The sequence below is a fragment of the Pinus tabuliformis genome, chromosome X (genome assembly GCF_031772625.1).
Source record: "Pinus tabuliformis cultivar Carrire ecotype Pingquan chromosome X, CPIR1, whole genome shotgun sequence".
Lineage (NCBI taxonomy): Eukaryota > Viridiplantae > Streptophyta > Pinopsida > Pinales > Pinaceae > Pinus > Pinus tabuliformis.
Genome location: NC_142308.1, coordinates 530,951,570 through 531,095,748, shown reverse-complemented (window position 1 = coordinate 531,095,748; position 144,179 = coordinate 530,951,570). Strand labels below are relative to the sequence as shown.

General features: G+C 38.6%; 2 protein-coding genes across 3 annotated transcripts; one reads left to right on the top strand and one right to left on the bottom strand.

Annotated features, from left to right (window-relative positions):
* Positions 1–37,622: 37,622 nt before the first annotated feature.
* On the top strand, positions 37,623–38,246 carry LOC149141060 (uncharacterized). Its single transcript, XM_089451135.1, has one exon. It carries the CDS (start codon positions 37,623–37,625, stop codon positions 38,244–38,246), a length of 624 nt encoding a protein of 207 aa, XP_089307261.1.
* A 21,962-nt stretch (positions 38,247–60,208) lies between these two features.
* On the bottom strand, positions 60,209–130,058 carry LOC149141059 (uncharacterized). Of its 2 annotated transcripts, XM_089447951.1 has the most exons (4): positions 129,575–130,058; positions 128,976–129,091; positions 60,653–60,889; positions 60,209–60,552 (listed from the first exon to the last, which is right to left on the bottom strand). In XM_089447951.1, the coding sequence occupies exons 3-4, from the start codon at positions 60,821–60,823 to the stop codon at positions 60,484–60,486; spliced, it is 240 nt and encodes a 79-aa protein (XP_089304077.1). In that variant the 5' UTR covers positions 60,824–60,889; positions 128,976–129,091; positions 129,575–130,058; the 3' UTR covers positions 60,209–60,483. The 2 variants fall into 2 exon arrangements, with proteins under 2 accessions (XP_089304077.1, XP_089304076.1); XM_089447950.1 differs by lacking the exon at positions 128,976–129,091 and having other exon boundaries at positions 129,575–130,056.
* Between the last annotated feature and the right edge of the window lie 14,121 nt (positions 130,059–144,179).

Below are 144,179 nucleotides of genomic sequence, written 5' to 3'. Positions count from 1 at the left end.
ACATATAATAATAAATTCCATTATTTATATGGAAAAATAATTAAATAATGAAAATAATGTAATGGTTCTCACAATGTTAAACTAGCACAACCAAGAAGCATAAATGACTAGAACAGTGCAAGAGCTATTTGAGATATTATTTACATTTAAAGAAGCATATTTACCCATAGTTCTTGCCCACCATTATTTATGCAAAAATAAAAATAAAAAATTCAACATTCAATTTCAACCATATTCATGAGAACTGTTTGTTATCTTTAAATCCTACTAGAGAAATTTAATATAACAATTACCTTTATAGTAGTTATTGCAAGATACAAATAAAATTATTGAAAGCATTAAAGGGAATAATGTAAAATAATTTGAGTTATTTCATTAACACAACTTAATTCAAGTATTATTTCTTAAACAATTCAATATTACAAAATAATTTAATTTCTTATCAAAAATAGTATTTATAGTATAAATAAATTTTACATTTTTAATAATTTTAACTACATCTTTCTACCAATATAATAACTAAATTAAATAGTCATTTCACTTCTTTCTTTCTCAATTATAACTTCATTTTTTTCTCACATTAAAAATGAAATAAAAGATAAGTAAATAGTTGAAGATATAGGGCTGTCAAAAGTTCAATGTAGTAATATTGTTGAAAATAAACCAACAGATTAAATAATTAAGAGAAAACACCTTAAATTAATAGTTTTCATATGCATCAATTTTAACAAAATTCACGTTAAATAATTAAGAGAAAACACGTTAAATTAATAGTTTTCATATGCATCAATTTTAACACAATTCAACATGTGAAGAAGCATATAGAACTAAAGAATTGAAAAATAGTGAAAATTCGATAGCATTAGCAACAAAACATGCAAGTCCTATCGTTTCCAGAAAAATTATTAGTTTTGAAACACTTCCTCAATTAACACATAAATTGAATTTGTTTCAACATCTAGACAATAAAACTTAAAACAATAATGCAACTATCGTATTCTCTGACATAAATTTTGAACCCTTTGCACATAGATAGGCTCGCACTTAAATAGATTACGAAGACATGAGGTCATTAGATTTTCCCTAAAACTTGCTAAAACATAATGTACATTGGTAATATAGTGAAATAGTCAAGATTCATTATTTAATAAGGTCATAATTTTTATCATTTACTGGTAATACCACCTAAATATTTGCAAATATTCGACATCAAAATTCCAGAGTTTTGAAAAGTTACTTCTCATTCGATCTAAGTGAGTATATGCATCTTAAATTCTTGTCAACAAAATAAACAAACAAAATCTTTCAAACAAATCGGAAAAATACACACAATACTGTAAAAAATACCCAAAAAAAAAAAAAACTTTTCTATATTTTCAAATAATAATAGAAAAATGGAAAAAGTGAAATGCAGTAATTTTGGGATTTTATAGTTCGTCGAATTTAATTAAAGACAAGAGTTCAGTTACATAGAAATTTAGCTCACAATCCTCGTGTTTATAAGATGGCTCTCAGCAGGGGCATTTAAATTTCTTTTTCCCTCAACCATTTGAAAAGACACGCACATGTTGCTGCTATTGTATTTCAATGACTTGATATTGTATTTCAACCACTGGAGGGAAAATAAAAAGAAAAAGTATGGTTGAAGTGTTTCTATTGTATTTCAATGACCTAATATTGTATTTCAACCATTGCCCTCCAAATAAAAAGGAAAAGTATGGCTGAAGATATGTTGTTGCAAAAGTAGAGGAGTAAGTTTCACTCAAAATTTTGGGTTTGTTAAGGTGACCAACGACGGCTCGAAGACTTATTTGATGGCGAACCCAAACAACCTGATCAATCGTGCGTCACAACTGAGAATTAATTGAGATGGCAAGAGATACTGTTGGTGGGGCAATATACGGGAATCTTGGGTACCAACAAATCCATCTAATTTATATTTATTTTTATTTTTTTTCCTGATTCTACTGGAGTGCCCGCATTGAAATTAGACGCAAACTCTGTTGCCTCCAAATCCTTCGCTCTCTTGATTAATACACATTTGATTCTTTTCCACGCAACAATTATTGATTCTGCCAAAGTATATCTATATTGACTCTCAATTATTTCCACAATATTTCACAGTTTGTTAATGAATTCTTGAAAATGACAGAGTACACATAATTTGCAATAAAAAGAAGAATAGAAGATGAACCAGAACTATTGAAAACCACTTTCTCGCTGTCAATTTTGACAGGTTACAACTCTCGCTATCGAATTTGATAGGTTAACACACACAGCAGAAGTCTTTGGAGGTTGAATATCCTCTAAACATTTTATCAAATACCTTATCTTAGTTACATAGAAATTTAGACCGGCGCAAGCTAAAAAGATATATTGTCCAAAAGCAAAAACAATATTGAATCTACATATTGTCGAAGATTTGGGATATCCCAAGAAAAACGGATGCACTGAGAGTATTTACGAATTAATTAAGAACAAAGAGTTTGGTTGGATTCGCGGCAAACTGATGATCTGGAAGGTAAAGCCAATTTACTTGGTGTTTCAATGACAGATGAGAAAAGTCGTTTTTCTACCTATTTAATAGGGATTTCTATAAAAAGATCACGAGGATTTCCATGAGAAGAGTTGCATTTATTTGAGACCATATCTTAACTGTGGATTGTTGCAGTCAGCAACCGTTGCCACTAGTTGGCAGTGTTCTTTCAGTTTCTTGTCCGTTGTCTTCATAGATTTATGAACTGATCATAGATTGTGCTTTGCTCAGAAAAATCACTTCCATACCTTCTTTACTTACAAGGAGGACCAGGCTTTGAGAGTCCACGCCCACAAGAAGCTCGTGGATGGCTGAAGAAAGCTTGTGAAGAATATCGTATGATTCTGTTAGACCAGCGTGGAATAGGCTTGTCAACTCCTTTAACAGTGTCTTCACTTTCTCAGTTCTCCTCATTGCAGCAGGCAGATTATTTGCAACATTTTCGTGCAGATAATACAATAAATGATGCAGAGTTTATTCGAGTTTGTATAGTACCAAATGAAGAACCTTGGACAGTTCTTGGACAGAGCTTTGGTGGTTTCTGTGCTGTTACATATCTAAGCTTTGCCCCAAAGGGTCTCAAACATGCCCTTTTAACAGGAGGCCTTCCACCCGTTGATAATGAATGCACTGCAGATATTGTATATAGGGCATGCTACAAGAATGTTTTATTACAAAACCAGAAGTACTACAAGAGGTTTCCCCAAGACAAAGAAATTATCCATGAAGTTGTTCTTCACTTGGCAGAGTCTGATCTATAAGTTTGGACTTCTGTTTATTATATTTTCAGTGGTTGTGGCAAGGTCAGAGTGTATATTAAATATTATTCTTTATACAGGGGCCATCTAAGTTGAACTATCATAAATTACAGCAATAGCGAAGAGGCTTAAAACTTGACCAAATTGTTGTTGGAAGGAGTGTGCGCATTAAGTAAAAGTCCAAAAGGGGGATTTTGAGTTTAAAATAATTAGAGTATGCAAGACGAGGGAAATTAAGAAACAATTTTAGAAGGAAGCCAAAAAGAAGGGTCCATAGGTCATAGAGGTTGAACCCACTCTAATACCAAGTTAAGGACCAACCCTATATTTTTTTTTAAATACTAAAGATACAACCATAAGAAAATAGCATTGGGAATTCAAATTTATTAAGCACTATCTAACACATCCCTGAATTTCATTTCATTGAACATATCATCTAATTTACATATATTTAACTAAAGCCATAAAGAAGTCATACAAAAGAATATTGTAACACATAGGTACCATTCACCAGAAGACGAGATTCAAACTTGATTTTCTGCTACTTGTCTTCCTTTGTTGTCAGTCACCTCCGAGTGTGAATGATGACGTGCTTGATCTGAATGCAATGACCCATTGGTGGACCTCCCAGCCTACTCCTTGGGTACTCTTATTCCCCGCGGACTACTGAGCTGCAATGGGGTTGTACAATGGAGGAATCTAATAGCTGGTAGAGGAGAGCACTCCTTGGCTCAAGGTTCCCCTCTCTAAAGTCCTATACCTCACCCAACTCACTATAGTTCGTAGTCACTACTCTGACATAATCTCATCCATCCAACAATAGGGTAAAAGTCCCTTCTCCCATGGCTTGCCCCTTATTTTGTAAGAGTCCTCATAGGTGACACTTGGCATGTCATGCATAGTTAATTATTTTTGATAATCAAATAGTTTGGTTATTCACCCACCCATATGTCACTCTCTCATCAAGGGTCTCCAAAATTATTTACTTGAATTTTAATTTAAAACTAATATTTTCCTCACCTCAACAAGATTTCTATTTCTTCTCCTAGTTGTCTCTTGATCACCCTTTTTACTCCTTAATTTGTGTTCATTACTAAAGTCAATTGATAAGTCAAGATTTGATCCCCTATCTACTCCCTAATTTAACTCAAGTTATCTCTTAGATGGATATTCTTTTGTTGGTTGTTGCCACATGGAGGTTCTCTAAATTTCTCTAAAATTTAATTTATTAATCCTATTTTAATTCACCATCCTCTTCTCTTAATTAGGTTTAACTATTTTAAGATTAATAATTATCCTTACATTTATGTCCCTCTTTCCCATTTTTACCTAATTAAATTACATTATCTACCTAAAATTTTCCAACATGGGAAGGGTAGAGTTTTTAAGGTAAAATATTTTATTTCTTCCTATGATTCCCTTAACCCAAGTTTTATTCTTGATTTAATTGCCTCGGTTCTACTCATCATTTACCATTTGATGTGAATTTACATGGTTTTCATATCTTGATCATATTTATTAATTTACTTATTTTTATTGATTTCAAGAGTGCCAAGTTTGGTTGTGCCCTTCAAGAACTTCCCTTGAAGTTCCAAGGGTGTCATGCCTATTCGTTTATTTGTGATGCCAAGGGTGCCAAGTTGGTCGTGCCCTTCAAGAAATTCCCTTGAAGTTCCAAGGGTGCCACGCCACTTGCCCTTCAAGCATTCTCTGGCTACGAGAGGAAAGCATAGGTGCAACGACAGAGACCACTATCATCTCTTATGTTGCTAGTTATAGTGAGACTGATGGTCTCGGGGATCAAGGAATCCGCCTTGATGTGTGCCCCCCGGTAAAATCCTCATGAGAGACCCAACTTTGGGACCTACCCTCATGACATCGTGATCTTCAAGGCAAAGGTGACAACTACTAATATCTCAACCACTAATAATAGAGTCATGCGTCCGGATCCTCAACCTAAGGTCCTCAAAGAATAATGTGCGGGCCTCAGGGCTAAATAAATTTTGATGTCATATCACTGTCAGTGAACTAGAGCGGGAAACTACAGATTCAGCTAAGGATCTGCAACAACAAAGTGGTGAAAAAGAAGACATGAACATTCTGGAATATGGCAAAGATGTTGAAGAATCTTTTGAGACCTCAAGGCACTCAGCTAATGTTAAGATTGATGATTCTTTGTTACGTTTTGTTGAAGGAAAAGGAGTTCCGAAATCTAGAAATAGGGTACTGGCACAGGCAGAAAATTCAGGCATAAATCAAGATTTTGTGAGACATGAACATAACAATGTTATAGGCAACTCTAATGTATCTAATACAAACATTGCTTGTGCATCTTTTTGTATGGATGCTACAGAAGTTATAGAGGAAAAGGATCCTGAAAGTGAGAGGTGCATATCCATTTTGAAAGAGTCTAACTTGTTTGCTTTTTTGTCCTCTAAGAATTTTGCAGAGAATGTTAAGAAGGATCTTGCAAAAAAAATATTTATTATGATGGATCAATATATAAAATCCCAGTGAACCACTACACCTAAATCAAAAACCTCACCAGTTGGTGCAACATCAAAGGCATATTGAAACAAGCTCTCCCAAAAGGAAAAGGTATGATAGTAGGTGATCTTTGGATTCATTCGATGGATCATTGATAATCAATGGAAGGTGGAGAGTACATGGGAAAGTGTAGATATAGACCGGTTTGACGAAACCCAAGAGGCTGGAGATTATGAATGATATCCTATCAATCATATTGGTGGGGAAAGATTCGCCAAATTTGCACTGGATGTAAAGAATGCTACCACTGTTGTGCACTTTCACTTAAAAACCATCACTGTTTTTCAACACATTAAACCAATGCACTGGTTTCCGGTGTCGAACTTCTTGTTGCGTGCCCTTCCCAGATAGCCGATGAGGATCTCCATACAGTTAATAAAAGACCATTTTCCCCTGTCAAGTGGCATGGCCCAGTCAAAGGGTCGACAGGTAACATTTGTCGATGGTTCACACGTGGCTCTGTACACATATATATCAGTGATCTTTATATGTTCAGTGGGTCTGATACATGGGTCATAACGTTGATTGATTCCCTGCACTGTAACCCAATCCCTGTTGCGTCCACCTTCCATGCCATCACTATCCTGAACCTATCCCTGCCACGTCCTCCGTCCATGCCTTCCTGATCGTGTATTTCGACCTGGGTTAACCATCGTGGGAAAGTCGTACCCTTTGTTTAAATTATTAAACTAAACTACAAATTAATCACATAATCCGAACTATATAATTACATAATAATTATAAATTAATTATATAATTAAGTTAATTTATTTATTTAAATTAATCTAATTATTTAAATTAATTTAATTATTATATATATTAAAAAAATCAAAAAAATAAAGAAATAAAATTAAAAAATAAAAATCTAAATGAGAGATCGAAAACACATGATTCGAAGACAATAGTACCAATGATGTACACATACCGAAAAGACGTGGGCAAGGAAAGTATTATTAGTGAATAAGATTTGAGGACAAAGCTTTTGAAGGAAAGGGAAATGTTACGAACATAAATTGGATAAAATAAAATAAACATAAATAAATGTAATTACTAAATAATCAAGCAATGATTATGTTATGTAGTCATTAGTTAAAGTGAAAAGGGATGTCTAAAAGACATGTCCAGTCACGAAAGCACACCTACTTAGGTATATATGCGGGTCCTCATTGTAACATTCAACATCACTTGTACATTTTATATATAATAAATTATTATTACAAAATACCTCGTGTATTTTTACATTTAAGCCAACAACCTACCAGTTTTCTTGATTCAATGAGATGAGGATTTCTAAAGCAAATTCTGCAGCCAAAGAATCAGCCTTCAAAGCAAAAAAGAAGTGCAAGGATGAACATGTTGACACATAATGTGAATCATATGAATAAGAAGCTAACTTTGTGAAGAGGCTCCAGACAGGAACATGCAAGTATAAAGGTAATATTCTCTTTAAATGTTTTAACTGTGGCCAAGTTGGTCATTTTGCATCAAATTGTCCTGAAAAGAAGAAAAAGGATTATGATCCTAAAGAAAAATTTAAGAAGGTTCAAAAGAAAATAAAGAAGGCTAAGAACAAAGGTGTCTATACTCAATATGAGAGCTCCTGTAAAAGTGAACCCAGCCAATCCTCAACTGAGGACAGAGACGATGAGAGCCTAAGGAATTTATGTTGATGACCATCGAAAATCTGCAAGTTGAGGCTATTAACTTTGATAATTTGTTAGGTCCCTATAATACTAGTATAATCCCCTTACTGTTATTGTTAGTGTAGCCCCTTGTTTTTATTGTTGTATCCATGTATCACCCATGTTGTTATTATTGTGCCCCATATATGCCCACTATTGTTATTTTTGTGCCCTTACATTATTACTGATATGTAGGCTTTGATTATATTGTGACCCATTATACCCTTATATATACCAAGGAGGTCTTATCATTTGTATCATCTAAGAATTGTTCATTTATGTAATTTAAAGGAGGTTTCCCCCTCGGAGAGGATAATTATAATTCATTGATCTATCTTTTCTTCTATTTTGTGAGTTAGTTGCATAACATTTGGTATGAGAGCTTTGGATTCTATGGTTTCTCTTCTTCAAATGAGTCATCTTGGAATTTTCGCTATAATTTTTTTTCTATGAGGCTTTAGAATATGAAATTCCAACCACATAGAGCCAAAATATTGGTGAAATTTGTGTATGAATTTAAAATCTTGGTTCACTATATTTTGGAAGATATGATCTGCTAAAGTTATCATTTTTGCAGGCTCCGTAATTTAATCTCAAACAGATGACCTAGGGAAAATTGTCATAACTATCTCTTCAAGCATCAGATTTGAATTTCATAAAAAGTGGCTGAAATTGCATGGACTTTAGATTTTTTTTGTATAATTTTCAGAGCCAAGGGTCAAAACAGTGACACATGGCACTCCGTACAAGTTTTCTCTACTAAACTAGTTGATAATCAGGTCATCATGGGAGATTGGACATAACTCTTTATTGAAGAACCAAATATTGGTCTGAATTATGGGGTTGGAAATAAGACTCTTATGCCTACCACGGGATGAAATTTTATACCTTCAAGATCTGAAATTATAGATATACAACATTTTGAGTATCGAGATCCTAAAAAGCAAGAAAAAGGTATGAATTTTTTTAATTTGCATAACTTTTGTTTGAAAAAGAAATTTGAAGTGATTCAAAGGACATATTGTAGCATATATATCATAATTTAGTTTTAAAATTTCTCCCAAAAAAAAAATTATACACCCATTAATCCCTCAAAAAGCTCTACTATGGCACATGAAGAGGAAGAATTGCAACATGATATATCAAAATTATGAGACCAAGTGCAACAAATTTTGCTCTCACAAATAACAACCAAAAATAACATGGATGGATTAAAAGGTGACATGTATGGCTTAAAATTGGACATGGATGGTATAAAAGCCAACATGGAGGTTTTTAAAATAGACATGGATGCAATGAATGTCAAGTTCAAAGGATTGACAAAGTTGTTGCAAGAAAGGCTTCCTAGAGGTGACAAGATAATCCATGAAAATCATGATGAGGACAAAAGGAAAATTAATTATGATTTTAGAGACTCATATGTGGGGTTTAAGAACCACCACCTTCCAAAGATAGATATGAGGAAGTTTGATGGCAAGGATCTAGTAACATGGATACTACAGGTGAAGCAATAATTTGATCTACATGATGTGCAACCCTCACAAAAGGTACGTATTGCATCTTTATATTTAGAACCCAATCAATTTGTATATTATAAATGCATTTTTTCTCGTAAAACACTTTTCACCTGGTCAACTTTTATGGAGGAAATGATAGCACATTATGAATATACAAAGAGCAACACCTTCTTTAGCCAATTGATAAATCTCAAACAAAAGGGTTAAACGGCGGAGCACATTAAAGACTTTCAAAAATTGGATATTAGGATAACCGATATTCCAGAGGAGTATAGGATTGATTTATTCATAGGGGCTTTAAAAGATAACATCCAACATGAGGTTCACGTTTGGGAACCTAATTCATTGGAGAAGGCATTCAAGGTGGCAAGAAAATTTGAAAGCAAAATTATGGTGACAAGGAAGTCTACCACTCGCAACTATAAATATGGAAGTGTTGTTTCTCCTAGTATTCCACAACCTATAAGGTTGACACCACAACAATTGGAGGGAAAAAGAGAAAAAGGGCTTTATTACAATTACGATATCAAATTCACTAAAGATCATAAATGTGATGAGAATAAATTATTCTACATAGAATGTGAAGAGGAGGAAGAAAAGGAACAAGAAACATCAAAAGTGGAGGATATACACCACGAACCAACCCCATAGAAAGAAGAAATGAATCTGACTATATCTTGTAATGCATTGGCAGGAATTACTACTCCTCAAAATCTCAATATAGAAGGATATATCAACAAGAAAAAGGTAATAGTTATGATTGATTCAGGTAGTACCCATAATTTTATTCATTCTATGATGCCAGGGAATTAAATTTCTTCCTATATCCAGTACCAGAGTGTCAAGTGATAGTTGCACATGGAGGAACTATAAATGTCTCTGGAAAGTGCCATAATATCAAGCTAACCATGGGGCAATGTGTATTGAATAGTCCAATGTTTTTCATTCCAATGGGTGGTGTTGATGTTGTACTAGAAGTCCAATGGTTACAATCTTTGAGAACGATAGCTTTTAATTTTCAAAAAAGAATCTTGAAATTTTTTTGGGAAGGAAAGGAATTTGAATTAAGGGATATCGCAAGGAAACTAGGAAACATAATTAGCTACAATGGCATGACAAATCTTTTGAAGAAATAACAACGAGGCATCATTGCACAATTATTCTCACTAGAGGTTCAAACATCGAAATCGTATATTTCTCCATATTTCAAAAAAGCCTTGGACAGTCATTCCAAGGCATTTGACACTCCCAAAGGCCTCCCACCTATTCGTGATCATGATCATGCTATTCATTTGATTCCAGGAAGTGTTACTCCAAACATCAAACCTTACATATATCCATATGCCCAAAAGAGCGAAATTGAATGTATGGTTGCAAAAATGCTAGAGGCTAGTATAATTCAACCTAGTTAAAGTTATTTCTCTACTCCAGTAGCATTGGCGCACAATAAGGATGGATCATGGTGTATGTGTATGGATTATGGAGAGATCAACAAGATCACTATTAAAGATAAATTTCCCATTCTTGTCATTGATAAACTGTTTGATGAATTACATGGAGAAATTTACTTCACCAAGTTGGATCTTCGTTTAGGATATCATCAAATTAGAATGAATACTCAAGACATTTTGAAACAACATTCAGAACTCATGAGGGTCATTATGAAATTTTGGTAATGTCTTTTGGCCTTACTAATGCACCTTCCACATTTCAAGGTTTGATGAATTCCATTTTCAAACTCTTCCTTAGAAAATTTGTGTTAGTATTTTTTGATGATAACTAATCTATAGCAAGTCTTGGAAGAAACATGTTCAACATGTTGATAGGGTGCTCAAACTATTGGAGGTGAAAAAATTATACGCAAAAAACCTCCAAATATTTCTTTGGAGTACATGAGGTGGAATATTTGGTCCATATTGTATCTCCTAAGGGTGTTAAGGTAAACCCTAACAAAATTAAATCCATTAAGGAATAGAAAATCCCCACAACCATAAATCATCTTTGAGGATTTCTTGGGTTGACAGTGTATTATCGCAAGTTTATTAAGAATTTTGGGAGAATGGCAGCACCTCTAACAACACTACTGAAGAAATATGCATTTTCATGGACTCCAGAAGCAACTAAGTCCTTTGAACATCTCAAAGAGGCAATGTGCCAAACACCATCCTTAGTTACGTCAGACTTCACAAAAGCATTTATTGTGGAATGTGATGCATCGAGAAATGGAATTGGTGTTTTTTTAATGCAAGAAGGAAGATTCGTTGCTTTTGAAAGTCGTCCAATCAAAGGAAATTATTTACACAAACTTATTTATGAGAAGGAAATGTTGGAAATACTACATGCACTAAAGCAATGGATACCTTACCTAATGGGAAGACACTTCAAGGTAAAAACAGATCATGATAGTCTTAAATAATTTTTGGAAAAAATAAAATATAAGCAAAAATGGGTCACAAAGATGTTGGGTTATGACTTTGAAATCATCTACAAAAAATGGAAGCAAAATGTTGTTGCAAATACACTCTCTAGAAAAGATAAGGATGTGCAAGCACTGTTTTATGTCATTTCTATTATCCAACCGGATTGGATAACCGAAGCAAGGGATGAATCGAAGAGTTACGAAGAGGTGTGGATGATCATTCAAAAGTTGCAGCAAGATCCCAGTACATTAGATACATTTAGCTGGAAAAGTCATTCATTATGGTATAAAGATTGCTTATATATTTGTAAGAATTCCCAACTCAAAAAAAAGATTCTTTTGGAACTGCACACCTCCCCCTTAGGAGGGCACTCAGGATTTTTAAAAACTTACCACGGGGTCAAGAAGGATTTTTTTTGGGATGGCCTTAAATCTGATATTCAAAAGTTTGTGGAAAAATGTTTGGTTTTCCAACAAAATAAAGTTGAGATAATTAAGACCTCGAGTCTGTTACAACCTTTAGCCACTTCAAGTCAAAGTTGGGAGGATGTCTCAATGGATTTTATCACAGGTTTACCCAAGTCTGAAGGAAAGAGTGTCATCATGTTGATATTTGATAGACTTACCGAGTGTGCATGCTTTTGTGCATTATCTCATCCTTTTAAAGCTAGTACAGTGGCTACTGAATTTATGGAAACAAATCAAAAGCTACAAGGAAACCCAAAGATTATTGTAAGTAACAGAGATCCCATTTTCACTGGAAATTTTTGAACGAAATTATTTTTTTGTTTTATAACTCAAATAGCTCATAGCTCATCTTATCATCCTCAATCGGACGAGAAAATTGAGATAGTGAACGAATGTTTGGAAGAATATATTCATTGCTTTGTATATAATAAACAAACACAATGGGTCAAGTGGTTACGTCTAGCTGAATGTTGGTATAACACTTCCTTCCATATTGCAGCAAAAATGACCCCATTTATGGCACGTTATGGATATCATCCACCATCCATCACATCATCTTTAAGAGAAAATTCTAAGGTTCAAGCAGTGGAAGATCACATCGAACATCAAAAACAAGTTCTACAACTCTTAAAGGATAACCTCACTCTAGCGTAAACTCGAATGAAACAAGAAGCAGATCAACATCGCAGTGAAAGAAGTTTTGATGTAGGTGATTGGGTATTTTTACAGATATAACCATACAAAAAAATGTCCCTAAATCAAGCTAAGAAAGATAATAAATTCTCACCCAAGTATTATGGTCCTTACAAGGCGTTGCAAAAGATTGGTACTATGGCATACAAATTGGAGTTGCTTGCCTCTTCCCGAGTACACCTAGTTTTCCATGTTTCATGCTTAAAGAAGGTTATTGGTGACAAGCTACCAGTTCAAACGGTGTTCCCAGAACTTGATGAAGAAGGAAAAATCATATTTGAGCGTGAAGCAGTCACAGAAACAAGAACCCGACAGTTATGGAATCGATTAATTTCAGAGTATCTCGTTAATTGGAAGAACTTACCCGCTAAAGATTCCACATGAGAGGATGAGAATTTTATATAGAAGCATTTGGATCTACTCAAGCATTGAGGACAACACTTTTTTGAAGGAGAGGGGCATGTTAGGTACCTATAATACTAGTTATATTCCCTTTGTTGTTATTGTTCGTGTAGCCCCCTATTGTTATTTTTGTGCCCATGTATCCCCCATGTTGTTATTATTGTGCCCTATAAAAACTCACTATTTTTTTGTTGTGCCCTTACATTATTATTGATATGTAGGCTGTCATTATATTGTGACCCCTTAGACCCCTATATATACCCAAGGAGGTCTTATCATTTGCATCATCCAAGAATTGTTCATTTATGTAATGTAAAGGAGGTTTCCCCCTCGAAGAGGATGATTTTTAATTAGTTGATCTATCTTTTCTTCTACTTTGTGAGTTCGTTGTATAACATAATGAAGAGGGAGAAGTCGACCCTGAGGGAGAGTTGGTAAGTGCTCTTGAAGAAATAAAGAGGCTGAGAAAGAAAAACAAAACCCAGAAGGAGTGTTTCATAAAGGAAAGGGTTCAGGTTGTTGAGACATTACTTCTGCAATTAGAAGAAGGTAAGAAAATCCAAGAAACCTTGAACTAGCAATTGATTTAAAAGGCTCAAATATGAGAGATTTGAAAGGAGAAATTGTTGTTGTTGAGAAAGGAGTTGGATAAGGCCAAAACACAGCTCAAATTCAATCAGAAATTCAGCAAACAAAATGAAAATTTAAATGAGATATTAGAGGCTCAATGCATCTCTAAAGATCGTAGTGATCTTGGTTTTGATGTTGATTCCAGTGCAGCAAATGAACCAAAAAGGGAAAATGCAATTACTTTTGTTCCCCCAACAAAAGAAGAACCCATGCAGCAGTCAGAAGACAATAAGTTATCTAAGAAAAATCAACAACAACAGCAAAGGGAGTATGTTGTCCATGCAAATCGAACTGCACAAAATTCTACTCAACGCAGGATACGGCCATCCAAGTAAAATGATGTCTTCCCAGGATATTGTTTTACATGCACCAACTATGGCCACAAAGTACAAAATTGCATATTAAATCTATCATACAGGGAACTTAGATCTAAGAGAATAATTCAAAAGAGAAGAACCAGACCCGGGTATAATAATTATTTTGCTCCTATGAATTATCAAGTTCAACGATTTAAATTCCAAGCACGTACATTGGAATAAGTCGACCATATACACATGTACAATTGGACAGGTCGACCTCAACATCAAGTGGACCCTCATGAAAGCCTATAAATATAAGAGACCTCAAGCTCATTTGAACATCATAATCATCAAGCATCTTCTTCTCTATTCATCTATTTTTTGGCTCGCACAAGTTCATCGGAGGAAGCTCGCTCAGGGTCCAAAGTTTCTGGTTTAAGGCTCGCACGAATTAGGGTTTCTGTTTTCTAGTCGCATGCTCGCCACAGGTTAGATCTGATTGCAGTCGCACACACACAGTGTCTCTGAGTGTGACTGGGAAGCCACAGTCGCTCGCATATGAGATATAAGGGTGTGAACAAGGCTCTGAGATCAAATCTGGGATGATATTACCATAATCACACACACACAATGGCTCAAGGAGTGACTAGGGCATCATATTCGCTTGCATAACATCTTGCAGGGTACGGCCAAGGGTTTGAGTTTGTTCTGCTCCACAGTTGCATGCTCACAGTATCTCAAGAAGTGAATGGGAGTCAAATTCGCTCGCTCACAATGCCTCCAAGAGAAACCAGGAGGTCACAGTTGCTCGCATAATTTCTTGATGAGTGCAACCAGGGTTATGAGTTAGCGTTTGACAATTGACTACAGATGTTTGAAGGCTTAAAGGTTTCTCTCTGTTGTACAGTGATTCTAAAATTATGTTTCTGATTTGTATTGGGTAAAATATATGTTGAAAGATTATGTATTAGACTCTTTGTACTCTTTGTTGAAACATTTTATGATAATTTAATAAGAAGAATATTTGAAAGGGTTTTCCCCCTAGTGGGGTTTTTCACTGGTCTTTAACCAATATGGTGTCTCTTGTGGTTGTGTTATTGTCTCCTTTTTAATTGCATATATTGTTCTATATTCAGTTACTATTTATGATTGGAAACATTGTTATGCATTGCTTAATGAAGAATTGAATTGGGTTGAAGGAATTGAAACAAAATAGAACAATCTGAAAATTTAATATTTTCCACCCACAAAAGCAACTATATCTCCTTTATCTTCTAAATGAGAAATGGAGACAAGAATCTTTTACAAACCTGGTATATAAAGAACATTGTTGAGATGTACATTTTTATCAGCTTCCATCTCCATCGACGCCTTCCCAAGTCCTTTGACTACATAGATGTTATTGTCTCCCAATTCAACCCTTTGAGGCAACTTATTTTATGTCATGCTTAAAACATTCCCACGCTCTTCAGTCATGTTCCTTGATGCTCCATTATCTATTAGCCATATGTCATCATCATCTCTAAAGGAACCTGTCAAATCATAATAGTAAAAGAAATCATTTTCACCTTTAACCTTCTTTGGTTTTTCGTCTTCAACATTTGTTGTGGAAGCTAGTTGTTTCCCTTTTCTCCTCTTGTTATTACCCATGTTAGGAAAATATCTCTTGAAATGTCCATATTCCTGACATCGATAACATTGGATATTTCATAAGTCTTTGTTCTTGGAAGAAGAACCCTTTCCTGACTTCTTAAGTTGACGTCCAAACTTCTTCTTTCCTTTGTTCTTGAATCGAGTTGCAAGGACTTGAACTTCCTCATCTTGAAAAACTCTAGTCATAAATCTTGCTTCTTCTTGAGAACATCATGTCCATAGTTGTTCAAATGTAGGATCTTCCTTCAAACTGCTTATACATGTTACAAAAGCATCCCTAGACCTAGGAATACCGTTGAGTGTTGTAATCATTATTTCTTGATCGAGAATGCATTCTCCAATTGCTTGGATCTAATCTCTTATTTGGGAAATCCTTACGAGTGCATCTTCTTTGAAGTATCAAGTTTTACAATGTAGGGAACTAAATGATCCCTAATGGAATCTATTATAATAATCATAACATTGATGTCATATTTCTTGAATTTTATTTTCATTGCTTCATCAATTGGTTCAGTAACCTTATCGGTACCGATATCCAAAACCTTGTTCTTGGCAAGAATAATATTTATTCTAACTTTCCAAGCTCTGAAATTAGATGCTCCCTCTAGCTTATTTTCAGATTTCATAGAGCGAGCCATAGAAACCAATCTGCAAGAAGAACTTGAATAAAATTATCTCTAGGGTTTCTTTCAAGGTGATTTCAATGTTCCCTTCTTCCTTCAACAAAGTTCTTATACCATGTTGATTTTCTTAGTGAAATTAGGGTTAGTACAATATTTCTAAAATTTTGATAATTAATTTTCATGTAGATATTCTTTTAACATATTCCAATATATCATTCAGCAAATATACTTCAAAAATTCAGCCATAAAGAATAATGGAATAGTAGAGATCACAACACGCACACAAAAAAAGATTTACCCTGGAAAAACCCAACAACCTTTTTCAATAGAGAAATTCTTCTTCAATTAGAGCCACACCTAGACCTAAGCTCAAACATGGTCTTCTCTGCCAAGTCAAGTCACCCAAACTAATCATACACTTTGCTCTACCTTTCTGACCTGGAATTTCGGCCTTCCATACCCAGTTGCCCCAAAATTTTGTTCCTACAATAGTTGCCCCAATTACCCAGAAATTTCAGCCTCCTGCAATAGTTTCCCCAAACAAATCTAAACCACAGAGAGATAGACTACTCCACACATGTAAGTTGCTAGAGAGAGAGATAGAGAAGAGAAATTTCAGCCCTCTTCTTCGTCCTACTTCATCCTTCTTGTCCTTCACTTGCTTGCCCAAAAATTGTCTTGTCTGAGAGAATGTGAATGCCCAAATGTAGGAGGTAGAGATGTCTTCATACAATAGTTTGTCTTAGGTGAATGGGCGTGTCTCTCGGCCAGGGCAGACTTGAATTGGAGGCAAGTCGACTTGTCACTTTTGGAACCAAAATTTACATTTAAAAAATTCAAATTTTCATCTTTTAAAAGTCATAATGGGACTTTGACTCAAAATAAATTTTCCTTTGACTCGAGCATTTCTAAATATGTTTTACAATGATAAATACAATTACATCAAGTAACCAAATGTACATTATGAAGATCGACCATAGTTACAAATTCAACACAAACTTCACCCCTACAGTTACCTCCACCTCCGTCCTATAACAGCCTCAACCTCAGCCCTGGAACAACCCCTTATTCGGCCCTATATGATGCAGGAGCATTAAGCTCAAGGAAAATCATTGTATTTTAGTAGACATAGGGGTATTGTGTTTCCAAGGGAGCTGGTCTCCTAAGTGTGGATTAATGTAATTATTAATGTTTTGAGTGATTTTAATGAGAGAAGCTAGAATAGGGATTTAATTGAATATGGTGAGGCATATTTGTAAATGTTCTCGAATGTAGGAGAACATGAGAGAATTAGGATAGTTGAGAGATTGAGGGATTTGAGAATTAATTGTAAAACTCAGATTAGGAGTTAGTTCATGATTTTATGGATTAGAGAGGATCCTTAGGGGTGAGGAAGAGATTTTAGGAATTTTGTTGAAGAATTTATGGATCTAAACCAAGAATTGGTTTTAGAGTCCTTTTGTATAAATGTAAGCCTTAAAGGCATAATCAAGGGTTAGAAAGTAAGAAATTAGATAGGCTAGATAGATAGCTAGAGTGTGGTTTTAAGCCTACGAGTAGAGTGTAAACAAAGGCCACTGATATTAGAACATCAGGCCAGAGAGACAGAGTCTCAATATGTAATCATTGTTATATGTTTATATATATATATATATATATATATATGTGTGTGTGTGTGTGTGTGTGTATACGAGGATTGATTCGGACCTGTATAAATGTGCGTTTCGAATACAGAATGATGAATTTGTGTTATTGGAGACTTACATGATATAAATGTGTGCAGGCAGAGTTCTGTAGAATACGCAGAGGTAAAGAACGAGACAAAGGCTCATAATGGATCTTTGAATCCATTCGAAGGATCAAGTAAAGTCCAAGAGGACAATGATCACAGGAGCATGCAGAGTTTAAGTTCAGAAGAGAGAGTGCGCAGTGGAATAGCGAAGACCAGAACCTTTTGAAGAAACTCGAGAACCACAGCAAACACTGAAAAACAGTGTAAAATCTAAGTAAAAAGGAAGAGCGGAGAAGTTGAGTATTGTCGGACAGTAACCATTGGATCTGGAAGACCAACAATCAGGATTAAATCGCATCGGCGAAATCCTTTTGAAATTATCGAAACCGGGCTTTGGACAAGTGCGATGAGCGATCACGGATTGATCGAGGACCATTGGATCGGAACCAGATCAATGGTCGCAATCTAATCGCAAATCAGAGATCGCAAGGGCAAGTGATAGCGGACCATAGAATTGCGATGTTGCAATGGCCGATACGCCGATAATGATAAAGCACTGATCGACGATCGGAAGTATCGGCGATCAGGGATTCGAGGCTTTGGAGATCGGAGGAGTAATGCGACAGGCAAAGTAGGCGGACCTGATATCATTATAAGCGCAGTTGAATACATTTTGAGATCTGATATTGCATTAATCGCATATTGGATGCGATAGAGGCCTTTGTTAATGAAACCCGCAGAGGAGTGATACCCAATTGCGATAAAGGCATGCATTGGAAAACGTGCAGAGGCCGTACGAAGGCGGAAAAGGTATGTTTTATGGTTAAATTCCTTTGAAAAAGGTTTATAATGGAAAATAGTGCGGAAATGGAAGGTTTTATGCATTAACATATATATAACCAATGTTAAAGAGGGGAAAGCTATATATATCATGCGAATAAAGGGTTAACGAAGGTTATAAGGAGTTATAATGTCCCGATAGGAAGGTTTAAAAGAAAGGTTTGAATAAAGTCATATATGAAGGATAAGGGGTGATTAAAGTCCCGATACATGCATATGGAATGAAGGGTTAGACTATGTTGGGTTTTAATAAATCATTCAGCATAGGAATTGATGAATGGGGCTTTATTCTTAATAATGAAGATTTAACTCGGCAGAGAATTAAAAGTCCTGGGACAGATCAAATATATACATAAGACATGCATACTGTGGGTGTAAGTAGGGATAAACCTGCATCATTTGGTATCAGAGCATAATTGTTATTGGAACAATTAATAGCAGAACAGAATAAGGGAATTCTGTAGAAAATGACTTAGAATAGAGTTGTGTTTTAAGATGTATATGCAGGAAAGAGGAGATCAGATTTTAATCTGATAAATAGTAGGCACACAGAGATAAAGTGCAGCAGAACTTGCAGATGAAAGAAAAAGAGGACAATCCATTCAAAGTACAGGTAAATGGTAGAACAAGATCATGCAGAGATCTTGAAGGTGAGATGACTTGTTTTGTTTTGATTTGAATACTGGAGAATATGTGGTTTTTATTTGGTTGCACAGGTGATAGAATAAGGAGGTGAGAAGATTGCAGCAAGCCTAGAGCAAGGAGTGCTCAATTTGTTCCAAAGGAAAGAACCAGGGAAATGCTAACAGACTGAGCTCAAAGGAGAGAAGCTTAGTGAGGCATATGTAGCAAGGAGGAGACTTGTTACTGCAGAGGTACTGTTGCAGATCACAAAGGTAATTCCACAAAGGATGTGGGTAGAATTTCCAAGCTAATGAAGGAAGTTGGTAAGACTTTCTAAGTAAACGAAGAAGTGGTCAGAACCAAGTATTTCATGGTGATTGAAATACAAGAGGACAGTTGTGTTCTTGAGAAGGCGCATAAGAGTTGAAGTCTAGGAGGAGCAGAGAAGAGCGCTCAAAGGAGGTTCAAAACATAAAGAACCAATTGCTTGCCAAAATACCAAGTACAGAGGAAAGCTTGGTGAGGTAAGTGGTAGCAAGGAGGACTTGTTGTTGCAGAGGCTTTAGTGCAGCTCATAGTGAATGAGTGAGGAACTCATGAAGATGGAGAAGAAGATGGCTACTGATATTCATAGCATAGGTTCTAAGGAAGACCATAGCAAAAGAAAGGTGAAGAAAAAAATGCCAAGGCAAATGGCAAGAGGATGAGTCAAGAGGAAATTGATAGAGAGATTGTTGAGATGAAAGGAAAACTCGATGTATTGATGATGATACTAGAGGAAAGCCAGAGACAAGGTTGGGTATTAAAGAAGAAGCTAGTGAAGTGGCATAAGTTGCAAAGAAGGCTACAACAAAGGAAGGTAAGGTGGCTAATGGGAAAACTCAAAGAAGCTGAGTTGGAAATGGAAGTGTCCATTTGTGAACCAGAGCAGGGTGAAGTTCTAGGTGAAGATGAAGACTTGAAGACTGAAACTTCAAGTGAGACCAAAAGGTCTGATGATTTTAAATCTGATAATTTGTGTATGTTTACAGGTGAAACATGTAAAGAAGGACAATTTGTTGATATTGTCATAAAGAGGGAAGAAGATAGGCAGAATCTAAATTCTGTTTTAAAAGAGGAAGTAGGGAAGGATATCAAGCAATCAAGTAAAGGACTTGATGAGATTGAGAAGAAGACCATCGAAATATTTCTAAGTCATGTAAATGACTTGGAACAACAGGAGGAATTGGTGATTGAATCATCAAATGAGATGATGAGGTCTCATGGTTTTACAACTGACAGGTTGTGTATGAATGCAGGTATTGTAGAAGATAAACCATTTTATGGAAATGTCTTGAATGAAGCTGAAAATTGCCAGGTAAAGTATGATGATGATTGCCTTTCAAATGAAGATCAAGTTGAGTTATTACAGCAAAAGGAGTTCATAAATTCCATGCTTAATGGAGGAAATATCTTAAGTGGGGATGAGACAGTTATGTCCTATGATAAGAAATTTGTTATTGAAGAGAATAACGAGGAATTGGTTTTCTTAAATGATCAAAGGGAGAGTGATGGACAAACATCTAAAACTATCACAGGGATAGAAGATCAGAATTTTATTCTAATCAAGAGTGAAGAAATAGTGTCAATAAGTTATGTTTGTGACAAAGAAGAAGATAGTGAGGATTGTACAAAACTTTTGGGAGAAATTCCAAGTGAGATGGCAAATTTTTGGCAGGAGTTAAGTCTTTTGGAGAAAAGGCTAGAAGACCAAAAAGTAAGTGTTCAGGTTGTAAAATCAGAATTGAACGAGAATGAAGAAGTTCACTACAGTGGACAAGGGCAGAGAGACATCATAAAAGCAGATGGTATGGAGGAGAGACTAGCTGACAGTCTCGTGAATTCTGTTGGGAATTCAAATAAGCATACTGATGTGGTAATAGAGAAGGAAAAAACAGAGCAGCATATTGATGTGTTGCCAAAGGAGGAAAGGCGCAGAAGCCTTATGTTTTTTGTTTTAATAAGTGTTTTATGAGTGCAGGTTTAGTTGCAGATGCTGGAGGAAATTTGGCACAGATGAGCAACCAAATAAAAATGGAAGAAGAAGATTCTATGGAAGAAATTAATCCATGGAGCAGAGATGTTCAATTGCTGGAGAGAATGCTAGAAAGTCATGATTCAGTGCAAACAGAGATAATCATGAAAGAGGGTAAGGATGAAAGGGAGGCAGTAAACGTAGGAGTCAAAGCAAAAGTTGGAGTAAGAGTTGGAGCAAGAGTAGAAGAACAAGTAAGGAACTAGCAACTACAAAGTGAAAGTAACCAACAGTAGTTTGAAAAGTTAGTGGACAACAGCAACAACCTGAAGCAGAGAGAAAGAAATAGCAGTAAGTGGCAAAGTATGGACTAGACCAAGGATGACCTGGAAACAAAGATTGAAGAATTATGGTGGATGATGGTGAAACAGTCCATATGGAGGAGAATGATAGCAACAGGAAGCATGATCAATCAGGGTATGAACCTGATTGACAAGGAGAGGAAGATGAAACAGAAAATAGCAGACATATAGCAGCAACAAAGGTGCAGAGCTTTCTATTGAAAATGGAAAAAAGAAATGCTAAAAATAGCACTACTATAAATAGTAGTTTGGGTACCAGTGCTAGATTGAGCAACAGGGAATGAAAAATGGAAGTGTTAAAAATAGCATTTCTATTTTTAACAATTCAGGATGGCTTCCTATTTTAGTCAGTCCCTAGACTAAAAATAGGAAGTAAAATTCGAATTTGAACTTAACAGTTGTTTGAAATTAAATTAATTAATTCACCATGAGTTAATTAGTTGTGAAAAATCAAACATGAAGTCTATGTGAGGACATGCAATAGTTTACCTATTAATTCAGGAATTTGTCCATTATTTAAAGAGATAAGGATGAGTTCTAATTTGAGGAGTAATTAGTTGGCTCAGTTAACTGAGTCAAGTCCAATTATATTTGATTTAAACAGTTTGTTTAAATTAAGTAAGTTTAGTTAGTTAATGCATGCTTGCATATAACTGCTGCACTTCAGATAACTGAAGATCTCTCATGAATAACTCATGCATATCAGTTCAGACAGAGACCCAGTTGAGATCAGAGAAGGGACAGTGTACTATCAATTGGATGAATATTTTTTCTATAAAGGAAGCTCATCCATGATGAGGATTTATCTCCTTCAAGACTGCGTAGTTGGATCAGAGGTTAGTGAGTGTGTGAAGAGGCCAATTCACACAAGTGGTTGCACTGGACCCCAATTAGAACTGCGCAAAGAAATAGGAGGCTTGGAGGGTAGACCAGAGGTTAGATAGAGGCATTTGACTGTCTATGAGCAGCAAAGGTATTGCACAAAGAGCAGGATAGCTTTTGAGCTGATTCTTTTTGTAATATTGGTTATGATAATACAGAGATGGGGTTTTAGGCTAGTGCTTTCCCCCAGGTTATATCTTTTGTGCTATGTGTGATTGATTCCTTCTTATCAGTTATATGTGTTCTTATTGATGTTGCTCATGCTCGATTAAGCTTCCGCTAAATTGGTTGTAGAAGTAGATCAAGTATTTTGCTTTAGTCTATTGCATTATCAAGTGATCTACAAGTGGGAATTTCTACATGGTATTAGAGCACAGGTGATCAAGGAAGAACAGTATAAAAGAAGGGAGAAGTTTGAAGTTTGTGATTCCTAAATATAGAAATCGAATTCTTATCACATCTCTATTTCACCTATGGCATTCAATGATTTAAGACTCGAATATGCCCTTGATGGCAGTTCAAATTATATAGCCTGGAAGGATCGCATGGAAGCAGCACTAGAGGATAACTATCTAAAGGACTTCATTGATCAAGAAGTCCTCAAGCCGACTGGTGCTGCTGAATTCGCTGAATGGAAGAAATGTGTGGCTAGAGCAAGGAGAATCCTTCTAGAGGGAGTTCGAGATCACATAGTCTCGAGTTCCATGGGAAGGAGACACTGTTTTCAATGTGGAAAACGTTGAAAGATCTATATCAGAATAGCAGTGATTAGAGGAAGTTGGTACTGAAAGACAAGCTTCGAAATATCAAGTGTGAAAAGGGTGACACGATCTCTACGTATCTGAACAAGCTCACCACATGCAAGGATGAGCTTGGAAGTGTCGGGATCGCAACAGCTAATGATGACATGGTGATTCTTGCACTCCCCGGTCTTCCTAAGAGCTGGCATAGCTACCAGGACTCGGTTAATGGAAGAGAGAAACTGCCAGATTGGGAACGACTTTGGTCGGATTTCATGCAGGAGGAGATAAGAAGAAGCACTAGAGATAGTTCTTCATCCATGGAGGATGAAGAAAATTGTGCCTTAGCGAGTAAGGCGAAGAAGGGGAAGGATAAGGTTTCTCATTCCGAATCCAGTTCTTCCCATGGTGGGAAATAGCTTGACAAATCGAAAGTGTGATGCTTTCATTGTCATGAGGTGGGCCATTTTGCTACAAATTGTCCACTGATGAAATCCAAGAAGGGATCCATGGAAGGATTGTTGGAAATACTGAGAGGGGGGGTGAATCAGTACTTCTTTTTCCCACTATTGTTTTACCAGTTAAAACATATATATTCAGAACACAATATGAACAGCAAGAATAAATGCTTTTATTAATATAACTATGCATTAAAATAAATACAATATATAGATGGTCACAATCGGTTGCCAAGCTCCAACTTGGAATTTGGTGAGGCTCCAACCTCCAGAGCACCAACTCTATTTTCCCAAGACACCAATCTTGGACTTAAGAGCACCAACTCCCAAGGACTTCAATCCTTCCTGCTTTTGAGGCACTAACCCCAAGGACTCCAATCCAATCTCACTTCTGAGGCACCAGCCTCAAGGACTCCCATCCTTCTCACTTTTAAGGCTCCAACCCCAAGGACTCCAATCCTTCTGCTCTCAGAACTCTTCTTTGCTGAGTTCTGTCTATTTACAGCTTCACTGTAGTCTCCAAACTACAGTATCAATGACAACCATGTCTTCTTATGGATGAGTCTTCACAGCTCTGCACACTGCCCACACATAGTCTCCAATAGCCTTTTCTGTTGCTGCTGCCTCTATAACCTCTGCTGCTTCTGCAGCCTCTACAGCCTCCGTTGCTTTTACTACCTCACACTCTGGTTCTTCACCCCCACAACAGCTCCAACAGTGTTCAACAGCCGCAGCAGTGTTCACTAGCAAATTCAAACAATGCTCCACCACCTCTGCTGCTTCTGCTACCTCATATTCTGGTTTGTTTTCAACAACCATCACCCACATGCAGTCCTCTATTTACTGTTTTATGCATACCTGTCTTTGTCCATTCGTTTCCTCTATCTCGCTGGCTCTTCGGCTTCCTTCTCGCATGCTTCAGCTTCCTCACTTGTTGGCTTGTTTGTCGCTGTAGCTTCCTCTGTCCATTCGTTTTCACAGGACACGTTGAATCAATGAGCAAGGATCGAGTCATCCGTAGAGAACACAAGTTAAAAAACTTGTAACAGCGCTGCTTTGCCAATAATTGTGGGCATACACAGGGATGGCATTTTTTATCGAACAGCCACGTCCTTATCATAATCATAATCGTCATGATTTGGTTTCTCAAGCTATCGGGACTGTTCCTTATAGTATTTTTGCCTCCATACTTAAGAATTGGAGCCACCCTTTTATCACCGCTTTTATGTCTATCGAAAGCTTTCCTTAGGCTATGTGCCTTCTATAAACCTTGGACTTACTTAGAATCAGAGCCACCTTTTTATCGGTGCTTTTAATCACGCATCGGAAGCCACCGCCCAACCGCGTGTTAACTATCGGGCTAAGCTTTAAAGCCCCACGGAAATGCACATATACAAATATATGGCCAACACTATAAAACCCCACGGTCACATATATTTTAATACACGGGAAACCCATGTAATTCCGCTCAATATGAACATTCGCGGATTTCAAATCTTATCTGCCCGCCTTTATAATTATCGGCGGGTCCGGATTTCGGCGATCTCAATAAACTCTTAACTCCAACCTCCGACGCCCTTGCGGACCCGATATGCCGATTACATCCCTTCCTAAAATGACTTCGGGTCCAGGATGTCGGGGTTTTCGCGGCCTCTTGCGATGTGATAGTTCTGCGGACCCGACGGCCCTCTATACTCTGCTTCTTAATGATTTCGGGTCCGCTTTTCGGCAGGTTCGCATCGGCAGTTTTGTAATACAAAGGGTCTGCGAACCCGACGCTCCTTTAGGTTCTGTTTTATAATATTTTGGCTCCAATTATCAGCAATGTCACATATCACTTCCTCCGAAATGATACAAGTCCTCCGCGGACCCGATATGCTTTCTATTTTGCTTGATAAGAGTTTCGGCTCCGGGTCCTTCGGCGATTTCGCTGATCGCTACCTCCGAAATGATACAAGTCCTCCGCGGACCCGATATGCTTTCTATTTTGCTTGATAAGAGTTTCGGCTCCGGGTCCTTCGGCGATTTCGTTGATCGCTACCTCCGAAATGATACAAGTCCTCCGCGGACCCGATATGCTTTCTATTTTTCTTGATAAGAGTTTCGGCTCCGGATTTCGCTGATGCGATAAGGATTCTCTGCTCCGCGGACCCGATATGCTTTCTATTTTGCTTGATAAGAGTTTCAGCTCCGGATTTCGGAGCTTGCACCTTGAACAGTTCCGACGACTCCAAGGGACTTTCGCCGATGCGATAAGGATTCTCTGCTCCTCTGCGATTTCTTCTGGACCGTTGATCTGGCAGATCAACGGCTCCTATGTATTCTCCCACTTTGATGAAAGTTTGGCTTTAAACACAACTATATATATATATGAAGTATTGTCTTCGATATGGCTCCTTCGCTCTGACACTCCTTCGATATGGCATATATATATGCTCTGTTCCATTTGCTCTGTTTGCTCCTGTAGCTCTGCTAACTCTGTCTGCTCCATTGCTCCTCTTCTTTGGCATATATGTATGGTCTATAAGTATGGCTCCGATAGCTCCTCCGATGGCTCCTCTTGCTCTTGTAGCTCCTCCGATGGCTCTGTGTGCACCTCCTCTTTGGCATATACCGATGGCTCTATATATATTGCTCCTCTTGGCTCCTCTTGCTCCATCTACTCCTCTCGGTCCATTTGCTCCATTTGCTCCGATATGCCTGTTTTACAGGCAGCGTTCCTCTTGCTTTGACATGGCTCTCCGATGGCTTGGTGGCTCTGTCTGCTCCTCTCGTCTCCATCTACTCCTCTTGGCTTGGCAATGTCTTTCAAAGACCACCTCCTTGCATATATGTCTTGTTCCGCATATATATATATATGATATATATATATATATATATGGCTTGGTTATCCTGATGGCCTTTGCTCCTATCTCTTCATGAATCTGCTTTGCATCCCCTTGGCTTCATGTCATCCTCTAGTATCCAGAATATTGCCATATTGACATCAATGACAACCTAGTTCAACAATCTCCCCCTTCGTTATTGATGGCAATATTCTTCTTCTCTCCCCCTTTGACATCAATGGCAAAGGAGTGCTCTGGGACTCCCCCTATCAAACTGCTTCTGTTCTTCATGAATGGTAGATCTTCATGGGTCTGTGACTCCCCCTATCATAGTGCTCTTCTTCTTCAAGATAGAAGGATTGATGCTTTATCATCTTCATGTCTCAGAACTGCTTTATCATGGCTTCAACAATGCTTCAGGATGCTCTACTTTAATGCTTTCATTCAGATTGCAAATGGCCATACACAGGTGTCCAAGTCCAGGCTTTCATGCTCAATCCATATTGATGTCTCCATAGGCAGAATTGAGAGACCTTCATAGTTCGAATCAAGAGAGAAACTGCTACTGAGATTGTCTTTCTTCAGATCTGAGTTTATTTGTGTCTTTGTGCTTCCCCTTAAGTTACTGCCATCTAGTATTCAATCATCATTGCATTTAGACAAAAATGTGAGGAGTTGTGCCTTGCTGTTGCTATATTCCTTAAGTGATCTGTATCAGTTTCAGTTATGCTTGACTACACAACATTCTCCTTCCTATGAGCCATCTTTTCCTTGCGTTCTTGTACATATCTCTGCAGATTCAACTATCCAATCTGTGACTGCCTTTTGAATACAATTGCTGATCTGCATCCTTTTACAGTGCTTCAGTTTGTTATATGCTGCTAGCTGCTCTTACTTCAAACTCCATTCCAGATGTATCTATTTGTTTGAAGACTGCCTCTATCAGTGTCCAGAATTTATCTGTTCTCACATTAAATTCTTGAGTTAAGACATAAACTTCCGTGATAATAGCACCATGGTTGTTTGCCCTATTTCTTTAACAACAGTCCAAAGAATGGTTACAGGATCATATGCTTCAATGGAATGCTCCTGAGACATGATCTTCATCAAAGAATGACTGTTAATATAGCTCAATAAGGATTTCATAGGGACCCTTTCACTAATAGCTTCAGCAATAATGAACAAGAATTACATGCTCCCCCTAACTGTATGCATCACCTCTTTTGGGCAGAGTCTTCTCATAAAATGCTTAGATTGGCTAGAGATCTTAAGGGACTTTCGGACTGTATTTCCTTCCTTCTCCATAATTGTGTAACTTTCTTCTTTTGCATGGTTCTAGCTTGTGTAAGAGCCCATGTTAATTTACAATCACGTGCCATGTGACCAATGTTATGACACTTGAAGCATTCTACATTGTTCATGAATAAGAACTCATGATTTCTTCCTGTAAACTTATTTCTTGGAGGTTGTCGGAGACTATAGCATCTATTTCTGTGAGATGGTTGGGGACCATAACATCTATCTTTATGATATACTTTACAGTCTTTTGCCATATAACCAAAGTTTGAACATGAATAACAATAACCAAAAAATGAACTTTAGTATCTGTGAGATGGAGGTTTCTTTGATGTACTTCCGAAGCCTTGCTGCCTTGAGATCCTTTGATGATAACCATTGCCTCTCGCATCTTTGTCATCATCTATATTTCTTCTTGGAGCGGGTTTTCTTCTTGGAGCAGGATTTCTTCTATTGTAGCCTTGATTTTTCTCCTTGCCTTTGCTAGAGCTGGGAGCATCACCATTTCTTTCTAGCTTCTTCACATCTCTTTTGTTTAAAGCATGTTCATTCTTGTTTGAGGATTCACCTAAATATCCGAGACCTGATTTATCAAATGGAAATCTGTGATAGCTGAGCATGTCATCCAAGGCCTGAGAGCTCTTCATGATTTTGTTCATCCCTTCAACCTTTTTCCTGAGGAGGACAATCTCTTCTTCCAATCTTTCACACTCATTATTCTTCTTTGCAAGTTGTTCCTCAGTTTCTTCCTTGCTACGAGTAGCTTCAGCTGCTACTATTTTAAGGGAGATGATATCTGACTTCATTTTGAAGATTTCTTCATTTTTTGCTTGACTGCACTCCATTCTCTTCTCAGCTCCTTGTGCCTGTTTCCTGGCTTCTTGTAATTGAGACTTAAGGGAGGAGACCTCTACCTTGTACTGACCAATCTCTTCTTCAAGTTTGTTCACGCTCTTGTGCCTTAGTTCAAGTTGACTTGACAAGGTATCTTCCCGCTTCTTTGCTTTATGATATTCCTTCTTAAGCTTGGCAAGCTCTTCATCCCTTTCTTGTACTTGAAGCTTGATGAGATCAACTTTCTTCCTTGTTTGATCTTGGTCACCAACTGGAGCTATCTTCTTAAGTGCCTCATTTTATTTTTTCAAATTATTATTCTCTTCCATGACAGTCATAAGTTGAGCAAGGAGTTCTTCTACGAAGTCTTTTTCATTCTCTTCATCTTTTTGGTCTGCTACAGTCTTGATGTCATCATTCTTATTTTCAGCTTCTATGATGGGTTCTGGATTTCCTTCTAGATTTCCATTATCTTCTTGATTGATGTTCATGGTCAATGCTCCTTTTGAGTGAAGGTCATGAAGTTTGTCCCATATACCCTTTGCTAATGAACATTTTCCTAGATTGTTCTTTACAGAATCAGGTAGCCCATTCAAGATTGCCTTTACTGCTTTTGCATTGTCCTCCTTGGATTTTTCATCCATACTGCTATCATCAATTACAGATTTCCAGATTTCAAAGCCTTGAGTCTGTAAGAAATTCCTCATTCTTACTTCCCATATATTAAAGTTCCCATTGAGCCTTGGAGCCTCCTCAAATTCATTGTCTTCTATTTTAGTAGTAGAGGGAGACACATCCTTAGGATGATTGGAGACTTTCTTCCTTGATCTCGTCATTTGTGTTCTAAGAGTCAACCTTCAAGTTGTTAAGCTTTGAATGAAGGAACTTGGCTCTGATACCAATTGTTGGAAATACTGAGAGGGGGGGTGAATCAGTATTTCTTTTTCCCACTATTGTTTTACCAGTTAAAACATATATATTCAGAACACAATATGAACAGCAAGAATAAATGCTTTTATTAATATAACTGTGCAGTAAAATAAATACAATATATAGATGGTCACAATCGGTTGCCAAGCTCCAACTTGGACTTTGGTGAGGTTCCAACCTACAGAGCACCAACTCTATTTTCCCAAGACACCAATCTTGGACTTAAGAGCACCAACTCCCAAGGACTTCAATCCTTCCTGCTTTTGAGGCACTAACCCCAAGGACTCCAATCCAATCTCACTTCTGAGGCACCAGCCTCAAGGACTCCCATCCTTCTCACTTTTAAGGCTCCAACCCCAAGGACTCCAATCCTTCTGCTCTCAGAACTCTTCTTTGCTGAGTTTTGTCTATTTACAGCTTCACTGTAGTCTCCAAACTACAGTATCAATGACAACCATGTCTTCTTATGGATGAGTCTTCACAGCTCTGCACACTGCCCACGCATAGTCTCCAATAGCCTTTTCTGCTGCTGCTGCCTCTATAACCTCCGCTGCTTCTGCAGCCTCTACAGCCTCCGCTGCTTTTACTACCTCACACTCTGGTTCTTCACCCCCACAACAGCTCCAACAGTGTTCAACAGCCGCAGCAGTGTTCACTAGCAAATTCAAACAATGCTCCACCACCTCTGCTGCTTCTGCTACCTCATATTCTGGTTTGTTTTCAACAACCATCACCCACATGCAGTCCTCTATTTACTGTTTTATGCATACCTGTCTTTGTCCATTCGTTTCCTCTTTCTCGCTGGCTCTTCGGCTTCCTTCTCGCCTGCTTCAGCTTCCTCACTTGTTGGCTTGTTTGTCGCTGTAGCTTCCTCTATCCATTCGTTTTCACAGGACACGTTGAATCAATGAGCAAGGATCGAGTCATCCGTAGAGAACACAAGTTCAAAAACTTGTAACAGCGCTGCTTTGCCAATAATTGTGGGCATACACAGGGATGGCATTTTTTATCGGACAGCCACGTCCTTATCATAATCATAATCGCCATGATTTGGTTTCTCAAGCTATCGGGACTGTTCCTTACAGTATTTTTGCCTCCATACTTAAGAATCGGAGCCACCCTTTTATCACCGCTTTTATGTCTATCGAAAGCTTTCCTTAGGCTATGTGCCTTCTATAAACCTTGGACTTACTTAGAATCAGAGCCACCTTTTTATCGGCGCTTTTAATCACGCATCGGAAGCCACCGCCCAACCGCGTGTTAACTATCGGGCTAAGCTTTAAAGCCCCGCGGAAATGCACATATACAAATATATGGCCAACACTATAAAACCCTGCGGTCACATATATTTTAATACACGGGAAACCCATGTAATTCCGCTCAATATGAACATTCGCGGATTTCAAATCTTATCCGCCTGCCTTTATAATTATCGGCGGGTCCGGACTTCGGCGGTCTCAATAAACTCTCAACTCCAACCTCCGACGCCCTTGCGAACCCGATATGCCGATTACATCCCTTCCTAAAATGACTTCAGGTCCGGGATGTCGGGGTTTTCGCGGCCTCTTGCGATGCGATAGTTCTGCGGACCCGACGGCCCTCTATACTCTGCTTCTTTATGATTTCGGGTCCGGCTTTTCGGCAGGTTCGCATCGGCAGTTTTGTAATACAAAGGGTCTGCGGACCCGACGCTCCTTTAGGTTCTGTTTTATAATATTTCGGCTCCAATTATCGGCGATGTCACATATCGCTTCCTCCGAAATGATACAAGTCCTCTGCGGACCCGATATGCTTTCTATTTTGCTTGATAAGAGTTTCGGCTCCGGGTCCTTCGGCGATTTCGCTGATCGCTACCTCCGAAATGATACAAGTCCTCCGCGGACCCGATATGCTTTCTATTTTGCTTGATAAGAGTTTCGGCTCCGGGTCCTTCAGCAATTTCGCTGATCGCTACCTCCGAAATGATACAAGTCCTCCGCGGACCCGATATGCTTTCTATTTTGCTTGATAAGAGTTTCGGCTCCGGATTTCACTGATGCGATAAGGATTCTCTGCTCCGCAGACCCGATATGCTTTCTATTTTGCTTGATAAGAGTTTTGGCTCCGGATTTCGGAGCTTGCACCTTGAACAATTCCAACGACTCCAAGGGACTTTCACCGATGCGATAAGGATTCTTTGCTCCTCTGCGATTTCTTCTGGACCATTGATCTGGCAGATCAAACGGCTCCTATGTATTCTCCCGCTTTGATGAAAGTTTGGCTTTAAACACAACTATATATATATGAAGTATTGTCTTCGATATGGCTCCTCTGCTCTGACACTCCTTCGATATGGCATATATATGCTCTGTTCCATTTGCTCTGTTTGCTCCTGTAGCTCCGCTAACTCTGTCTGCTCCATTGCTCCTCTTCTTTGGCATATATGTATGGTCTATAAGTATGGCTCTGATAGCTCCTCCGATGGCTCCTCTTGCTCCTGTAGCTCCTCCAATGGCTCTGTGTTCACCTCCTCTTTGGCATATACTGATGGCTCTATATATATTGCTCCTCTTGGCTCCTCTTGCTCCATCTGCTCCTCTCGGTCCATTTTCTCCATTTGCTCCGATATGCCTGTTTTACAGGCAGCGTTCCTCTTGCTTTGACATGGCTCTCCGATGGCTTGGTGGCTCTGTCTGCTCCTCTCGCCTCCATCTACTCCTCTTGGCTTGGCAGTGTCTTTCAAAGACCACCTCCTTGCATATATGTCTGTTTCCGCATATATATATGATATATATATATATATATATATATATATATATATATATATATGGCTCGACTATCCTGATGGCCTTTGCTCCTGTCTCTTCATGAATCTGCTCTGCATCCCCTTGGCTTCATGTCATCCTCTAGTATCCAGAATATTGCCATATTGACATCAATGACAACCTAGTTCAACAAGGATCAGAAGGTGAGGCACTGGCCTCACAGTTCGAGTTGGATTTCACACTGTTCGCATGCATGGTTTCATCCATGGTGGGAAGTGGTTGGTTTCTTGCCAGTGGAACTTCTTTCCACATGACTGGCGACAAGAGTTTGTTCAGTACTTTGGAGGAGAAAGATCTCCAGATACTCATAGTGATGGGTAATAATGAAAAATATAGTGTCTCGGGTTTAGGCACGGTTATTTTTCAGAGGGAGCATGGAGCTCGCCTTACCGTGATCGATGTCAAGTATGTACCAGGACTGAAGAGAAACTTGGTGTCAATTTCTTCAGTAAGGGAAAGGTTTTCCTTAGACACATCATCACTAAACAGGTGAAACAGATTGGTTCACGGGTCAGGAACCTGTATGCTCTTGATGTTCAAGGTGCATGCAAAGCCTTGAGTAGCAAGGCAACTGATGGAGACTTGGTGGTTGAGAAGGAGAGTACATTACCTTTCAACGTGGAGTGCCAGAAGAAGTCTCAAACAATTGTGGAGGAGCCACGATTAGTGCAGCAACTTCAGGAGGTTTTGGAGCAGCCACAACAGGGGAAGTTGAGAGGAGATCAAGTAGAGACATCTACTCATGCAGAGACCTCCAGTAGGGGGGAACTTCGGGCCAGGTGGGCAGAGGGATCACATGCAGCCATACCTCCAGGTAGGAGGTGGGGTGATGTGGAGTGCTCGTCCCATGGAGGCTAGGGGCAGGATCCTTGAGGTACCCAACCTCTTTGATTCGACTTTGCTACAGGAGCCCTGACGAGGAGTAGCAGGACTGACTGATTGGGTAGAGATAGATGCAGATGGAGTGGCAGAGAAAGCTACAGTGCAGGAGTCCTAGGACTATGTAGAGCTAGCAGGTTGCAGCAATGTGAGAGGCACAGGAGTGTTGCACTAGTGCAAGATGGCACAAAGAGGTGTGCAACGGTGCGAGATGCATGGAGTGTTGCAGCATCTCAGAGGTCAAAGAGGGAGCACTTGTCAGCATCAGGTAGAGCTTCAACATCAGAGTATGTTTCTAGCCCAACAGAGAGGTCAATGGGGAGTTTTTTTTGTTCTAGAGTTGCTGGAGAAACCACACTTAGAAGAAGTGTTGCATGCAGAATATTCCAAAGGTTCAAGATCGAGTTCGAGTTGAATGACTTTCTTGTTGAGAGGGAGTGTTGAAAATGGCAACAAGAAATGTTAAAAATAGAAGTGATAAAAATAGCATTACTATAAATAGCAGTTTGGATACCAGTGTTGGATTGAGCAACAGGGAATAAAAAATGGAAGTGCTAAAAACAGCGTTGTTATTTTTAGCAGTTCAAGATGGATTCCTATTTTAGTCAGTCCTTGGACTAAAAATAGGAAGTAAAATTCGAATTTGAACTTAACAGCTGTTTGAAAATAAATTAATTAATTCACCATGAGTTAATTAGTTGTGAAAAATCAAACATGAAGTCTATGTGAGGACATGCAACAGTTTATCTATTAATTGAGGAATTTATCCATCAGTTAAAGAGATAAGGATGAGTTCTAACTTGAGTAGTAATTAGTTGGCTCAGTTAATTGAGTCAATTCCAGTTATATTTGATTTAAACAGTTTGTTTAAATTAAGTAAGTTCGGTTAGTTAATGCATGCTTGCATATAACTGCTGCACTTCAGATAACTGAAGATTCTCTCATGAATAACTCGTGCATGTCAGTTCAGACAGAGACCCAGTGGAGATCAGAGAAGGGACAGTGTACTATCAATTGGATGAATATTTTTCCCATAAAGGAAGCTCATCCATGATGAGGATTTATCTCCTTCAGGACTGCGTAGTTGGATCAGAGGTTACTGAGTGTGTGAAGAGGTCAATTCACACAAGTGATTGCACTGGACCCCAATCAGAATTGCGCAAAGAAATAGGAGGCTTGGAGGGCAGACTAGAGGTTAGATAGAGGCCTTTGACTGTCTATGAGCAGCAGAGGTATTGCAGAGAGAACATGATAGATTTTGAGCTGATTCTTTTTGTAATACTGGTTATATTTCCACTTGTATGATAATACAGAGATGGGGTTTTAGGTTGTTGCTTTCCCCGGGTTATATCTTATGTGTTATGTGTGATTGATTCCTTCTTATCAGTTATATGTGTTCTTATTGAGTTGCTCATGTTCGATTAAGCTTCCGCTAAATTGGTTGTAGAAGTAGATCAAGTATTTTGCTTTAGTCTATTGCATTATCAGGTGATCTACATGTGGGAATTTCTCCACTTTCAGACAGTTACAAACTAAAGTTTGGGAACCTGGAGGTTTTCTATCAACTTATGAACACACATGATCAGGAGATCATGAAAATTTTCTACTTTGGGAGTCTGATGCAAAAGCATTCAGCTCAAGGAAAATCTTTGTATTTTAGTAGACATAGGGGTATTGTGTTTCCAAGGGAGTTGGTCTCCTAAGTGTAGATTAATGTGATTATTAATGTTTTGAGTGATTTTAATGAGAGAAGCTAGACTACGGATTTAATTAAATATGGTGAGGCATATTTGTAAATGTTCTCGAATGTAGGAGAACATGAGAGAATTAGTATAGTTGAGAGATTGAGGAATTTGAAAATTAATTGTAAGACTCGTATTAGGAGTTAGTTCATGACTTTTATGGATTGGAGAGGATCCCTAGGGGTGAGGAAGAGATTTTAGGAATTTTGTTGAAGAATTTATGGATCTAAACCAGGAATTGGTTTTAGAGTCCTTTTGTATAATGTAAGCCTTAAAGGCATAATCAGGGGTTAGAAAGTAAGAAATTAGACAGGCTAGATAGATAGCTAGAGTGTGGTTTTAAGCCTACGGGCAGAGTGTAAACAGAGGCCATTGATATTAGAACATTAGGCCAAAGAGACAAAGTCTCGATATGTAATCATTATTATATGTTTATATATATACAGGGATCGATTCGAACCTGTATAAATGTGTGTTTCAAATACAGAAAGATGAATTTGTGTTATCGGAGACTTACATGATATAAATGTGTGCAGGCAGTGTTCTGTAGAATATACAGAGGTAAAGAATGAGACAGAGGTTCGTAATGGATCTTTGAATCCATTCGAAGGATCAAGTAAAGTCCAAGAGGACAATGATCAAAGGAGCATGCTGAATTTAAGCTCAAAAGAGAGAGTACGCAGCGGAATAGTGAAGACCAGAACCTTTTGAAGAAACCCAAGAACCATAGCAAACACTGAAAAACAACGTAAAATCTAAGTAAAAAGGAAGAGTGGAGAAGTGAAGTATCGGCGCAGAGTAACCGTTGGATCTGGAAGATCAACAGTCAGGATTAAATCACATTGGCGAAATCATTTTGAAATTATTGGAACCGGGCTTTGGACAAGGACGATGAGTGATCATGGATTGATCGAGGACCGTTGGATCGGAACCAGATCAACGGTCACGATCTAATTGCAAATTGTTGGTCGCAAGTGCAAGTGACAGCGGACCATAGAATTGCAATGTTGCGATGGCCGATACACCGATAGCGATAAAGCACTGATCAACGATCGAAAGTATCGGCAGTCGGGGCTTCGAGGCTTCAGAGATTGGAGGAGTAATGTGACAGGCAAAGTAGGCAGACCCGATATCGTTATAAGCGCATTCGAATACGTTTTGAAATCTGATATTGCATTAATCGCATATCGAATGCGATAGAGGCCTTTGTTAATCAAACCCGCGGAGGAGCGATACCCGATTGTGATAAAGGCATGCATCAGAAAACGTGCAGAGGTCGTACCAAGGTGGAAAAGGTATGTTTTAGTGTTAAATTCCTTTGAAAAGCGTTTATAATGGAAAATAGTGCGGAGATGGAAGCTTTTATGCATTAACATATATATAACCAATGTTAAAGAGGGGAAGGCTATATATATGTGAATAAAGGATTAACGAAGGTTATAAGGAGTTATAATGTCCTGATACAAAGGTTTAAAAGAAAGGTTTGAATAAAGTCATATATGAAGGAGAAGGGGTGATTAAATTCCCGATACATGCATATGGAATGAAGGGTTAGACTATGTTGGGTTTTAATAAATCACTCAGCATAGGAATTGATGAATGGGGCCTTAATCTTAATAATGAAGATTTAACTCAGCAGAGAGTTGAAATTCCTAGGACAGTTCAGATATATGCATAAGACATGCATATTGTGGGTGTAAGCAGGGGTAACCCTGCATCACTATAACTGCCTCTTATTTGGCCATATGGAAGCTACAGTTTCATCATTTTGCAGCTAGTATCAACCTATTTTGGGAGTTAATTTGAAGTTGATTGAAGCCTCATTAGAAGCTAACTTAAAGCCTGGTTAGAAATCTGATATGAATTTGAATTGAAGCATGATTTGGAGCTGAATTGAGGTCTGGTGAGAAGCTTGTTTTGAATCCTATCTTAGAACCTATTTTCGAGTAGCTTTGAAAAACTTTTTTGGACTAGTTTTTGGAGCTTATTTTGGAACTATTTTTGAGCAGTTTTGGAGCCTACTTTGTAGCATTTTTTGAGACGTCGGTGCCTGAAGAGGATTGGTTCCCTCATTCTTTTGTTAGGTTGGTGCCTGGGCTTGTTCAAAAGGATTGGTTTCCTCATTTTATTTCTAGGTTGGTGTATAGGCTTGTACAAAATGATTGGTATTCTTATTTGAAAGGTTGGCACCTAAATTTATTAGGAGGATTTGTGCCCCCATCATTAAAACATTCAAGTGATTTTTTATTTTTAAATTATTTTGTCCTAGCATGGTTTATATTTCGTGAATGTAACGTATTTTAACTGGAAAAATTAATAATTGAATGAAATACTAATTCAACACCCCACCCCACCCAGGTATTTCTAACATTGGTATTAGAGCCAGCTTCTTCATATCAACTTAACAACTGGAAGAAGGGTTTTTCAATTACAATGGCCAATAAAGAAGCACTTAAATTCCCCCACTTTGATGGAACAAATTTTGCACTCTGCAAGATTAGAATGAAGTACTATTTGATGTCTCTTACTATTGATGTTTGGAAATCAGTTACAAATGGATATAAGATCCCATCTCCTCGTCCAATAGACCAAGAAGGGAAGAAGGCATATATAAAAAATGCCAAATATTTGAACTCTATATCAAGTGGTTTGTCAAATTCAAAATTAACCAAAGTTATGATGTATGAATTAGATAAAGAGATGTGGCACAAGCTTATCAGTATCTATGAAGGAGATGGCAAGGTAAAGAAGGAAATTTTTCAAACATTTAGAAGACAGTTTGAAAGTATAAACATGAAAGATGAAGAAGAAATTGTTGCCTACTTAGTTAACTCTCTCAGAGGGCTACGTGAAGAAGTCAAAGAAAATGAAATTGTCCAAAAGGTTTTGAGATCTCTTCCCAATTGTTTTGATGCTAAAGTTTGTGCCATAGAAGAACTAAAAGATTTGGACACTTTATCAATGGATGAGCTTCATGGAATTCTCATAACATATGAGATGAGGTCAAGAAATCCAGCCCATACGGAAGCTGCATTTAAAGCATCAAAGTCATCATGAAAAGGCAGGAGTGGTAATTGCTCCAGCAATGAATTTGATACTAAAATGGCACACCTTGTCAGGAGGTTGAAGAAAGGATCCAAGCTTAAAGATAAGTTACCTCTCATTTGTTTCAAATGTGGTAAAATAGGACATTATGTTGCCAAGTGTCCTCTTAAAGATGACAATGATGATGAAGAAGAACCCAAGAAAAGTGTCTTCAAAACGGAGGCTCAAAAGAAAAGAATTTCTTCTCCAAGCAAGATAGTGATGTCTCTGACAAAGAAAAAATCCATGAAAACAAAGAAATTATGTTCATGGATTTCTCAAATGAGGCAGTGGAATTAGAAGAAGAAGAAAAGACAGAAGACATTGGTGATTTGGAAATAGTATTTAATAGCGCCTTAGAAGAAAATGATAGACTCAAAATGAAGAATAAGAAGTTATCATGTTGAACACCTAATCTTTGGGATTAGGAACTCTATGTAAATATTGTAAATAGCAAAATAAGAGAAACTTGAAGACGAAGAGACATTGGGAGATGAAGCCCAATAGTCTCCCTCTCCTTGTATATATTCATATTCTATCTTAAAGAAAAGGCAACAAGTTATTCCCAACCCCATTTTTAACATTTTCTGCCCTATAACTCCTACTTTGTGCCTCTGCTCTGCCCTCTGTCTCCTCAAAACTCCTACTTCATGCCTCTGCTCTGCCCTCTGTCTCCTCAAAACTCCTACTTCATGCCTCTGCTCTGCCCTCTGTCTCCTCAAGTTCAGTTTCAAATTCTTTTGGAATTTCAAATACTTGTGCGCTCTGTCTCATTCTTGTATGTTGAATTAAATGGTGGGTGCTTCATTTGATTGAACGTTGTGATGCTTCTCGGCCTTTGATTGAAGATTAAAGTCTTGTGCGATGTGTAGAGAGGTTGAAAGCTAGAACTGTTAAATGCTTGATCGTGTTTTTGTTGCGTGAAGACCGTGGGTCGAGTCGTTCTTGTTGTGAGTTGAAACCTATTGAAAATTGGTCTTGCTACACGCTACATGGTTCATGTTATGAGGATTGGAGCATTGAATTGTTTATGTGTTGGCTCGTTCCTTCTATCGTGTGTTACGAACCACATATCCTACAACTGATATAATGACCGTGAGACCGTGTGCTTGGAGCTCTGCATAAATCCATGTTTTAGAAGTTCATTGGTCGAGTATCAATGTTTCTTTTGAAGGTCGTGGCCTAACATGTTGAATTTTAGAGTGTGGAAGATTAAGGTTGCAAATGAGTAGGCGAGCACGGGAATAAGGTTGTGAAATGAGTATTTTCTTGATTGAGTCATGGAGCATTGAGGTGGTGCATTTGAACCCTCTACGTTGAATGTCGTGAATGGTGTGTTGTGCATTCAATGGTATCTCCTTTCTTGAAGACCGAAATGGTATGCGTTTAAATTCATTGAAGCCTTTTTTATAGTTGGCACATATATAAAGTGCTTTGATGCTTTGAGTTAAAGTGAGTACATGCTTTTTCAAGACCATGAAATTCGAATGGAGTGATATTAGCATGATGGTATTATGTTCATATGGTGGGATGTTTATGATATGAATGTTGGTCATGTTGGAGTCGAGCGTATGAGTGGTAATGTTTATGGAAAGTACCTACATGAGTGGTAATATGTTATACATGAGTGTTGTTTTTTTAAAGGCTATCAAAGGGGTTGGTTAAAATATAGGTGTGGTGGGTAATGTTCCAAATATTTATAACTGGGAACTATAGTATATTATGTGTTAGTATGAAATTGAATGTGATATTTTTGAAGATGTAGCTGTATAAAAACCAATAAAGACATTAATTAGAAATCAAAGAAGAAGCAGCAAAAGATGAGGCTCCAAAAGTTGTATCCAAAAGAAGAGCACAAATTAGAAATCATAGAAGAAGAAAAAGAAGCATCGACTCTAACCAAGATAGCATTCCAGTTTGTACAAAAGAATCATCTGGAAAACCGGGTCATTGGAGATATGGATGAAGCGATACAAACATGAAGAAGAATGACCATTACACCAAACAATATCAATATAGCTTTGTTATCCCAAATTCAACCAAATAATTTTACTCAAGAGAGTACGAATCAGCACTAGGTAAATGTTATGGAACTAGAGTTGAATCATATTGAAAAAAATGAAACCTAGGATCTTGTGCCTCGTCCAAAGGATAAAAATGTAATCGGAACCAAGTAGTTGTTCAAAAACAAAATGAATTAAGAAGGACATGTTGTCGAAAACAAGGCAAGATTGATGTGCAAAGGGTATGCTCAAATTGAAGGAATTGACTTTCAATAAACCATTGCTTCGATTGTCAGGTTAAAGGCTATAAGTTTGTTTTTAGCATTTGCATGTTCAGAAGGCTTCAAAGTCTACCAAATGGATGTAAAATAAGCATTTTTAAATGGCGATTTAAATGAAGTATACATCAAACAACTTGAAGGCTTTGACTTGTCAGAAAATAAAGATTATGTGTGCAGGTTGAAGAAGGCCCTATATATATTAAAACAAGCTCCAAGAGCTTAGTATTCCAAACTAGACCACTACCTTCAACAACAAGGGTTCAAGAGAGGAGTTGCAGGAAGCAAATTATAGATGAAAATGGACAAAGAAAATATGTTAATCATGCTTATATATTGGGATGATCTGATTTTCGATAGAAACAATGATGAAATGAGTCACAGATTTTCCCAAGAAATGTCAAAATAATTTGAAATGTCAATGATTGGAGAGTTATCCTTCTTCCTTGGACTTCAAGTAACTCAAACCAGTGTTGGAATTTTCATTACACAAACAAAATACCTCAAGGAAATGCTTAAACAGTTTGGAATGGAAGAATGTGTTGTTGTAAGTACACCTATGACTACAGGTTGTAAGCTAAGTAAGGATGATGAATCTCCTGAGGTAGATGCAACTCTCTACATATCAATGATTGGAAGTCTCTTATACTGATAGTTTCAGAGCCAACCATCAAGCAAGTAGTTGGCATGGTGGCAAGGTTCCAGTCAACTCCTAAGGAATCTCACATGCAAGCTATAAAAAGGATATTTAGATATCTAAAAGGCACCCTTGATTTTGGACTATGGTATCCAAAGAGCATAACTCTTGCTTTGACAGCATATACAGATGTTGATTGAGCAGGAAGCATTAACGATACCATTGTAATCAATCCCTCAAAGAACCTAGTCATGCACTCAAAAACAAAGCATATTATGATCAAGTACCGCTTTCTCGGAGAACAAGTTTTTGATTAAAACATAAAAATGGAATATATACCCCTAAGGAATAGATTGTGGACATCTTCACCAAACCTCTGTCTCGAGAAAAATCTTCAGCAGAAGGTGGGCGTCATCTCCCTTGCATCTTAGTAGAGAACCCCTTTGTTATTAATGTCAAAGGGAGAGAGTAGCAGGAAGTTAGGGGGAACAGTAGGAATTCATGAAGAGTAGCAAGAAGTCAAGGGGAGTGGCATATAGCCAAGGGAAACAATCATTGAAATGTTTACATCAATAAAAAAAAGGGGGAGAATGTTGAAAAAGGGGTTTTTATTAATGTCAAAGGTTATCAAGTTGAAGGAGATAATGATATAGGCTTAAATATCATCCCAATACCTTTCCACCAAGATATGGCTCACCCTCTAACTCCTCTCGATTGAGGAGATATGAATTTTTGAAGACATAAGGTGAAATTTGGGCCCTAGTGAAGTCGCCCTCCTAAAGAATAGGTCAGCCTACTTGAGGTCAAATCAGCATTGTTTAGGGATCAAAAATGCATATAAATAAGTCGTCTCCTCACTCATTTCGGCCAAGGAAATCAGTCAAGTAGAGAAGAGTTATTCGGGCATGTTTAAGGAGAAGTTGAGAGAGGTTCATATCTTATGAACCAAGGAATTAAGCAAGATTGAAGGATTAATTTCTATAGGATTTTCTTATTCTAGTTAGGGCATTATTGAAGCTTCGTTTTGATCACTCTTTGAAGCACATTTCTAGAGCAATTGTGAAAGAAATTCGACGCAGATCTAAGACCAAATTTGGCTCTGTTGCAGCGTCTTTTTCAGTCTAGCTTAGGCAAATTTTCGTCCATGTTATAGCCTCAGACTTTGGCCCTATAGCTACCTCTACCTTGGCCCCGTAACAACCTCATACTTGACCCTGTAATAGCCTCAACCTCAACCCTGTAACATACCCTTATTCAGCCCTATAACTGCCTCTTATTCGCCCTTGTGGCAACAATAATTTCGCCCTTTTGCAACTAGTCTCGACTTGTTTTGGGAGTTAATTTGAAGTTGATTGAAGCTTGATTAGAAGCTAACTTAAAGCCTGGTTAGAATTCTAATTTGAAGTTGATTTAAAGCCTTATTAGAAGCATGATTTGAAGTTGAGTTAAAGTTTGATGAGAAGCCTGATTTGAAGCTTGTTTTGGAGCAGCTTTGAAGAAGTTTTTTGGACGAGTTTTTGGAGCTTATTTTGGAACAATTTTTTAGCAGTTTTGGAGCCTATTTTGGAACCTAATTTGGAGCAGTTCTGGATGGGTTGGTGCTTAATAAGGATTGGTTTCCTCATTCTTTTTCTAGGTCGGTGCCTAGGCTTGTTCAAGAGGATTAGTGTCCTCATTCTATTACCAAGTTGGTGCATGGGCTTGTACAAAAAGATTGGTGTCCTTATTTGATAGGTTGGATCCTAAATTTGTAAAGGAGGATTGGTGTCCTCATCATTTAAATATTGAAGTGATTTTTTCTTTTTAAATTCATGTGTCTTGGAATGGTTTATGTTTCATAATTGTAATATATTTTAACTGGAAAAATTAATAATTTGATGAAATACTAGTATAACTGGCCTCTCAATATTTCAAGCATTTTCTACATTATTAGCCTCTTTGACATTTTGTTGCTAAGGTAGTTTTTCCAAATATTTTAACAAACATGGAAATAGAGGCATGTAAGATAAAACTCTAATATTCCACTACCACTGCTTCAGTTATGGGCAATGGCAGAAAAATTGTTGAGGATGGTCATGAAATGTTGATTACACTCTTAATATTTTATTTCTTTTCCATTTCGATAGAAATCAATGATTTCATAAGGATAGTAGGGGTTTCTTCTTCCAAATTCGCTAAGGAAATCACTTTCACAATCATCCCAACTCCTGTTGAAACCAACTAGTAAACTATAATAGTAGGTGGATTACTTATTGTCAAAGGTGTTACAAAACAATCTACAAACCACATTCTCATGGTCAAAATTCATGAGCCAGACAAGGTAGAAATTTATAGTATGATCATTGGGAATGTATGATTTATCAAGATCAAATCTAGATAAAATCCTTTCAATATGCTTTAGTAATCATGCAATGGTCCCACCAAGTTCAAAGCTCCTTGTGACATGTTGATTTGGGGTAGCATCGGATGTGCCCTAGCCATGAAAATTGGTGGAGAGGCTAAAGCACATGAGATATCCAAGACCCAAAAATGGTTTGGGCAGATTCTAACCAGTTTGGCAGATATTAAAATAATTAATATTTTTAATGAAGTTCCTTAGTCTAAACTTAGGAAAAATAAAATATTAATGGGTATTAATATAAAACTGGGTTAGAAGGTTCCAAAAGTCATAGATCAAGCCAAATCTAATCTTAGTCGTTGATTAGAGATTTAATCTTGGTTGTTGATGGACCAATGAGAAAATTATAAGAGGAGGTTTGAGGGTCAGTTGGAGGACACACTGAGAGAGATCAAGAGTTGCAGCTAAGGGGCAGTGAATACATAGCAGAGAGGCAAAGTTAGTACCAGGAGGATCAGCGCAGAGCGTGGAGAGGGATGCAGAGCTAGCTAGAGGCCACACAAAGGCAACCAAGAGTTGTGCAGAGCCAGAGAGGCCCAGCGTGTGAGATGCAGAGGGTCCAGGGGCTGACGCAGAGGCTTCAGAAGCTAACGCAGAGCCTACAGACGCTGACGCAGAGCCTACAGAGGCTGACGCAGGGCCTAGAGGTGGCACTAGGAACATTTCGTGGGATAGACTGAGAGCTAGAGAGACGGATAGGGTGACGCAGTCCCTATCAGAGTGATGCAGAGCAACAGAAGTTGCATTGTTGCTATGGGATCATTCATCCAGTGTTTTAGCTGGAATATATGTCTTCCACTGAGAGGTACTACTACCGAGGGAATTCTCTGTTGGGTGAGCCATTTCTGGCACCCAGGTTGTATTTTGAAACTGCATAATAATAAAACCCTTTGAATAGTTGCATCGGTTTTCCAGCATTGGCTTTTTTCGGGGAAATTAGTCCAAAAACAATGGTGTCACTTGTGTGCTTGTTTACTTTCAGTTGATGATCTGTATGTGTTGATATTGTACTTGTATTTATTATTAGTATTTACATGGTAAATAACTTGTTATGTAATTGAACAAGTAGGAAGAAATAAATAAGATGGTACATGAAGAATTTCTAATAGGTTAAACTTAGAAAGTCCAACATGGTATTAGAGTGTGGTAGCAGATCACAGGATAACTGAAGGCATCAGCCGAGCAGAGCAGTAGGAGCAAAAAACAGTTGTCCCTAGTGACAAGAAGTAGTTCCTAGCAAAAAGCAGCAAGGAAGGGGTGACGCACAGTGTCTGCGTCATCAGTTCGAGCCAGGAGGAGGATCAGCGCAGTGGCAGAGAGGAGCAGACCTGACCTACGTGGTGCCCAGTCATCTTTCTCAGCAAGGAAGGATTAACGATGTGTCCAGGAGGTGCATATTTTTACGGTGTCGAGATTGCGCAAAGCCTAGAAGCTCAGTTCTTCAAGTTACTGCGGTATAGGGGGTTGCAGATAATTTGCGAAGCGAAGCTGGTGGGGAATTGTGGTTAGAACAGTACCTAATAGGGCAAGACCAAGGAGGAGGGATTTCCAAAAAGGAAATTCAGACTCAAAGGAAGTCGAACCGAGGACTTCCAGGAGGGAAGTAAAGATACTCAAAGGAGTCGGAAGAAGAGCAGCGAGATGGCAGTGAATGCGCTGACAGATCAGGACAGACTCAACGGAGCTTCCAACTTCACAGTCTGGAAGGCCAGGATCTTGTCCATTCTAGACAAGTATCGCATAAGGCACTGCGCCTTGAAAATGGTAGTGATCCCAGCTAACCCAACTGAAAATGAGAAGTACGAGGACGCAATGTCCAGGGCAAAGTGCATCATCCTTGATGGGGTCAAGGATCATGTAGTGTCGCATATTACCGAGAAGGACACAATAAATGAGATGTAGGAGGCCCTTAAGTAATTGTACCAACATAGTTCTGTACAGAGGAAGATGTTACTTGAAAATCAGTTGCGGTCATACTAGATGCAAAAGGGAGAGCGTATAGATGTCTTCCTCTGTGGATTGAAGGAGATCCGTGATCAGCTAACTTCCATAGGGGCCACTCTGGATCAAGAACTGATGGTGAGGACCGCATTGAACGTAGTCTCAGAGGATTGGGAGGTATTTTTCCAGAGAATACCGAGCAAGTCGAGCCTTCCAAATTGGGAGGAACTGTGGGCGGAACTTCATCAAAAAGAGATCAGACGGGTGGCCAAGGCAGGGAGTAACAAAAAAGGGGTCAGAATCAAGGAGGAAGAATAAGATGTGACTCTCGCATCTCCGGGAAAGTAGGAGAAGAGAAATAAGGACCTCTCCAAGGTCAAATGCTTTCATTGTGGGGAATTGGGTCACTATGTGAACCAGTGTCAGAGGAAGAAGAGTAAGGGAGAGGCTTCTGAGACCAAGGCAGCACCAGCAAGGGCGGAGAAAGATGTCGAGACTGATAAAAACTGTGCCATGAGTGCTCATGCGCCACTTGAGAGGAAGTGGGGTGACATCGAGTTGTAGTCTGACGGACTACAGGCAATGAGGGGCAGGATCCTTGAGGTACCCAACCTCTTGGATTATACCTTGGTACGGGAGCCCCGAAGAGGAGTAGCAAGACTGGCAGATGTTGGTAGAGACGGATGCAGATGAAGCAAAAGAGAGTGCTACAGTGCAGGAGTCCCGACACAACAGGCTGCAACAGTGCGAGAAGCACGGGAGTGTTGTACTAGTGCAGTATGGCACAGAGAGGTGTGCAACGGTGCGAGATGCATGGAGTTGTTGCAGCAGCGTAGAGGTCAGTAGAGGGAGCACTTGTTAGCAGCAGTGGGAGCTTCAGCATCAGGAGAGTCTCTAGCCTGACAGGGATGTCAGAATTGGGTGGATCAGTAACTTCCTTCTCAATAACTAGGTTGCAGTGCAGTGGTGAGCAGTGGCAATGCTATGGACAGCATGATGCAACGTGAGGAGAAGGGGATGCAGTGCAGATGTAGTGTTGGGTATATGGACCAGCAGCAGCACAGATGCAGAAGGAGATTTCATACGGATCTAGCAGTGGAAATGGCAGGGTCATGGGCAGTAGTGTAGAGGATGTTGGGCGAGGAGGCTTAGCATCAGCACAAGGACCAATGTCGGATAATCAGGGTAATGCTCAGTGTGGAATATTAGTAGAGCACAGTCCTCGCTAAGAGGAAGTGTTGATTTGGGGTAGCATCAGATGTACTCTAGCCATGAAAATTGGTGGAGAGGCTAAAGCACATGAGATCTCCAAGACCCAGAAATTTTGGGCAAATTCTAACCAATTTGGGAGATATTAAAATAATTAATATTTTTAATAGAGTTCCTAAGTCTAAACTTAGGAAAAATAAAATATTAATGAGTATTAATATAAAACTGGGTTAGAAGGTTCCAAAAGTCATGGATCAAGCCAAATCTAATCTTAGCCATTGATTAGAGATTTAATCTTTGTCATTCATGGACCAACGAAAAAAGTATAAGAGGAGGCTTGAAGGTCAGTTAGAGGACACACAGAGAGAGATCAAGAACTCGATTTTCTGGGGCAGGGTTCGCTGAGGAAATTGAGTGAGTGATCAGAGTTGCAGCTGAGAGGTAGTGAATACATAGCACAGAGGCAAAGTTAGTACCAAGAGGATCAGCGCAGAGCCGGGAGAGGGACGTAGAGCTAGCTAGAGGCCACGCATAGGCAACCAAGAGTTGCGTAGAGCCAAAGAGGGCCAGCATGTGAGGCGCAGAGGGTCAAGGGGATGACGCAGAGGGTCTAGGTGCTGACACAAAGGCTTCAAAAGTTGACGCAGAGCCCAGAGAGGCTGACGTTGGGCCAGAGACGTTGACGCAGGGCCTATAGGCAGCACTGGGATCATTTCGTGGGACAGACTAAGAGCTGGAGAGCCGAATAGAGCGACGCAATCCCTATCAGAGTGGCGTAGAGCAGCAAAAGATGCATTGTTGTTGTGGGATCGTTCATCTGGTGTTTTAGCTGAAATATTTGTCTCCGACTACGAGGTACTACTGCCGAGACATTCTCTATTCAATGAGCCATTTCTGGCACCCAGGTTGTATTCTGAAACTGCATAATAATAAAACCCTCTGAATCGTTGTACCGGTTTTCCTGCATTGGGTTTTTTCGGGCACATTAGTCTAAAAACAACAGTGTCACTTGTGTCCTTGTTTACTTTCAGTTGATGATCTGTATGTGTTGATATTGTACTTGTATTTATTTTCAATATTTACATGGTAAATAACTTGTTAAGTAATTGAACTAGTAGGAAGGTGAGCTAGGTTACAAACCATTGGATCAAAAACTTCCACTACTCTTTCATTCGGTTCAGATTTAGACTTAGATGATGAAGATTAAGGTGAGTCCAAAGATGATGGTAGAATCCAATCCAATGGGTGTGGGATATCCTGTAAAGTAAGTTCTACCAAATGTTCTACTATATCAATAATAATTGCTAAGAAAGGTTGGACTCAATGAGCAAGCCATCAATTCGGAAGAAAGGGTGTTATACAAATCTTACCAATTCCCCTGAGTAAGGCTCAAGTAATGTGCCATAAAGAACTTACTTCAACGTTAAGAACAATGAATAAGCTTTCGCTAGGTGAATTGGGATTTTAAAATACTAGATTTTCAAAGCAAGGTTTGGGTAAGGGTGCAGATCATTAATTTGATTTGTCATGCAAACTTGTAAACTTAGAAAATTAATGATCTGCACCTTTAACCCAGTTTACAAGTTTGCATGTGTTTATTTGGCCCAACCCACATGTTTTGTCATGCTGATATAAATTTCAGAATGCATTAATTGTAAACATTCAAAGAGTACTTTTACTATTTTTCACTTTTCCTATCAGCTGAAATTAATACAAAATTTAGGCAAGCACTCAAGCATCTGAGACACTAATTTTTGGTCAAGGTGACCCCGGGAAAAAACCCCACAGCATCTTGGGGAAAACTGGTCTTCAAAGGAGGATTTTATTGCTTGAGAAATTAGTCTAAGTACATAAAATTAAAGATGGCACTTATCTCTCTTTAGCTGAAGCATTAAATGCAATTTCTGGAAATTTGTGCCCACTGAACAATTCAGATTTTTCAGCAAATTTTCATGCCCAGAATTTCTGCATTTTCTCACAGCTCAGCTCCTAGGAAAATGTGCCTAGAATCAGCCTCGATTTCTGTGCTGGAAGGTGCCTCGAATTTTGTGCAAATCACTGGTTGTACCTCCTCAAAATTAGTGCCAAACTGATGCTGAAATCTGTCTTGAAAAATGTGTTGTCTGTAGGTGACAGTCCTGAAATTCGTGCCTCGAATTTTGAGACAAACTGTCGTTGTTCCTCGAACTGCATGCTAGTCTGCCCCTTGGTTTTCGAGCCTGCCGCCTCGTTTTTGTGTTGCCAATCTCCTCGAAATTCATGCAGCACCTCTCCTAAAAAATCATGCCACTGCTCCTCAATTTTCGTGTTGCTTGTACAGTCAATGCCTTAGAATTCATGCTCCCTCCTTGGCTGCATTTTCTCCTCTGCAATTCCCTTTCTCTCCTTGAAGTTTCTCCTCTTCTCTTCTCCTCATGCTCTCTCAAGTGTGAAGTGAAGAATGAACTTCCCTTTTCTCCTTTTGTCTTTTAGAAAATAATCAATCCCTAAACCTAGGATTTAATGGATGAGATTTAATCTCCAAATCTCAAGATGTGTGGTTGAGATTAACTCAACCAATTGACCCCCCTCACACATCGACCCCATTACAAGCCTCCTAGTATTTTTTTCAAGTTGTGTACCTTTTTCTATTTTTCTCATGAAGTGATTTTTTTCAACTCACTTTAATATTAGAAAAGTACACAGTTCTTTACACATAAAGTCACTTTATAAAGTACAAGTGACTTTAATATTAGAAAAGTACATGGTACAATACTTTTAAATACTTTTTCCACCCATGACATTAATATAACTCATAAATGTCACCAAGGCAAAAGTCTTGGTGTGTCTACTAGGCTAAAAGGGATAAATGCCTAGTAACACCTCTCCTTGGTACTATTTCCAACGCTCAATAGTGAAGGAAACTCTTCTTGATAGTCACTTTTGACCGCAGCTTTGATATGTTTTGCAATTCACCAAGCCAATTTATCACATGATTAGGTTTGTCAATTCAGATCATCCAATCAGTAGGAAGGTGTATTTAGGTGTATGAGCAATTGGATAGCATGCTAGGGAAGATTAAAGACGTCGTTCAACCTAGAGATGTCAGCTTGTATTATCATATTTGTGTAAAGGTGGAAAGTTGATGGTAAAAGATAAATATTCCTCTATATGCCATCACATATATGCTTAGGTTTGTCGATTCAGATCATCCAATCAATAGGAAGGTGTATGAGCAATTGGATAGCATGCTAGGGAAGATTAAAGACATTGTTCAACCTAGAGATGTCAGCTTGTATTATCATGTTTGTGTAAAGGTGGAAAGTTGATGGTAAAAGATAAATATTCCTCTATATGCCATAGTATATATGCTTACACCTAAATATTATCATGTATCATGGCTTTCATCACCAGCACCTGGAGGTGGATCCAAGGAAAACCCACCAACATGCAAAGGTTCAAGCTGGTTATACAAAATCATTAGACAAATTGGTCCCTGATGAGGAGTGCGACACCATATGTAGACAATTTGACCACTATATCCTTAGCAATGGTGCATTTGGGACCAACCATGCAATTAGAGATCAAAGGAATCTGGCTTCTCTTAAGTGATGGAACATTCATGGTGGTTCTAACCCACAACTACAACATTAGTCAACATGCATGCTTTCAGGGTGGTACACACTTCTTCTACAAAAGGTGTTGGAGCACCTACAATTTTATCTATAGCATCAAAAGAAACAGGCTGAATGTCAATTGATCAGTGAGCTTGGTTCATGTTCCTTACAACTTGCAATTGTTGTCGCATTACCAAGAGGCAAAGACAAATAAAAACTTAAAAGACTTTCGACAACAATCTCAAGGAGGATAATTTCGAGGATGGAGTATTGGTTTTAAAGCAATTGGAGAATGCTCTTATGGAAGATAATGATCATGTTGAGATGCCAATCCATCCACTCTGATGGTCCCCACATCCAATAGTCCAGCCACAACACCAAGGGTTTCATCCTCAGTTTAACATACATCTTCTTCATAGTTTTGTCCTACCCTAACTCTAGTAGCACCACGTGGAACCCAATGCAGTAGTGGTGGTGGTGCAAAGAGAAAGGAATGGTAGATAGAATCATAGTTATTAGAACAGTCATTTATCCCTTTTCACTACTTTATATGTCATAGATGATAGATTCATAGTATTTCGCAACTAGCTCAGTTTATTGTTTTGGAGTCTAAGACCTTTCAGTCTTCATACTTCGGTGTGCAAATGGCCTATTTTGCAAACATAATGATTTGGTCTTGTTATTGTTGAGAGTGTTTGGATAACTTATTTTATTCCATAAGTTAATGGTCTACTTTATATTATATGGCTTAAAATTTTGTATGTTTCTTTGTAACAACTAGAATCTAGATGGTTGATGCTTGAATGATTAATCATTAATGTACCATGGATGCCATTTCTATCTTCATTAATGTACAAATATGCATGTTTTCGTATATTCTACAACTAATTTGGCATTATACATGTTTATTTAATATAAATGACAACAAACGCTTTTCTCCCAAGTTTTTTTGGAAAATGGTGGTCCCAATTTTCTCACTCCCTAAAACGCTCCTGCTACACTCTATGCTCTGGCAATGAAGGTTTTGACCTCGTCTTTGCATGTATACATTCACACTTTTCATGTTGAAAATTGTAGCGAGTGGAAGGTCTTCTTTGGCTTGTGCCTTAGCCACAAAGACCACAAGTTCTCTTTCTCTTAGCATGATGTGAATCATGATTTAGACTTCAATTCATGCGTAGTGTTGGAGGATCAGTTATGTGGAGCCTTCTTTAGTTAACTATATGATTAAATGGCAATCAAGTTCAGATAGGACGAGTTGGAGCTTCGGTCATTGATTGAAGGAAGGACGAGTTGTGACTCCATGTTATGATTGGAGAGAGAGAACCAATTTGACTCGGTTAACATGTCTACCACTCAAGTTCTAAATTTGGACTTGCCTAATTTAGCATGGATCGAATCTATAAAAGAAGGACAAACACACAAAGATTGCTCTTTGTTGAGTGCACAAGTTTGTGTGAGATCTCTTAGCTTGCGATGTGTGTATCTTTCAGGAGATAGTGCGCATTGTTTGAGGAGTTCCCTTGTGCTAAATAATAGGGCAAAATTGTACTAGGAAATAGGAGGCAATTCTGCGCTAGGATTTTAGAGTTGCGTCCTAAAGCACAGAAATAGGCCCTAGTGCGCTAGGAAAAAGGGTTGCAAGTGCACAAAGGTTTAGGAGCAAGGATCACGTGTTTAGCAGGGTGAGTCCAAGCTAGTTCAGCGAGAGAACAATTGTGTTCTCAGTGTGACAGATTGCCTTGTAAGAGATTCAATTTCTCAAGCTCTATTAATAAAATACTACAACAAAGAGCGGGTTTTCCCTGCTGGGTTTCTGGAGAAAAATAAGTGTGTTAATTTGTGTGTTGTGTTTTTATCTTTGTGATTATATTCTATTCCTTATCCGTTAAGAAACTTTGTATCTTGGTGAAAGTGAATTTGGTTTCAATTTTCAGTGGCCTAGTTTTCAATAGTTCACTAAGTAGTTACGAAATTTCATGGAAATTTAACATGGTATTAGAGCAGAGATCAGCGTAAAAACGAGCACCAAGTTGATCAGGATGTAAAGAGCGCAGATCGGTCTCGAAGAAGAGCGCTAGAGTTTGAAGAGTAGTTCTTTGGATAAAAGTATGGCATTCTAAGGACTGAGGGCATATCACTATTTAGAGGGAGCCTCTAACTTTTGCTCATGGAATGAACGAATATCAGTAGTGTTGGAAGATAAAGGGGTGCTCGAGTTTATAAAGCAAGCTATAGTGCCACCTACAGATGCCCAACAGTTGGCCCAGCATAACAAGAATGATACCAAGGCGAGGAGGATCATTCTAGAGGGGGTCAAAGACCATATTATCCCTCATCTCCATGGGAAGAAGACAGCATATGAGATATTTAAAGCCATCTTAGATCTGTATCAGGGTTCCAGTGATGTCAAGAAGCTAGCTCTCAAGGAGAAGCTAAGAAGTATCCGGATGAAAAAAGGAGAGCCCATTGTCACATATCTTTCAAAGTTCACTCAAGTTTGGGATGAGTTAAGTGGTGTGGGCGAGACAACAAAAAAAGACCTTCAAAGTCTTGCGCTTCTGGGGCTCCATAACTCTTGGTATGGTTTCCAAGATGCAGTAAGTGGCAAAGAAAATTTTCCTAGTTGGGAAAGGTTTTGGAGTGACTGCGTTCAAGAAGAAATCCGGAGAGGGACGAGAGATGGTAGATCAACAAAGATAGAGGACAAGGAAAACTTTTCCCTGGCAGGCAAAGGCAGCAAAGACAAGGGCAAGAAGGGAAAAGGCAAGGCCAACACCAGTCAAAAAGGCAAAGGAAAGGCCAACACCAGTCAGAAGGGCAAGAAGAAGAAGAAGGATCTAAACAAGATCAAGTGTTTCCATTTTCATGAGTTCGGGAACTATACCACTAAGTGTCCTAACAGGAAGAAGGGGTGTAATAGGGATAATGTGGTCGCATTAGCTGAGGTAGATGGGTTTGCTTCTCAGTCCAAGAAATATTTTTCAATGATAGCTTGCATGGCAAGCTCAGTAGGTAGCAACATGTGGTATATTGATTCTAAAGCATCCTTCCATATGACCGAGAACAAAGAGTATTTCAGCCAGCTAGAGGAGAAGGACATGCAGGTTCATATTGAGCTAGGATATAATGGCAAGTATGTGACTAGGGGAGTTGGTACTGTCAACTTTGAGAGGGAGTCTAGGAGCTCTCTCCATCTCAGAGATGTCCTCTATGTTCCAATCCTGAAGAAGAACCTTGTTTTGATGGCAACCCTAGAGGACAAGGGTTATGATGTCATCTTCAGCAGAGGTAAGGCTTACCTCAAGCATCTAGTTTCTGGATCAATGAAGCAGATAGGTGTGAGGATGAAGAATCTCTACAGGTTGCAGGTTGAGACATGCGCAACCTTGAGGAGCAAGGCAATAGGTGGGCAAAGCAGAGATGTAGGAGAATTTTGGCACAGGCACATGGGACACTTGCATCACGAGACGATGAAGACAGTGTTCAACGAGGATGGGTGCACACACCTCTTGCACCCCACCACCTGGGATGGGGGGACATTTGGGGAAACCTTTCCCCATGTCCCTTTTTTGGGTGACTCCCCAAAAAGGGTGCGTTTGGGCATCCAACCTTAATTTTGCTTGAAAACAATAACTTATGAGTGGGGAAACTTAATATTCAACCCTAGGGCCCTACTAATGCTATGTAATTAATGGTAATGTTAAATTGTTAAAGTAAAGGATGTTTGAGAATGGTTCCAACCTCATCGGACTTCATACGGAGAAAATTGAAATTCAAATCCCATTCAAAATTTAGTAGACTTAACAATTTTCAGGATTTGGGGGATTGCAATGTTTCCATTGGATTCTATCAAGCATGAGTGTCTGGAACTAGCATTTAATCAAGAGCACCAAGCCCATAATCACCCCATTTGAGGGGGGGCATGTCCCCCTCAATTTTGTCTAATAACCCTTGAAATTAAAAATAAAAGAAAGAAGAAAAATACATAACAAATATCAAAACCTAAACTAATTTGCAATCCCTAACTCACTCATTCAACTTACCAAGCTTACCTCTACTTGGCTTACCACACAACGCTATCTGAGTTACTAGTTAATTGTTGCCTCTCCTCCCCCGTGATGCTCCTTCAATGCTCATTGTCCATTTTTAATTTTCAATTTTAACTTTCAAGTCTTGACTCTAGATATTGATGACTTTACACTGATTCTTTGACTTGTAACTCTTTACTATTTTTGAGTTTTAGTTATATCAATTTACCATTCTAGTCTTCAGACTTCAGTATCTACTATAGTCTATTTTGCTTAGAACTAATTAGATTCTAGAATGATGAATTTAAATTTTAAATCAATTTAGAATCTAGAATGATGAATGATGAATTTAATTTTTAAATCAATGTAGATTCTAGAATGATGAATATGGATCAATGTATTTCATTATTGAATCTCGTGGTGTATGGATGAATGATATATGCATCAATATGAATGATGAGTATGGATCAGTGTATTTCATTATTTAATTCAATTATGTATGGATCAATGTATTTATATTTTCATTATTATTATTATTATATATTAAAAAGGTTAATATACATCGACATCCCCCTAAATTTTCCTAAAATTTGAGGATACTCCCACACGTCCCCCCCATGCGTCTCCCCGCACCCATATCCGCCCTTCCCAAAGTCTTGGTGGAACATTGGCTAAAGATCTTGCAGTAAATAACCACAAGGCTACCACAATACACCCTTGAAAAGAATGGAGTGTGCAAGGGGTGCACACTTGGCAAATATGCCAAATCTTCTTTCTAGCGCTGAGACAACAAAGCCAAATGGATTTTGGAGCTAGTGCATTCAGATGTATGTGGGCCCTTCTCTTCTCCATCACTTATGAGACACAGGTATTATGTTACTTTCATAAATGAATATTCCCGGAAAGCATGGATCTTCTTTATGAAGATGGAGGAGGAGGAGATCTTCTCCAAGTTCATGGAGTTTAAGGCCTTGGTAGAGAACCAGACCGAGAAGAAGATCAATGCACTGAGGAGTGACAATGGCAAGGAATATATCTCCAATGCCTCCAGGGATGAGTGAGCCAAGGAGGGCATTAGGAGAGAGCTAACAACACCCCATAACCCTCAGCAAAATGGGGTGGCTGAGAGGAAGAACCGTAGCATAGTTGGAGCGGCCAAGGCCATGTTGCATGATTAGGGACTGCCTATGTTTTTGTGGGGAGAGGCATGCAACACTGCAATATTTCTGCAGAACAAGAGTCCACACAGGGTGCTTGGATGAGTTACATTGGAGGAGGCTTTCACAGGCAAGAAGCCTAATGTTGCACACTTTCGTATCTTTGGCACAAAAGTTTATTGCCATGTGTCCAAAGATAGGAAGAAGAAGCGAGAGCCCACACTAAAAAGGTTACTTTTGTGGGTTACAGTGAGGCATCTCAAGCGTACAGGGTGTATATTCCATCACTCAAGAAGACAATTATCAAGCGGGACGTGAGGTTTCAAGAAGAAAAAACTCTGAGGGAGTCCTTAGAGCAAGAGCAAGTTGGAGTACTCAAGGAGGAGCTACTCGCTCCCAGGATCACAGATTGAGTCTCAACCAGGTGGCAAAAGGGCTTCACAGCAGGATGACTAGCGAGATGACGAGGAGGAGAGACCAGGACATGAGCATGCAGCTACTCATCTAGAGACTCCTAGCACAGGGAATAAGTGAGCAAGTAGGCTGATAGGATGATTCAGGAGGCCCAAGAGCATGTTGAAGCTCCTAGTTCTACGTTCAAGCAGAGCAAGCAACCACAAAGGTACATCGGGTATATGGCATTGATGACAGAGTTGTTGGACACAGAGCCTTCTTATTATGAGGCAGCCTCTCAGCAGGTTTGGCAGGTTGTCATGGTGGAGGAATATTCATCCATCATGTAGAACGATCTCTAGGAGATTGTGCCACGACGAGAGGGAAAATCAATAGTAGGCTCGCGCTGGGTGTACAAGGTCAAGCATGGAGGAGATGGGAGTGTGGAGAAGTACAAGGCCAGGTTTGTGGCCAAGGGCTTTTCACAAGTTGAGGGCATAGACTATGATAAGACGTTGGCCCCAATAGCACGATATTCATCCATCAGGATGATTCAGGAACTTGCAGCACAGATGGGGTCGAAGATCCACAAGATGGATGTGAAGACAGCATTCCACAACAGAGTGGTTGAGGAGGAGATCTATATGGAGCAGCCAGAGAGGTTTGAGCAATTCAGCAGAGACACGCATTCGTTCAGGGTGAAGAGAGCTCTTTATGGGCTCAAGCAGGCTCTGAGAGCATGTTACACTCATATCGAAAACTACCTTCGAAGATTGTGCTTCACTAAAGAGTGAGGCGGATCCTCAACTGTACTACATCATGGTTGACCGTTGGAGGGCTTCAGCTCATTCTAGTGCTCTATGTTGACGATCTTATACTAACTAGAGTAGACAACTTCATTCAAGATTGCAAGGCAAACCTTGCAAGGGAGTTTGAGGTGAAGGATATAGGGCTTATAAACTATTTCTTTGGATTGGAGGTTTAGCAGGGTGATGGTGAGATTTTCTTGGGATATGGCAAGTACACGCAAGAGATTCTCGGGAGGCTTCATATGCAAGATTGCAGGCCCATGGCCATGCCTCTAGTCACAAACTGGAGGAAGGTGGAAGCTAGCAGAGCAAAGCAAGTAGATGCTACATTATACATGCAGCTTAGAGGGTCGTTGATGTATTTGGTCAACACGTGGCCTGATATTTGTTTCGCAGTAAACCAATTGGATCAATTCATGATGGAACTAACCTGGGTTCACTACCTTGCTGCGAAGCATGTTTTGACGTATCTCAAAGGCACAACAGATTATGGATTGTGGTATAGACAAGTTGATGGAGTGAGACTTGAGGGCTTCACAGATGCAGATTGGGCAAGGTGCTCCACAGATCGGAAGAGTACTTCAGGTTGCGTCTTCAGCATTGGGTCAACAGTTGTTTCCTGGTTTAGCAGGAAGCAGAGATCAATTGAACTCAGTTCAGCAGAGGTCGAGTACATAGCTGCCAGTTTGGCAAGGTGTGAAGCTATCTAGATGAGGAAGTTGCTTGTGGGACTTTTCAAATAGGGGATAGAGCTATGTTGCAAGAAACGTTGGGTAGGGGGTCATTTCCTCAAAGAAACAATACGGAAACGTTGAAACGCATGTGGTACGGCCTTGAAACACGTGTCAGGTCGTACTGACACATTTCTCGAGGCTAAAACGTGGCCCAGTACGGCCTGAAACGCGTTTCAGGGTCGTATGGCCGCATTTCTGCCCAAAAAAAAAGCCTTTTTCCATCTTTTTTTCTTTTTTCATTTTTAATATTTTATTAGGTGATTAAAATATTGTGTGGATGTTTCTAGATGTCTCTCGCAAGTTATAAAAAGACTCTCCCCTCATTTAGGGGTAATGAAGGACCCAGATTGACTACAAGATTACAATATTTTACAAGATATTTTTTAATCTAATTTTCGCTTGGGGGTGGCAGCATAGTGTGGGGGGCAAGCCCCCCCACACCCCCTGGTCAACGACTGAGATCCAAACACAGCTGAAACAAAACAATTTAATCATAATGTAATAATGTATCATGTAGGTCAAGGACTGGGATCCAAACACGGCTGAAACAAAACAATTTAATCATAATGTAATAATGTATCATGTATGCTTTATGATTGCACATAATGTTTCTTAAATGTCCTAACATATATATATATATATATATATATATATATATATCGTGTTTCCCCATTTCCAAAATTTGGGGGGTCACATTTCGTACCCATACATGTTTCCCCGTATCGTACAACTTAGGGATAGAGCCTACTGTGATACATTGTGACAATCAGAGTTGCATTAAGCTCTCTAAGAATCCAGTGTTTCATGATCGCTCCAAGCATATCAAGATTAGGTATCATCATCTCAGAGATTGTGCAGAAAGGGATAGTGAAGCTACCGTACATTCCAACAAAGGAGCAAACAGCAGATATCTTGACCAAGGCATTGGCAAGAAGCAGTTTCATCTATTTCAGAGACAAGTTGAGAGTTGTATAGAATCTCTTCCTCGCTAAGAGGGAGTGTTGAAAATTGTAGCGAGTGGAAGGTCTTCTTTGGATCATGCCTTAGCTAGCAAGAACATGAGTTGTCTTTCTCTTAGCATGATGTGAATCATGAGTTAGACTTCAGTTCATGCTTAGTGTTGAAGGATCAGTTACGCGGAGCCTTCTTCAGTTAACTACAGGATTAGATGGCAGTTCGAGTTCAGATAGGATGAGTTGGAGCTTCAGTCATTGATTGAAGGACGAGTTGTGACTCCAAGTTATGATTAAAGAGAACCAATTTGTCTCAGTTAACTTGTCTACCACTCAAGTTGTAAATTTGGACTTGCCTAATTTAGCATGGATCAAAGACAAAGACACAAAGATTGTTCATTGTTGAGTGCACAAGTTTGTGTGAGATCTCTTGACTTGTGGTGTGTGTATCTTTGAGGAGCTAGTGTGTACTGTTTGGGGAGTTCCCTTGAGCTAAATAATAGGGCAGAATTGCGCTAGGAAATAGGATGCAATTCTGTGCTATAATTTAGGTGCTGCGTCCTAAAGAACAGAAATAGGACCTAGTGTGCTAGGAAAAAGGGCTGCTAGTGCACAAAGGTTTAGGAGCAGGGATCACGTGTTTTGTAGGGTGAGTCCAATCTAGTTCAGCGAGAGATAAATTGTGTTCTCAGTGTGACAGATTGCCTTGTAAGAAATTCGATTGCTCAAGCTCTATCAATAAAATACTACAACAAAGAGCAGGTCTTCCATGTCGGGTTTCCTGAGAAAAATAAGTGTGTTAAATTTGTGTGTTGAATTTTTACCTCTGTAATTATATTCTGCTGCTTATCAGTTAAGAATCTCTGTATCTGGGTGAAAGTGAATTTGGTTTCATTTTTCACTTACCTGGTTTTCAGTAGTTCACTAAGTAGCTGCAGAGTTTCGTGGAAATTTAACATTTCAAGGAAACAATAAAATTCCTTCTCTTACAACATTATTCTTTCAACTATATTTAACCGTCATTACCTTAAAACATATTATTTTGAACCATTGATGCATTCTTGTTAACAAATCCTTGCTTGTAATTTATTATCCTTTACTAAACAGATGACTTCAACATGTCCATTTCTTTTATCGAGAGCATATAGCTTTTAAATTTTTCCTACATCTTTGGTGGATTTAGTGGCATTTCTCAACAATTTCATGCTTTAAGTGGATGCACTTGAACTAATTTCAATTTGCCAATGTGAATAAAGTTTTTACTTGGTTTGTTTCCTGAATTTAACCTCAATGTAAGGTATGTTATTCACTTCTCAGAGCAGTTTTCTATGAGTTTGCTTCTTGCAAAGTTAATCCTTTTCACGCAGAATACCTTCCAGCATTCCCCTCTGCCCACTTCAGCGTATGCTAATTATAGAAAACTTACACATGAACGGTACTAATTCCACAATGTATGTGTCCATATTTGGCAAAATGTTTGAAATAGGGGAAAACATGTCCAATATAGGGCGTCTGATAAATCTATTTGAATATAAAGTAATAGCTGCCAGGAGGGTATATGATGTGAATAACAATTATATTAGATAATAAGAGTCTATATTTACAAGGGAAAAATAGTGGCAGTTGCAATGCTTACCGATAACAAGAGAACAGAGACAACAATAAAGCGATGCCATAATGCTTTAAAAGAAAATTGCTGAATTTAAAACAGAATGGTGTGTCAAGAACATTCTATTCAATGTAAAGAAAGCTCAAATTCAATAAAGAAAAAAGATGAATAATCTAGGGACATGTAGTGGAAAGTCTCTAAAACAGAGATGTGTTAAGAGTAAGTAATTAAGATATCAAAATCCCCACATTCTTTCTCGGATTTTACTTTTGACAATGAGCATTGTTTCTCCAATGGTAAAGTCTAGCTTCAGAAATCCAAATCTCTCAGGTTGAAACCAACCTAGATCTCAAAATAAAAGGATATCTTCCAACAATGCAATTTACTAAACTGACATCCACAAGTGCTAATGAAAGCCTAGTAAAGTGCAAAATTTACCCAAAAGTCCACAAATAGAAATATTCACTTTCCTTTGCTCAGTCTTTGTAGGTGGTAGTTAATGGTACCCCAAGGCTTCTTCTTCTTACCACTCTGTTACATGCAAGTAATTGGAAATAAACCCTATTTCTGAAATAGGCAGTAAATACAGAAATTATGGCTTCAGATAAGAAAAAATACAAAAAATCCATACCTGTGCATCCACACATGTCATCAAAAGGTTCTTCTCCTTAACGCATTTATCATCGTTATTTTGATTGGATGCTAAGCAAGACAGAAATGATACCATTTCTACTGTGCAAGGCGGACGATTTTGGCCAAATTTTTTTGGATTTATATACAAACCTCTCCCTTTCCGGCCCATATCTGATGGAAAATGCTATGCACAGATGTTATAGAACCCTTCCACTAGATCTGTAGCCAAATTTTCCTGCAATGTAAACCAAAGAACCAGATAAATATAAGAAAAAAGAGTACACCTCATAAACTCTAAATTCTAAATTTTGAAAATGAAAATGCCCATTAAACCTTGATGGAATTGAGTTATAAATTATTACAATTCAGACAATTGGATGATATTCAAAAACATGGCTTCACTATAATGAGTAGTACTAGAATTTATGATGCCAAATTGCTAATAAAGGTTTGGGCTGGTGAAACTCAGGGCTCAAAACTAATTCCATAATTATTACACAATCACGCTCTCAACATGACTTGGGATGTCTACACAGCCATGGTTTTAAATCCATACACAGTCCCAGTGACCTAGAACATGTTTCACTTCACCCCTGTGAAAATCAGATCCCAGGTTCTTACAACAGATGGTGAACAGTGAAAGGCTAAACCCATTAGCTCACCTCTGCATGCACTGAAGAGAAAGTAGGCCATACCTGTACATGCATTGGCTCATTACTTCTAAAATCTTGATGTTCATCTAGGATTTACACAAAAAAAGCTAGACTTCATAGGCTTCCAGGATCCTAACTGCTTATTCAAAAGCAACATATCACTTTCGAAACTGACACGTTTATAGTTAGCTCAATGTGAGAAGACCCAAAGAGACTTCTAAAATGAAAACCAAAGGCAATGAACTTGTTTGACAATAAAGAACTGTATTCCCATAACTCTGGATGAGCGTACATGAGAAGAAATAGGGTCCCGTAAAACTGGCTTTTCTTGACAATTGCCATGTTACAGTTTTAAAAATATGGTAACATTAAATTGCAAACAGAAATTACACCACCATCAATATAGAAAAATGTAGGATTAACATGAAAGATACTAACAATAACACTACAGAACTAATCATTTCCTCCTAGTCTTAGAAGGAAATTGTCCCCAAATTCTGGTATAGAGGCAGCGACTGCAACTTAAAATGGATAATCAATAGGTGCACTTGACTTGTGAAGGTAGGCATGTTTATGAATTTGCATTTTAATTTCCACAAAGAGTGATGGAGACGTTGTATACTCTCCAAACTCCACAATGTCCTACATAACAAGAAGAAAGAATATGATGATCACTGCAATTGGGAAGAAAGTGACTGAGGAAATGACCAATGTTCCACCAAGTTTCCGGGACGGGGAAATGCAGCGGGGGGGGTAGGCACAAGGGGGACATATATAAGCAACCCCAAAATTTAGGGAAATTTCGGGGAAATGGGGGTGTCAAAGTCATAAAATATTAAAAATATAATATATAAAAATAAAAAATAAAATCCCAACAATATGTCAATAACTAAATTAGTAAATAGTAAATCTGAATAATTATGAAATGTACATCTAAATATAATCATCATTTCGTATTAGACTATTATGAATCAGAAATATCATTTGACACTTATGCAATCATCAATGGAAATCTAAAAGTAAATTACTAAATTGAATCCATCGTTTGACATTATGCAATGTTCCATCTAAATTCATCATTTGGCAATGGGCATTAATATTATGCAAGGTACATCTAAATTAAATTCATCATTTGACAATTGGAATTACACAATGCACATCGAAAAGTAAATTCATCATATGACAATGACATTATGTTGAACTCTAAAATAGCCATAGAATACTAAACTAAAAGTAAACATAGAAAGCAGTGAAATACTAGTAAATTTCTCAAAAAGTACTAGATAATAAATACTAAAAGAGTCGTGGACTCAGTAATCAGTGTCTAGAGTCAAAAGTTCAAAACTAGAACAATGAAAAGCATCTAAAAGAAATGAACATCATGATCAAATAACTAATAAGCATCAAGGAGTGTTGATGCTCCAATGACTGGTCCTCTGCATCCATCTGTTGCATGAAGGCATATTTAAATTTTTTATTTATTTAATTTTTTATGTTTTTAATTGCTATTAGCGAAAAAATTGGGGCGACGTCTAGGCCACTCCCCTCCCCTCCCCTCCATCTCCCCTATGTCCCCTCCACCCCCCACAATAGAGACGTGTTTCTTCACCAGAAAAATATCCCCCCCGAAGTTTCCCCGAAAAAGGGGACGTCGGGAAACGTTTCCCCAAGAGTTTCCCCATCCCGGGAGCATGGGGGGACAAAGAAGCGCATCCCCGCTGAACATAGAGAAAATCAGTGGCTTCAGCAGGTGGTGATGATGCTAAATTTTGAAGAACTTCAGGATTACAGAGGTTTATGATCCAGAGGAGTCAGCGCGTGCTGAAATACTCAGTAGCTTTGTTGAGGGAGATGGTATTGATTGACTTCCCGACGTTGGTACAAATATGTACTATGTAACACTTCTAGGAGAAACATCCTAAGAAGTAAAGAATTATCGATAATCCATTTCAAACCATCCCAAAATGGCCTGATGATTTATTTAGCATGTAGTTTTGGTGTCATTTCAAGATCATTTCTTGGTTGAGAGAAACATGATTCTCCCCCAAAGACAGCCAAGAAATATGAGGCCATTTCAGTAAGAAATGGTTGTTTCTCAGTGTTTTCTTTCCCTAGGGTGGATTGAAAAACACAGCAAAAAACATTTTAAAAATAATAAAAGCAATAAATGAAAATTAAACCATGACAATATAAAATTATAATTGTGGGCTCATTTTTCACTTGCACAAATTCAATTTGAGCATTTTCTTCAGAAAGCATCCATCTTAGAAAGTCTTGGTATTGCTCTTTGTCTTGGAGATTTTAAGGCTCCAGTTGTCCTGGAGTATAATTAGAGATCAGTACTTATTCAATTTATTGGAACATTCACCAGAAAACCAATTCGAATTTGGGGCTTAAGATTTTAGGTATTCTCTTCTTGTTTGGTTTCCTTTTCCTTTTTTTCAATTTCCGAATTTTATCATCTCCAATTGTCAACATTATAATGGAAGCTAAAGCACCCTTTCTACAGCTTCATAAAAACAACCCCTTACTATCCCAAAACAAACTCCATCAAAGTAGCTCTTGGAAGCAAAAGGGCATATGAAGCTACACTTTGGGGACCTGTTAAATCACATATATTGTGCAATATACAAAAAATGAGCACTAGCTAAATATATCGTCCATTTAGTCTGTAAGCATGTAAGCTGAATGCAGTTGGAACAATGGGAGCTCATTAGTTAAGGCCTAATTGACTTGCAATTGTGATATAATGAAGTGCTACAACGTAATCAAATATTTTTGGAGACGTAAGTCCAAAGATTCCAATTATTCAACAAATAGACATTGATAGCTAAAAGAAAAGAAAAAGAAAGGTCAAGAATTACTGCTTAGGCATGAGTGTGGCTCTCCAGAGGGAATTCAAGAGCACCTTGAGAGTGAACAGACCTGGTCACAGCCAAGACTTTCTACCAGCTGGGAGTGCATCAATCAGCTGCATGCTATCCAGCAGAACAGAGGATGTACAGAGCTCCATGTGATGAATGCAGGAGAAGTTGTTGTAGTAGGTTTTCGTCCCTCTGGGTGTTTCCACTATAAACCCCAAATTCCTACAGTTCATTAAGTAAATGCTTTTACTTAGCTTTCATGATGTATTATGCTTAGAAAAATTTATTTGGGTCAATGATTAACCTTACATATGAGCTATGGTATCACGAGTATCACATAGATGTATATTATTATGTCAAATCCATATTCTGTATTATCAACAGATCTCATATAAGATGTCATTGGTCAAGGTAAACATCAAGGACAAAGTAGATGCATCATTAACAAATGGATGCATGTCATTTCACAAGAGAAGTCCCACATTTGTCAAATCTGATTTTTGACGATTGATTTATTTGGTTTGTTATTGAGATTTTAATGATAATATCTCATTGTTGTATGAGTGATGTATGGATGAGATGTTAATCTATCAAGAGAGGACAGATATTGGTTGTCTGTGACCTTAAGAGCGTGCGGAGGACATCACTGTGTTGGGGGCTCATATTGAGCCAATGGTTGCCCGAACTCACCACTGGAACACATTGGTCTAGTGTTCTAAAGGGCCACACTTCCCTCACAAATTCTACCAGATTTATAACTGATGCAGGGCCCAAGGCCTGTAAATCAAAGTTACAAGTCATAAATACAACAACATGCACAGAGTAGCAGTCGTATGAAGGAATCCAAAAACAATACTTTCTTTGAATTCAACATGGCCAGCTATTGGACCTGTTAACAACAATAACAAAATTAAGTTTGGAAGGTCTCCATCTCTAGAACAAATTGGTCTTTTCGGGAGGCCTAATAGCCCCTATTTACAGTCTTCTTAGAATCAGACACTCACACTGCAAACCACGAGTCACAGCAACATTTTCCCAAGGACCAACCCCTTTTTCCGGTCCTTCGTATTGCAATTTTATAATCAGTCCCTGGAATTTAAAATACCCAAACCATTTCAACCTCTAATGAATTTGAACCACCAATCAATCCAATTGCCAGCATTCAAACCACCATTAATATAATTATTCCTAATTAGAGGACAAGGTTTCACAATAATGAATTTGAAACTTCTTTTGATGCGATGGAAGGCCAAACATAACTCATAGCAGGATTTGGAGGCAAATGACTAAAATCCTTCAAAAAGTCTTGCCATGGTCTCCATGTCATTCGTTTCTTTCCTTCCTCGATTCCTTTGTCTGTTATGAAATAACATCATTCTCTCGTGCTCTAAATTCTCTCATTCATCTTTTTCCATTTGCCATCTTTTACTTCAAGTTTCCTTTGATCCTTTGCATCCTAGGCTCCCTTTCACTTTTTATTATTCCAGGTTTCTAAAAGCAAAGCATAGACCCTTTTTACTAAAGCAAATCACGAAGTTCAAAAAGTGGATCCTATTTAGTGGCTATAAGCCTTGCAAAGTTATTTCAGAAGCTTTGTGAACAAACAAATGAAATTCATATTGGTCCTTCCCAAACCTGATTTACCGAATGAAAAGTTTTGAATCATGGGAAACCTCACTAATTAATCCTCCCATTCAGAGCCTCCCGTAATAATGAACCTCGGATGTTCTATAAACAAAGCCATCAAAGCTCTCCATGGTTCCTTTGTGTCCAAAACCTGCAATTGACATTGTCCTTGCCACAATGTTGCCATATTTTTCAAGAAAAACTGTTTCGAGTTTTGCAAGTTTGCTTTAAACCCACTGGAATCCATAAGCATCCTACTTATAGGGTTGATGATGAAAAATTACACGACTCCCCCCCTCAGCCAAACTCTGCTGCAAGAATCTATGTTGCTTCTTCCAAACTTCTGCATATTCATGGAACGTTGCACTACCATGTAACCTTCTCATCCACAGTTGCTTCATTCTCACCATTCTTTTTCTCTTCAATCTTTTCTTTGTTGCCTGCAACCTACTTCACTACAAATACCTTTCCAACTCTTGGAAACTCCTTCATCTGTTTGTTTTCATCATGATGCAACTCTCTTCTAATATTCTCCTGCACTCCTTAACAGCCCCACGATGATACCTTTTATGTATTCATACATCTCTCACCATTCTTTTTCTCTTCAATATTTTATTTGTTTGCTACAACCTACTTCACTACAAACACCTGTCCAACACTTGGAAATTTCTTCATCTGTTTGTTCTCATCGAGATGCAACACTCCTCTAATATTCTCCTGCACTCCTTGTAACACCCCCAAGATGATCCTTTCATGTACTCAAATTTCACAAATCTTATTACTAGGATCGTGAGCCAAGTTGTGTTAGACTTGCATGCCCATGCCTATATATTTGTTGGAACTTGCATACCTATGTTTACATGTTTGGAGGCCAAAGTGTTTATGTGATAAGGCCAGAGAGCCTGTTACCCCTCATGTCAGCCGGGGTACATATATATCATTGCAGCATTTTTCATCACCAATATAAGTGTTAGATTTCCTTAAAACCCTATAAACTAATTCGCAATTTTCTAAGTGTCAAAACTGTTGAAAATGTAACTAGTTTCGGTCTTCATAATTGTTGTTGTATGCATGTCAATATGTATCCTATGTAAAAAACAAAAGAAGAAAAGAAAAAGTTATTATTATAAAGCATGGGTTTCATGCTCATTATTGATGGTCTTCTAGGTAAAAGCATGTTCTTCATGCTTCTAGGGTTTGTTAGGTCTTAGGATTTATTGTCATGAGTCAAAGGAGTCAACATCATGTTTATAAGACCCTTCCAGGCAAATTGTATTTGTAAAAAGAATTATTTTTTAGTCTAGAAAGTCCTGGAATCTCCTAAAGTACAAGTTGACCCTAGAAACATCAAGTCGGCCTAAAGGAGGGAATTCGACCCCTTGAGAAGGGCTATATAAAGGAGAAGTTTGACCTCATTTAGCACTCACTCACTCAAGAAGCTCGATCTCTCTTGAAAGGTACAAAACCAGGTGCAGAACAGGCTGAAGGTACAGAACCGGTTCCAAAACAAACTGAAGGTACAAACCTGGGTGTGGAACAAGCCGAAGGTACAAAACCGAGTGTGAAACAGGCCAAAGGTAAAGAACCGGGTGCAGAACAGGACAAAGATACAAAACTAGGTGCAGAACAGGCCATAGGTATAGAACTAGTCGTAGGTGCAGAACAGGCCATAGGTACAGAACTAGTCGTAGGTGCAGAACTGAGCCAAAGGTCCAGAACAAGGTGCAGAACTAAGGTAACAGTTGTAGGTTGTCGCTGGTTGATGCAAGTTCAAGGAAGGATTTGGTATTGAAGAAAGTGTAACTAGGTTCGATCTTCATGACATTGTAATTATGATTTTTGTAAACAAGAAAATGAATTTATTATTATTCCTTGTTGCATGGGTTTCATGAGCAAGAGGTTTATTTATTTAATAGATCACATTGAGAGCCTTAGGATGTCAAAGAGTCAATGTCATGCTCTTCTTGAGCCTACATGTAATGTATACAAGGTCTAGAACAGCCCTCCAAGACAAGCACAGTCCACTTGAAGAAGGTAGCAAGCAAAACGATGAAGAGAGAAGTCATGTCCGCCTCAAATTGAATTAAATAAACTAAAGAAAATCATGTCGGCTCAATAAAAGGACACAACCCTTCACACTGTCATGCCAGCTTAAATATAGAGACATAACTGCTATATATCCGCAATTAGGGTCACCACAGAAAAGCAAGAAAATTGGATTCTGCTCTGAACTTTGGATGGGTACAAGAGGTGCAGGAATCTCGGATCAAAGCAACAGTTAAGTACCTCGAATGGAGAGGTATCACTATGATTTCGGATTGGTAATACAGTGAGGTATTCTCGACATAACAATGACTAGGTGTCAAGAGAACACAGTCTCATTCTCGGTAAAGATCTCAGTGCTATCATAAATTTAGTGATAAGTATGATCTCACGAATACAACAATACCACACACAGTGTTGACATGATTATGAGAGAAGGATCTCATAGTGACACACTATCTCGACATACATTAAGGTGCAATCAATCTCGTTCTTGATGAAGACACAGTCACAAAGGTTATGATCTCGGTGAAGGAACAGTCATGATGAGATTGTCATAATATCAGTGGATTTACATGCAGCTCTCCTATACATATCTAAATATGAAGACCTCGGTAATGGTGCAACAATGATGATGATCTCAGCAATGTCAAAAAAAGAGGATTGGTGTCTTGGTCTTGGAGTGGCCTCATAGGTCAAGGGTCATGGTCTTGATATTCATCAATTGGAATCTCTATAAGAAGAATTTTGTGCGGGTTTTCCTCCCCAAAAGGGAGAGGTTTTAGACCTGGCAGAAAGCCAAACATCTTGTGTTCTTGTCTCTTTGTTTTGGTAGCTATTTGATGAACTAAAGACGACACACCCTTATTGTTACGAACATAAATTATATAAAATAAACTAAACATAAATAAATATAAATAAATGTAGACACTAAATAGTCAAGTAATGATTATGTTAAGTAGTCATTAGTTAAGTGAAAAGGCATGTCTAAAAGACATGCCCAGTTACGCAAGGACACCTACTTAGGTATATATGCGGGTCCTCATTGTAACCTTCTGTGTATTTTTACATTAAGTCAACAAGCTATAAGTTTTGTTGCTTCAGTGGTATCAGAGCCATGTCGCGCAATATAATCATGTGAGTCTTTGAACGTTGTTCACCGCACAATATGCCATTACATTTACATCTTGAATGCATTGAGCAGTTTAGTACAATTCAAGAAGCATTTCAACGTTTAGAAAAATCATATGCAGAAGTTAAAGTGTGTCGAAAGGAAATCAATAATAAGGAAGATGATAGTGACAGTGAAGAAACGAAACAAGGTGAAGCAGGCGAAGAAGATTTTGATCAGGATGATGATAATGAAAATGAAGATGTAATAGATAATGACGAATATGAAAAAGATCAAGATGATGATTCTGATAAAGCTGATATAGATCAAGATGAGGATCTAGATGAAGCTGACCTTAATGTCAAAGAGGATGAAGTTATTGAAAATACAACACTTGAAGATGTAGAATCTATAAAAGAGGAAGTAAAACAGTATACAATGAATGAACAAAATGAGACTCCAGAGACTAATCAAATGAACAACAACCTAACAATTTATAGAGAATGGAGAGAAGGATTTATAGCTGGTAAGGAGATAGAGGACCTACAAGGAAAATTAGTTGACGCTAGGGAATGTGTTATACAAAAGAAAGTCAATTCAAAGATTTCCATTGAGCAAGACTCACCAAGAACAGTTGGAAAGGAATCAAAGGACTTGCAAAGCAAAGCAGATGATGCTCAGAAATATGATAGAGAAAAACAGGTCAAACGTAGAAGAAAAATGTCATCCAAGCATGCTGTTTCTGATTATGAGCAAGAAAATTCTGCGATATATGTGAATGGCAAACCAAAAATTATTGAGGACAATCATCTTCTAAAAAGCAAATGTCTCATGACAGAGGAAACACACGAGGTTTCAATTGCATTGGAGGAAGATGGTGAGAGAAAGGATCCCATGAATGTACCTGTCAAATATGCAGACATCTCAACTCACATGGATGGTAATCAGCCCTGTAATATTATAGGAAAGAACAAAAACAAACAGTCAAGGAATCATTTATTGAGGCCTGAAAGAATCACCAAAGAACAGGTACCAAAAGATGATACAGTTATTAAATTTGGAAGTTGTGAGGGAGACGAAGGCACACCAGATGATGGAAAAGAAAAAAGAACACATACTTCAGGTGAGAATGTAGGAATTGCATATTTGAGTACAGAGAATCTGGAAAAGAATGCTATCATGGATCCTGGACACATTTAAAAGGCAACAGGAATGACACTCATAGTGAATAAGGAGGCTTATCTTAACAGTGATACTGGAATGGGTATTAGAGATAATGATAAATATGACAGTGGGAAGAAGAAGGTCAAAGTGCCAAAAACAAGCTCGTCAAAAGAGAGCCAAGACAGGTGTGTGGGCATTGACAATAGACTGATAGATGAAGTAGTTGCAAAAATTGGTAACTCGTGCCAACATAAAAAGGATGAAATGGAGAAACCAAAGGACACTTATGTTTCTTCTTCAGGGAAAAAGCAAGATAACAATAGTGGGAGCCTAAAATGCCAAGCTGCAACTGAAAACTCTCATCACAAATTAACAAACACAGCACAATTGATCATTGATGACACACCTTATACAAGGAAAGCTTCAAAAGAACGTCAATGCATTGCTAATTCAAATCAAAAGATCCAACCTGCAAATAAAAAGGTTGCCTCTGAAAGAAGTATTGATAAAAATTCATGTCATAAACTACAAGATGATAAAAAGCAAAATGATGATTTTGTGATCTGAAAATGGGGCTCTTAGGCTTCTTGTCTAACTTACAAGAACCTCTCCCACTTCCAAAGCTTTAAATTTTCCCAAGCCTTAATGATTAACCGATGCCGAAGTAAGAAATGCTTAAAAGTATAGGTGTATGCTTGTATTTGTTTTTTACTGTTGAGTGCTTATGTTCATTTGCTTAAGCTGATGTGAAACACAAATAACAGTAAGTAAAGCAGCAATTCAACAAACCCATAAGACAACAATATAATATGGAGTTCACCCTGATATCTTGGGCTACGTCTCCTGGAGCTCTAATCAACTCGATTAGGTTCTCTGGGATTATGGCTTCAATTCTTTTACAAGTGCTACACTTAACTCCATTGGTTTACCACTGAACCAATGGGCTTAAGACAAAGACCACAAGTGATCCAAGGTTAAGACAAAGACAGAGAGAGTAATCCAGAGGGTCTGTGTACTCCAGAGAGACTTGGGGGATCCAAGTACAGTCCTATTGATTGTATCTGTTATGTGAGACTCAAATTGAGCTCACTGTAATAGGCAGATCCACCAGAGGTTGGAGGCAAAGCCGCAGAGCCAAAGAGCTCTAATAGACTTCTAAAGATCCACGAGGCTGCAGTGAAGTTGCAGCATAGCAGGAGATCGAATGATCGAAGCTGTGGCTGGTTGTCTAAGGTGTGTCGAAGACAGGAGAAGGAGTTCCAGAGACAAATGCAAATTTCTGAGGGAGTCAGAGAAGCTAGAACCTCGAGAAGCTCAAAGCATTGACCGAAGGAGTCAAGTCCAGAGAAGCCTAGAAGCTTAGAAGAGTATAATCAGCTGAAAAGACTGCCAGGGGAGACAGTACAACAGTTTTCAGCCAGATTTAATCAAGTTTATTATTCAATGCCGGTTGATATAAGACCCCCTCCTAGATCTGCTCTCTTGCATTACCCGGGTGCCTTTGATCTGGAAATGGAGTTTCAGCTGAGAGAAAAGAATGTCGCAACACTTGAAGAGATGCAGAAAAGTGCAGTAAATGTAGAGGCTCACTTGCTGATCAGAAGGGCAAGGTTGAAGGAAGAAGAGATGAAAAACGTGGATCCAGAGAAAACGACACCTTCAGAGGAAAATCTTGACATTTTGGTGAGTGCAGTAGAAGAGATAGTGCGGAAAATGACTGCAAAAGATGAAAATGACGTTCATGAACAAGTTGCTGATCCAAAACATATTGTTTCTTGTCTCAGTTGTCATAATGATTGTTTTGTAGATCATCTTGAGGAAGAAAGACATGTTGATATGACATGTATGCTTGATTATGTGTTTTATACTGACGATTTGCCTCAATTTGATCAGTATGATGATGATGATTATGTTCTCCAAACAGAAGCTAATCTTGCAGACAAATCAGCAACCAGTTTGTGGGATGAGGAAGTTCACTTATAGCAGCTCGAGTACAATAACCAACCGATACATATCAGCTATGACAATGACGAGGAAAGTGCAGCAAATTGGGAAGTAAGTGAAGGATCTTTACCTTTTTGCTTTGATTCATGTCAGTTCATCAGAGACAATTTCCGTGCAATCAGAAATCAGCTATCGACTAGTCTTGATTTGGAGCCTCTTGAGGGCGATGAAAACTCAGTGCCAGACTTCTCATATTCAGATTTCCAGCCCCCAAATTCCATTAGTTGTCAAGTTGCGGATGAGGACATGGAAGTTGGCACAAGCGATCAAATAATACAAGAAGATTCCTTACCTTTCTGTTTTGAATCATTTCAGTTTTTGAGAGGTAAATTGCATAGTAAACCTTCAAATGAGCAGCCTATAGGAAATCAACAATCTCTCAGTTCTAATATTGAGGATGAGACAGATGGTGAAATTCTTGAGCAAGTTGTTAATAAGAAATCTTCCCCTGAAATGATTGACGAAATCATTTTGGATATAAAACCCTCTCTAGCACCAGATTCGCAGCCACCAAACACAATTGAAGGTCAGATTACAGATGAAGGTGTGGTAGCCGAAGTACATGACCTAATGATGCAAGAGGATTCCATACCCTTTTGTTTCAAAATATTTCAGTTTATAAGGCAGAATCTTCGTAATATCTCTAAAGAAAAAGATGAACAGCCAATAGGATGTCATACAGTTTCAATAGATGCATCGCAGCAATCCCCTCAAGTTTTTGATGATCCTTTTGCTCATGTGTTAGATTCTGTTCGCTGTAAAAATTCTTCTCCATCAGCCAACCATGTGACAAAAGAGAATGTTGATAATAATATGATTCCAAGGCCACCCTCATTGTTTTGTTTAACAGATTTTTCATTACAAAGCTCAGATCAAAGTTTGCAGTCATATGAGGAGATTGATAAAGGAGACTTTTGTTCTAATTGGAAACAGCAATAGAGTTTGGTCCTTCACGAAATTCAGGATCCTTTTGACAGCTTGCTGCAATCATCAGAGAAAGACAATGCAGATGTGAGGAAAGGTTCAATATCCAGCTATGAAGATTACTTGGACCAGAGCAGTAATATGTTAATGAAAATCAATGGTGATGCTTATGAAGATCCTTTTGCAGCATTCTTGAAGTCATCCAGCCAATTTATGCTTTGCAAGTTTATCAGCAGTGAACTTGATTCCAAGTTTCCATGGAAGTTGCCTTTCAATTCTTCCCTTTTCCTGAGCACCATAAAGCATTTGGGAAGAGATCAAATATCAGCCATGATGCTCACATGGTTGCATTGGCTGTTCCATTTCACTTGATCGGGTGGTGGAAAGATTAACTAGAGTAGGTTTGATGAATAAGCTCAAATATGAGCATCTTTCCAGTTTGTTAGTTATGATTTAGTCATGTCTGGTTTTATTATGGTCTCCAGTTAGAGTCCGTCTACATAATGTCAGTTTCCGTGTTTTGACTCCATAGCCAAATGGACGAAAGGCACTGTCTGCTCTCCCAAAGATCTGCAGTTCTTGGCACCTCCAGGGAGCTACCATCCCCCATTGGAGCCAATGTTAGAGTCGGTCTTGTCAGTCCTCCATCCGAGATCAAAACTCTTTCTACATTTCATTTCTAGGTGTCTCGCTCCATTCACTCAGCTGCATTCTGCTAGGGGCATGCCATAAGTCGGATGGAAGGGTCTTGCCAGTCATTACCCCCCATGCTTTGAACCTGCTGGCTCAGCTCTGTTCATCAAAGTTCATTTAATGAAAGTCAAATATTTGGTATTTTAATGGGCAAAAAATCATATCATTCATAGGTCTAGGGTCTCATAAGTCGTGTTTTCAGAATACCCAATAATGCCAGCATGGCCAGAGGGAGGTTCAACAAGTTTCATCTCCAGATTTTCATCATCCATGATGCTCAAGGGTGATATTACTGTTTATGATAAATATGTAAAGTTCTCCAACATGAAGCACTTGAAAAGCTAGTTCTGGTCATCCTTTGCCAAATGCCATGACAGCTGCTCCTGCAAAAAATCACCAAAAATTTCATCATTTTAGTCAAAAATCCAAAAAAGGGAATGTGAAATACAAAGTTGTATTAAGTTGTGAAAAAGTGTCAATTTCAAAACATTACAAAAGGGGGTTTTGAAGAAACAAAAATCAAATCAATGTCTTTATAAAGGTTGCCATGAAGATCAATGTCATTCTGCATACCAAGCTCAAAGAGAAGCATTTCAATGGTGATTGGGTGAGCCAGCGCACGTTTTGGATGAAGTTGGAGGTGTCTTGACAGGCGTGGCGCACAAGTGGAGTGGCGCGGCACACTGAGGGAGCGCGGCGCACTGGGCGCGACCACACAGTGTTAAATAACACAGGCGCGGCGCATACACATAAAAGCCCGATTTTGCTCAGAATTGCAACAAATTGCCTTTTAATCCCTTGAATTTGCCAGGTGGGGTCGATCTCTCAGTGTTTCATCCATTTTTGTGTTAGTATGATGATGGTTTATGGCTGCTTATGGTTGCAACAAAAACTCTTAAACCCTACCACTTAAAGTCATCAAAACAATTGTTGTTAGGGTTGCAAATTCATTGTGTTGGTGCCAAGGTTCCTCCTCCATTTCATTTTTCCCTTCTTTCCATCATTCCCTTCTTCCCTATTCCATTTTTCCCATTTTTCCCTATCCTAAAACATTACTAAACTCCTATTCCCTATCCCCTCCGCTCATTTGTCAAATGTAAAACCCCAAACCCTACCCTATATAAAATTTCCTAAACCCCCCTACATGTCCCTAAATAAAATTCCTCCTCATAGTCCCTAATCCCTTCATATTATTCCCCTTCCTAACAGTCCCTTGTTGCATTTTTCCCCTTGGTGGCAGATTTCAACACATCACAAAAGCAGTCCAAACACAGTTTTATCACCAGCATCTTTTTCTCTAAGGCAGTGGAAAAACAGCAGTCATGGCATCTGAGCATGCATCGGACTATGAAATGGAAACCCAAAGCGACTCATCCTCGGAAGAACAGGCTCCCCGGAGGCCTCACAAAAGTGGCAGACATGTTAGAGAAGAACCGACCACCCTTACAGAATTGCAGGCCTGCCCTCTTGCTATGTCGTGTTTCCAGCGTCAGTCATGCTTTGAGTTTTGTCAAAAGGTGGCTAGTGTTCAATTTCATCATGAGCTGGCTCATCTATTCGTGTTGCACTTACATGGAGATCAGGCTACTTTAGCTGGTGTCACCTTCACACTTACACCAGAATCTGTCTCATTAGCGACCGGCATACCGAACATTGGAGAACCATGGAACAAGAAGCAGAAGATTGATCGGCATCATTATGAGCCATATATTAAAACCACTTTCTTGAGGCAGCTCAAAAGAGTCTTTCCATTCCGATATCTGAAAGATGAATATGCTCCACTAATGTGATTGATCATGAAATATTTCCGCTGAGGGACGATTTTCTCGTCTTTATGCTTATCACATCAGGTTGCTCATGCATTTCACCAGAGTACGGATGATGAACATTCCGTATTTCATCTGCCGGAACATAGAGAGGATGACCACCTTTATACAGCATAAAACCCCTCAGCAGCAACTTAACAGTGTTTATCATTTTCCTCTAATTAAGATTTTGGTGGTTCATCAGCTTGGATTACAGGGCATCACTTGGGAGGATTTCATCTCTCGTGACTTCTTCAGTGTGTCCCAGGAATTATCAAAGGTTAAGCATGAGATAGGGGGTCCTTCTCATCAGTATGAGCACCATGAGACCACTAGTGTGCCGTATTCATCACATATCAAAGGGGCGCTAGACATTTGTTTGCCGCAACAAAGTGAGTGTTATCTCCACCCGGGGTGGAAAGGGCCTCGCTTCCAACATCAGCACTACAGGTACAGGACAGAGGTAAGGAGCTAATGCATGATGAGGGGCCATCAGGTGAACGAGAGACCGACTTCGTTCTCCTTCATGATGATGATACAGATATGGATCCGCAAAGTGCACAGCTTAAAGAGATCATCCAGGAGCAGCAATCAGAGATCCAAGCCTTATCCCTTGACTTGGAGAGAGCCAAATGGAATATGACATACCTGGAGCAGAGGAACAAACAACTTGAGGATCGGCAAGCTGAGATAGAGTTGCAACTGATCAAGGAAAACCGGCAACACATCATGGCAGCACAAGGTAGACCTATGGAGCAAAGAGATGAGGACCAGGAGTATGTTTTAGAGAAAGTGAACGTTCACTTGGAGCAGCTAGTGGAGAAGGCTAATAGGGAAAAAGCAATGTTGAGGCGCATGACTCACCATTACATGGCCCGAAACATGAGCTCCAAAGCGAGAATCAGGAGCCTAAAGGCGAAATTGAGGAAGGTGACAAAAAGACAAAAGAGGCAAAAAGAGCAAGATCGGCTCTGAATCTTGGCCGAGGCTTCTTTGGTCCAGCATGACATGTGATAGAGAAGGTACAGCCCAAATTTCAAGAAATTTGGAGCACATTTTTGCATTTTGAAATTTTGTGCACAAAAAACAGGTTTTTTCTCCCTGTGCGCCACGCCACCTGGCGCGCGCTTTCGCTAGGGAGCTCCAAATGACAAAAAGTTTACATTTTTGGATTTTCCATGGAAAATCATGACTGTTGGTGCATGGCCAAGAAGTTTGGGCCAGTTTTGAGTCCTCAGGAGGTCAAAAACACCCAAAAAATGACCTCTCTGCCCCTATTTTGACACACAGGAAGTAGTCTTGGGAGATTGCAGTTTTGGAGGGGCAAATGGGCACCAAATTCAGAAATTCCACTTGGGTTGGAAAGTAGACAGGCAGGGCTTTCCAACAAGCACACTTGGGCTCAATTTGGACTTCAGGAAGTACCTCAAAACCCGCTCCAAAGTGGCATGATGCATACATCTTTTGGCGCGGCGCACAGAGACCCAAAGGCCAAAATCACTTCCGCTCCGCGAGAATTCGATTTGCAATTTTCTCCAAGTGGGCCCATTCATTTACAATATATTTTTCCCGGCATCAAAGGCAAAGTTTAAAAAACATTTTCATGAAAGGTTGGCTTCTATCCAAGTGGCAAAAGGAAGGCGAGCAGTCACCCAGAAGATCTGCGCTCATGTTTACTTTGTTTTAATTGGTCATTATAGAAACTGAATGTAACGTTGATGGTTGGCTTTTCGTTTCCTGGGTCGATCAACTCTCTCATAGCAAAGTCTATTTATTGTATGAAAAACCATTTGCAAAGGGTTGGTTGGAATTTCTGGGAAACGGTGGGAGAGAAACTCAGTTACTCACTGTACATTTTGACAGAGAATTAATGAAAGGTTGCAGCTCTGGTTCATGAAATTCCTGTGGCATGAGTTTAGCAAATGTATTTTCTTTCTGTTTCATATGTATTTCGTTATGTTTCACAGTTCATTCATATTCATTTCCAATGAAAGCTTCTAAGTAAGAAAAGGTAGAATTCGGTTTATTGCTCTGCCTTGGGAAAGTTTTCACGTTTTATGTTTTCTTCTGTTGAAAAGGATTCATGTATTTATGCCCTTTTCACCCTCTTAAACAATCTCTCCACTCCATATTATTTCAAAACTAATTGCTAGAATTTATGCCTGTCTTGCCTCACGAAATAATCTGCGTCTTTGAGTTAAATTCTTTGCTCATGCTGTTCCTTGGTCCCATACATCCCAGAAAACTCAGTCATTCATCAAAATACTTCTTCCATAACTATTTACTAGCCTAAAATCAATATTCATTGTAAGTCATTCTCAGACCCTATTCGTCTATTCTTCACTGAGCGTGACCCAGAGAGAGCCCTCTCCTGTCCTCATAGGGCTAGCTACGAGGCTGAGCACGGTTTGTGGTTACCCTGAATTTTTGCCTTCTTTCAGCGTACGGTAGATTTAAGCTCTAACAGGTCGAAGAGTCAAATGGCTCGGGTAGCGATTCAACATGGAGCGGTGTGTATCATTGGCAGCTGATATATACACATATGCGTTAATATATATATAATGGTAGAGATTTGCGTTAATATTCGAGGCATAGATATATCACTATAGTGCTAGTAGCCATCGCATAATCATATTATAAAATAAAATTAATATTTAATTAATTAAAATATTAAAAAAATTATAAATATATATATATATATATAGATTACGATTAAAATATATATATATATTATCAAAAAAATAAAAATATATATCGATAAATCTGGATTCAAGACAGTGTTACGAGTGAATTATATAGGCGAAAGTACTAGTGACATCAAGTTACAGAGGACGAGATGACAAATGCTAAAATGAAGGAAATTGCCAAAAATAAGCTTTGAGGAAAGCTTTTAAAGGAAGGGGCAATGTTACGAACATAAATAGTATAAAATAAAATAAACATAAATAAATATAAATAAATGTAAATACTAAATAATCAAGTAATGATTATGTTAAATAGTCATTAGTTAAGTGAAAGGCATGTCTAAAAGACTTGCTGACTTATGCAAGGAGGACACCTGCTTAGCTATATATGTGGGTCCTCCTTGTAACATTCTATCATCACTTGTACATTTTATATACATTAATAAATTATTATTACAAATAACTTTTGTGTACTTTTACATTAAATCAACAAGCTATAAGTTTTGTTGCTTCACTAATAATAAGGAAAGATAGTACTGATAAGAAAACTCACAAATAGTTATCATGCTAAGAAGAATCTTATTAACTCTAATTGCCCTAGATTCTTCAATAGTTGGAAGGGCTGACTTGACTTGGTACTTGGAAAAGGAATTGGTCTAGGGTTGGATCTTTGTATCTCATTTGAACCATATTCTAATAAGAGAAGAGTTTTTTCCAGGTTTTCCCCTCAGAGGGGTTTTGCCCTTGCTGAGAGCCTAATTTTTGTGTCCTCTATTGTTATTGTGTCGTTCTTGATATTTGTTTGAGGAAGAGATCTAACTAAAGAACATAAAGAAGTCTAATAAAGTTCACAAGCAAATATTAAAGTTGAGGAAAATAAGAACTACAAGCTACCACTTTACATTTTAAAACAAAAACCATAAATACAATAACTTTGTTTTGGAAACTTAAATCACAAATACATTGAGTTTTCTAACTTAAAATGCACAACGGAAAATAAATCAAAAGACAAACACATCAACACACAACACAAGATATATCTAAGAAACCCAACTCTGAGGAAGACCTGCAACTTGTTGAAGAATGTAACTAGGTTCAGTCTTCATAAATTGTCTTTGAGTCATAATGAAATGTATTTATCAAAAGAAAGAAACAGGAATTATTATTATTATTATTATTATGACTTATTAAAGCATGGGTTTCATGCTTAGGTCATCATGTTTTAGGTCAAAATTCCCATTAAGACTTCTAGGTTTTATACGAAGTCACTAGAGTCATTGTCCATTTAATGATACCCTTCTTGGGCTTTCGAATCATGTAAAAAAAATTATTATTGAGTAAAATAAGTCATTTGTCACCTCCACACCAAGTCGGCCCTTACCTGATTAAGTCGACCTACATTAGGGTAATTTGAACTCTTTTAGAGGCTATATATACAGTGCAATTCAATTCATTTGAGCATCCACTCTCACAAGTTCAATATAGGAGGAGCAGAAAAAGTGTGAAATTGCAGGAGGAGGGGGAGAATTGTTGGGAAAGACAAAATCGAGCTTTTGGGCTCTCTCTCACGTGTGAATTTATTGGGCTACTACTGGGGTCAAAATTCTAGATTCTACAGTGGGTCGAGGTTCTTCTACTGGGTCGAAGTTCTGTTGTTGGGGAAGTCGAATGTTTACTGCTACTAGATCAAAGTGCTAGGTCGAAGTTGTTGCTGGAAGGTTATCATTTACAGAAGAAAGGAAGGGTTGACTTGGTGATTGGAGGAAGTTTGTGTCTAGGTTAAGGAGTCTTGGATCATCTCATGAAACTATTAAAGGAAGAGTTGTTGACTGGGTTTTCCCCTAGATAGGGGTTTTTCCCTAGTTGTCCGCCTACATCTAGTGTCTTTGATCTTTGTGTTATGGTTTTGGTAATTGCTTGATGAACTAAGATAAAATAAGAACACAAAAAAGATAATAAGAATATCACAAGTAATTATCAACATAAAGAAAATCTCTCTTCCTTTTTGATTTTCCTACATGGTATCAAAGCTAAGGTGAAGAAGAAGGAAAAAGCCAGCGGAAGATCTATTGAAAGGAGAATAAGGAAATCTCAAGAAATTGAATAAGGGTCATCAAAGGGGATCATATAAGCCTACTATCTTCAAGAACCATGTCTAACTCATTGAAGGGAGAAAACAAATCAAAAGGAGCCTCCAATTACAGGGCATGGAAAAAGAGGATAGATCTCATCCTCGAGAAGAATAAAGTCTTGAATCTGGTCAAAGGAAAAGTAAAGAAGCCTACAGACCATGAGCCTAATAGTGGATGGAATAAAGGATAACCTCATCCCATATATATCCAACATAGATTCCACTCAAGAGATTTGGAAGGATACTCCTACATTCGAGAATGCATGCAGTCAAGAAGAAGTTAGAATATCTTTAGTAAGCAATAAGGAGAGTGAAGAAAAGAAAATATCGAATGCCTATTCCGCTCATCACAAGAATAAAAGAACCTTCAAGAATTCCAAAGGGTCAAGGAAGAAGATAGACCTATCCAAGATTAAATGCTACAATTGTCACAAGATGGGTCACTATAGAAATAATTGTCCTAAGAATCCAAGGAATAAAATAAGAGATAGGGATCAAGCAAACATTACCAACAAAGGTTCACCAAAGAAGAACAAGATGAAAGGATCTGAAGTCGAAGACCTATTTGCTAGGGACTCTTAGGGACTTTATCCCTTACATATCCTTTTATTCTAAGTTTTGAATTGTTTTCCTTTATGCTTTGATTTCTAGTACTTGTAGGTCTAACATGCTTTGGAAGAACATTTTTGAGTTGTTATAGGTATCCCTCAAGATTGGATTAAGAGGGAGCCCTCACCATTTTACCAAAGATAAGTATCTTATTCCTTGCATTATCCTTTTATATTTGATTTCCCTCTCTTATCTAGATGTGTTTGTATTAGATGCTAATAACATTTCTTTTTATATTTTCCTTGTTTAGGAAAGGCTTGTTGAATGCTCAAGGGTTATGGAGAAGACCTCACAAAGCATGATAGAAGTTCTATTAGAATTGATGTCCTACAAGGTTTGTCAAGAAAACAACTCAAAGGTATGTCTTAGACCATAAGCTTTGTTCTCTTTATGATAAAGGTATATTCATTCCTTTTAATAATATGTTCTACATTACTAACATTGTTGTGTCTAGCTCCTTTGAATCATAAAGATTCTTGATAGGGTGATTAATCATTAGATAAATCTACCCTCATTAAAATCATCATTTTGTGGAACCCTAAAAGGTTCTCTGTAAAACCCTAACCTAAGGGTGTGTCGATATTGTTGATGAAACCCTAGTCTTCTTAGGGTTATTGATGAAATCTAGAAAAATACTATTCTTTTGATGTTTGGGGTTTTGATGGTAATGTCATGTTTGGAGTTTTAGTATTGCTATGGAAACCCTAGTCCTTTAGGGTTGGATGATAATGTCTCTGTGTTGAAATCCTAGACCTTTAGAGTTTTTGGAAAATTAGGGTTTGTTGTGTTATGTATTGAAACCCTCGATATTCACGGTTTGTTAGGGTTTATAAGCAAGACCTTTATTTTAGCTAAGATGATGTCCTAGGAATGAAACCCTAGGTGTATGTTTGTCCATCTGATCGAAACCCTAGGTGTATGTTTGTCCATCTGATCGAAACCCTAGCCTAATTAGAATTATTATATGTCTAACTTTAATGTTTGGATATTTGTGTCTTGGGTTCGCCTGATATATGTTGTTATGATATGCTTGTGCATGACTATGAAATCCTAGATGTGTATATGTGCTAACCTAATTGTTGATGCTCATTGTTCTAGGGTTTGTAACTAAGCCCTACTAGAAGTTTGATATTCTAGGATATGATTATGATGGTAAAATCTAGGGTTTACAAAAGGTTGGTTATATTGTTGAAACCTTAGATTGTGCTGTGATGGAATCTAGGGTTTGCATTAAATCATAATAGAAGTCTAACATATGAATTCTAAAGTTGTTGGATACATTGTAGAACTATACTTGTTTGAATTGCTTCTAACGTTTGCAATATTTTATAGTAGAGTATGTCATATCTCTTAAAGATTTATTGAGGCCCTAGATATAATGAGACCAATATCCTAATTGAGTTACTGATGTGATCTAGGGGTTATAACCTAACCCGAGCAAGAAGTTGAGGTTTAAAAGTATGTGTCCCTTGTTGATTATGAGCCTAACTAAGTTTAGCTATTTGATGTCTAAAGTCTAATACTTCCATGATTATGTTATAGTTAAGTTCATGCTTCTATATATGTATTTGGTTGTACTTGCTATCTAAGTTGTGCAAGTACATAATCTTCAAGATGTTGAAGATATTCGTAAGTAAAGTAGATTTGATTGATAAGCATGATGAAGGAAGTTATATGAATGATGATGATCAAGATGACTCTAATAAGAAGGATTGAAGCCATGAAATATTCTCTGATATCATAGAAAGAAGTTGATCTCCCTAAGTTAAGAGAGAGCCTGGATAGAAGAAATCTCCCAAGTTGAAAGGGATGTCATATTATAGTCATGATGGATACCTTGAAGAAGAAGTTGGAGAATGTATATTGGGGTGTTGCTGAAAGAAGGAAAGAAAGATCCGGTTGTAGAATATGTTGTTGCATGTGAAGTGGGTGTATGATTGAGGAAACTTCTGTCAAGATTTGGGAAGCCTCTAAGTCCTACTGTGATAAATCGTGAAGCAGCATCAAGATGAATGAAGACCCTGAAGATATTTGAAAGGTTGTTACTGATTGGGGTTGTGATTGTTCAGGTGAATCTCTCGAAGTTTTGGAAGCATGCTTGATGTTACCAGTCTGTTTGATCAAGAGAGATTTGATGTGTTAAGGCATTGTGTGTAAAATGCATGGGAGAACATCTGGTTAGCCTATGTGTTGATGTCTAGTTCCCGAAGTAGGGAGGGTGGCATTGGTCATAGAGATCTAACCTTGCGTTACGCACCTACTTCCCTGGGTTGATGGTTAGTAAGTAACCCTAGTGGTACCTAGAGAGGCTAAAAGCTTTAATCCATCTTAGTCCCACCCAAATCGATTGCGCTCGTCAGGTATCTAATCTGTGGCACCGAGTGCGCCTAAACTCTTTGTGGTTCATGTGTTTTGAGATCTTCCATGTACTTCTATTATATATATATATATATATATATATATATATATGAATACCTCCCTAGTTAAGAGGGAGTGTTGAAGAATGTAACTAGGTTTGGTCTTCATAAATTGTATTTGAGTCATAATGAAATGTATTTATCAAAATAAAGAAAAAAGAACTTTTATTATTGTTATTATGACTTATTAAAGCATGGGTTTCATACTTGGGTCATCATGTTTTAGGTCAAAGTCCCCATTGAGGATTTCTAGTTTTATACTAAGTCATTAGAGTCATTGTCCATTTAATGAGACCCTTCTTGGGCTTTTAAATCATGTAAAAAGAATTATTATTGAGTAAAATAAGTCATTTGTCACCTCCACACCAAGTCAACCTCCACACCAAGTCAGCCCTTACGTGATCAAGTAGGCCTACATGAGGGTAATTTGAACTCCATAAGAGGCTATATATATAGTGAAGTTCAATTCATTTGAGCATCCACTCTCAAAAGTTTGATATAGAAGAGCAAAAAAAGTGCGAAATTGCAGAAGGAGGAGAATTGCTAGGAAAGAAAAAATCAAGTTTTTGGGCTATCTCTCTCTCGCACCTATGAATTTACTGGGCTACTACTGGGGTCGAAATTCTAGATTCTACTACAGGTCGATATTTTGCTGCTGGGTCGAAGTTTTATTATTGGGGAAGTCGAAAGTCTACTGCTACTAGATCGAAGTGCTAGGTCAAAGTTGTTGTTGGAAGGTTATCATCTGCAGAAGAAAGGAAGGGATGACTTGGTGATTGGAGGAAGTTTGTGTCTAGGTTAAGGAGTCTTGGATCATCTCATGAAACTATTAAAGGAAGAGTTGTTAACTAGGTCTTCCCCTAGATAGGGGTTTTGCCCTTGTTATCTGCCTACATCTGGTATCTTTGATCTTCGTGTTATGGTTTTGGTAATTGCTTGATGAACTAAGATAAAAGAAGAACACAAGAAAGATAATAAGAACATAAGAATATCACAAGTAATTATCAACATAAAGAAAAATTTTCTTCCTTTCTGATTTTCCAACACAACTATGTTTGTCTTTTATTTTCCTTCAGCAAAAAGGGTTTTTCCTTAGAATTTTACAAGGGAAACTTCCCTTCTTATCACAGGAAAACAATTGATTAATCCTCCAAGATAAATCGATCTTATCACTGCTCACTTGATCTGTCAAAAAGATCGCGCGAATCTTCCTTCTACTCGCACGTGCGAGCACAAGTCTTCTCCTCTTGCACACACGTGCAAACTGGAGCTACACAAATGAGGTCTGAGCTAAGGCAATTCGCCCTCCACTCAATGTCCCTCTCCCATGGACATTGAGCCACTACAAACTATTGAACACTCGTCTCTTTCTTTCGTTGATCTGACACACTGCTTGTGCTCAACTGACTTGCCACTAACTCGCTCTATCTCCTCTTATAATTTCGATCCCAACCCTAATCTCCTTCTCAACGGCTAAGATTAAATCGTGATCAAGGGTTAAGATTAAATTATAAGTTAACTTAGGAATTTTTAATTTTTCCTAAGTCTAACTTTAAGAAATAGTTAGTTAATTAATATTCTGCTAAAGTGGTTGTCTTGTGGGTTCTTCTGCTAGCCTTAGAACCTAAGCAAGCAGAACCCTTACTTCTCTACTCCAATCAACACTCCCTCTTACAGAAGAAGGTGTTCTGCACTACATCCAACTTCTCTCTGAGGTAAACAAATATGGTCCCTGGCAAAGCCATGGTCATAATGTTTGTTGCTCGCTCCTTTGTTTGTACGTATTGGAGAGAAACTATATCTCTCTGAACAATATCTTTGATGTGGTGATAATGTATGTCAATGTGCTTGGACCGATCATGAAATGCTGGATTTTCAGAGAGCTTAATGTAACTTTGGTTGTCACAATGGATCGCAGTGGGCTCCATCTCTGTCCAGAACAAACCCATGAGAAACTTCCTCAACCAAATAGTTTCACACCCTACCAAATTAGCAGCCATATACTCGGCCTCAGTTGAGCTCAACACAACTAATCTCTACTTCCGTCTAAACCAAAAAACAATTGTTGATTTTGTTTCCACCCCGCTTGCACACCTAGGTTAGTGTGGGAAAATCCTCAACCCCACAAAGTGTGACTTGGTGGCAAACTAAGAGAAGGGGTTGTCACCTATTCCCAACTCTCTTCGTTAAAGCTCTCTCCTAGCTAAAGCTAAGGAAATGGTCCCTAAGAAGGTTTATTAAAGGAAATGTGAGTTTCTAAGAGATTAAGGTTAGAAGAAAGCTTATCAAAGGTAGATTGATTCCAAGATATGAACAAGCAAGCAAATATACATGAGCAATATTCAATAATTCATTTCAAAGATAAATAACATAGACCAATGCTTGAACAAATGATTTGCTCATAGGAAGGTATGAAGAAAAAATGGCTCTGAATTCTTTTGGCAGATCTAACCTGCGTCCCGCGCAAGGGTTCGAGTAACTATCTCTAGCGGACTATAGCGCTCTCGGCGGGCTTGGGACGGGCACCTCACACTGTGAACGTTCTATCGGGTGGAGCATTTCAAGCATCGGATTCAGGTTTAGTGGAGTAGGGCTATTGTCTGTCAGGAACCAACGAGGAATGTAGCATCTGTAGGTCAAGATTCGTATCAATGAGATGGAAGAAGATTTAGTTGATTATTCAACCAACCCCTATGACTCAATTTAGATCTAGACTGAGTTTCCACCTCAGCATATCACTATGGAGTCATTGGTCGTGGATGGATTACCAGCTTCACAAGTTGTCAAACCTAGAGTTTTTCTGAATCAAGCCTTCAGATGCCCCACTTCATCAGTTTTTGGCAATACCCTTTCTGCTGGTCAGGACTCGTAAGGGCTACAGACTTTTGGATTCTCCATGGATCAATTCTCACAGTCTCTCACTGATCTATCGATTTCATCACCATCCTCTCTCTAGTTCCTGGAGTCTTGCTTAAACCCTACCTCATCTGTCGATTTTGGTGGTGAATCATCTTTACCAGGAAGGGTACCCTGTTGTCGCATCTTTGCATTCTGAGCCAAAGTCCTCCAAAGTTCAATTTGTGGCAACAAGTGGTAGCACATATTTGTACTCTTGACCCAGAATTGATCCAAAATTTGGTGAATGAAAGCAGTGATTATTGCATGGTGGCATTGCCAGCATCAGGAACCAGCATTATGGTTGTACAATTGCAAGAAATGGAAACAAGGGTTGGTGTTCTCACTATGGCAACTACAAAAGAAACTATAAGGATTGAAGGGAGGTTCTCAATTTTGAAAATAAGAGGACAAATTGTGCAATGCCCGAACTCAAAATTGCTTGACGACAAGCAATGTCAAGAAGGGGGGACTGTAATGTTCCCTATTGATTAATTGCCCAAGGGAGGACAAAGTAGCCTATCCAACCCCGTAGGCTACAGTCAATGATAAAGGGGGAAACCCATTATCCAATGTATTTGGGGCAACATTGGGTAAATTTGGGTTAGCTGGGGCAAAACTTGTGAAGGAAGCCAAAACTGGGGGCTAAACTTGTACCTACTCACATTAAAATAAGAGGAAAAGCCCCATAAGGAATCTATAAATAAAAGAGAGATCGAATCATTTTATCGTCATCGATTGGATTGGATATTTCTGTTCTTGAGCTGAGGCTCTAAGGGTTTTAAAACCCCTTTCCCCTTGATTGGTTTCTGTGATGATAATCCCACCCTCGCCAGTCCCTATCTTTCTCTCGTTTATCTAGTGCATTATCCTGAGGTATTCTCATCTAGTGATTGACATTCAAAGGAGAAATTCATGCGCTGTTGATATTTTGTGGCTTGTTAAAGGTTACTCCATCGCAACAAGGCCTTGATCAGGCCATTCTACAATAGCGGCAAGAGTCAGTCCTTGGTGAAGCAACCCCGAGTTCAGCCTAAGGCTTGTGGCTGACTCCTGGAAGAGATTTCCTGGACAGCGGGCTGTTTGTGGGTGACATTCTTGAAAGCAGCATCTCCAAGGCTTTGATTGAGGTAGCGGGCTACTTGCATGGAGTTGTGGTTGACAGTTCAAGACTATTAGGGCAGCGGAACCTCTTAGGAAGTCAACAGCCAGCCTGCAAGAGATCCCGGGGGACAACAAAGCCCTAACCCTACCGCAGATTACTAATGTCTCCCTCTGGCAAATCCAACCTAATTGTCTGAAGCGGCACAGCGATATTGGGCATCAGAACATCTAAAGTTTCGAGCTCTAAAATATTGTAATAACGCAGGGCATCATTGTTGCACTGCAATACTAACAGAGATATCTTTGGGTCATAAATTAACCACAAAAGAAGATTGAGGCAGACCAACAGGTCCACCAAATAGCTCACAGACCTGATCATCAACAGTCAGGTCAGAATAGGAGTAGAGGGCAGTTAGATCTGTCTGGTACAATAGTATTATACAAGAGAAGTTAAGCTACAGAGTCCATTGAGCTCGTGAATTGGTTTAGAGTGAAATATTTAGGTTTATTCAATACTGTCACTATTGTATGCAACCCAGTTCACTGGTGTAGTAGTAGTTGTAAATTGATATGAATGTGTACTGTTGGTTGTGAAAACTACAGTTTAGCTACATTGTTATGTACTCTATATCGTCTTTGTTGGATTTAGAAAGGAAACATTGTGGAATTTATCTTGTATTCTTGTAACCCTAAGGGCAAAAATCCCCTAGGTACATTACATCCTAACACTGCTTCCAGAAGTTTAATTTCACACAGTGGTGGAAGTTTTTCAATAGATCGAACCTCCCTATAACAGGAAAAGCAACGGTCTTTATATAATCAATGGATGTTGATGATGTGATAATCAAGATTTCCTACAGCTACCAGATAATCACAGAAAAAAGCCAACTAATAGTCGTTGTCAGTCTAGCACTCAGCCGGAACTCAAGAAAAGAAGGGAGAAAATATATTGTGCCTTACTTTTGGCTAGAGACACCAATTGATGTGGCTAGGAGCTCTGATGCATCAGGCTAAGCAAGCTATCAAGCTGAGGCTTTTTGGTGCTTTACCTTTGGCTAGAGACACCAATTGATGTGGCTAGGAACTATGACGCATTAGGCTAAGCAAGCTATCAAGCTGAGGCTTTTTCTAGTGGGAGCAAACAAAAGCATCTATGTTAGCGGCTAGCAACTGAACTGGCGCATCAAATCAATTCAAACAGATAATCAGGCAGAATTTGATAACTACAGTTTACAGCAAAATGGCATACAAAGGTTTAAGGGCTTCAAATTTCCGTACTAGATGACCTGATCCTGCCGAATTTGGTAACTACTTTACAGCAAGATGAAATACAAAGGTTTAAGGGCTTCATTTAATCTTTTCACTATAATCCAAAACAAGCACAATCGGTAAGTGAGAAGGCTTCTCAGTTACAATGTGGACAGCGAGCCTTGTACCAAATCCCCTAGTTTGATATAAATGAGATTACTTACTCTCTTAAATATTTAGTGACTTGGGCTGCGCCCTGCAAAGCAAACTGCATTGCCGCAGTTTATTTTGGAGATCGGCCAGTAAATTTCTGTAACACGAATCCATGATATAGTTATTATGATTTTGCTGTGAGTCACGGAACAGTGAAGTTCGTTGCAGTAAGCATAAGGGTGATCTGCTTCTAATTACTGTAGAATTTAATTGATTTTTTTAATGCAAGAAAGCACCTCAAATTCTATTTCGCTTTTTTACTGTAACAAAGCACCCCACCACCATCCAGTATGTAGGTATCATGGGGTAAGATATTTCTCAGCAAGGCTAGAAGTCATTACAAAAATATACTTGATCTGAACTGGTCATATTACATATTACTTGTAGAAAATGAACTGGATAAGAACATAACAATCATTCCTCCCAACTACCAAAATAAATCCAATAGACAAGAAAATATATAAATTACCGAAAACGGCTAGAGATTTTGCCTGAAACGCCGTTCCTCGTTTCCAAAACAGAAACAGGTATCATTTGCATACAAACCACCTGGAAAAGACAGAGAAATGTTTTTGAGCCATATCAAAAATTCGGAAACTTTGGATCCGGTGTTCGAAGCGGTTTTCGAGGATGCAATTTTTTTGGATCTGTTTCTTGATTTCCGGAAATGAATCCACCCCTAAAAAGGCAAAATGTTGGAAACAGAGCACTATTTTTTGCGTTCAGGGCCTGACGGTCGACCCCCTTTAACCAGTAGTCTAGCAATGGGAACAGTATCCAGGTAAGTCTCTCATTTGACACTTCCTTTGGCAACTATCTTGGGTTCAAGTTAGTATGATTTTGATTGTTGTTTGTTTTAGATTTCATTAATATTCAGTCCTTGAGGTATCACTGCTTTGTTAGGGATTAGATCAAAGCAAGTCAATCCTTGTCAAATCTTGGTTGGTGTTTGATTAAATTCTGATGTAGCCCTTTTGATTCACTTCTAGGACACATTTGCAAGCAGCAAGCTTAATTTACATTGTTTAGAAGTTCAGAGCTGTTGAGAAAAAGTGTCACGAGTGTTTTGCTTTTGCATTGGTTCCACTATTCTTCAAAGGTATATAGTTTTTTCCTAAGTTACCAGGAATCAGATCCGGATATGGATATGGATCCGGACTCGGATCCAGATCCACCAATTTTTTGAAAAGCTAGGATCCGGATACGGGAGGGAAACCGCAAGTACAAACAATATAAAATTATAAATATAGTTTTATAATTTTAAAAACAAACTATTTATATAAAAATAATATGATTTATTATTATATATATATATGAAATATGTTATTAATGTATATTTAATATTAATTATCATAAATATAATTATTATATATATAATTAATATTTTAAATTAATAGTCTTATAATTAATGTATCATTTATAATTATTTAACCGTAATTATTTAGACAAGTTTAAATTAATAATTTCTTATTAGTAAGTTACTTTATAAACCATGTCACTTTAATAAACTTTACTTTTAATTAAACTTTACTTTTTAAGTTTTGAATGGTTGATAAAGTTCACATTTAATATAACTATGCCAAATGGCCATGGTTTATAAACATTACTTTTTATATATTTAAAATACCATGTTAGTTTAACACGTTACGTGTTTAATAGGTTACTTTAATATTTCTCGATATAAACTTTACCTTTTACCTTTTGAATGGTGTATAAAGTTCACTTATAACCATGCCAAATGGTCATGGTTTATCAACATTAATTTTTATATATTTAAAAATCTATGCTGAAGCCTCATTTTTTAACTCTACAAAACAAAACCACAAGAGTTAAATCATCGAACTCTCCTGTAAAGTTTATGTGAGGACATGTCGTAAAGTTTATCTGAGGACATGTTGACTGGAAGGAAATATACTTATGTGAGGACACGACTCATCACGAGGAAATGTCGAAATGCAGATATTGGCGGGAAGGTAAAGCCCAAAACGCTGATCCATCTGCCTGCAACAGCGAGATGATGGGAATTCGATTTTCAATTTTACATTAACCCTAACCGTTGAAAAAGCCTTCGCTGGCCGAGTAATCCATTTACCAGCATGAAACCCAAAAAAATTCATTGTCTTGTCTATCCTACAGTCAACGAGTTGACGCAGGTAACACGGTGTTGTTGACCTGTCATCCATATGAATCCTGGGCGGATCCCAACGGATCCGGATCCGAATCCATATCCGATCCGGGGATCCGGGATCCAGCACCCAGGCCTGACGGATCAGGTAACTTAGGTTTTTTCTCTAACTTTCTATCATAGGATGCACTTGATATTCTCTTTTGAGGCAAAGGTAATTTTTTGGCTAAGGGGTCATATGTTTTTATTTTCTTGTATTGGGATTCGCCTTGGCACTACTCCTCTTGCAGGGACAATTGGCTCAATACAGCAGACCCTTAGGAAGAGCAATTCAAGGAACAACACTCAAGGGACATAGCAAAGGGATCAAGAGAGCAGAACGCAGAAGCAGTGATGACAATACAAACTGAGCAGCAGTAAGGTTCACCAACAAGAATAGTTTGTACAACCATCTTGTATACATTTTGTAAAGAGTTTGTCCTAGAGTCCTTTTTGTAAATTGAAGTCAAGCAGTGTACATCATTGTAATTAGGCCATTGTCCCTAATTCGGGGGCACAAATTTTGGTAAAGAGTCTGTGTCATTCCCTGGAGTTGAAGAAAGCAAATTTGTTTTAGGATATGGACTTGTATCGCAATTGAGACAAGGGTTCTTGGTTTGTCAAGACAAGGGTTTAGGTCCTAGTGTTACTGATCAATCAAAGAAAATCATTGAAATATCATTGTAGCGTGTATCATTGTCCCTGGTACGGGAGTCCACGCCTTTTGTATTTAATTTTTGTCTTTATAGGGTGGTAGGGTGGTGCTAGGCAGGTGAATGAAGTCACCTTTAGATTGGGGTCTGTAAACACTTCAGGCTGGTACAATGGTGCTAGGGTGAGTTGTGGCTCACTTGGGTGTTGGGGCATCCTTTCAGGTGACTGTTGATAAAACCAGGGCGTTGGGGCGTCCTTCTAATGGAAGTTGGAGAAGAATAATTTTCTAGAATTCTAGGAAGTTGTAGCTGTCTTTTCAGTTGGGGCTGAAGATTAAAGAATTTATTAGAAAAGCATTCAGTGGTTTTTTACTCGGAGTGGGTTTTCCATCTAAAAATCTTGCGCCTATTATCTCTATCTTTCTGTATTGTTGTTTACTACTTTACTGGATAACTGTAATACTGTTGAAGATTAAACTCTGAAAAAGATTAATTAAGTGTTAATCGTAAGAAATATTGATTCACCCCCCCCCCCCCCCCCTCTCAGTATTTCCAACAATTGGAATTAGAGCAAGTCCCTGTAAAATCACCCTAATAGCTGAAGGGAGATCATGGAGTACGCCAAGAATGGAGTTCCTCTATTTGATGGTCTGAACTATGCACTATGGAACGGAAGAATGAAAGTATACCTTCTTGCACAAGGATATGACGTTTGGGAATTTGTTGAACAAGGCTATGATGCAAAAGCCTCTCCTCCAACAGATAAAAAGGGAAGGAAACTTGCCGGATATATTGCCAAAGCTATGAATGCCATTACAAGTGAACTCACTCAAACTGTTTATGTTAAGGTAATGGGCTGTAAAACAGCTAAGGAACTTTGGGGCAAGCTTCAAAACATATATGAAGGAGATTCAAAAGTCAAAGAAGCAAAACTTCAAATTACTATGAATGCCCTTACAAGTGAACTCACTCAAATTGTTTATGTTAAGGTAATGGATTGTAAAAGAGCTAAGGAACTTTGGGGCAAGCTTCAAAACATATATGAAGGAGATTCGAAAGTCGAAGAAGCAAAACTTAAAATTACCGGAGCTAAATTTGAACAATTGAAGATGAAGGAAGATGAGAACATAGCAGCTTTCTTTCAGCAAGTGGATGAAGTAACAAATTCCTTGGAAGGATTGGGGGAACCAATTGATAAAAAGACTGTTGTACGAAAAGTCCTAAGATCTCTTCCAGCAAGATTTTATCCTAAAGTTTTTGTCTTAGAAGATAGATCCGACTTGAACAACCTTAGCATGGATGAGCTACATGGGATCCTTACTGCATATGAAATGATGATTGAAGAGGAAGATGGTCTGTTTAATATAGAAACAACATTCACAACATCCAAGGAGACAGGGGAAGGAAAACAGGTATCTAAACCAAGATCTAGTAGTTCCAAAGAAGAGGAAGAAGAAGAAGAATTTTCAGATGAAGAATTTGCCTACCTTACGGGGAAGATGAAAAGAGGAACAGGTAAGTACAAAGGCAAATTTCCATTAGTATGTTTCGACAGTGGTGAGATTGGCCATTTTGCAGCTAAGTGCCCTCATAAGAATGAAGCATTTACGAAAGGAAAGAAGCGTCAAAGTAATTTCAATAAGCAGGGTATGAAGAAAGGGTTTAAGAAAATCTTTTTATCCAAGGAAGACGGTTCCTCATCTGAAGAAGAGCGTGACAATGATGAAGAAAACAAAGAAAGAGTATTATTTATGGCTAAGCATAACAAAAAGGGGGCACCTGACGAAGAAGAAGATGAAGAAGAAAAATCAATATTGTGAAAATCGCAATAAAATGAAAAAATCGCAATTTTTTCCCTCTGCCGATAAATTCGCGATAATTAAACGAAAAAAATCGCCAGATTTTTTTTGCTGATTTTTATTGAAAAAATCGCAATAAAAACTTAAAAAATCGTCGAGGGTCGCGACAGCATAGTTTTATAACGTTTTTTTGGGTTTTTTCATGCAATTTTTTTTGAAAGAAACAAATAATTTTTGAGTGGGGCAGCTTAATGATCAAGTCTGGGCCCTAGTATGGAATGCTATTCATTTTCATCCTTTTACTTAAATTTTTAACATTACCACGAAATGACTCAGGATGTTTGAGAGTGGTTCTAGCCTCATTGGATTTCATACGGAGAAAGTAGAATTTTAGATTTCATTTAAAATCCAGCAGACTTATCAGTTTTTCGGGATTTCAGGATTGGGAGATTGTAATGTTTCCAGGTGACACCACTTGCCCGGGCTACCCCTGCCACCAGTAGAGGACGTGGTCTACCTCCTATAGCTCCTACTTCTAGTTCTTCAGCTTCTAGAGCACATCAGACTCCACTGCCATCTCCACCAGCACAGGCACTAGCATCTACATCTAGAGGGAAAGGGAAAGCTGTGGCATTTTCTCGCAAGAGGGGCAGAGGAAATCAATAGGATTAGACTTCCATTTTATTGTATATGACATTATGACATGATGAGATACATTATCATATTTTTTGTTGATATTTTGAGGCTGAGTTGGGACTCGGGAGTCAGGACTTACTATTCAGGACATGATTCAATGTTATGTGTGATTTTAGTGCTAGAAATGATATTAAACATCTTATATATTAGTTTTTTTATCATATTTATGTGTCAAAGTATTTATTTTATGTTGTAGATGGTTTAGATATTTAAAAATTTGAAAAAAAATTGAAAAAAAATGAATATTTTTGTACCAAACGATTTTTTCCCGATTTTTTTCCGATTTGTTCCCCGCGCCGATTTAATCCCGATCACGATTTTCACAACACTGAAAAAATGATTGAAATCAAATTTCAAAACGAAGTTCTTAGAGTTGTAAAAGAACTCAAAGCAGAAAGTAAAAATGTCAATTCTCTAGAAGTCGAATTGAAGTAAAAGAACATGCCAAGAACCTCAACAAAAGGAATGAAGAAGAAATCATCAGCTTTAGAGTACAATTAGAAGAAGCCAAAAGAATTGAAGAATCACTCAAGAATGAGTTAAAATAAAGCAACGCGACAAGGAAAGAACTAGAAGTCGTAATCGTCTCTCTACAAAAAGAAGCAAAAAGGGAAAATGTTCTACAAAATTTTGCAAATAGCTCTAGAACCTTGGATGAGCTCATTAGCAATCAAAGGCTATATAGTGATAAGACTGGTCTAGGCTACAAAGAAACATTCGAAAAGGGATCAAGCTCCTCCATGATAGAAAAGGTAAATGGACAGAAAACCTATGCAGAAACTGTTAAAGGATCTATCAAGCAAGGAAGCTTCCCAGCAAAACCAAAAAATCAAGATATGCAAGAAGGCTCTTGGAGAACAGTTCCACGAAGAAGGTTTCCTCTTAGGTATCAACCCATCTTTCATGGCTTTTGTTATTCATGTGGAAAGTTTGGACATAAAGTTATAAATTGTCATACTTATGGTTGGAACGGAAGCAACTCTAGAAGATCCTTTAAGAATGGTTATCATAGAAGTTCGTAAGAAAATTTCAGGCAAGTTACAATATGTTCGATTACTTAAGAGATGAACTAGAATGCTATAAATGCAACAATTTTAGACATTCGACTAAAGATGCAAGTTTACAGCTCCCCCAAGGGAATCACACATAATCAGAATAAACAAGTCTGGAAGAAGAAAACTGAAAGATGTGCTCTTGCTCTAAAAGCTCAAAGCAAAAGTATGGCATGTTGATAGTGGTTGTTCAACACATATGACCGGAGACGGAAATAAATTTATATCTTCGAAAGAAGGGAAAGATTGAACAGTATCTTTTGGAAATGACAGATCTGCAAATGTTATAGGAACAAGCACTCTCAAGCTTGGAAGCAAGGATGCTATAGCAAAGGATGTGCTTCTTGTTGAAAATATGAATCACAGTTTGTTGAGCGTAGGTCAAATGTGTGATCAAGGACATACGATGTTATTTGACTCAAAGAAATGTGAAATAAGAAGAGAAAAATCCATCCAACTGGTGGCTACTGCAACTAGAACTCCAAACGACATATACACTTTGGATGAGGTTGTTAAAGGTTATTCCTTGGCAAAAGAAGACCAGAGTTAGCTCTGGCATGGACGAATGGGACATATAAATTTTAACAACCTTGTTAGAATCAACAAAAAGGAAGTTGTGAGAGAAATGCCACTGATTTCAAAACCAACCAACACTATATGTGAACACTGCAGGCATGGAAAACAGACAAAAGTTGAATTCAAGACAAAAGAACACTCCACATCAAAACCATTGGAATTGATACATATTGATCTATGTGGACCAATGAAGACTAAAGGACTAAATGGTGAATTATATTTTATGTTAATGATTGATGATTATACCAGGATGATAGCAGTTAGCTTTTTGAAGAAAAAGTCTGAAGCATTCGAATGTTTCAAGATCTACAAGGAAATGGTTGAGAATGAAACTGATTTGAAGATTAAATGCTTAAGATCTGACAACGGTGGAGAATTTACTTCCAAAGTGTTTCAGCATTTCTGTAAAAAACATGTTCTAAAAGGATAGTTCTCAATAGCGAAGACACTGCAAAAAAAATGGAGTTGTCGAAAGGAAGAATATAACTATACAAGAGAGGGCCAGAACAATGCTAAATGATTCAAGATTGAATGACAAATTTTGAGTTCAGGCAAATGATATGGTGGTATATATTTTGAACAAAGGTTTGCTTAGAAGCAATTGTGATATGACTCCATACGAACTATGGAGAGGAAGACCAGCAAATGTCAAACATTTTAGGGTATTTGGAAGCAAATGCTACATTAAAAGGGACGATCAAAATATAGGAAAATTTGGTTCTTGAGTAGATAAAGGCATCTTTGGTGGCTATTCACACAAAAAGAAATCTTATAGATGTTACAATCAAAGGCTTAACCGAATAGTTGAAAGCATCAATGTAACATTTAATGAAGATTGTGGCCCAAAGATTGAACAAGAAAGCTCTTCTTCAAGCAAATCAAAGATACAAGAGATAGAACCAGAAAGGATCAAAGAAGAAGTCTCGGAGCAAGCACAATCGAATAAGGAAACAGCTACCAACTAGGAAAAGACAAGAGAGGAATAGGAAGTTGAACAACAAGCACCCTCAAAGACCCCTAAAGAATGGTACCAAAAGAATCATCCTTCAAATCAGATCATTGGGGATCTTAATGAAGGCATAGGTACTAGAAGAAACCGACAGCGTCGTGTACCACAACAAGCTCATCTTGCTCTCTTAGTTGCATTTGAGCCAAACAACTTTGAAGAAGTCAGTCAAGATGAACATTGGGTAGCTGCTATGAATGAAGAACTGGATCAAATTGAAAGAATGATACTTGGGAATTGGTTCCACAACCGAAGGATAAAAATGGCATTGGCACAAAATGGCTTTTCAGGATCAAGTTGAATGAGGATGGATAAGTTACCAGGAACAAAGCAAGGTTGGTTTGCAAAGGATATGCACAAGTTGAATGAATCGATTTCGAAGAGACATTTGCTCCTATTGCTAGAATGGAAGTTATCAGGGTGTTCTTGGCTTATGTGTGTTCGAGGAAGATCAAAGTTTATCAAATGGACATGAAATCAATAATTCTCTATGGAGAATTCGAAGAAGAGGTATACATAGAACAACCTGAGGAAATTTTGCTCATTGACAAGAAAGATTATGTTTGCACGTTAAAAGAATGCGTTGTATGGTCTCAAACAAGCTCCTAAGGCTTGGTATGTCCATCTCAACAAGTATTTGGCATCTGCAACAAGAAGGATTCAAGAAAGGAAGTATCGGTAGCAACCTTTATGTGAGGGTCGAACACGATAACCTGACAATTATTGAAATATGATAGGTTAAGCATGAAGTTTGCAGTAGATATGCAAAGTGAGTTAGAAATGTCGTTACTTGGTGAGTTAACATATTTTTTAGGACTTCAGATATCTCAGGACAAGAGGATATTTATTTTTCAAACCAAATATATCGAGGAAATATTGAGAAGGTTTCAGATGGAAGATTGCGAGCCAATTCTCACCCTAATGGTGACAGGTTGCAAGTCGAGCATAGATGACTCATCCAAAGATGCAGATCAGAGGATGTATAGATCTATGATTGGTAGTCTTCTTGTTAATTTTATAGATAGCAATGGTATGTTCTATGCTTTAGAGCAATGTACTTCAATTTTTCTTATTATCCCAATATCAATTCCATATTAGCAATCACATCAACATTGATAGTAAATGCAGATAGAAGATAAACAATAAGCAAAAGACAAGCCAAGACAAGAGAACACAACATTTGGCAGATGTCAGGGAAAAAACCCAATGTGGGGAAAACCCTTTGATCAAAGCTTCTTATTATTCTTCAAAAGTTCAGCACAGAGAGAGAGAGTACATCATACAAAATTTACTTACCTAAACACTATCAAAACAGTCTAGTCAAATTGCAGTCAATAGGATGCCCTAACCAGAAATTCAACGTTGGTCACACTAGCAAAAAGTTTCCTCCAAATAAGCTCGTTCAAGCCCAGTCAACTTGGCCTCCAAAGACAGTCTGAATCAGCCCAAAATGGTCTTGAAATTCTCAGTCAAACCTAGTCAACACAAAGTCAACGTTGCAGTCAATGTCAGTCAAACAATTGTAAATTCCTTAATTTATGTGCCAGGAGATGTGGCCTAAAGAAATTGAATTTCCTGCCTGAAAAACGTAGTCAAAGGAGCAGGTTTGACCCTCAATCAACACTGGTCAACATCACTGTAATATGCCCAAAACAAACCTAAAATTTTTGCCCAGTAATTTCAGTCAACCCAAGTCAACGCATGAAGAAGAAAATGCTCATGATTGTTGTACAAACCAATGAGAAGAAGAGAGACAAAGATGAGTGTTGATCGTGTCCAAATGAGGAAGAGGCATCTTCTATTTATACACAACGTTGAGGGTGAAGAGACATGTCTGTTGGGCATCATAAGCCTACATCAGAGTTCTTGCCGACCTTGACAATTTGTCCATAGAAGAAATAAATTCATAATTCCATTTCTACTTGTGAGAATGATATGATCTTTAGATCAATCTTGCACCTCTCGAAAAGAGGAATCCAATAAAAATATCATCTCCATGATATGAGTTGTCCAAGGTGAATTTTGGCCCTAGTTGTCAAATTTAACACTCCCTCTCAACTAGTGAGAAATCCACCTGCCAAACCATCTATCAATATGTACCATCTTTGATATCCCTACTCTGCTTTGCTCTGTTGAACCATGAAGAAATAATGAAGAAGAAATGATCGAGAGTGTGTCATACCACTCTCCACTAACCCGAAGTCAATTTCCATTGATCCCAGATCAATATCAAACATCCTAGCATAGGGAGTACGGTAGTACATGATGCGTCCATCAGTAGTACTATGGTCCCTATCCTCATTTCCCAACTCATTGGCCAGATGAGAGGTACTTCCCATGAGTCTCGGACTGCATGGGTAGGATGTATCGGCAGGAGAAGGTGAACCACTCATCCTGCTCATATGCCATAGGAGAAGGTGAACCACTCATCCTATGCATATATCAACCATCATGGGGTATCACAGGGGAAGGTGAACCACTCACCCTATGGTCGCTCAAAGCTCCAAGAGGTACCCTAAGCCCCCCAGAGCTCCCAGAGCTCAATATCCAACTCAAATGAAACCCTCATAAGAGGGTCTTTCCACGACTCCAAGTCGTTCACGAAAGGTTAAGAATTTGACCTTCCCCAGGGACTTCATAAGAATATATGTGACTTGTTCATCAGTGCCAATGTGATAGAGCATTATTGCTTCCCATTGTACCATATCCCAGATAAAGTGGTACTTAATATGAATATGTTTTGAGCAATCATGAAACACGGGATTCTCAGAAAGGCAAATCCCACTTTGGTTGTCGTAGTAGATCACAGTGGTATCCAGCATATGCCCAAACAGCTCACTAAAGAGCTTCCTCAACCAAACGGCTTCATAGGAGGCAATACTAGCAGCAATATATTCGGCCTCGGCATTGCTCAAAGCAACCGATTTTTGTTTCCTGCTCATCCAAGATATTGAAGCAGAACCTAGTGAGAAGCAACATCTCGATGTGCTCTTACAATCCACCACACTGCCAACCCAGTTAGCATCAGAATAACCATGGAGCCTCAAATTCCCGGCAATGTATCTCAGTCCATAGGTGATTGTGCCCCAGAGATATCTCAAGAGATTTTTGGTAGCAATCCAATATATGTGATGAGGCTCGACCATAAATTGACTCAATGTATTCATTGCAAAGCTTATGTCTGGACAGGAGTTCACCAAGAACATCAAGGCCCCCACGAGTTGACGATACTCCAAAGGATTTCCCAAATCGGACCCAAAAGCACTTCCGCATAACTTCTTGAAGTTAAGTTCCATCGGAGTAGTCACATACTTACAATCCACCATCCCAAATCTTTCAAGTAGCTTCACAATGTATTTTCCTTAGGAAAGGAAAATCTCACCTGGCTTTTGCCAGACCTCCAAGCCTAGGAAGTAGTGCATCAATCCTAGGTCCTTCATCTCGAATTCGGAAGCCAACTCCCTCTTGCATTGATAAATAAGAGGGTCTGCACCTGTCAAAAAGAGATTGTCCACATAAAGTACCAAGATGCGAGGTCTATCATTTTCAACCTTGAAGTAAAGGTTTGGATCAGCTTCACTTTTTGTAAAACCCAACTTCATCAGATAGTTGTCGATCCTCTCATACCAAGCCCGGGGAGCTTGCTTCAACCCATACATGGGTCTTTCGATCTAGAACTTTGAACCCCTCGAGTTGTTCTTGTTGAAGAATCTAGGGCAAATCAAGTTAATAAGATTCTTCTCTTCATGATAACTATTCGTGAGGTATTTTAACTTTTTCTTATTAGCACAATCTCTTCTTGTTATTATTAGAGTGTTTCTTCTTAGTTCATCAAATAGTTACCAAAACAAAAGAGACAAGAACACAAGATGTTGGCTTTCTGCCAGGGCCAAAACCTCTGATTCTTTGAGAGAAAAACCCGCACAAAATTCTTCTTATAGAGATTCCAATTTACGAATACCAAGACCATGACCCTTGACCTATTAGCCACTCCAAGACCAAGACAGCAATCCTCTTTCTAGTTGAGATCATCATCACTGCCACTGAAGTCATCAATGCTACAACACGGAGGCCATCACTACTGCACCATCGAGATCTTCATTAGTACTGCACTATGGTTGTACCTTCACCGAGATCTTCATCATTGCTACACCATTGTTGCGCCTTCACCGAGATCTTCATCACAACAATGAGATCTCCATACAAAGATAGATATATATATATATATATATATGTATGTATATATATATATATATATATATATGTATGTATGTATGTATGTATATGTATATATGAGAGTTGCACCGAGGTCTTCATCATGATCTTGACCTTGTAAATTACGTCTTCAACAAGATCATGACCGATATCATGATTACAACTATGTCGAGGTCATGATTGTGTCTAGGATGTATGCCACACCGAGATCTTCATCATCACAACTACACCGAGACTGTGACTATGTCTAGAGTGTATGCTGTGAGGGTATCATTGTGAGATCCCCTAGATCCTCAACATCACACATAAGCCGAGACTGTGATTGTGTTTGTTATGTCGAGACAAAGATCTTCAAGATTGCAGGGAGGCCGAGACTTCATCTTTGTACCCATCCGAAAACCACAGAGATGCTTGTCTGAAATTTGTCTTTCTGTGGTGACCCTAGCCGCATATATATAGTGGTTGCCCATCATAACAAACTGAATTGTCATGCCGAACAGGTGTGTCTCCATATGTGATCCGACTTGACTTTCTTTAATTCAAATTGTAGGTCGACTTCTTCAAGAGGGATTGTGCTTGTCTTTGGAGGGCTTCTAGACATTTCTATAGACTTGTATACATTAAACATAGGCTCAAGAAAAGCTCTTCATACATGACATTAATTCAAAACTCTAAATGACAAATCCTATTATTCTAAAATCACTTGCTCATGAAACCCATGAAGCAAGTTTACATCATAATTTTGTTCTCTTTATGACATCATTTACATTGGTCATAATTACATGTCATTATGAAGACCAAACCTAGTTACACTTCCTTCAACACTCCCTCTTAATTAGGGAGGTATTCAAAATGGTGCTTGGTCATTCTCAATCTAAAGAATTTCTCATAAGAAGAATCAGACATAGACTTCCTCCTTAAGTGAAACATGCAAGAAGTCGATCTTGACATCCATTTGATGTAAATTCCATCCTTGAGAGGCAACAAGGGCAATGATCGAACAGACGGTGGTATATCAGGCAACTGGTACAAATATCTCATCATAGTCCACACCTTCCTTTTGAGAGAAGCCTCGAGCAACAAACCTGGCCTTGAACTTTTCAGCACTTCCATCAACTCCATGCTTGATCTTGTAGAGCCATTTCAAGGTGACAACAGATTTTTCCTTGGGTCTAGGGCGCCACATCCCAAACATCATTCTTCATAACCGACTCATACTCTTCGTTCATAGCATCCTTCCAAACTTGGTGCATCACAGCTTCTTCGAATGTGCAAGGCTCAATTTGAACAATGTTGCTCATGGCAGCTAAGTACCCTTGGTACCTATTTGGCTTCTTACTTTCACGAAATGTCCCCCTTGGTGCAATATGTCTCTGGGCATCTTCGAGAGTGTCCCTAAGTCATGAGGGTCTCCTTTTTTAGGAGGAGGGCTCATGGTGAGGTGGATCAATGGGATCCATCAGTCCTTTAGCATCGGGCATCGGCTCATCCTGCTGTTCTCCCTACTTTCCTGCATCTTCTTCTTGTCCTTCCTTGGAATAGGAAGGTTCCTAATCTTCCCAAGGGCAACATCTTCATCGAAGCTGACGTCATGACTTATTCCCACTTCTTTTTGACCAGGCACATAGATTTTATATGATTTTGAAGTTTCACTGTAGCCCACAAATGTTCCTTTCTTCCTAGATGCATCCAATCTGCTTCTCTTTTCTTTTGGCACATGAAAATACATGAGGCTACCAAAAATCCTAAAATGAGAAACATCAAGTTTCTTACCAGTGAGAAATTCTTCGAGAGTTTTGGAGTCCAATGCTTGATGAGGGCATCTATTTTGAACATACACGGCAACGTTGGCAACTTCTCCCCATAGGAATTTCGGAAAGCCTTGATCATGAAGCATGGCATGAGTGGCTTCTATAATAAAACAATTCTTCCTTTCAGCAACACCATTTTTCTCAGGAGCATATGTTGTAGTAGTCTCCCTCTTAATGTCTGGTTCTCTACAATAGTCATTGAACTCATTTGATTCATATTCGGTTCCATTATTTGTCCTCAATATTTTGATCTTCTTCCCTGTTTCATTTTCAGCCAAGGCTTAGAAAGAGCGGAACCATGTGAACACTTCATCCTTCTTCTTCAAGAAATAAATCCAAGTTTTGCAAGAGAAGTCATCCACAAAGATAGCATAATATAAATATCCTCCCAAAGATGTCACGGGCAACATACCAGATAGATCAAAATGAATCAATTTGCAAAATGTCGGTAGTCTTGCTATCACTTGATGGGAATGGTCCCCTTGTATGTTTTCCTTCGGCACATGCCTGACAAACACCTTCATGTTCTACTTTAAATTTGGGCATACCTATCACCATCTTCCTTGCATCGGGTACGGCTTTATAATTACGATGAGCAAATCTTCGATGACATAATTCAGATTGAAGAGATGTGTCGTAAGACATAACTCCCAATGGACTTCCTCCAACTTGATATAGGTTGTCAACCCTGAATCCAACAATAAATGCTTCTTTGAAATTTCTCTTCCAAATGCGTACCTTTCCATCAATGAATGCCACCTTGAATCCTTTGTCCTCCATCGGCGAGATAGATACTAGGTTCTTCTTTAGATCGGGTACATATAGTACTTCTTGTAGATGAATGGTGTGACCTTGATTCAATTGAAGAGTAACATTCCCAACTCCCTTCACAGGATAAGTGGCATTGTCTCCATGAATGATTTCCAAATTTGTATCCTTTTCTCTTAGATTCGATAGAGCTTCCTTATACCCAGTGACGTGCCTTGAGGCACCACTATCCTTTTCTCCATGAATGATTTCCAAATTTGTATCCTTTTCTCCATGAATGATTTCCAAATTTATATCCTTTTCTCTTAGATTTATTTTTTGTCATTATAAAGTGGTAGGGTGTTGTTAGGCAGGTGAATGAAATCACCTTCAAGTTGGGGCCTGTAAATACTTTAGGGTGGTAGGGTTGGTGCTAGAGCGAGTTGTGGCTCACTAGGGTGTTGGGGCATCCTTTTCGCGTTGGGGTGTCCTTCGAGTGGGAGCTGGAGAGAATATTTTTCTAGAATTCTAGGAAGTTGTAGCTTTCTTTTTAGTTGGGGCTGAAAATTAAAGAATTTATTAGAAAAGCATTCAGTGGTTCTTGACCCGGAGGGGGTTTTCCACTTAAAAATCTTGAGCTTATTGTCTCTATCTTTCTGTATTGTTGTTTACTGCTTTACTAAATAATTGTAATACTGTTGAAGATTAACTAATGCTCTAAAAAAGATTAATTAAGTGCTAATTGTAAGAAATACTAATTCACCTCTCCCCCACGCCCGCTCCTCCTCTTAGTATTTCCAACACATTTTTCTCATATATCAACAATCTCATAGCCCAAATGACAACCGTGTACTTACTATTAACTCATAGCTCAAATGAAAAACACGTATCCTCAATCTCTTAGATCAAATGTAATTTATTTATGCATTTGTAACTTTTTATGTTGCCTTTCACACTGCTACTGCTTGCCTTTGCTAGAAAATATTTTGGATAACAATGGTCTTATTTTAATTATTTTCTCAGTGTAATTTCTTATGTACCTAAAAGCTCTTAGAGCAAATGACAATCATATACCCACAGTCTCTTACCAGAAATTTTAGTTGTGAATGGATATGCAAACTTCTGTGGTTTCAAGTTTTTGTGCACAGCAGACTTTTAAAGACTCTGAAGTCTAAACTTTAAAGGCTGATTTCATGGAATATTCCCAAACAAACTACTTTATCCGATGTTTAAACTTTTAGAATATAGAATATTTGTATTAAGATTGAAAGTACAGATAGAAATCTTTGTGAAAGGTTGAAAGCATCTGATGGAATTTGGTTTAACAACATTATAATTAGAGTCAGACTCTGCGAACATTGGTTGATTAGGTTACCTTGTATTTTTCTATTTATCCTAAGTACAAGATTTTGGATGAGTATTGTATTTATCTGTAATGTTAGCATCTGGTTTCTAAATTCTGACAGATTTGAAAATGTTGCGTTTGGTGGAAGACTTATTAGTTATTACCTGCACAATTGCTCTTCTAATTTCAAGAATTTTTTTTATTTTATTTTGCAGTTTCCATTTACATCAACATCATGGCAACTTCAAGGTCATCCAATTGTATTGAGGAACAAGAAATTGAATCTGCCCCTAAAGTTGATCCAAAGTCACCACTTTGGAAATATGTGACTATTGTAGGGAAGATCAAAGGAGGGGATCATTGGCATGGGTTTGCAGTAAGTGTCAAAAGGAGTTTAAGGGATCATACACCCGATTTAAAGCACATTTACTTGGGTTAAGCGACAATGGGATTCGAATATGCACTAGCCCACCTAAAGAGAATGGACAGAGGGAAAAGATTTAATGATGCAGGAGCATCCGGACTTAGCCAACAATGTGATTGTATGTTCACATGTTGTGGCTAACAAGAGATGAATTTCATTGACCTGAGTGGTCAAAATCAATTTTAGTAGAGAGGGTTGGATCTCTCGAATTAATCTTTATCTCAATTATTGTAATAATTGGATCACTGTATTATTTTTAGAATAGAAGATAAGTTGTTAGTATAGGTGTGTATCAGAGCTTAAGGATAGGGATTTCATGGTTGAGTTGATAAAAATAGAGATTGAGTTGTCAATGTAATTAGGATAGGATTTGATTCATAAAAGAGGAAAGAATGTAATGACAGAGAGATTAGATGATCAAGAACAGAGTGAGTAAGCGAGAGTTTGAGTGAGAGATAGGGTTTGAGATTGAAACAGAGGTCAAACAAATTGTTGTAATCGAGCCGAGAGGGCCAAGACTCTGTAATTTCCATTTTATTGAATAATTGATTGAAGTGTGGTGTGGACGCACTGTTCTAGTGCAGAAATTCATTTGTAGTTGTGTATCGGCGTTCTGGACCCTATTCGGGTATTTTTCTCTGTTCATACATTTTATTGAATATCACAGTCGATTAATATTAATGATTAATATTGAGCTTAAGCATTAAACTTTCCTTAAGCGTCTTTATTAAGATTATGAATTAAGCATGTGGTAGTATTCGATAAGTGGGAAGTGGTATCTCGCGCGCCCTAAAGGTGGTAAGCAGTATTCCTAAATTTCACGCGATTAGCCTAAGTGGGTGACACGTAGCATGAGAAAACTACTTTTCTCGCGCGCTCTCGACCTGATATCGGTCGTGCAAGAATCTGCGCGAGATTGCACGACAGTCGTTCGATTGGACGGGTCACATCGACGGTGGAGATCGTCCGAGTTAGTTGGTGAGCAGATGACGCGATATCCATTGGATCTGGAGAAGTGAGATCAATGGCGCGGATTGAAGCGCTTGATAAAAGGAGAAGTCAATGAGGGACCAACAGTGATTGGTCAGATAAGCGGGACCCTCAGGGGGAAATCCACATATAGAATCTGTTTGTGCGCAGCTGATTGGTTACAAAGTTAACCAGTAGTCTAATTCCAAACTACCACCCCATTTCGTCAACCTCCTACATCATTTAAGCAAGGAAAAACTTGCAAAATATCAGAAAGAACAAGACAAGGCAGATGCTAAAGCAAACGTGGCAGATTCGGCCTCTGAATTCAAACAACCAACAAGGTTGGGAGCATCCTCATCAAAGCCCCAAATTCCCTCTTATGGAATTGGCTACCCTGGTTCATGTTGGAATATGCAAAGTGGTAGCTTATTATTTTCAATTTTCCTTAACCTTATTCCTTGCTTGTGAACTTTATTATTTTCCTTGTGTTTCTTTATTAGATCTTCTTCATAAAACAAATATCAAGAGCAAAATAAAGACAATGGGCACGGTTTTTAGGCTCTAAGCCAGGGCAAAACCCCTCCAAGAGAAAAACCCAAAAACTCTTCTCTACTTATAGAATTTGCATCAAATGAAACAACAAAGACCCAAACCCTAAACCAAGTCCTCCTCCAAGTACCAAGTCAACCCTTCCAACAAAACCAGCTTCTAGTTGCAACCTCGACCACAACTTATGCCCTGCAACTTCGTCTTGTAATTTTGGACTTGGAGTTGTTGCAAAAACCCTAATCCAACTTCTTTAAGAGTCCTTCCTTAAGCAAGATAGATCCTCCCAAGGTCAACAAGGTCAAGATAGAGTATTCTACCCTCCGGCAACTAGATCCTACACTCCATTCTCCTGCAATTCGGACCTGCAGTTTCAGCGCTCTTTGTAGTTGCAGAAACACTAGATTTTCACACATGTGAGAGAGATATAGCCCAAAAACAAGTTTTTCCTTCACTTCTCGGAATCTTCTTGCCTTCTTGAACTTCGCTCCTCCTTCCTTGCCTTTTCTAGCTTTAGATTTGAACTTTTCTTAGGAGGTCAAGCTTGATGAGTGAGTGAGTGCTAAATGAGGTCGAACTGTTCCTTTATATAACCTTTCCAAGGGGTCGAATTTCCTCCTTTAGGCCGACTTGTATTTTGGAGGTTACCAGGACTTTCTAGACTCAAAATAAATTCTTTCACAAAATATATTTTGCCTGCAAAGGATTTTTAAACATGATGTTGACTCTCTTGACTCATGACAATAAATCCTATGACCTAACAAACCCTAGAAGCATGAAGAACATGCTTTTACCTAGAAGATCATCAATAAAGAGCATGAAACCCATGCTTTATAATAATAACTTTTTCTTTTCTTCTTTTGTTTGTTACATAAGATACATATTGAAATGAGTACAACAACAATTATGAAGACCAAAACTAGTTACATTTCCAACACTCCCTCTTAACTAGGGAGGTATTCATAATTGTACAACTAGTACAACATCATTCTCAAATTGAAGAGTTCTCATAAGAAGAGTCGAAATAATAAGCCAAACTGTAAGCATCAACATTATGACCAACATTGTCCTTGAGGCCTAACGAGACAAGCTCAACTTCATTCAAGAGAATTACGCTGGGAAGCTTTACATGTGATACCACACTACCTCTACAAAGCACATACCCCATCCAGATTTTCACAAGGTATGTCCTTTTAGGACTATTCTTATCCTGGATTTCCAAACCTAAACCCTCAAAGAATATCGATCCTCTTCGACCACTCTTATCTTGGACACATGTCCTATCCTCAAATAGTGTCGGTTCCTTTCCTTTCTTGGATGTTATATCCTCAAGGAAACCATAGATGCTTATCCAATCCTCCACCATTCTCTCTTCAAGTCCTTCACTTAGACTTACGACTATTAGTCGTGGTCAAATGTATGACATATGAAGAAGAGAATGCACATGTGATGTCCAACATCACTCCCTCTCAGCCAAAGAGGATATCCCTATTCCATTTTGATTGGAGAATAGATTCTTGCTCCTATTCAAGGAGACTATTTTACTCCTCAAAACCATGGGAGATCGAGACTTCCTTTCAATTTTGGTTATCAACACCACAAGCCTTATAGCTTGTCTTTATAAGAGTGTCAGCTATTTCTTCTTCATAACTACATGGCTCCCTCTTTTCTTCGCATCTTTTGTATTGAGCTTTCTTTTCTTTCTAGGTATCATGGAGCCATCTTCTCTCTTCAATCTTGTGATAGGATCCAGGTCATTTCTATTGTTCATCACTTTCATCTTGTCATCATAGATGAAGGTTATCTTGAGCCTTTCCAAACTTCAAGTTGATCATAGCTTCTTCATGAAAGTGACCCCCCTTGTTGACCTTTAGGTTATCTTCTCGCACTGCTACCTTTCAATCCCAAGATGAATATCTTGAATTTATACTTGCCAGGTATCCAATGTTGAGCTTGCCTCAACATTCTTCATATATCCCTGCAATATCCTTCCAAGTAGCAAAATAATATGTTAACTAGATAACCAAAAACAATTAAAATTAGACTTACTTCACCATGATGACCTTCTCATCCAAGCCTCAACATCCTCATTGACCATCTCCACTCGAATCTTCCTTCATGCATCAGAGTGCGCAAGGATTGAACTTGATTACCAAGTTAGAACTTTTCTTCTGGAGATTATACTAGATGTTAATCATTATTCTACATAATTCTTTAATTATCCTTGAGTAAGTCAAATTCTTCCCCTTTTAAACATCACATAATCACATAAAGCATGTTACACCACTTTCAATATGCATTCCTATGCTTCTTATTCCATCGTCTAGCTATGAGCCTGCAACCTAGCCCATTGCATTCCTTCATCACTTAAAAAATATTGTTTCCACACCATGTGGAATGTATACTAACCTTGTCATCATGCTTCTCCCAAGAACCTCCCAAGATGGTGGTTCTTACAGGATCATGATGATCCACCTTAGCAAGATAATTGCCTCTAACATAATGTTAGATAATGCCTGGATGAATAACAATATGCAAAATGGTATATTTATCTATCTTTAAAGACTAGATGATTTAAAGCAACTTCACCAAGTAGACTCTAAGTATGCTAATATCACATGCTTCTCTCTATGATGTTATACATAATCAAGACTTTTCTAGAGTAAGCAACAACGCATACTATTCTAAAGGAAAGGTCAATCTTTATAAAGAACCTAACAGACAGGGTGTCTTCTTCAATAGTAAAGATCTTTCACATCTTCTTTCATCGGCTTCTTCTCAGGTTCTCCCACTTCCTCAACTACGTGAGCTTCGCTTCTTTCCTTTCTTTTGTTGTTTTGTTGGTTTGGACAATCCCTCTTAAAGTGTCCATACTCATTTGCACTTAAAGCATTGAATCTTGGACATATCTTTCTTCTTGGACATTCTAAACTTTCCCTTCTTCAATTTCTTGACTCGAGCTATAAAGGCTTGAGACTGTTCATCTGATCCAATGTCATCCTTTGCCTTGATCCTTGTTTCTTCCAAGATGCATTGTGCCCACAACTCATCAAAAGGAGTTGAATCTTTCTTGGAGTAGATACTTGTTGCAAAGTTGCTCCATTCTAGTGGCAATGCATTTAGTACACAGATGGTCATTTCCGAATGGGAAATTGTTTCTCTAAGCCCCTACAAGTGATCTCTTAATTAAGAGATCTTCGTTAGAAAGGATGTCGTGTCCTCATCCTTTGATTTCTTCATTTTCGACAATTTTGTCAATTTATTCCTTAAAGACATCTTTTGTCTTGACGTACTTACAAAGTACAAATTCACTAGCTTATCGTACATAGCCTTAGAAGTTTTCAAATTTGCAACAAATGGAACAAGAGGATCCTTAATGGATTCAACTATGATCCTTTGTGCCCTTACTTCTCCTTTCTTGTACTTTGCTAGTTCCTGAGTCTTGTCTTTGCTAGGTTCAGTAATTTCACCAGTAACATATTCCATTACCTCATGTTCTGTAAGTGCCAGGTCAATCCTTTTCTTCCATGCTAGGAAATTTGATGCTCCAACGAGCTTATTGCTTTCCTTGCAAAAAGAACCCATATGACTTGTAGATTCAAACATAGAGTAACAATATGATACTTATTTGATGATCAAGAGTCTTCCCTTTTCTAATGATGTCTCCAACTAGCTTGAGGCTTTCAAGATCTTCACAGAGACTTCAATGATGACTTCGAAAAGTGATGATTCCAAAATTCTTTGATGCTTCTTCCAGGGAGGTCTTCCAATGAGTCTTCAACTAGATCCTTTTCTCAAGAGAGAACAACAACCTTCTTGAAGTTTTCCTCTTCAAACTTTCTTTTGATGAAGCTCTTATTCTAGATCAATAGGTCTTCCTTTTCCCCTTAGCAAACGCTTCTAATGTCCACAAGATGATTCTTCCAGTTGCCTCCTTCTTCACCTTAGCTTTGATACCATGTTGGAAAATGCAAAGTGGCAGCTTATCAATTTCAATTTTCCTTGACCTTAATCATTGCTTGTGAACTTTATTATTTTTCTTGTGTTTCTTTATTAGATCTTCTTCCTCAAACAAATATCAAGAGCAAAATAAAGACAGTGGACATAGAAGTTAGCCTCTAAGCCAGGGCAAAACCCTTCCAAGGGGAAAACCCACAAACTCTTCTATTCTTATAGAATATGCTTCAAATGAGACAACAAAGACCTAAACCCTAAACCAAGTCCTCCTCCAAGTACCAAGTTAGCCTTCCAATAGAACCAGCTTCTAACTGCAACGTCAGCTACAACTTCTGCCCTGCAACTTCGTCTTGTAATTTCGGCCTTGGAGCTACTGCGGAAGCCCTAATCTAGCTTCTCCAAGAGTCCTTCCTTGAGCAAGATAGATCCTCCTAAGGTCAACAAGGTCAAGATAGAGTATTCTCTCCTCCAACAACTAGATCCTGCACTTTGCTTTCGTGTAATTCAGACCTGCAATTTTGGCCCTCTTTGTAGCTGTAGAAACCCTAGATTATTGCACATGTGAAGGAGATGTATCCCAAAAATAAAGTTTTTCCTTCACTTCTCGAAATCTTCTTGCCTTCTTGAACTTTTCTCCTCTTTCCTTGCCTTTTCTAGATTTAGATTGAACTTTTCTTAGGAGATCGAACTTGATGAGTGAGTGAGTGACAAATGAGGTCGAACTACTTTATATAACCTTTCCAAGGGGTCAAATTCCCTCCTTTAGGCCGACTTGTACTTTGGAGGTTTCCAAGACTTTCTAGACTCAAAATAAATTATTTTACAAGATATATTTTGCCCGAAAGGGTCTTATAAACATGATGTTGACTCTCTTGACTCATGACAATAAATCCTATGACCTAACAAACCCTAGAAGCATGAAGAACATGCTTTTACCTAGAAGACCATCAATAAAGGGCATGAAACCCATGTTTTATAATAATGACTTTTTCTTTTCTTATTTTGTTTGTTACATAAGATACATATTGAAATGAGTACAACAACAATTATGAAGATTGAAACTAGTTACATCTCCAACAGTTCAAAGCAGTCTAATTTGGTACCACTTGAAAAGAGTTTTAATAATGATGCTCGAAAGAAGGCAAATGCAACTATAAGTCAATGCATTTATGCAAATGGCCTTCCTTTTAACCTTGTGCGATCTCATTACTGGGCAAAGATGATCAAAGTAGTGAATAAAGCCCCAAAAGGGTACAAGAGCCTTGGATATGAGAAGGTTCGCACTACATTGTTGAGTGTTGAGAAGTTAGATTTGGAGGCTAAATTAAGCCCCATTTGTAATTCATGGCGCATTTCAAGGGTGTCCATCATTTCTGATGGATGGAAAGATCAAAGAAATAGGTCTTTGATCAATATGATTGCTCAGAGCCCAAAGGGGGCAATGTTTCCGAAGGCAATGGATTGTGAGGGACAGTTGAAAGATTCCCAAATCATTATTCACATCTTGATTGAAATAATTGAATTGGTGGAGCCATAAAATGTTGTCAAAGTAATAACCGACAATGCAACGGTGTGTAGAGCAGTAGGCCTAATTATTGAAGCCAAATATCAACACATCTTTTGGACCCCTTGTGCTATAAATTCATTGAACCTCATGTTGAGCAAAATGGGGAAGAAAATTGAGTGGATTTGAGTTATTTTTGAAGAGGCAAAAGAAATTCAAGCCTTCATCACAAACCACCACATGTCCCAAGGCATCTACAGGGAATTTGCGAAGTTGGAGCTCCTTAAGGTACCTAAACTTTAAAGTTTATTTCATAAATTCTAATTTATATGACTCGAAATTCAGATATGTAAATTGAATTCTCAAATGTCATGATTCGTGAATCATAATAGGTATCGATCAATGATGATTTTTAATTTATTGAAACATTGGCACTTGTCGGTTGTTGAAACTCATTTTGCTTCTCACATCATAATCTTAACAAGTCTTATGCGGGTGAAAGAAGCATTACAATAAATGGTATGTAGTTTTCTTTGGAATCAATGGAGGCAATCCCAATCTAAAAGAGCACAAGCAATGAAAAGGCTTGTTTGTTGATGATGAATGGTGGGATAGGGTGGAGTACCTCTTGCCATTTACTAAGCCAACTGTGGATTTGTTCTGCATGTTTGACACAGATATGCCTAATTTGGTAGACGTGTATGAGGGCATTAACTCCATGATAGAGAAGATAATGGTGTTTATAAATGCCGAGGAGAATGACCCAAATGAAGTCTTTTACAAAGAAGTAAAAGATATATTGACCAAAATGTGGAACAAGATGACCATAACATTGCACCTTTTGGCCTATGCACTGAATGCAAATTATTATTCTCCAGAGTTGCCAAGTGATCCAAAAAGAACCACACCAAACAAAGATCTAGAAGTCTCATAAGGATATAAGAAAGCTTCTATAAAGCTATTCGTAGATCATGAAATTGGGATTTGGATTCATTCTGAGTTTGCTCATTTTATGGGACCAAAGGGTTTGGGTGTTGGTATTAATTTTATGCGGGACAAGACCAGATTAAGTCCAATTGATTAGTGGAACTGCTATGGTGGGGAACTTCCACATATCCAAAAATTGGCCATCAAGATCTTGTCACAGGTTGCTAGTTTCTCTTCAACAGAAAGGGGCTGGAGTCTATATGGCTTCATCCATTCGGTGAAGCAAAATAAATTGGACTCCAAGAAGGTTGAGGAACTAGTGTATGTTCATTCAAACCTTTGCCTTCTGTCACACAAGAGTGACGAATACAAATTTGGGCCCACCAAACTATCGGATGTGGAACTAGAGTTGCCTGACTTGGATATGACATAGAATTCCATGTCTCATATGACTTTGTTTGATGAGGATCCAAGTTAATTTTAATTAACAATGGTATGTTCTATGCTTAGCACAATTACTTCAATGTTGCTTTAGCAGCCCAATGACAATTTCCAATTTAGTTTTCCAATAACAATCACATCAACCATCAATAGTATTGACAACAACTGTAGATAGAACATGAACAATATAAGGAGAAGACAAGCCAAGATAAGAGGACACCAGATTTGGCAAATGCCAAAGAAAAACCCCAAGATGGGGAAAACCCTTTGATCAATTTTTTTATTATATCAAAATTTCAACAGAGAGAGAGAGTACAATAAAGTCAAAATTAGCTTGCCAAATGATGATTAAAGTAACCCTATCGAATCTAAAACTTTCTACAACAATCAACAACCCTAACCAGAAAGTCAACGCTGGTAAAGGCATCAGCAAAATGTCCTCAAAGTAGCTCGGTCATACCTAGTGAAAGTCGACCTAATAAAGTGGTAAAAGTCAGCCAAAAAAATCCTGAAAACAGTGGTCAAACCTAGTCAAACTCTGCAATCAGGCCTGCGATCAACCCTGTGATATGTCTACAATCAAAGTCAACAAAATGCCTTGATTCTTGTGCAAATAGATGTGGCCAGACAACAATGAAATTTAGGCACAAAAACCGCAGTCAACGGAGGTCAAACCACCCCTGGTCAACGCTAAACAAACCTGCAACAGTCTCTGAAATTTCAGCCCTGTAATTCGTCCTGCAATTTGTCCTTTTGCTACCACACGTGTGAGGAAAAGAGATGCCTAATAAGTTGTACGAACCAATCAAATGATGAGAGAGAAGAATGTGTGAGTGAGTGAGGTGCCAAATGAGGATGGAGGTCTCTTATATTTATACAAATCGTTGAGGGTCAAGAGACACGTCCATTGGGCTTCATGAGCCTACATGATGATGTGGCCGACCTTGACAATTTACATATGGGGGCATAAATTCAAAAACATATTTCCGCTTATCCAAATTTGATGATCTTTTAGGTCGATTTTGGTCCTCGCGAAAAGAGGAATTCAATGCAATCATCATCTCCATCAAATGAGTTGTCCAAAGTGGAATTTGGCCCTAGTTGCCAATTTTAACATTCCCTCTCAACTAGTGAGAATTCCACCTGCCAATCCATCCACCATCATGCCATCATGTACCATTTCTACATCTCGTCTCTGCTCTATTGAACATTGATATAGAAAATCAAGAAGAATTGATCAAGAGTGAGTCACAAGACCTTACCACTCTCCACTAACAAAAGTCGGTCCAGGGGTAAAATCCCAATCAGACTTGATCTTAGATCAAGTTGTTGAACACCATACATCCTAGACATATGGAGTACGGCAATACACGATGCGTCCATTTACAGTGTTATGGTACCTATCCTCTTTTCCCAACTCATTGGTCAGATAAGAGGTACTTCCCATGAGTCCCGGACTACATGGGTAGGATGTATGTTGGGGCATCCGCAGGAGAAGGTGAACCACTCATCCTATGCATATACACGTGTCATCAATTGTAGGGGAAAGTGAACCACTCACCCTACACACGTGTCAACCATCATGGGGTATCACATGGGAAGGTGAACCACTCACCCTATACACAACACACCTATAGGGGAAGGTGAACCACTCCCCTTATGGTCGCTCATAGCTCCAAGAAGTACCACAAGCCACCAGGAGCTCCCAGAGCTCAGTGTCCAACTCAAGCGACCTTCCACGACTCCAAACTCTCTCGGAAGGCTAAGAATTTGACCTTCCCTAAGGGCTTCATGAGGATGTTTGCAACCTGCTCATCAGTCCTGATGTGTTGGAGCCTTATTGCTCCCCATTGTAACATATCCCAGATAAAGTGGTACCTGATATCAATGTGCTTGGAGCAGTCGTGGAACAAAAGATTCTCCAAAAGGCGAATCCCACTTTGGTTGTCGCAATAGATCACAGTGGTACCCAGCACGTGCTCAAATAGCTCACTAAAGAGCTTCCTCGACCAAACAACTTCACATCAGGCCATACTAGCAGCAATATATTCGACCTTGGTGGTGCTTAAAGCAACCGATTTCTACTTCCTGCTCAACCAGGAAATCAAAGCAGATCCCAATGAGAAGCAACATCTTGATGTGCTCTTTCTATCCACCACACTGCCAGCCCAGTCAGCATCAGTATATCCATGTAGCCTCAAATTCTCGGCAGTGTATCTCAACCCACAGTTGATTATGCCACGAAGATATCTTAAGAGATTTGTAGCAGCAATCTGATGTATGTGATGAGGCTCAACCATAAATTGACTCAATGTATTCACAGTGAAACATATGTCTGGTCAGGGGTTTACCAAGAACATCAAGGCCCCCACAAGTTGTTGATATTTAGAAGGGTTTGCCAATTCGAGCTCAGCAACACTTCCACATAGCTTTTTGAAGTTGAGTTCCATCGGAGTAGACACAGGCTTGCAATCCACCATCCTACATCTCTCTAGCAACTTCACAATGTATTTTCCTTGAAAAAGGAAAATCTCACCTAGCTTTTACTCGACCTTCAGCCCTAGGAAGTAGTGCATCAATCTTAGGTCCTTCATCTCGAACTCAAAAGTCAACTCCCTATTACATTGATAAATAAGAGGGCGAGTCAGAAAGAGATCATCAACATAAAGGACCAAAATGAGAGGCATGTCCCTTTCAACCTTGAAGTATAGTTGGGATCAACATAGCTCCTCGTGAATCCCAACTTCATAAGATAGCTATCAATCCTCTCATGCCAAGCTCTAGGGGCTTGCTTCAAGCCATAGAGGGATTTCTTCAACATGCATACATGTGTCCTTCGATATTGTACTTCAAACCCCTAAGGTTGTTCCAAGTAGACTTCCTTCTTAACTGAGCCATGCAAGAAAGCACTCTTGATGTCCATTTGATGTAGCCTCCATCCTTGAGTGGCAGCGAGAGCTATAATAGATCGGATAGTGGTATATCGGGCAATCGATGCAAATATCTCGTCATAACTCCTTCTTTTTGAGAGAAGCCACGAGCTACGAACCTAGCCTTATATTTTTCAACACTCTCATCAGCGCCATGTTTAAATATGTAAAGCCATTTAGAAGTGACGACAGACTAGTCCTTAGTTCTAGGCACCACGTCCCAGACAACATTCTTCATGATCGATTCATATTCCTCATTCATCGCATCCTTCCATACTTGATGTTTTGCAGCTTTTTCAAGCATGCATGGTTCAACTTGAACAATAGTACTCGTAGCAACCAGGCACACTTGATACCTATTTGGTTTCTTACTTTCACGGAATGTCCCGCTTGGAGAAGTATGTCTTTCAACATCTTCGAGAGTATCTTTGAGCTATAGAGGTTTTTTCTTTGAGGTAGAGGGATCACCAGGAGGTGGATCAATAAGATCCATTGGACCATCAATATTGGGCATAGGCTCATTCATCGGAGGTTCATCTTGTTTTTTGGTAGCATCATCATTGTCCTTTCTTGGAATAGGGAGATCTCTTGCTTTCCCAAGGGCAGTATCTTCATCAAAGGTGACATCATGACTTACTTCCACATCTCTTTGACTAGGTACATAGATCCTATATGCCTTTGAATTTTCACTGTAGCCAACGAATATACCCTTCTTCCCAGATGCTTCCAACTTGTTTCTTTTCTCTTTAGGCACATGAAAGTACACGGGACAACCAAATATTATAAAATGAGAAACATCAGGTTTCTTACCAATGAAAACTTCCTTAGGTGTCTTGAAATCCAATGCTTGATGTGGGCTCCTATTTTGAACACATACAACAATGTTGGCAGCTTCTCCCCATAAGAACTTTGGTAGGCCTTAATCATGGAGCATGGCACAGGTGGCTTCCATGAATGTTCGATTCTTCCTTTCAGCAATGCCAGTTTGCTTCAAAGTGTATGGAACAGTGGTCTCCCTTTTAATGCTAGCCTCTCTGCAAAAGTCATTGAACTCATTTGATTCATACTCGGTTTCAATGTCGGTCCAGGGTCCTCAATATCTTGATCTTCTTCCCTGTTTGATTTTCCACCAATGCTTTGAAAGAATGGAACCATTTGAACACTTCATCCTTCTTCTTCAAGAAATAGATCAATGTTTTGCGAGAGTAGTCATCCACAAAGATTGTATAATATAAGTATCCTCCTAACAATGTTACGGGCAACATCCCAGATAGGTCAAAATGGACGAATTGGAGAATATTGGTTGTCTTGCTTTCACTACAAGGGAATGGTTCCTTTGTAAGTTTCCCAGTTGCACAACCCTGACAAACACCTTTATGGTTCATATTGAACTCAGGCATACCTATGACCATCTTCCTTACCCCAGGTAAGACTTTGTAATGTAAATGGGCAAACCTCTGGTGCCATAGCTCAGATTGAAAAGAAGTATTGCTTGCCAAAGCTCCCAATGGACTTCCTCCACCTTGATAGAGACCATCAACCCTAAATCCAAGATTAAATCATCTTTAGGGTTTCTTTGCCAAATACGTACCTTTCCATCAATAAATGCTACCTTAAAGCCTTTATCTTCCATCGCAGAAATAGACACTAGGTTCTTCTTCAAATCGGGCACATACAATACTTCTTGTAGATGAAAGGTTTGAACTTGATTCAAGTGGAGTGACAGTACCTATCCCTTTCACGGGGTAGGTGGCATTATCTCCAAGCATGATCTTCAAATTAGTCTTCTTTTCAACCAAATTTGAGAGGGCCTCCTTATACCTAGTGAAGTGCCTTGAGGCTCCAATATTAATCAACAAATGATCGAAAGTATCTGGAGGAGACGCAGCAGATAAAGCGGAAATAAGATAGAATTCATCTTGTTTTTCTACAACATTACTTTCATTATGTTGTGAGGGGCCTGCTTATATACTAGGCAGTACCTCTTCATGGAAGGTCATGTCCCATTCAGACATGCCTCTTCAATATTAATTACTAATTTACTAATCGTTATTACAATTATCCTCATTATATATATATATATATATATATATTCATAACATTGCCTTCCTCCTCAAAAAAGCTTTGTCCTCAAAGCTTGTTGATGAAAGGGCTTGATCTCTTTTTCTGCTATGAACGTCTTCTCGTCTCGGGACAGTCATCTTTGTTGATACAAGTTGATATGTTCCTTGGAGTGACATATAAATTTGTCGCACAGAGAAGGGATCGGACCATCCTAGATCAATCTTCTATGGAACCTTGCGGTGATCGAAAACTTGTGATGAATTGTTATCACTGGACTGAGTTGTGCGCACTTCAATATTCTTGGGAACATAAGTTTGTTGTTTATGTTTCGAGTGACACGGATTCGTAGATTGATTGAGATGTCTGTTCTTGTGATTTGGATGTAGTTTCCCTTATCATGTGTGTTGCAAGATTCTGATTTACTTCTGGTTTCGATGTCGTCGAGTTGGTTACAAAACCTTCACTTAGGATCTTCATCGTTTGAACTGTAACATCTAAGTTTGTATTTTCTTCAACTTGCTTGTCTTCTTCTTGAGTTGTGACATTCACTGGATCGGTATCTATTACTTTCTCTTCCACTTGGACTTCTACATTCGATGCTTCCTTCTTGATAAACTGTTGCACCTTATTTTCTAATGACTTCTTGTCCTTCTTAAGCTTCTTAATTTGTGTCAATAATTTTTCACTATGGTCTTTAAGCTGAGAAACTTCTTCATTTTTGTCAGTGATGAGTTTGTCAATTTCCCTTTGCATATTTTGTATTACTTTTTTACTTTCTTGAGAAATTACTTCTGCGATATCTTGCATATCTTCTGGTGTTACGGAATTTGGCTTCACTGTAACATCCTGTAATGTTATCTTTTTCTTTTTGTATGAAAATGTCAAAAACTTCTTCTTCGTATTTAGGATGAAGGACCCTAGTGTTTCCATCCAAGGTGAACCCAAAACAATGTCACTTTCGTCAAAAAATAAGGTTTTCACATTGAATTGCGAGATAAAAGTATAATCCCCAATATTTAGTTGTAAATTGCTTATGTCGTATTGTTTGTCACTTGTGTCAACAAAATTCGTTTCAATTATATTCAATTCAAGAATCACTAATTGGTTAGCACATTTAGGACTAACATAATTACTTCTTTCAGTAGGACTGATAGAGATTATGATATCTCTTCCTGCGAGTGATCCTTTGATTTTAAATAGTGCATCAACACATTTACTAAAGGTTTTAGGAAATCTTTCGTTACTGGTCTCCATTTTCCTGGATGAACTTAGGGTTTTTTAAAGTAACCCTTTTTAATACTTAAGAAATTCTTTGTAATTTTTTTTCTTCTCTTTATAATTCCCTTTTTATTAAAGCCTTAGATGTTAGCCTTTTTATCTTTACTGAATTTACTTTCCAAAATATAATGAAAGGCCCCTTTGTTTCTTTAAATATTAATACCTTCCTCAAATGATGATACTTTATATAACCCTCTCTCTCTCTCTCTCTCTCTCTCTCTCTCTCTCTCGCTATATATATATATATATATATATGAGTACCTTTTATGTTGATATATTTCAATTTTTAACTTTGCTTGAAGATTTCTCTTATATATCTCATATATTTTTAATATAAGCTTCAAAGAACTGAAGAAACGTGACTTTACTAATAAACATGACCGTATGAATCAAATGATTTTGGACAGTTGTGTCCCTTCTGTCTGGTCCACAATTGTTTTTGCAAGGTTAAGCCAATACAATAGCAGCCTAACAACACGATATTTTTTTATTCATGGTAGAGAAGCAACTGTTTACAGTGTGTATGGAACCGATAGCAGATAGTGTCACAAACGGCTAACAGCAGCGACTGAGTTTGTGAATGTAGGGACGATGGCAACTACAATTTCACAATGAGTCCCAGTGTCGAAATCTCGAACTGCAATTCGTTGTTCGTTGTCGCTTCTTATCTAACTGCAATTTGAACGCCTTTTGTATGATGACGTTTGTCACAGTACTAATGGCTACATGGACATGGGTTACAGACGGGATGGGTGGTGCAACAGTCTGGACAATGATGGATCGTAGAGGAAGAGCGAAAGCGCAGTGGCTATGATGGTTGTGCTTGTGGCGTACACGAAAATGTTGGGCGCAAGGATGGGGTGTTTCTGAGCTGTTTAAATGGTGGTTGTGGCTGACCGAAGTGGTTGTGACAGTTGATCGAGGGTGAAAGGTGATTGTCAAAGGTGTGTCAGGTTGTAGGTGACTGCGGAAGGCGGCGGTAAGTCGGCATGCCTCCTTTTGATTTTTTGTTTTTTGTTTGTCTTTGTTTTTTTATGTTTTTATTTTTTATTATTATTTTTTTAATAATAATTTTTTTAAATATAATTTTCTTAATATAATTTTTTTAATATAATTTTTTTTCAAATATATCTATTTGACTTTTTTATAATTTTTATTTTTTATTTTTATTTTTATAATGGCCAAAGGCCTAGTGATGAAACCTACAAAATGGAGAGGCTCCAACTGTGTAGTGAAACGCTTCAACGACAACAAGGTTGACGAATTTTATGGCCAAAGACTTGCATCGAAGAACGAGCTCTGTGTAGCAGTGAAGCGGCCAAAGGATCGAACTGCTCTGATACCAAATGGAACGAACAAAGTTCGTTCTTCGTGTTAAATACTCCAGAAGACTTGGAATATGTAGATTTCCATTGAGATACAAATATTATTATATATAAAATGTATGAAGAATGATTGTACAAATGAGAGTGAGGGGCCTGCTTATATACTAGCCAGTACCTCTTCATGGAAAGGTCATGTCCCATTTAGACATGCCTCTTCAGTATTAATTACTAATTAACTAATTGTTATTACAATTATCCTCATTATTTATATTTATATTATTTATATATATTTATTCATAACAGATTCCATCAGAGAAATTTGAGGATCTTTCATATCCTAACCCAGCAGATGTTTCTTTATTGACTTATTGTATGATGATCTAGTCGATGATGATCTCTACTTCTTTCTATTTCAATGAGGTTTCCAAGAGCTCTCATTCTTTGTAAACAGTAGAATTTATTCCAGACATTCTTTATGCTTCTCATGTCACGAGCTCTTACTTCTAATGCTTCTATCACAATGTTATTTTCTAATCTAATGCATCCTATCTTATTTACATTGCCTCCAATATATAAGTGAAAAGTACCTTCTAGTGAAGAAGATCATCTCAGTCATAGTAGAGATCTTTTTGCTTCCTCCTTCTTAAGCTTCTTTGTCTCAGGTTCTTTCACTTTCTCAGTAATATGGACTTCTTCCCTATCCCTCTTACGTTTAGGACAGTCTCTTCTATAGCACCCAAGTTTCTGACAACCATAGCATCTTTCCTTAGCCATGTTCTTCTTTTTCTTTAGAGGATCAAACTTTCCAAATTTTCTTTTTCTTTTTGTCACTGATTGATCCCTTCTATCTGATCTTTTATTACTTTCTTTCTTCAACTCGTCTTCTTCTGCCTTGCAGAGAGACAATAACTTGATGAATGGGATAGTTTCATCTTCCCTAGTAGATATGAGGTTACCTTGTTCATCAGTCAATGCATTTAGAATAACGGAGATTATTTCATTATCACGTACCATCTCTCCTAGATCCTGTAATGGACCTTTTATTTGAGATAATTTTGAGAGACATGACAATATCCCCTCATCCTTTGACACCTTCAATTTATAAAGATCATATCTAAATGATATGATCTTTTCTATCGTGCTCTTAGAGAAAAGTTCTATCAGCTTATCATATATTTCTTTAGATGTCTCCATCTCGGCTATATAGGAAATGAGAGGATCTTTAATAGATTCCTTAAGAATCTTTTGAGCCTTGAGATCCCTTTCCATGTATTCAAATAATGCTTGTTCTTTGGATGGCTTGGAGACCTTTCCATGGACATGATCAATGTCTTCATTTACTTCAAGGACTATGTCTATCCTCCTTTTCCATGCAAGGAAGTTTGATATCCCAACCAGCTTATGGTTCTCCTTGCAACATGAAGTCATTTTTACTAGATAAGGAAAATGTACTTACTTGTGAAGATACAATCTTCAACTTCATAACGATGTTGCTTCAGATGATCCTTTCTTCAATAGAGAGAAAGATTGCCTTTCAATCTAACCTTCCTTTGATTTGAAGAGCTCCCACTTCTTTGGTGATGTAGGAGTGATGATCTTTGAAGTGCTTCTAGGGTTTCGGTCTTTCTTCTTGATTCCTTCTTGTAGATAATTTCAAGACCCTTGTTGGTGTAGATTTCTTCAATTTAGGGTTTTGATGATCTTGTCCTTGATAGCCCTTGGATTTGCTACGATCCTTCTCGTGTTTTTACTTGCTTGAATGCCCCTTCTTGACTTTAGCAACTTAGCTCTGATACCATGCTGAGAAATCTAGGGCATGAATAGTTAAAAGATTTCTCTGCTTGATAATTGTTTGTGATATACTTTTACTTCTTAGCTTATAGTCTTTTCTTCGTTATGTAATTATTGTGTTCTTTTCATCAAGACAACTACCAATATGCACAATACAAGGCAAGTGACACAGTATGTAGGCTTGTCAACCAGTGCCAAAACCTCTCACCTCTCGAGAGGAAAACCCAATCAAAATTCTTCTTCTAGATCTTCAATTGATGAGTACTAAGACCATGACAAAGACCCTTAACTCTCATATCCTTCCAAGAACCTTGTCATTGTCCTTGATGCTCTGCCTCTTCCAATCGACTTCCCTCTTGATCTCGAACTCCTCTCCTCAGCTCCTTCTAGAGAAACTCGGTCTCTATCCTTCACACTACTTCTCGACTTCTCCCAGAGAATCTCAGTCTCTAGGCTTTCACTAGTCTCCTCTAGAGAAACTCAGTCTTTAGATCTCTACCTTGGTTACCCAGAACAAGTGCCCCATAAGAAACCCTTTCTTCGCTGACCCTAGAAGAAACCTCCTTTGCTACCCCAGAAGAAACCTTCTTCATTGCTCCAGAAGAAACCTTCTTCGCTGCCCCAGAAGAAACTCTTTCTTCGATGATCTAGAAGAATCTCTCTTAGTTATGCCCAAAAGAAACCCTCCTTCACTATGCCCAGAAGAAACCTTCTTATCCTACATTCGCACTTCTCTTTGCAGCCCCTTCTTCGCACTCCTTCTTCACCTTTCTTTGCACTTCTACTTGACCGAAAGCTTGTTGAGTTGCTTGCTTTAAGTGAGGCTGAGTGTGGCTTATATATGCACCTTTCCTCATGTCCTTTAGGCCGACTTCTTCTAGCAATTCCTTTCATCGTTGTAGGCCGACTTGAAGAGGATAAGTGACAAGGTCTTGGAGGATACTTTACATAAACAGATTTAACCTTTTACAAAGTGTAACATGACTTCATTACATGACAATGACTCTATCATTTTATGACTAGATGACAAATAATTCCTAAAGACTCTCAATGGGAGTCTTGACTCAAAAATAAAAATCTCTTGCTCATACCCATGAAGCAAGCAATACAATAAATTTATTTTTCTTCTTTACATCACATTACATAAAATCATAATTACATGTCATTATGAAGACCGAACCTAGTTACACTTTTCAACATTCCTTTGACTGTCGTGGCCTTTGAAATTGTTGTTGTTGTTATTGTCGTCATCCTTTGGAAATTCTTCTTGTGAGGACACCCTCTAGCATAATGGTCGTACCTGTTGCAACTGTAGCACCTTCCTTTTCTTCCTTCTTTGAATCCTTTCTTGGATCCTTGACCTTGTCTCCTCGGACCAGCATTATTCTTCCTTTTTGCATGAGTGGAGAAAGTAGTAGGTTCATTTCCATTTGAAGGCTTGTCTCTCTCCATCATCCTAGTCTCCTCTTGAGTGCTTCTAGCCAATAACTCATCAAAACCAGGTATCCTATCATTGTTGAGAATGGTGGTGACAAATACATCCCATGGTCTTGGAAGACCTCCAAGAGCAATGAGAGAGTGCTCATTGTCAGAAATAACTTCTCCAAAAGATAGCAAGTCATTCTTGATTAGAGTTATTCTCATGAAGTAGGATTGAATAGGCTCCCTTTTATCCATCTTGATATCCTTCAACTTGTTTTTGAGAAAGAGGATTTGATTTGCATTGTTCACTTTGAACATTCCAACCAACTTATCATATATCTCCTTAGAAGATCCCAAATCAGAAATATAGGCAACCAAATGCTTTTGAATAGAGTCAACCAAAATTTTATTTGCTTTGACCTCACCTTTTCTATACTTCATCTTAGTAGCAATCGATGCATTTGAAGGAGGCTCCACCACTTTTCCTTGCACATAGTCCAATACTTCGTGTTCCTCCAAAGTCAGGTCCAAAGTCATCTTCCATGCATGATAGTCAGATTTATCATTGAGCTTGTCCTCAATCTTGAAGTAAGATGTAGAAGCCATTGATATTTGTCCAATAGATCTCTCTTAGTGCTTGCTTTTCTCTCTCTTGCTTGGGCTTTGTCTTCACCTGGGCTATGATGTGAAGAGATCTAGGGGACAACAAATGTAGGTGATTTCTCTTAATTTGATAACTGCTTGTGATGTATTTTTACTTGATTAACTTCTTCTTTCCTTTATTATTATTAGTGTTCTCTATCATCAAACAACTACCGAATCATAAAGAACAATGAGACAATTGGACACAAGATATAGGCAATCAACCAAGGCTAAAACCTCTCCAACTGAGAGAAAAACCCACCAGAACCCTTCCCTTCTTATATAACTTCAATTAACAAATTCCAAGACCTATGACCCTTGACCAAGACCCTCCAAGACCAAGTCATCATTCCTTCTTGATGAGCTTTCCTTACAGAGCTTCCAGTAACAAACTTCGACCTTCCAACAACTTCATCCCCAGCAACAATTTCTGCAACGTCGACCTAGCAACTTCAACAGCTTCACAGCTTTGACCTTGATGCAGCTTCAACAACTTTGACCTAACAACTTCACAGCTTCGATCTAGAGGCAGCTTCATAGCTTCAACCTTGCAGCTTTACAGCATCGAACTTGCAACTTCAGAATTTTGTCTAGCCCAAACACTGTAGAAACCCTAACGAAAGAGAGAGAGAGAGGCCCAAAAACTTTGATCTTGATCTTCTTCTTCTTCTTCGTCTTTTTCCAGCATCTATCTTGAGAAGATCGAACTTGCTCGAGTGAGTATGGAAATGAGGTTGAATTCCTTCTTATTTATAGGCTTGTGAGGGGTACAAATTGTTATCTTGAGGCTGACTTCTCCCTTCATATAGGCTGACTTAATCTTTGTGCCATGACGAAGTCTTGGAGGGTCTTTTGACTCAATAAAATTTTCTTTACAAAATGTGACATGCCCAAATGGGTCTTCAATACATGACAATGACTCAATTGACTTGTTGACAAACCTACAAGCACTCAATGGGTGCATGGATCTTTTGCCTTAAACACCCTTATTCGATATGCAACTTTGATGTCGAAGCAGTCATTTGATAAAGTGTTCAGTCAACCATTCTCAAATAGATCAAGGCCATGCAATAATGGATATTGCCATGAAGATGTATTCAAGGTCATTGTTAATTGCACATGCATCAAGGTCAAAGATTGAGGTTTTTTTCGTATGAAGAGGTTATTGTCATAGTCATATAATGAGATTATTGTGATGAGTTGTAACTCAATATCCATTTATCATAGGTATGATTATTGTGTATAACTCACTATAACATATGTGTTGCGCACTCCTTATGCAGGCTACATAAAATATTGTGTGACCTCTATATGGAATATGAGCCAAGACAAGTTATTCCAAAATAAACTATAGAACTAACCACTATGTAATGTCAAAAATATACCATCATTGAAATTAGAATACCATATATGCGGTCGCTATAGAGGTACCTTAATATTGATACCATTGTAGAGATACCATAGAAGAATAAGCAAAGATATATCGATGCTTCTGGAGAGATGTAAGCGTGCACACAATTATTTTGATGTCACTAATGAAAGCCATAAACGAACCACTGTAATATTGTGAGCATAATTGAGATTTATCTCACTGTAATTTCGATCCACGACATAGAGAGCGATATCCATCGATGATATGTTAAAACATTACTGCAGTCTATTGACGTCATGTGGTCCATTGCAGATCATAGTGAATCCATGCTATTTGTAATAAGAACAAGTCACTAGGTTCCATAGGTCAGCTCTTTATTTCTCTAATCAAACTATATATATAGCCTTAGAACTGTGATACACGATCTCATCTTCTGCAAAATGTATTTTAAACAAAGTGACAGAAATTTGATGATTGTTCTTGTACCTTTGAATAACACAGTGAGAACATACTTGAAGAAGAAATCTCGACTTCTTTTCTTGGAGGATTAAGATTTATGTCCAGCCTTTGAAATATATCAATGCCATGAGCTTGAGGGGGTCTCGACTCCTTTTGTAGCTTCATTATAAGACTCCCAACTAAGCCTTAATCAACCCGAATTCTTTATTAGAAGGGCTACCCCTATGAGTCCATGAGCTTGGTCACCCACATATGTATACAATGCTCGGCTTTTAGAGGTGGTACAGAATTCGAAGTGCTTGAGAAACTCCTTGAATGATGGGACCCTTTCTTGACTTTGTCAAGAGTTTGTTCACCCTTTCAAGTGCTCCGAGTTCTAAGGCAATTCAGAGGATTTGGTAATCTCAGACCTCTCATAATGTGCTTAGAATTGTGCTCTTCTAATCATGATATCTAAAAGAGGGTTTTGTATTTCACTCTTTATCCATAGAACTACGGTCCAGTCACTGCGATTAAGCTTGCAGAAGTGCCCAGAATTGTAAGCTCCTTCATCTAGTAACTCGGTCCTCGATAACCTGACTTCTCCTTTGAGGAGAGAGGAGACCATGAAGACTTGACAACATTTCTTAGAGATTGCTTTCCCTCTTTCTTGGGCTTGTCCTCAACCTAGCTCTGATACCATGTTAATTTTGAGCTAACATGTTCTTTGCTTAGGTTAGTTACATCATTTTCCCATTAATCCATTAGCAGTCTCATTAATCATGATTGTAACTAATGAAAGAACATAAATAATAGAATTTAAAGACAAGCCAAGACAGAAGAACACAAGAATGTGGCTCAAGCCAGGGAAAAACCCCAAGATGGGGAAAACGTTTAATCAATTCTTCTTATTATTATTATCAAATGTTCAGTAGAGAAATAGAGAGAGAGTACACTTAAAGTCAATTTGACTTGCCAATATGTTGAACAATACCACTATCCAAATGTCAAAGAAATAACCCAGTCAAGTTCGCACTTTTTGTTCCATGATCTCATCAATGATTCATAATAGATAATGCAGCCACATAACAGACTTCAAAAGCAGCTCAATCCTGGATACATATATGCGGCCTTCTTTACTGAAGATGAGGAACCCAAAGTAGATTGATCTCTGCAGCAAACTCACAATATAAACCTAAAAAAAATTCGATCTTCTTAGCAGTTAAAGCGGTTGAGGCCAGGCTAATACCTTAGCCTCTATTCTTCCAGTCAATGGGGGTTTGAACCTGCCATACTCCAGAGAAGGTCTGTGGCCAATAAGGGTAATAAGAATACAGTCCAAAACTGTCATAAAAATCCATTGATCTAGTTCAAATATGCCACCAACAGCCTCGGTCTTCTGCCTAAGATACTTGGCCTAATGTGGAGAAGGGTTTACCACACAATACTAGCCCAGACATGCCCTAAAAACCTACGGCCTTCCCAACAGAAGATTCTCGACCCTATGATGGAAGAGAAAACCCAAAACAGATTACTCATGCGTCCTCCTTCTCAGCTTGGCTGCCTCGTATATGATTTGACCTTTTGATGTGTAAAATGAGGTTGAAAGCACCTCTATTTTGAGACGTGACTTTAGGGCTTATTGAGCTGACATATAGGTGAGGTCAACCTTGTTAATTTTACATGAGAGAAACATAAATTCAAAATCACGCTTCTCCTTAGCCAAATTCAATGATCTTTAGGTCGATTTTGGTCCTCTCGAAAAGAGGAATTTAGTGCTACAATTATCTTCCCTAGAGGAGCTGTCCAAAGTGGCCCTAGCTGCCAATTTTAAAAATCCGATATACATAATATAAACACTTGTTGTGCTGCCAAATATTAGAGGAAAACTAAAACATAGGGTTTAGGTAACCCTGCCGCTCTAGTGTTCTTATGGTTTAATCAGCATTCTGAGTTGCACAAACAAGAACGACTAGCTTTTAAAATCAATATAAATGAATGGAATGGAAGCAATATAAATACTAGACATTAAATACCTTTCAATGGCACATGTATCGAAAGCCCTAGGGCATGGATTCTCTCTGCTGAAGGCTTCTTACAAACCTACTGTGAAGCCCTCTTAAAACTTCGCAGTCCAACGAAGTCTTCGAGGCTTGAAATAGCGAGGAAAATTTTGTTAAACCCAGTTTTATATCGCAGTAGAAACAATTTCAAGCTGCGATAAACAGTCTGTATATTGAAAGTTCATATGAAGAGTCTTTTTGAAATGAAATGTTCAATATTGATGGGGTTTCACAAATGCTGTTTAAATTTAGTTTCCAAAAAAGGAATGAGATTTCACCATTCAAAGCCCTAGATCTACTCTTCACCGACAAAGTTCAAGTTGATGGTCAATCTTCTGTAAAATTTCAATCCCCGGAGGCAATGAAATGCAATCTGCTATCCATAATATAAACATATATATTGTGCTGCCAAATAACAGTGGAAAACTAAAACATAGGGTTTCGGTAACCCAACCGCCCTACTGTTGTTATGGTTTAAGCAGCATTCTGAGTTTCACAAACAAGAACGATTAGCTTTAGAATCAAAATAATTCGATGGATTGCAAGCAACATAAATATTAGATAGTAAATACCTTAAAATGAGGCATATATTTAAAGCTCTGCGGCCATGGATTCTCTCCGCTGAAGGCTTCTTACAAACCTACTCCGAATCCCTCTTGAATCTTCGCAGTCCAACGAAATCTTTAAGGCTTGAAATCGCGAGTTAAAATTTGTTAAACCCAGTTTTATATTTGAAAGTCACGCGGCCACGGATTCTCTCTGCTGAAGGCTTCTTACAAACCTACTCCGAAGCCCTTTTTTTTTTAAACTTCGCAGTACAGCGAAGGCTTCGCGGCTTGCAATCACGAGGAAAAAATTGTTAGACCCAGTATGATATATAAAGCCCCGCGGCCATGGATCTCTCTGCCGAAGGCTTCTTACAAATCTACTCTGAAGCCCTCTTGAAACTTCAACTTCGCAGCCCAACGAAGTGTTCGACCCTTGAAATGGCGAGCAAAATATTGTTAAACCAAGTTTTATATCAGAGTAGAAAGAGTTCAAGCTGCTTGTGAATTGAAAGTTGATATGAAGAGCCTCGTGTTGATGTTTTTGGGATGAACAGTTTCGTGTTCATTTGAAAACTTTCACAGCTTCGTTTCATTTGAAATTTTTCAAAGTTCCGTTGCAATAATATTCACAAAATTTAAATTAAACCAAAGGCGAAGTTTTTATTAAAAAATAAATAATTTTAAAAAATTATTATAATGTAAGAGCAAATCAAGTTTACTAAAAGTTATGGACTAAAAATTTTAGGCAAGTGGGGTCAAATAGCAAGCCTCAAATTTTCACTGCCGCGCTGCAACCCTAGCCGCGCCACTGAGCGACCCTGCAAGCGCCCTCCCTCATGGAGCCTGGAGGCGGCCCTGCGGCCCCTCCCCCCTTCCCTCTGGAGATCGAAGCCTTCGAGGCTCTTGTATCTGCAACTGGAAAACGTCAGGCCATAGGCCCGCAGCAAAAATTTGTCAAAAAACTGGACAGTATACCCAAGGTGGCCTTACCAGAGGAGGAAATCTGTAGATCTGCACTGAATCTTGCAGAAAAAGGTCTGATCGGCCAGTTCACCGGTTTGTGGCCATCCCCGAGAGCTGTCGAAGAATGGGTCAAAAGGAACTGGTTACCTTTGGTAAATGAAGGAATCAAGATCTATTTTGTAGGCAAAGGGTTCTTTGTTTTCCTGTTTGACAGTTCAGAGGACAGAGGCCTGATTTTCAGAAACGGGCCATACTTCATGGGGCCTCAAGGACTCTACTTGAACAAATGGTCTACAGATTTTGATCCAGCGCAAGATGTGCCCAAGGCGGTCCCTGTTTGGGTGCGCCTCCCGCATCTTCCCCTGCATTGCTGGAATCAAAGCTCACTCCAGTCCATTGGAAATGCTCTTGGAAAATACATAGACCAAGCCCCAAGGAAGGACCAGTATTCCTGTGCCCGGATCTGCGTGGAGGTCGATTTGGAAACAGGATTACCCGAAGCGATTCAACTATCGGTGGCAAACTGGACACACATACAAGAGCTTGATTACGAACAGCTGCCCTTCAAGTGTCGTTTCTGTCACGAGTATGGGCATTTTGCTAGATACTGCGAAAAAAGAAGTGACGAGACAACAGAGAAGGAAAAAGAAGAACAATGGAAACAGGCAAAGAAGACAACATTCAACAGACAGAGTAACAAAAACAAGGCTAAAGGGACAGAGAACAAAGTAGATAATGGAAGCACAAGCAACCAAACGCTGGAAGCAGTGAAACAAAAGGCAATGAGGGGGATAAAAACCCATTTGAAATCCTCACGCCTCCTTCAGATCCTCCGGAAGCAGGGGAAGAAGAACCACCACAGCAGGAGAATATTGAAACCCTAGAACCAGGTAATAACCCAATCTCCATCCCAAGCAATATTTCTTCTCCATCATACGCAGATATAATCAAAAAAAAGAAGAAAACAATAGAGAATATGGGATCATCAGATGATGAAACACTAGAAAGGTCAACAAAAAGGGTTGGACGAAGATCAAACAAGGAAACTAGAGAAGAGGAGTCAGAAAGACAAAAAACCCTCGGCAGTCAAGCTACCATCGAAATGACACTAGGGAGGAATATCAGGCCTAGGGCCTCCAAAGGAGGAGGGCCTACCCCTTCAAGCGGTAAATGATGCAGTTGATCTCTTGGAACTGTAGGGGTCTGGGTAATCCCAGCAAGGCAGAAGCTATCAGAGACTTATTGAAGATGGAGACCGCGGACATCCTTATGCTCCAAGAGACCAAAATAGAAGGGGAAACCCTTCTAAACATCAGCGATAAGAAATGGAAATTTGATTCAGGAAAGGCTATTAGTGCAAGGGGCACAGCTGGAGGATTAGGTACTTTTTGGACAAAAGACTTCTCACTAGAACGAATCTTAGCGACCCAACATTGGATTTTCACAGAGCTGCGCCACACCGTAAGCAATCTTACCCTCGCTCTGTTTAACTTGTATGTCCCTGTTCATTATGAAGAAAAGAGAGAGTGCTGGAGGTCACTTATAGATTATATAGCGCAAATCAGTCCCACAAATTTAGTCATAGGTGGAGATCTGAATATAACTCTAGATCCCAAAGAAAAAAAAGGAGGGATCCAGTCTAGAGATCCTTTCATCAATACAGTGGGCAATTTGATTCTGCAGTGGGACTTGGTAGACTTCAAACCAGTGAAAGGCAAATATACTTGGACAAACAACAGAACCGGAGAAAATCATATCTCAGCCAGATTGGATAGGTTTCTTATCAACAGCTCTTTAATGATGGACAACAGAATAGTTTTCTCCAAGATTCTTCCAAAGCTCACATCGGATCATAAGCCTATCCTCTTATGCCTAAAAGAGGAAGAGGATTTAGGCCCCCTTCCATTTCGTTTCAACCCTCTTTGGGCAGGCAAAGATGGGTTTTTAGAAACAGTTCAAGCAGCATGGAGGATAGATGTACTCGGTTCCCCAAGCTATGTGTGGGAACAAAAAATGAAAAATACAAAAAAAGCACTTAAAGATTGGATAAAGAAATCCATGCAATCTCCCAATAGGCAAAGGAAGGAGGCAGTAATTCAATTGGAAGGAATACAACTGGAAATGGAGGAGAAAGAACCCTCTTCCACAGATTTAGCCAATGAAAAATCTGCTCAAAGGAATGTATATTGTTCTTTCAGAAATGAAGAGGAATATTGGCGCTTAAAGTCTCGAAGTCTGTGGCTCAAATATGGGGACAGAAATACCTCATACTTTCATAGACAGTGCAGGGCCCGTCTCTCACGCAATCACATAACAGAAATTACCAGCTCTAGTGGTCAGGTTTATAAAGGATTCTCTCAAATCCAAGAAGCAGCTGTAAATCATTTTCAGAACCTTCTTAGTGCAGAAAGAAATGGGAATGAGGAGGATGAAGCAGAGTTCCTCACAACCATCCCAAATCTAGTCAGTGAGGAAGATAATGTTTCTCTGATGAGCCCAGTAACGGAAGAAGAAATAACTAGTATTGTATGGTCCATGGAACCAGATAAAGCCCCAGGTCCCGACGGTTTCACAATACACTTTTACACAATTTGTTGGGAGATTATCAAAATTGATCTCTTCAGAATGATAAGAGGAGTCTTGAGGAAGGCAAAAGTGGGTGGTGGAATAAAATCCACATTTCTCGCTTTAATCCCCAAGGAAACAAATCCAAGATCCTTTGACAGATACAGGCCGATCTCCCTTTGTAATTCATCATACAAGATCGTGGCCAAACTGCTGGCAAACAGAATTAAGCCACTTCTGCAAAAACTCATCTCTCCAGCCCAAGGAGGATTTGTGAAAGGCAGACAAATCTTAGATAATGTCATTCAAATCCAAGAGGCTCTCCATTCCAGCCACACACGGAAAGAACAAGGTATGATTATCAAATTAGATATGAGTAATGCTTTTGATCGTGTTAACCGTTCTTTCTTGCTCAGGGCACTTGCAGCCTTTGGGTTCCGACAGGAATTCATAAACCTTATCAAAGCCTGCATCGAAAACATCTGGATCGCTCCAATGGTGAATGGGAGACCAACAGAGTTCTTTTCAGCCACCAGGGGACTGAGGCAAGGTTGCCCTCTGTCTCCCTTTCTCTATATTCTGATGGCCGATTCATTAAGTAGAAAGTTGACACATGAGCAACAAAGTGGCACCATTCCTGGGATAAGAATCGTGCAAGGCGTAGCCCCAGTGAATCATGCGCTCTTCGCCGACGATTCACTCCTGCTCGGGGGCGCATCCATGAGAATCGCTAAATCCTTCAAGACAATTCTCCAAAAGTATTGCAGTGTTACTGGAGCACTAATCAATGAGAGGAAAAGCGCAGTTTACGGATGGAATACCGATCAACAAACAATTGAAAGGATAGCCAGTGAACTGGGGTTCAAAGGCTACGCAGAGTGGGATAAAATAAAGTATCTTGGTCTTCCGTTGACGATGGGATCCAATCGTAATAATTTGTGGGAGGAGGTGATTTCCAAGTTCAATAAGAAGATAGCAGCGTGGGGCGGAGTCTGGCTTACCACAGGAGGCAAGCTCACTCTCATCCGTTCTGTACTTTCAGCTCTGCCTACTTTCCAAGCCTCTTTGCTGATGGCTCCAAGGCAAATCGCAAATCAGATCTCTTGTTTAATGCAGAACTTTTTGTGGAATGGTGGGAAGGGGAACAGTAATCGTTTTCACTTAGTTAATTGGGAAATGGTGAAGCGTCCAATTGCTGAGGGAGGACTCCAAATTAGAGACCCCCAACAAGCAAATCTAGCCCTGGGATGTAAACTCCTGTGGCAGTTAATATCTGAGCCCAAGCATCCAATCAGCCAGCTCTTAAATCTCAAATATCTCAGAAATCGGTCGATCATCTCCTTCAACCCAGCGTCTTCTCCTAAAGGAACACAGGCTTGGAGGCTCTGTTGTAAAGGGATAGATTTCTTCAGAACACATTTGTATAAAATTCCAGGGAATGGCAAAAAAACATTGTTGTGGAGAGACCGAATCATGGGCCATCCTCCACTCTCGGACATAAATGAAATCGCAGATTTAAGAGTTTGGTTAAGATCAAAAGGAATCAGGAAAATCGAGGACATTGCAGAGTGGGATAACAAAGGCAATTGGCAGTGCTGGATTTTGCCCAACATACCAGCGCACTTAAAAAATCAGTTAAACTATTTCATAGATGAAATCACAGACTTTACTCCAGTGCATAAAGACGAGGAAGATTCATGGGGTTGGGGACAAACAGGGGTATACACAGCCAAACAAGGGTACTTACAGATGCAAAGCAAAAAGGACTCTTTGCACCCGGAAGCAGTGTGGAAGCAGATCTGGGAAAGCTTCAGCATTCCGAAGATCAATTTCTTCTTCTGGACTTTGTTTCACAACAAAATCCTAACTGGAGACAACCTATGTAGAAGGAACATAGCTGGTCCACATCGCTGCGTGTTCTGTAAAAAAGCCTTGGAGACTTCAGTTCACATTTTTATTGAATGTGAGTATGCTCAGAAGGCCTGGACTAGCTTCTTGGCTGGACTGAATGTAAGATCCCCAGTGCATTGTTCGATAACAGACATGTTTTTGTCCTGGAAAGCTAGGTATCCCTACAGCATCGCAGACAAATCCCTTTGGTACAAAGTGTGGATAGCAGCTCCAAAATATGTGTGTTGGAAGTTGTGGCTCTCCCGGAACGAAATTGTCTTTAACCAAAAGGAAATGTCAGCAGGAAATGTCGCAGAAAAGGCCAAGAATCTTCTCATAGAAACTCTGAGACAATCCAATGTTAGAGATAACTCCCTAAGAGATGAAGAAAGAGCATGGTTGGGTGATTACACTCCTACAACGAGTCCTTCAACAATCACACGCCCAAATCACAAGGAAAACTGGCAGATTCGAGACAATTTGGAAAGCTTCCAGAAGTGGTGGAAATCTCAAGGAAAATGCACTATCTTCTTTGACGGAGCCTCGAAAGGCAATCCAGGAAGGTCAGGAGCCAGGGGGGTCATTTATGTCCCGAATGGAAGAAAAGAGGAATTCAGTTGGGGACTCGGAATTAAAACCAACAACCAGGCAGAAGTCCTTAGTCTTTTAAAAGCTGGCCAACTGGCCAGAAAAGGAAACCCAAGGGAAATCTTAGTGTTTGGAGACTCAGAATTGCTGATAAAAGCTCTACTAAAAAAGAAAGGGCTTAAGGATCCAGTTCTGAACAAACAGATATTAAGAGTGAATAGACTCTTGAAGGACTTCTCTTCAGTTCAAATCTTTCATATCCTCAGAGAATTAAACTTAGAAGCAAACAGTCTGGCAAATATTGGATGCAATCTAGAAAAGAACATGATAAGTATAAATGCAGGAGAACCGAGTATGGCAGCCATCCCTTAAAAGGGCAAGTCGATCTTGTAAAAGCAGAAATTATTCTGTTAGAAACAGAAAATGTAATACTTGATATGGCTTTGGCCACCCATAAATAAAATATCCGTTTCGGTTAAAAAAATAAATAAATTATTATAATGTAATATTAAAATGTTTAGAATAGGTGTGGAGTATGTCTTAAAATTATTTATGTTTGGCTAAGAGTTTGTCTTTCTCAAAGTAAGGAAACAGGTTAACAGCTTCATTCAAGTTCTTAAAATTATTTATGTTTGGCTAAGAGTTCGTCTTTCTCAGAGTAAGGAAACAGGTTAACAACTTCATTCAAGCTCTTATATGACCTTGTATCATTCCAACATCGAGACCTTCAAGGTGTCATCCATGACATTCCTCATCATTAACAAATGTCAAGTGTCTTTTGCAAATTCTTATTGCAAGGAAGCGTTAATATGTGGCAAGACCTTGTGTGTAGCCGTTATGAAAAACCTCTCCCAAGCATTATTTATGTTATGAAAAGCTCAAGGGAGGTGGCTCATGAATCTGACAATTATATGTTTGCTACAACGAGTGTCTCTTCCTTTATGTTTTGGCCTACATGCCACATTATGATGTAAATTAGTTCAAGGGGCTTCGAAAGATAATGTTCAATAATTAGAATACTACAACTTTTAGTGCAAGAAAATGTGGGCGTAATCTTCAAGGTATACCTTAATGTAAGGTTTAAAGAATTCATAAATCACATGTTCCTAATACCCACTTTTAAATGGCAATATGCAATGCACTGCCCTTGCAAATCAAACACTCCTAGAAATTTGATTAGTCTTTTATCTAATTAATGATCAAGGTAATGTTGTTATGTTAAGTAATCTGTATCATGATCCGATGATACAATACCAGAGTAACGTAATGTTGATAAGAGCGCACCTCTAAAGTGTATATGGTTTCAAGGGTGGATAAGGACAGTAGCATTCTAATGTAATCAACCAAATGAAAGATAATTGAGGTTTTGTCCATCTTTTCCATGCATTATAAAAGCAACAAACCTCCTTGAAACCCTAATGCAACCATGAGATCAATGTATGAGATGAAACGTGATAAATTAATTTAATATGCATCGTGTTAGTGAGTGTATCAACAAGGTTTGTAAGGAGTGAGTCAAAGGGAGATTGAATAATAAAAAATCGAATCATGGCCCTAACAATCTGAGGCAAGTGGGGGGGGGTGGTGGGGAGGGGGGGGGGTGGATTTTGAATAAACCCAAAATTTTGGGTGGTATTGTAGCGACTATAATAGAGTCTTGGAACCATAGAGAGTTAAACTAGAAGGGAATGGTATTGAGCTATATGGATTCCTAAAAGAGGAGGGAAATTTGTTGATGGTTATATCCAAGACATGAAAAGATATGGGAAGAAAAGAAGTGTGACATCCCCTCATTAATATTCCTTCATTACAAATAAATTGTAATTAATTGTAGTAGCTGAGAGGGGGACATTGATTCCATTGCTTGAGGAACTGGTTATTTTAAAACTCAGCTATGGAATGATTGAGTGGTTTTAATGGGCTGATAATGCATTAAATTTAATTGGGAAAATGAAGGACAAAAAAAAAACTCAAAAGGGTAGCATGGGTTGCGTTGTCTTGTGTGGTTGACTGACATGCAATCTGGGAGAATGATAGATGGTTAGTCTATGGGAGGCGGGGTAGGAGACATTGATAGGGGGAGAAGGATATCTCCCATTCATGGTCTTTTATGCTCAGAGGCAGGGGGGAGAGAACACATGCACATATCCAACAGGTGTAGAACTACCACACACACGTAGAGGAAGGAATGCGCTTAGGAGAGTGCAAAAAGAAAAAGGAGAGGGATCATTGATGCAATCTATGTCTTTATTGTTGAGTAACTGGTGGGTGGAGGTGGTGTGGCCTAGGGACACCCTGTTTCAGCTATTAACATTGGTTTGATCTCCTCTGAAAGCACTCCTCCTCAAGCTCTAGAATCCTGCTCAAGGGCTACAACTGCAAGTAAGCTTGGTTGCAACTTGTTTAAGGTTGTGTGGAGAGTTAAACTCCCAACCTCAGTTGCCAGGATTTTACATTACTTGATAAGTACTCATGTAACTTTGTGTGCATGAATATCTTATATGAATGATTACTTCACTATCTATGTGCCATCACAGATGGGTCTTATGCTCCATGTGCCATAGATTTCTAAATGGATGTTTGCAATACTGCGTGAACATTATTTTGGATGCCTAGAATGTTTACTTCCTGTAAAAGTAAGAATGTTGGGTTTCTGCATAATGTGTGAGGAATGGGATAGATTTAGTATTAATTCCTTAGTCTAGATTTTGGGCTTGAATCCCCTCAGTAAATAATATTGGATAACATGTTTAAATAATCCATTAATTCCATTAAATGGTCTATGTTGGTTTAATACTTTGATTGACCTTGGTTGTGATGACGTTGAGAAATGGTTTATTCTTGTGCTTATTGTTGTGCTTGAAGTTGGTTCGTTGCTTGAATACAATAGTTACATGGACTTTGTCATTGTGTGCCTAAAATTAATCTATTTAATTAAGAACCAAGGATAAGTAGAACCCTTCTTGTTAAAATGAATCTGTGTTTGTTTATGAAATTGACTGAAAATGCATATATTGTTGTTACTTCTACATGTGCTTTGGGCATGTTAGCTGTTATAAATTAAAAGGGTTACATCTAAGTGTACGAGATTGGGGAATTGGTTAAGTTCCCGATGCTTTTGCGAAGTGTGTTCAGATGCACGCCCTTGCATTTTATAGGTGCATTAATGGCACAATCTTTAATGACGTCCCAACAAACTTTGGGGTAAATTGCTCACGTGCTTTAGTGTTTTTCACTGATAGCGTGGGTGTGTCATACCATGGATTCCATGGCTATGGGGGTGAGGAAGAGTTTAGGAAGTCACAAGCTTCAAGCTTGAGCATGCAGAAGGACCTGTTAGGTTGGGGTTAGGCAAGTCAATAATTGTAACTTGGCATGAGTTCACGCTTGACCAAAGGAATGACGTCAAGATAGTTGGGCGGTACCCCTAGTTGGGGCCCAGGTGCGATTCAGCAAGTCGAGCCTGATGGCGTAGTAGAGTGGGACCACTGGTCGGGGCCAAGTACGAGTTTGGCTTGTCGAGTGTACAACAGGTTGGGGCTCCAGGCTCCAGTTTGAACCGCATTTGTATTCTTGTCGAGTGAGTCAACTCCCAACTACATAGGGAATGCACCCATACACATAGATTCATTCATGGTGGCTGAATAACCACATGAGCGCCACATTGGAGGCTATGCATGTGCCACATAGTGGGCACTGATGATGTGGTATGATCTTATTAGGCATATCTTTGAATAACCATATCTTTAGATCCATAAGTCGGATCGAGCTAAAAATTTATATCATTGGAAAGGTCTTAATGAGATGAACACGGTGATGAGATCCATTTAAATTTTTGAGGAAGTTGAGAAAACTCAAAGGAATTTATGACCCCATTTCTATGACGGGACTATGGAGGTCGGGTCATCAAGGTAACTACCTCCTTCTAACCTTGGTTAAGTTTGGGGTTAGTAGGGTTTATGTTATAGGGTGGTATCAGAGCCTCCAAGTTCAACACTTGGATTGGATGGGATACATCATAAAAGAAATGTAGATAATGGTTTCAACTCTACACCTTTGAGGAGTAATTGGTGCCTCGTTACAACTTAACAAAGAAGTAGATCAAGTGCTTAGATCTTTGGAGCTATAGATTTGAGTACCATAGCTAAATATGGATGAGGTTGTATGCCATTTATAACATTTGATTATTATTTGTACACTGGTTGCAAAGATGATCTCGTATGATTGATTTTATTGGAAAATACAATGAGACTGCATGTGTTTGCTTTAGGCGTCTCGAAGGTTTGGATAGTCTACTATTGTGACCATGGATGATTGTTATGTCCTTAGTTATGGAGAATTACCTGCATGGTTTGGCATGATTGTTTAAGTGGTGTGTTCTTACACACTTGGGAGGAATGGGCATGTGAATGCTCCTACGATATGAGGGAATTTGGGAAATCCTTGTGTTGCTTATGAAGGTGCTAGTTATAGCATTATGATCATGCCTTGTGTATTGATTGTTTACTTGTGCAAGTGAATGTTGGGTGTAGCATTGTGATGGAATGGTCATGATTTGATTGTATGCATAACCATGAAATTGCGGATGTCATCATAGTTGGCCCTAGGAAAGAGGTCGAACACAATGGCCATTGCAGGTTTCAACACAAAAAATAATATTGAAAACCGATAATGATGGATGGATTTAAATTACTGTCGATGGACTTGATTAAGGACTTATTTCTAAAAACCGTAAGAGCAGGAGAGTAAATTTGTTGACATGGATGTATATGTTATTATGAATCTTAAAATCATGCTAATGTACTTGTTAATGATGTCTTGGTTTGAGACATGTGAGGGATTGTGATATGAGAACAACCACAGGGATTGTGCTTGGCCTAGCATGGTGAAATGGAAACTAGTATATTTAGTTATATTATTCCATTATTACACTAACAACTAAGTTTATGTGCCAACACGTAACGAGTCTCAATAGCAACAAATAGATGCTTATATCGTTGTAGGGCACAACATGAGGTGGACCAATCCTATCAAGGAGCAAGACCCTTTAAGAACTTGAAATCTGAGCTCAGGAGCTTGAAGGTTGTACTAAATGTCTGAAAGAAAAAAAAAATTGGAACTTGTCGAGAAGTAGCAAGGGTTGGTCAAGATAAACAAAAAGTTGTAAAAATGCCTACAAAAATTGAGACAATGGGCTTTTTCCCTCAAAACAGGGAAGTTGTGCTGGCAGAAAGAGGCCTCGTGAGGTTGAAAATGAGAAGAGGTTTTTCCCCTGTTGAAATTGTAGAGAAGATCATATGAGAAATGATTGCCCCGTAGGTAGAAAATAGCCCTTGCAAGCCATAGGGACACAAATTAGCAACACAGGATGTCGAGAAGGAGGAGGGGTATTCCCTCAAGCTCCTTGTTATATACATGTGTGATGGAAATATTCCCCGTGAACATATGTGGAAATGTAAGAGTTCAATGTTGTTGAGAGCCTTTAAAATAAGTCTTGAACTAATTTTGGTGTGTGTGAATACACATGCACATACACATATATATGCGCACTTGTATGATGGCTAGAAGTGCCATGAATGTTGGACTCATGGGGATTAAATCGAGTTTGGAGACTATTTTATCTTAACGCTTATGTGTTGTGGCTTTAATTTTTTGACTTCATGGATTGATATCATTTTGATTGTACATTTGTGCATGGCCATGTTGTTCTATCGAAATTTTCTTTTGTGAGTGTGGTTGTGATTTCCCTTTTTATATTGGTTGTCTTGGGCCAATCCCATCAAGGAGAAAGACCCTTCAATAAATTTAAGGTTGATCCCATGAGCTTGAAGGTTGAATTGAAGATTTGCAAGGAATAAATTTTGGAGCTTGCCAGGAAGTAACAAAGGCTAGCCAAGAAGAACTCAAATTTGTAAAAATGTCTGCAGGAATTGACACAATGGGATTTGCCCTCAAAAGAGAGAAGTTATGCTGACAGAAAGAGGCCTCATGAGGCTAAAAACGAGAAGAGGATATTTCCATGTTGGAATTGTAGAGAAAAGAAGCTGAGAAAGGATTGTCCCTGTAGGTAGAAAAAGAAATAAAATAGTCCTTGCGAGCCACGGGGACACAAATTAATGATGCATGCTGTCAAGAAGGAGGAGGGGGTATTCCCTCAAGCTCCCTGTTATATACACATGTGTGATGAAAATATTGCCCGTGAACATATGTGGGAATGTAAGACTTCAAGGTTGCTAAGAGCCTTGTAAAGAAGTCTTGAACTAATTTTGGTGCGTGTGAATATACATACATACATACATACATACATACATGGTTGGAAGTGCCATGAATGTTGGACTCATGCGGATTAAATTGGGTTTGGAGACTATTTTATCTTAATGCTTATGTGTTGTGGCTTTAATTTATCGACTTCATGGATTACTATAATTTTGATTATACATTTGTGCATGGCCATATTGTTCTGTCGAATTTTTCTTTTGTGATTGCAGTTGTGATTTCCTTTTTTGCATTAGTTGTCCTCACCCAATCCCATTAAGGAGCAAGACCCTTCAAGAACTTGAAGGCTGAGCTCAGGAGTTTGAAGGTTGAACTGAAGATATGCAAGGGAAAAATTTTGGAGCTTGTCGGGAAGCAGCAAACGCTGGCCAAGATGAACTCAAAGTTGTAAAAACACCTACAGGAATTGACACAATGGGATTTTCTCTTAGAAGAAGGAAGTTGTGCTGGCAGAAAGAGGCCTCATGAGGCTGAAAATGAGAAGAGGATATTTCCTTGTTGGAATTGTAGAGAAAAACATCCGAGAAAAAGAAAGAAAATAGCCCTTGTGAGTTACAGGGACACAAATTAGCGATGTTGGATGTCGAGAAGGGGGAGGGGGTATTCCCTCAAGCTCCATGCTATTTACACAAGTGTGATGGAAATATTCCTTGTGAACATATGTGGGAATGTAAGACTTCAAGGTTGTTGAGAGCCTTATAAAGAAGTCTTGAACTGATTTTGGTGTGTGTGAATATATATATATATATATATGTATGCTTACCTGTATGATGGTTAAAAGTGCCATGAATGTTGGACTCATGGGGATTAAATCGATTTTGAAGACTACTTTATCTCAACACTTATGTGTTGTGGCTTTAATCTATTGACTTCATGGATTGATATCATTTTGATTGTACATTTGCAAATGGCCATGCCATTCCATCAGAATTTTCTTTTGTGATTGCGGTTGTGATTACCCTCTTTGTATTGGTTTACCTCGACTTCCTTTTCAAATTTTGCCTTTCGAATATTATGCTTGGGGCCCAAGGAAACCTTTTAGGTGTGGTAGGAAATCCATGGATCTCTGGTAAGAGAGCTAAGTTAAACTCAGAAGAGAATACAACTTGAGAGAGTCCTACGCAGGTCAAAATGGAGGAAGGTCAGGAATGCACAGTGCATGATTGGCATGGACAAAAACATGTCGATGTTGAGAAAATGGGCTGAAATAGACCATTGTTGGAATACCTAGGAGTGTTACTCCTGAATGGGAACACAATAATAAATGAAGAAATGTGCAAGGTTGGAATGTATATGTGCAAACATTATTAGCATAAAATAAAAGCTGGAAGCATTAATGCTAACAACAAAGTGAAAGGAAGAGGAAGGGGGAGGAATTTTGGAAAAAGGATTCCCTTGACCAATGCGTGCTTTGCTTATATGCATGGAGCTGCCGAACCCTAGTTTAATTTACATAAGTCAATATATGTTATGTCCTTGAGTAAGTGAATGGTAATATGAAAACAAAATAGGCTAATTAAGTCCATGGGAACTATGGATAGTGAAATGGCACAAATGAGGTTCCCTTAACCTTAACTCTGATTACACATGTATTTATGCATTATATACATGAATATGTTGATAAATGTATATATATGAAAATGTTATCTTGTCTGACACGGTTGTCACGAGTCATTCTTGTCGAAGAATGTTTGTTTCAATTTATTTAATGTAGATGTGAATGACATAAAAAGGTCCATGGTTTTATGAGGAATAAAGTGGGCAAAAGTAGCCTTGATTGTTCTATGATTTTAATATCATTCTTATATTGTTTATAATTATGAACAGGGAATGCTGAAGGCATTTCAGTAGAAAAAAAGTAGTGTGATCTGCGAAATTTTGGGACAGACATGGATAATTAAAGAAACCGTAGATCCTGGATTTGGATTGTGGATGCAAGTAGTGAAGTGTGGGAAAAACACTAGAGACAATGTTGTTTAGAGTTTGTGGATAGAGACGGTGTGGTCTATGGATTATTGACATTGATGTGTATATGTTCTATTATACCATGTGTATTTGTTGTGTCGTATCATGTGTATATGTGTATGTGTTATATCATACATTGTCCATACGTGCATGTGTTGTGTAATGTTTGGGACAGGCAAAGTATGATACTGTTTGGGCCCTTGTGTTGTGTAGTGTGTTTAGGACAGGTGGACTTCCTTTAATGGGATTGTCTAGGCTTGTGAAGATGTGGGATACACCTATATTCATGTGGACAGGAGACTACCTGGTTTGGTAGTGCCCATATTCATAGGGTAGCGATTGGGATGATTTATATTTATTTGTTACTAAGTGCTTTCCTTGG

Bases quoted from the DNA above. Each gene is read 5' to 3' on its own strand.
- LOC149141059 (XM_089447951.1), bottom strand. From the start codon at position 60,823: ATGGGCCGGAAAGGGAGAGGTTTGTATATAAATCCAAAAAAATTTGGC. The intron at 60,553-60,652 runs GTATGGATTTTT...TGCATGTAACAG, and splicing joins TGACATGTGTGGATGCACAG to AGTGGTAAGAAGAAGAAGCC.
- LOC149141060 (XM_089451135.1), top strand. From the start codon at position 37,623: ATGGCCAATAAAGAAGCACTTAAATTCCCCCACTTTGATGGAACAAAT.